This window comes from Lolium perenne, chromosome 7, assembly GCF_019359855.2.
Source record: "Lolium perenne isolate Kyuss_39 chromosome 7, Kyuss_2.0, whole genome shotgun sequence".
Taxonomy (NCBI): domain Eukaryota; kingdom Viridiplantae; phylum Streptophyta; class Magnoliopsida; order Poales; family Poaceae; genus Lolium; species Lolium perenne.
Window position 1 is genome coordinate 7,621,937 of NC_067250.2, and position 142,831 is coordinate 7,764,767.

The 142,831-nt window shown below is 45.5% G+C and overlaps 8 protein-coding genes across 12 annotated transcripts; 5 read left to right on the plus strand and 3 right to left on the minus strand.

The window, feature by feature from the left end:
* Positions 1–16,986: 16,986 nt before the first annotated feature.
* LOC127311553 (structural maintenance of chromosomes protein 3) lies at positions 16,987–29,272 on the plus strand. Of its 2 annotated transcripts, XR_011747996.1 has the most exons (31): positions 16,987–17,110; positions 17,832–17,886; positions 17,981–18,056; positions 18,534–18,572; positions 18,673–18,740; positions 18,822–18,893; positions 19,112–19,191; positions 19,277–19,355; positions 19,426–19,543; positions 19,623–19,798; positions 21,275–21,520; positions 21,596–21,717; positions 21,789–21,933; positions 22,419–22,591; positions 22,679–22,778; positions 24,062–24,198; positions 24,286–24,487; positions 25,134–25,221; positions 25,300–25,449; positions 25,980–26,131; positions 26,269–26,460; positions 26,550–26,733; positions 26,820–26,890; positions 26,974–27,125; positions 27,270–27,438; positions 27,524–27,670; positions 28,026–28,121; positions 28,352–28,526; positions 28,747–28,952; positions 29,048–29,098; positions 29,219–29,272. XR_011747996.1 is itself a non-coding variant. In XM_071823068.1 (30 exons), the coding sequence occupies exons 2-29, from the start codon at positions 17,872–17,874 to the stop codon at positions 28,935–28,937; spliced, it is 3,615 nt and encodes a 1,204-aa protein (XP_071679169.1). In that variant the 5' UTR covers positions 16,987–17,110; positions 17,832–17,871; the 3' UTR covers positions 28,938–28,952; positions 29,048–29,272. The 2 variants fall into 2 exon arrangements, 1 of the variants encoding a protein (XP_071679169.1); XM_071823068.1 differs by having other exon boundaries at positions 29,048–29,272.
* Positions 29,273–46,791: 17,519 nt separating this feature from the next.
* Positions 46,792–50,165, plus strand: LOC127311552 (uncharacterized). Its single transcript, XM_051341990.2, has 4 exons — positions 46,792–46,964; positions 48,208–48,352; positions 48,437–48,763; positions 49,269–50,165. Exons 2-4 carry the CDS (start codon positions 48,209–48,211, stop codon positions 49,911–49,913), a joined length of 1,116 nt encoding a protein of 371 aa, XP_051197950.1. The 5' UTR covers positions 46,792–46,964; position 48,208; the 3' UTR covers positions 49,914–50,165.
* Positions 50,166–51,836: 1,671 nt separating this feature from the next.
* On the plus strand, positions 51,837–52,833 carry LOC127311551 (uncharacterized). The gene is given in 1 exon segment (XM_051341989.2): positions 51,837–52,833. A coding segment is annotated over 1 exon segment (681 nt). The 5' UTR covers positions 51,837–51,981; the 3' UTR covers positions 52,663–52,833.
* A 725-nt stretch (positions 52,834–53,558) lies between these two features.
* LOC127311550 (protein CYCLOPS) lies at positions 53,559–57,480 on the minus strand. 2 transcript variants are annotated; one of them, XM_051341988.1, is made up of 12 exons: positions 57,101–57,480; positions 56,754–56,995; positions 56,460–56,506; positions 56,011–56,148; positions 55,829–55,877; positions 55,687–55,739; positions 54,942–55,585; positions 54,763–54,809; positions 54,632–54,677; positions 54,407–54,455; positions 53,983–54,111; positions 53,559–53,877 (listed from the first exon to the last, which is right to left on the minus strand). In XM_051341988.1, the coding sequence occupies exons 2-12, from the start codon at positions 56,946–56,948 to the stop codon at positions 53,757–53,759; spliced, it is 1,518 nt and encodes a 505-aa protein (XP_051197948.1). In that variant the 5' UTR covers positions 56,949–56,995; positions 57,101–57,480; the 3' UTR covers positions 53,559–53,756. The 2 variants fall into 2 exon arrangements, with proteins under 2 accessions (XP_051197948.1, XP_051197947.1); XM_051341987.1 differs by having other exon boundaries at positions 54,942–55,588.
* A 21,693-nt stretch (positions 57,481–79,173) lies between these two features.
* Positions 79,174–81,669, plus strand: LOC127311549 (superoxide dismutase [Fe] 1, chloroplastic). Of its 3 annotated transcripts, none has more exons than XM_051341986.2 (8): positions 79,174–79,376; positions 79,684–79,899; positions 79,971–80,165; positions 80,247–80,418; positions 80,526–80,644; positions 80,787–80,854; positions 80,944–80,967; positions 81,052–81,669. In XM_051341986.2, the coding sequence occupies exons 1-8, from the start codon at positions 79,221–79,223 to the stop codon at positions 81,083–81,085; spliced, it is 984 nt and encodes a 327-aa protein (XP_051197946.1). In that variant the 5' UTR covers positions 79,174–79,220; the 3' UTR covers positions 81,086–81,669. The 3 variants fall into 3 exon arrangements, with proteins under 3 accessions (XP_051197946.1, XP_051197945.1, XP_051197944.1); XM_051341985.2 differs by having other exon boundaries at positions 79,176–79,376; positions 79,690–79,899; positions 80,828–80,854; XM_051341984.2 differs by having other exon boundaries at positions 79,177–79,376; positions 80,828–80,854.
* A 12,511-nt stretch (positions 81,670–94,180) lies between these two features.
* Positions 94,181–95,903, plus strand: LOC127313828 (methionine gamma-lyase). The gene is made up of 2 exons (XM_051344290.2): positions 94,181–95,008; positions 95,111–95,903. The coding sequence occupies exons 1-2, from the start codon at positions 94,225–94,227 to the stop codon at positions 95,707–95,709; spliced, it is 1,383 nt and encodes a 460-aa protein (XP_051200250.1). The 5' UTR covers positions 94,181–94,224; the 3' UTR covers positions 95,710–95,903.
* Positions 95,904–103,985: 8,082 nt separating this feature from the next.
* On the minus strand, positions 103,986–105,038 carry LOC127316273 (uncharacterized). Its single transcript, XM_051346676.2, has 3 exons — positions 104,783–105,038; positions 104,594–104,714; positions 103,986–104,065 (listed from the first exon to the last, which is right to left on the minus strand). Exons 1-3 carry the CDS (start codon positions 104,954–104,956, stop codon positions 103,986–103,988), a joined length of 375 nt encoding a protein of 124 aa, XP_051202636.2. The 5' UTR covers positions 104,957–105,038.
* Positions 105,039–105,095: 57 nt separating this feature from the next.
* On the minus strand, positions 105,096–107,359 carry LOC127316272 (uncharacterized). The gene is made up of 5 exons (XM_051346675.1): positions 107,226–107,359; positions 106,082–106,289; positions 105,794–105,988; positions 105,540–105,713; positions 105,096–105,446 (listed from the first exon to the last, which is right to left on the minus strand). The coding sequence occupies exons 1-5, from the start codon at positions 107,357–107,359 to the stop codon at positions 105,096–105,098; spliced, it is 1,062 nt and encodes a 353-aa protein (XP_051202635.1).
* Between the last annotated feature and the right edge of the window lie 35,472 nt (positions 107,360–142,831).

The window sequence follows — 142,831 nt, forward strand, 5'->3', positions numbered from 1 at the left end:
AGTTTATTTTATCTTGTGATGAATGTCAAAGGGTTGGTAATATCTCTAGACGCAATGAAATGCCGATGAATTATACTCTTGTTATTGAACCGTTTGATTGTTGGGGATTTGACTTCATGGGACCTTTTCCCTCTTCAGAAGGTAACACTCATATACTTGTTGCTGTTGATTATGTTACTAAATGGGTGGAAGCCATACCTACAAAAAGTGCTGATGGTGAGACCTCTTTAAGAATGCTTTTAGATATTATTTTTCCTAGATTTGGAGTTCCTAGGTATATTATAACTGATGGAGGATCTCATTTTATTCATGGTGGTTTTAGAAAAACTCTTGCTAGATATGGTATTAATCATAGAATTGCTTCCGCTTATCATCCTCAAACTAGTGGGCAAGTGGAATTATCAAATAGAGAGATTAAATCTATCTTGCAAAAGACTGTTAATAAAACTAGAAAGAATTGGGCTAGTAAATTGAAGGATGCACTATGGGCTTATAGAACTGCTTATAAAAATCCCATGGGAATGTCACCTTATAAAATGGTTTATGGGAAAGCTTGTCATTTACCTTTAGAACTAGAGCACAAAGCTTATTGGGCAGTTAGAGAATTAAATAAAGATCCTAAACTTGCCGGTAATAAGAGGTTGTTGCAATTAAGTTCTCTAGATGAATGGAGAAGTGAAGCTTATGAAAATGCTAAACTCTTTAAAGAGAAAGTTAAAAAATGGCATGATAGAAGGATTATCAAAAGAGAATTTAATATTGGAGATAAAGTCCTATTGTATCGGTCTCGTCTCAGATTCTTTGCAGGGAAATTACTCTCGAAATGGGAAGGACCATATGTTGTCGAGGAGGTGTATCGTTCAGGAGCAATCAAAATTAGCTCTCTCCAAGGCAATGCCACGCAAGTGGTGAATGGACAAAGACTCAAGCATTATATCTCAGGTGATTCCTATAATGTTGATGTTGATATTATTCGAGTGGAAACACCGGAGGCTTTCATCAAAGGGCAAATTGACAGTCCGCCAGAACTCGACTTTGAATAGGTAACAGTACTGGTAATGAAAAGTTCGCAATTTCCGAACAATATTTTTGCTGTTTCTGGAAAATATGAAAAATTACGAGATCGAAACGGAGTGGAAAAGACGCACGAGGGCGTGCCACCATAGGCCGGCGCGGCCTAGCCTGGGCCCGCGCCGCCCTATGGTCTGGCCGCCTCGTCGCCCCTTTCTGACTCTAGTTCGATCTGGTACTTTCCTTTTGTCGTGAATTTTTTTGCTATATAATCCCCCGGACCCCTGGAGGTCCGTATATCGTTTTCTCGACGTGTTTTGTTTCGAGCTGTTTCTGCCAGGAATTGTTTCGGATCTAGAGCCATCATGTCTTCGTCGGAAACTCCGAAGGACAGCTCCCGCAAGGATGTTGGCAACTTGTACATGGAGGAGCTGAAGATGCACCCAAAGGAGTTGATGCTCGTCGAGGGAGAACTGCAGATCAAGGATGTTCAGGGTCCTAAAGGAGAAGGAAGCTTGGAAGACAGGATGGAGAAGCTAGAACAAGAGGTCTTCAAATACAAGAAGATGGCTGAGCGTGAGGTGGATATCTTCCACAAGATTGTGTCTGAACTCATTGCTGAACACGAGAAGGAAACTGCAAAGCTTTGGGGCGACATCCTCTCACTTCACGACACCACCAACAAGCTCCAAGCACAACTCTATGACGTTCAGAATCAGAACTGTGAGTATGAAAATAGGTTTAAATACATAAGCCGTGCTGCTAGTTTCAGGATCCCCGAGACCAAGATGTCGTTTCTTGATGGAGAACCTCTTCCTTGGAAGTTTGATGACGGGAGTTCGTCACCACCATCACCGCAAGAGTAATTCATCATCGGTATTGGCATCCCCTTGGTTTGTTCCAAGCTTGGGGGAGTGCCGCGGTATCACATCATCACTACCTTTTACTTTTTACTGTCAAGTGGTGTCATATCATGAGTAGGGAAGTTATCATATAAGATGGGTTGCAGTTTGGAAGTATCTCTCCTTTAGTTGGTTGTCTATGTATCCCTTGGTGTGAGTTATCGTTATGGAATATTAATGAGAAGTCTTATCATTTACATATTGCACATCTTATTTTAGTTTGCAATCTCTATTATATGATTTACCTTGTTGTTAGTATTGGTATCACTTTGGGAGCATTGAATAAATCTATTTGGTTTTGGCAAACTTAGCATGGGTCAATAGCAACAACACTTTGAGGTTTAAGTAGAAAAGAGAAATACATGTAGTTGTTTCATTGTCTTTCTTTCTTGTTAGCTCATAGCTTATTATTCTGAAGTTAAAATTGTTGTGCTTACAAGGAAGATGCATGATTGTTTCTATCACATGCATATTTGTTTGTTTCCCTCGACTCTTATGCTTGCTAATTAACCTTGCTAGCCAAAGACCTGTACTGAGAGGGAATACTTCTCGTACATCCAGACCTTAACCCAAAACTATGCCATTTGTGTCCACCATATCTACCTACTACATGGTATTTTCTGCCATTCCAAGTAAATACTTCGTGTGCTACCTTTAAACAATTCAAAACTTATTATCTCTTATTTGTGTCAATGTTTTATAGCTCATGAGGAAGTATGTGATGTTTTATCTTTCAATCTTGTTGGGCAACTTTCACCAATGGACTAGTGGCTTCATCCGCTTATCCAATAAATTTGCAAAAAAAGAGCTGGCAATGGGATTCCCAGTCCCGAATTAATTAATCTAAATAGACACTCCTCCATGGTATGTGATTGATGGACGGCACCCGAAGGATTCGGTTAGCCATGGCTTGTGTAAGCAAAGGTTGGGGGGAGTGTCATCATAATAAAACTAAAATAAAAAGGCACTCCTTCATGGTATGAGATTGTTGGCAGGCACCCGAGGATTCGGTTAGCCATGGTTTGTGAAAGAAAGGTTGGAAGGAGTGCCACACAAAATAAAAATAAAATGGGAGCCGCTCTTTGAAGGTTGTCTGGCAAGGGGGTTAGAGTACCCGCTACCAGTCGTTGACAACAACAAACACCTCTCAAAATGTTACTTTTATTATCTCTATATGATTTCAAAACTGAAAAAGCTCTAGCACATGATTTAATCACTGCTTCCCTCTGCGAAGGGCCTGTCTTTTACTTTATGTTGAGTCAGTAAACCTATTTCCCTCCATCTCGAGCAAGCATTTGAGTAGTTGTGATCAAACCATTATATTGTGATTTGCTTTATCATGTCTTTTATTCTTCCTTGTTTAGTACAAGTTTTATCTGAATGAATATAGCTTTGCAAGTTATCAATGATCATGAGGAGACCATTATGATTGAGTATGCAAGTTGTGCCATATAAACTTTAACATGAGAGCGCTGCTCAATGAGATAAGTATAATCTGTTAATTGTTCTCTGACCAAGAACGAAGTTTGCCATCACCAACTATGATTTCTTATGCACCTTTATTTGTGATTACTTTATACTTGTTTCAAGTTGAGTTATATGAGGAAGTTGTTTACTAGAATGTCTTGTGTGAATGAATATGATGCTTCTTGTCCGTATTTTATTTATCGACTCTTCACTCCATAAACATGTGGTCCTGTTTACTAAGTTAAGTTTCGCTTGGGGACAAGCGAAGTCTAAGCTTGGGGGGAGTTGATACGTCCAATTTGCATCACTATTTTGTATCATAATTTGCTGTTATTCATTGATATATTTCATATTTGGACGCAATACTTATGTTATTTCATCTATTTTGCATGTTTCATCATTATTGGAGGATCAAGCATCGGAGCCAGGATTCTGCTGGAAAAAGCACCGTCAGAACGCAATATTTCGGAAGATCAACTGTGGAAGGAAATTATACCAAAAATCCTATTTTTCAAGATGACGAAGGAAGCCAGAAGGAGGAGCTGAGAAGGCCCAAGGTGGGGCCGGACCATGCCGGCGCGGCCCATGGCTGGCCGCGCCACCTTGTGGTGTGGGGGCCCCACAGCCCCTTTCGCCTCCTTTTCTTCGCGAAACCCTTCGTCCCGAAGACCTAAGCCACGTAGGGTACCTCACGAAGAGTTACAGCCGCCTCTGCGGGGCGGAGAATACCAGAGAGAAAAGAGCTCTCCGGCGGGCTGAGATCCGCCGGGGAAATTCCCTCCGGGAGGGGGAAATCGACGCCATCGTCACCGTCATCGAGCTGGACATCATCTCCATCACCATCATCATCATCTACACCATCATCACCGCCGTCTCCACCGCTGGACATCATCACCGCCGTAGCAATTTGGGTTTGATCTTGATTGTTTGATAGGGGAAACTCTCCCGGTATCGATCTCTACTTGTTATTGATGCTATTGAGTGAAACCATTGGACCAAGGTTTATGTTCAGATTGTTATTCATCATCATATCACCTCTGATCATGTTCCATATGATGTCTCGTGAGTAGTTCGTTTAGTTCTTGAGGACATGGGTGAAGTCTAAATGTTAGTAGTGAACTATGGTTGAGTAATATTCAATGGTATGATATTTAAGTTGTGGTGTTATTCTTCTAGTGGTGTCATGTGAACGTCGACTACATGACACTTCACCTTTATGGGCCTAGGGGAATGCATCTTGTACTCGTTTGCCAATTGCGGGGTTGCCGGAGTGACAGAAACCTAAACCCCCGTTGGTATATCGATGCAGGAGGGATAGCAGGATCTCATAGTTTAAGGCTGTGGTTAGATTTATTCTTAATTACTTTCTTGTAGTTGCGGATGCTTGCAAGGGGTATAATCACAAGTATGTATTAGTCCTAGGAAGGGCGGTACATTAGCATAGGTTCACCCACACAACACTTATCATAACAATGAAGATTATTTAGCCGTATGTAGCGAAAGCACTAGACTAAAATCCCGTGTGTCCTCGAGAACGCTTGGTCATTATAAGTAAACAAACCGGCTTGTCCTTTGTGCTAAAAAGGATTGGGCCACTCGCTGCAATTGTTACTCTCGCACTTTACTTACTCGTACTTTATTCATCTGTTATATCAAAACCCCCTGAATACTTGTCTGTGAGCATTTACAGTGAATCCTTCATCGAAACTGCTTGTCAACACCTTCTGCTCCTCGTTGGGATCGACATTCTTACTTATCGAAAATACTACGATACACCCCCTATACTTGTGGGTCATCAGTGATCCAGGAAATCATGAGGCATCAGTACTCTCCGTCAGGACCTGCTCTAGGGACTCACCAAGGAGAGATACCACTCCAGTCCCGACCGCCGCTGCCGTTCGCGTTGGCAGCACCAGAAGTGCCGAGCTCACCGGCATTCGTCGTCCGCAAGATCGGTGGTGACCCTAGTGATTACCAGTTCTTGTATGAGGCGCCTAAGGAGATCCCTCACGGGTACACATGCACATACGTGCCAGACTGCAGTAACTGGGCACTCACGAACCAGACTACAACAGCAGGGACTTCTTGAACAGCAGGAGGAGCTTCTGGATCAGATCTTGAGAAGCAGACGTGGCTAGCTAAGTATGCCACTCCGACGAACCTCCAGAGCTCAACTCCTGCAGCTGGCTCAGATCGTGAGAAGCAGACGTGGCTAGCTAAGTATGCCACTCCAACAAACCTCCAAAGCTCAACTCCTGCAGCTAGCTCAGAGCTTGAGAAGCAAGCGTGGCTGGCTAAGTACGCCACTCCAGCGAATCTTCAGAGCTCAACTCCTGCAGCTAGCTCAGAGCTTGAGAAGCAAGCGTGGCTGGCTAAGTACGCCACTCCAGCGAATCTTCAGAGCTCGACTCCTGCAGCCAGCACCGCGGATCAGATCAGTACAATCTTGAGAGACCAGTTCGGCATGGTGCCGAAAAGGAGGGCAATCGGCTATTCCAAGCCGTACCCCAACGAGTACGATTTGATCCCGCTACCACCCAAATATCGGCTCCCTGAATTCTCCAAGTTTAGTGGGTCAGATGGCTCCAGTTCAATCGAGCATGTGAGCCGATATTTGGCGCAGCTGGGCACGATCTCAGCATCAGATGAACTACGTGTGAGGTTCTTCGCGCAGTCCCTCACAGGATCGGCTTTCGGGTGGTACACCTCGCTGCCACCAGATTCAATCCGGACTTGGAAGCAGATGGAAGAGCAGTTCCACATGCAGTATCACTCAGAGGCTTCCGAGGCTGGCATTGCCGATCTAGCACAAGTACGGCAGAAGCGCGGAGAAACAGTGTCAGAATACATCCAGCGCTTCAGGGCCATCATGAACCGATGCTATTCGGCTCGTTTGACTGAAAAAGAAGCAGTCGAGTTGGCGGTGGTGGGTCTCGCATCGCCGATCAAGGACATGGCTTCCCAAGCAGATTACCCTTCACTGGCGCACATGGTTCAGAAACTGTCATTATATGAACAGCGCCACCCAGAGTTGTACCAGGAAAATTCAAGCGTGCGGTAGTCCTGGTTGAGGCAGATGAAGATGAAGGCTCTACGGGAGATCAAGAGGTAGCAGTGGCTGAATGGACTCGGGGGGCAAGCCCCGTGTCCTGCAAGTGGGTTAAGCCACAAGGTCCTCCAAGAGGGTTTGACTTTGACGTGACCAAAGCTGAGCAAATTTTTGACCTCTTACTCAAGGAGAAGCAGCTAAAGTTATCCGAAGGCCTCAAAACCCCCACGGCACAGGAGTTGAACGGAAAGCCATACTGCAAATGGCATAACACGTTCACCCATACCACCAACGACTGCAGGGTGTGGCGTCAGCAGATCCAAATGGTGATAGAACAAGGGCGTCTAATCTTTAGCCAGTACGCCATGAAAGTCGACACGCACCCCTTCCCCGCCGTTAACATGGTGGAGTGCACTTACCCTGGGAGGTGCCAGCCAGGTTTCTCGTTCAGCATTAACATGGTAGGGCCTGGGCACCACTCTGGTGAGGACAGAGACGAGGGCAGCCGCTCTCGTAGCAAGGACAAGGAGGAAGCCATTCCGCGCGATCGGCTCCGACACGATGGCAAGCGCTACATCATAGAGGGAGAAGTGAAGAATATGCGATATCAACGACCTCTCTCTGATCATCTCCTCAACAAATATATGAGTCAGTACGACCAACGCCGACGATACAGCGACAACGACGATAGAGATCGTCTGGCTAGCAGGGATGCCAGGAGACATCGTCGGCATGATCGAGACGAGGAGAGATATGAGCGCCATGCCAAGAACAAGTCAAGAGAGCAAGACGACGTGGACAAGCACTGGGACTGTCCCTTCTTCAAACACTGCTGGGATTCAGGAATGAGCCGATTGCCTACAATCGGCAACTGCCCAGAATGTAGACAGAAAAAGAAGAGCACATGAGACGTGTCAGTGTTCAAACGTCTAGGACCTCTCCCATCTCGGAACAAGCAAGCTGAGTCCTCTCGGGTGGAAGATCTCGAGGAGTTGGAAGACGGCGATGAAGAAGAAGAAGATAAGTACCACCGGCCAAGGTGGTGCCCTGATGGACTTAGCCGTTCCCAAAAACGTAGGGTTCAGCGACTACGTGGCTTGGAGGAAGCCGAAAGGTTGTACCTGCACACGTTAAGGAAGGCGCGGCCCGATCTGGCCGCGAAAATTCAACGAACCCTGGACGAAGAGGGTCGACCACAAAAGATGGAGTGGCGCCCCAAGCAAAGGAGAGCCGATGATGAGACATCGGCTGGTACAAACATGGTGTTCATTCTTCCAGCAGAGTTTTGTGCTCCTGGAATAGACGAAGCACCTGTGGCACAACTTGACTGCGGCCCACGGCCAGTTATCTTCGAGAAGCCACGAGAAAGAAGCTACAGACACCTGAAGGCCCTGTACTTGCGAGGTTATATCAATGGGTAGCCTGTCAACAAGATGCTGGTGGACACCGGAGCGGCAGTCAACATCATGCCAGACTCCATGCTACGTCGGTTGGGACGCTCTAGCTCGGATCTGATCAAGACCAACGTTACACTGAGCGATTTCAACGGCCAAGCATCTGAAGCACAAGGTGTTCTGAACGTGGATCTAACCGTAGGGAGGAAAACCATCCCTACGACATTCTTCATCGTCGATAGGAAGAGCACCTATGCTGTCCTGCAAGGGAGAGATTGGATCCACGCCAACTGTTGCATTCCATCCACGATGCACCAATGTCTAATTCAGTGGGATGGAGATGAAGTAGAGGTCGTTCACGCAGATGACTCAGCCGAGATTTCAACGGCTGGCATGAACGTTTGGGAGACGGCAGGCCAAGAGCCACTCTCGTGCATCGCTTGGACGATCATGAGCGCATCGACGTGACAAAAAACGGGGTGAGGCTGGTCTTATCCACCGGCCTAACCGTGTAACAAGAGCAAAAGCTATGGACGTACGTGGCAAGGCCGATCCTTGTGATCGGCCCCAAAAAATAAAAAGTGATGATCTTGTATCAAGCATGTCACGTAGTTGTGGTAAAGCACGAACGAGATGTAAACCTCTTTTGAGCAGTGCAATCAAAATGGGGGCCGATTCCAAAGAATCGGCCCATATTGTCCTTACCACACGTTTTCCCTGTGTTCTGTGTCGATCTAACAGGTGACGGGAAGCTAGGGTATGGGTTTACATCGGCTGATGAGCTAGAAGAAGTCGACATTGGTCCTGGGGATAAGCCACGACCAACTTTCATCAGCAAAAAGCTAGATCCACATCTCAGGAGCCAGATGATAGCTCTGTTAAAAGAGTACCCAGACTGCTTTGCATGGGATTACACAGAGATGCCTAGGTTAGACAGGAGCATCATTGAGCATCGGCTCCCGCTCAAGAAGGGATTTCGGCCATTCCAACAACGAGCACGCCAGATGAAGGCCGAAATTCTGGAAGAAGTCAAGAAAGAGATCGAGAAAATGTTGGCCGCCGGGTTCATCAGGCCATGCAGGTATCTTTGAATGGATCTCCGATGTCGTACTGTAGAGAAAAAGGACGGCCGATGGCGCGTGGCCATAGATTTCCGAGATCTCAACAGAGCCACTCCTAAGGATGAATATCCAATGCCTGTGGCAGAAACATTGATCAATGCAGCTGCTGGCCACAAGGTGTTAAGCTTCATGGATGGCAATGCTGGCTACAACCAAATCTTCATGGCCCCGGAAGATATACACAAGACCGCATTCAGAGTACCAGGATCAGTGGGCTTGTTTGAATATGTGGTCATGACTTTTGGGCTGAAGAATGCCGGTGCAACGTACCAACGAGCCATGAATTATATTTTTCATGATCTGATCGGCAAGTTGGTGGAAATCTACATCGATGACGTGGTGGTCAAGTCTGTCTCCATGGAGGGACACTTGGATGATCTGCGACGCATCCTAGACCGAACTCGGAAGTTCGGACTGAGAATGAATCCAAAGAAGTGTGCCTTTGGTGTGACGGCCGGTCAGTTCCTAGGTTTTCTGGTTCATGAACGAGGAATTGAGATCGGCCTGAAAAGTCAAGAGGCAGTACGTACCATGCAGCCGCCTACCACGAAGAAGGAGCTCCAACGTCTTATCGGCAAGATCAACTTCGTCCGACGATTCATCTCTAACCTGTCAGGACGAATTGAGCCGTTCATGGCGTTGGTGAAGATTAAATCTGATGACGAGTTTCACTGGGGGCGAAACGGCGCAGCGTTTGATGAGACTAAGCGGTATCCGACAACGCCGCTCGTGCTAGTTCCACCCACAAGACAAAGCCGTTCTATATCTACTTATCGCAGCCGACACGTCCATTGCTTCGGTGGTGGTGCAACTTTACGAGGGTGTTGAAAAGGTCGTATTCTACCTCGGTAGTAGGATGTTGGATGCAGAGACAAGGTATCCTGAGGTCGAGAAGTTATGCCTCTGCCTGTTCTTCACCTGCACCAAGCTTCATCACATCCTTTTGACGGCAGAAATCATCGTCATATGCAAGTCAGACGTTGTCAAGCACATGTTGTCGGCTCCTGTTTTGAAAGGCCGACTTGGTAAGTGGATGTTTGCGTTATCGGAATTCGATCTCCGGTATCAGCCTGCGAAAGCAGTCAAGGGACAAGCGTTGGCCGATCTCATAGCTGAGCGGATTAATACTAATATAGCAGCATTATCTGTACGTGCATGGGCTATGTTCTTCGATGGATCGGCTTGTGACGACGGTTGTGGCATCGGCATTTTTCTCGTGTCGCCTCGGGGGGCAAATTATTCCTTCTCTATCAGGCTATCTACCCCTTGCACTAACAATGTCGCTGAGTATGAGGCGATGCAGGGAATGGAGTTGCTTTTGGAAGCCGGGGCAGAAGCGGTGGAACTTTTTGGAGACTCGAAGTTGGTGATCTCCCAGCTCACGGATGAGTACAAGTGCGAGAGTGAGTCACTCTTCCCATATTGGATGGAATGCCGCGAGCTGATGACCAAATTTCGGTACATCAACTTCAATTGGGTCCCAAGATCTCAAAATACCGAGGCCAATGACCTCGCATAGATGGCGTCAGGTTATAAGGACATAACAGACGGGTCAGAAGTTCAGGTGCAGTTCCTAGAACAGGATGACTGGAGAGCCGATATCTTCAATTACTTGAAGGATTCGGCTCGGGGGCACCTAAACGGATAAGATACAAGGCTATGAAATATGTCCTTATAGGAGATGACATGTTCTACAGGACGTTGGAAGGGTTACTACTCAAATGCCTGGGACCAACTGAGTCTAATCGGCTCTTACATGAGGTGCATGAAGGCGCTGTGGAACTCACCAATCGGCTCATAAGATGAAGTGGCTGATCGAGCGATCGTGGTTTTATTGGCCCACCATGCTTGAGGATTGCTTCAAGTACTACAAGGGATGCCAAGCGTGTCAGATGTTCGGGAAGATTCAGATGGTACCCGCATCAGCAATGCATCCCATCATCAAGCCTTGGCCATTCCGAGGTTGGGGCATGGATATGATCGGCAAAATCCATCCTCGTCGAGCAAAGGCCACGAGTGGATCCCGGCCATTCAGATTACTTCACCAAATGGGTGGAGGCCGTCCCTATGAAGAAGGTAAAATCGAAGATGTTATCAAATTTGTGAAAGAACACGTCATTCATAGGTTCGGGATTCCTCAAACCATCACGACCGATGGAGGTTCGGTCTTCATCTCTAAAGAATTCAGAAAATTCTGTGATGAGATGGGAATTAAGCTGATCCGATCATCTCCATACTATGCTCAAGCCAACGGGCAAGCTGAGGCGTCAAATCAGAGCCTGATCAAGCTGATTAAGAGGAAAATTGACGAGAACCCTAGGGTTTGGCATGAAACATTGTCAGAAGCTTTGTGGGCCTATCGCATGTCATGCCATGGAGCTATAAAAACTTCGCCATACCAGCTCGTCTATGGGCAGGAAGCCGTATTGCCTTGGGAAATTACGGCTGGATCGAGACGTGTCACGTTTCGTAATGACCCGACAAATCGAAGAATATGCAGCTACGATGAGTGATACTATTGAGGATGCAACGGAACTGAGACTTTGGTCGTTGGAGAAGATTAAAGAGAACAAAGCCAGGGTAGCTCGTGCATACAATAAGAAGGTGAGACCAAAGGAGTTTCAAGTTGGTGATCTAGTATGGGAAGCAGTGTTGCCATTAGGAACCAAGGATAAAGCATATGGCAAATGGTCTCCTAATTGGCACGGTCCATACAAAGTCGTCCAGGTTTTGAAGGGTAATGCATACATGCTTTGGAGCAAACTGGACGGCGCTAAGTTCCCAAAGAATTGTCAATGGTCAGCACCTCAAGAAGTATTTCCCAAGCATGTGGGACGATGGGCAGTAAAACATGGGGGCCGATTCATAAAATCGGCCGGTAAATTTTTTTTTTTATATACAAATCACAGCCGATGCGCAGACATCGACTTGAGAAATATGGATACCAGTACAGCCGATGCACGGACATCGACTTTAGAATAATGAGAAAGCCGATGCATAGCCATCGACTCGAGACAAAACAAGCTCAATTGAGCAGGTTAACAGGTCAGTTTCAAGCCAGAATCCATAGCTTTTGAGATGATTTTCCCATTGAATCTGGTGAGGAGTTGAATCTGCGCGTTTGAAATTTGAGAATGGCGTAGACACGGATAAGATCTGTTTGACTGCATGAATAGGCAACCGGTTTGGCCTTAAATCGTGTTTATGATGCAAGCCGATGCCCTGCCATCGGCTCTTTGTGCAGCGACTTCGTTTGACAATCGGCAAAATTGGCAAGAGAGCAAAAATTAATAGGGGAATATTTTCTTCATTAATAAGAGGATTTCTTACAAAGAAAGAGCCGATTGCTCAAGGGAGGAAGAACAAAAGAAAGGTCTATTGACCAATCTGCTACTACTACTAGACCTATACTAGTAGACCCTACTCTACGGGCCGTCGCTGCCCTCGTCGTCGTCGGAGCTCTCGTCGGCGCTGCTGCCGGCGGGCTCCTCGTCACTGCTCCAGCGGCCCCCAGTGGGGGCCTCATCATCTTCATCATCGTCGTCGTCGTCGTCGTCGTCTGACCCGGCGCGGAAACGCTTCGCCGGTGGGTAATCCTCGAGGGAGTCGTCGTCGTCGTCTTCCTCCTCCTCTTCCTCGGAGGAGGTGTAATCGTCCCAGGAGAACGAGTCGTCCTCGTTCTCCGATTCCAGTTCCCCATCGGTGAGGAACTGGAGCTCTTCCTCTCCGCTGGTCAAGGACTTGTCGTCCTCGGACCAGACGGAGGAGGCGTGGTCCTCCTGGTCCCACTCCTCTGGGACGCGCTCGTCGTGCGCCGCCATCTGAGCCGCCATCGGATCCCACTCTGGTGTGGGTTCGCGGGAGGAGGAGGAGGAGGAGGAGAAGGACTGGGAGGAGAGATCCGACGAGGCGGAGGAGGAAGAGGAGGAAGACATTGCTCTAAGATTGGGGTTTCTTGGTGCCGATGGCCAGAACAGAGCAAGGGGATGAAGTGGCGAAATTGTTTGGAGCGGTTAAATAAAAGGGGATATAGTGAAGATTCAATGCCACAGCAGTTTCCGAGGAGGTGGTGCCCAAAGAAATAAAAAAACAACGGTCAAATCACGCGGAGAAGTTGAGAAGGCAAGGCATCATGATGAAGGATACTGCGACGGTTTTGCCCTGCCACGACATGACCCGACGAAGGAAAAGCAGAGTGATTTTGGAATTATCAATTCCAAAACCAGGGGGGCATGTGTTATCACCAGAATTTGACCGGATCAGAGGTGGGCCGTAATTAAGATGGGCTTAAAGAATATACATGGAAGATATACATGAAGCGGCCTTGTACACGAAGTTTGGGCTAATTTGCCCTTGTATCTGTAAGCATAGTAGGATACGTGTCGGTTAGTTAGAGTTTGGCTCGTGCACGGTTGGGATTATTCCCACGTTAGAAAGTATACAGACTATAAATATGTATCTTGGGTTATTGAGAAAAACAACAATCACGTTCATCACAAACCAATCTAGGCGCATCGCCAACCCCTTTGTTTCGAGGGTTTCTTCCGGGTAAGCATCATGCTGCCTAGATCGCATCTTGCGATCTAGGCAGTATATGTTTATTCGTCGTTCATGCGTTGCTCGTGCTGAAGCCTTGTTGATGGCGAGCAACGTAGTTATCGCAGATGTGTTAGGGTTAGCATTGTTTTACCGCGATACATGCTTTTGTCCATGCAACCCTTAGACGTCTAGCCACCCTTACACCTATCTTAGGCGTAGGGGCGGCACCTTGCTTGATCCATGTTTAGTAGATCCGATCTGTTATGATTGCTCCTTGTTCTTCAAGGATTAGTTTAATATCTGCATAGTTAGGCCTTGCAAACGGGTTGAAGGATCCAGTAGCACGTAGGGTATAGTTTGCTAGCCCTAGACAAGACGTTCCGGGGATCAACTTCGTGTTGGTTTTTAGGCCTTGTCTAGGGTTGGTTTATTATCACCGTGCGTGGTCGCTGTGCTCAATCACGCGTAGGACGTTCCGATTATGTGGTGAAAACCCTAAATCGTCGTAGGTCGTTTTAGCTTTATATTGATCAAGCAGGAACACCATGATCGTAGACCTCATACGAACCATGGGTGGATCGGCTCCTTGAGCCGATTCACAGGACAACCTGAGAGCCGATCGAGGCTCGTATTTAATATTTACGTGTATGCCATGCAGAAAACTAAGCGAAGCAAATCCATCACCTTCCTGACCAGGTATAGGTCAGGTGGCACGCCCTTGCACCAGCATCGGGACGTGTGTACCAGGAGCTTTGCGGGCCGTCGCTCGGAGGGACCAGGGCCAGCCGCAGCCCTAGGTTGTTCCCGGCTCTTCGTGTTGCCAGCCGTTGCTCGCCGGTGGGTTTCGGACGCCAACAATGTGATACACTAATGTTTGTTTCAGTGGTACATGTTTTATATATAGATACCTCTATCCTATTCTATCTCTTATATTGCGTAGCTATATCTTGCTTAGTTGATTACCTTGTCATATAGGTAAATTCAATTAGTTGCATATCTAGAGAATTTACCTTTGTGTCAAGCCTAAATTGAAAAAGAACTAAAAATTGGTTAGCACCTATTCACCCCCCCTCTAGGTGCGGCATACGATCCTTTCATCAACAACTGCTACGGTCAGTGGGGAAACTGAACTCGGACCTGGTAGTATTTCTCTAGCGGGTACAAGCGGCCACAAAGAACCAAAGAACAACGATGTAGGGGTTGCCGGGGACGAGGAAGGCGGCGGAGGAGCCGGCATGGGCGGGTCGAGCAGTACGGCGGCGACGATTTGGGCTACCCTTCGATCTGGAACGACGGGCGTCGGGTGGGGAGGAGCTCGGCGGTGGGAGGAGGTGCGGCGGGGAGAAGCTCCGGTGGTGGGGAGAACGTCTGGCATGGAGGACCTCCGGCGGCGTGGAGGAGCTCCGGCGCGACGAGCGAAGCGTGGGTCGTCGCTCGGGCGGGGATACCGTTTCAGTCTCTTTTTTTTGGGTCGAGATGGATATCTGGGAGATATTTTCGGAGGCTTTGGATCCACGGGGAGTGGCAGTTTGCTGGTAATATCTTCAAATGACATGTCCAAACACACAGAGCGTTTCGGTCGCGAGACAAAAGCCGCGGGAAGCACCTCCCCAGATGCTTTTTCTAGTTTGCCTATTCGACTCGGTGGCTTCGGCAAAGCCCAACGCGCAACCACTCCGTTTGGTTCGTTCGGTCGGCTTTTTTCACTGGAAAGCCATAGGAAGCCCAAACAAACACCCCCTAACTGTAGGAACACCTTTGTCGAAACATTGCAGGAAGAAAAACATACTCATCCACCAAATTATGGTGACACACTTTAGAAATGTCTGGTTAAGCGTAAGTATACCGGCACCACACAACAATTGCACCACACAACAATGCTACAATAGCGTTTTTCTCTCTCGATGGTTTCTCTAACCGACGCACAATAATCATTCTGGTGTATACACCATTTCTTTCATTTTCGTAACATCTCGGCTACTAATGCAAAGATAAGAGAGATCGAGGTGTCGTTGTCGACTGATTCACCACATTTGATGTGGCGGCGTCCTATGACCTATCTAGGATGCCGACCGATGAAGGATAACGGGCTTTGTAAGAGGAGGTTTTTCCTGGTTATCTGGTAGAGAAAACCTAGTAGACGATGAGAGCATCTCCAACAGGCGCGCTATATAGGCCGCGCGGCATAAAAACGTCCGATATAGCGCGCGCGGGAGGAAATGCGGCGCTCCAGCAGGCGCGGTAACCGGCGCGGCGCTGTAAAAAATTTAGGGCGCACAGCGTTTTGCACAAAAGGGAGCAGCATATCTGGCGCGTCGGCTACAGCGCGCGGCATCGCTCGTCCAAGCGCGAAAAATCCCCCGCGCTGAAACTTCCTCCTTCCGCGTCGCTACTCCGAGCGCCCAATCCGTGGTCTCCGCGCGCCGCCGGCGATCCCGACGATGGACGACCCCTCCGGCAACCCGCCGACCCCTCCCTACTCTGTCGCACCCTCCGCCGCCGCCACTTCCGCCGCGCCGCCGCCAAACCCTAGCGTCGGTGCCGACGGCGGCAACCCAACGTTTGGAGGAGGCATGTTTGGAGGAGGCATGCCGACGTTTGGAGGAGGCATGGGAGGCATGGCGGGCATGGGAAGCATGCCCATGCCCACCATGGGAGGCATGGCCGACATGGGAAGCATGCCCATGCCCACCATGGAGGCATGGCCGGCATGGGAGGCCTGGCCGGCATGTGAGGCTATGGAGGCATGGCCGGCATGGGAGGACCAAGCTATGGAGGAGTGTTTGGAGGGACCATGGGAGGCTCGGTGAGTGGTGTGTATGGGAGTATGGGAGCACCATCGGGAGGCTTCGTGTCTTCCATGAATGCTACTATTCCTACTTCAACCCAAGATGACGAGGAGGAAGAAGAATGTGTTGACTTGGAAAGTGCGGAAGTGTGATATGCATTTGTGAGATATGCATTATGTGTTCCACTTTGTCCATTTGAACCATATGTGGTGTGTCATTGTTGAACTACGTCATTTTGTTGTGTCGTTGTTGAACTACGTGATGTTGTTGCACTTCGTGTCATTTGTTTCATGATTTATGTGTGTTTATTTGATCTTTGTGAATGCAAAATAGTGTAGAAATCTGTTTTCCGCGCCCGCGCGCGCTGTATTTTACCGCGCCTGTCGGAGCACCATTTTTCCAGCCCGCGCACGCGCTGCATTTTACCGCGCCTGGCGGAGGAAAAATCGGCACCGCGCGCGCTATTGGTTTACAGCGCGCACAATCGGAGATTTAGCGGGCCGCGGTACGCGCCTGTTGGAGATGCGAGGAAGAGACGAGCTGGCCAGCAAAGCTGCCGAACTGTGGAGTCCCGTCCCGTCCATACCATCGTGATGTAGAAACGTGATGGCACTTGCGTGCCGATCTGCTCTGTTTTTTTTTTCCATAGTTGGTCGAACGCGCTACCTACCCAATACGGCCCGGCCCGGCCCGGCCCGAACAAAACCACGCTCTCCACGAAAGACAGACGAAGGCCAACACTCGTGCACAAGCGCGACTCCCCTTGGACTCTCTTCTTCTTCTCCCTCTCGCTCCGCTCCGCTCCAGCGGAAGCTCCGCTCTCGCCATTTCCCGCAAGGTAAATCTCGCCTCCACCTACTCGGCACTACCAGTTGCTTCCACTCCGCCCGTGGCTCGCGCGCGCGCGCGCGCCATGGATGCGTGGCCGGGCTTCACCTCGAGGTCCTAGGTTCTAGGGTTCCCTCTCCCACCTCCCCCAGCTGCGCGCGCGCCTGAGCGGGGCTGGGCTAGGGTTCCCGGTCCCACGGCCACAACCCCCCTCTCCCCGACGGCGACTTGCTGCCGGGTGCGTCGTCAGACTGGGCCGCCACGGCCCTAAACCCTAGCTCACTTCGTCACGAGTTTGTCGTTGAAATTGGCAGCAGGCGGACTCGTGCTTTGCTGCGCTTCTCGGGTTAGGGTTCCTGGACCAACCAAATCGCGCCGGTGCGCACTAGGATGCACAGTAGGATGCGCTCTGCTGCTTCCTCTAACTGTAGGGGTTATTTGCACTAGGGTGGTCGCCGCTCGGTTCGTCAGATTTGAGAGATCCCTTCACATCTGGAAGGAACCGTGCGCTGTGTACATACATACATACCCTGGGATAAACGGTCCGCGCAGCATCGTTCGGCTCAGCGCTTGATTTACGGGGCACCTTGGTCTCGTTCCAAGCCTGCTTGCAAGCTTGAACCGCCGAAGCTCCACCTGGTTCAGCGCGGCGCGTCTGCCGCCGGCGTGCGCGTAGAGTTCTGTTTCGCCCTGCTGATTCACGACCGGCCTACCTTCCTCTGTTTTTGCAGGGTTTGATGGTGGCGTGAACTTCTCCCCGCCGTCGCAACCATGTACATCAAGAAGGTAACCCGTGCTAGCTTTCGGAGTAACATCACCCCTTTCGGTTTTGATTCATGCCACTGCTTCCTCTTGACGACGTGTTCGCTCTCTTTTGCAGGTTGTAATCGAAGGCTTTAAAAGCTACAGGGAGGAGACGTCGACGGAGCCTTTCAGCCCCAAAGTTAACGTAGTTGGTAATCTACTATTCCCCTTGTAATGAAGTACCGAGGTTCTCGATTGCATGGCTAGCTTACGGTGCTGTCAGTTGTCACTGCCAGCCTGTCAATCAACCCCCTGCATCTCTAAGGGGCCTGCACCTGATAATCCTTATGTAGGTGCCTAATCGCTGAGTTGTAGTGATGATGAACACTAGATCCAAGACTCGAGTCATCTGTTCAGTTGTTTACTCTGACTCTTAGCAATGTTCTCTTAAGTTTTCATACCCGTTGCGTACACGTTCGAATATGAAATGTCCGCTTTTGGTTAAATCCTTTTACTCTATTGTGGCTTAATTGTTGGCTTGGATGCTAGTGATTTCCAGTCTTTCCTTATGAAATAGTATTGGTTAAGTACTTAAGTATCAAATTTATTGCCCTATCATAGAAGTCCCACATCGCGTAATTTTGTGCTTGTAATCTACTAACATGGATTTAACTAACTGTTTGTCACAGTTGGCGCAAATGGATCGGGCAAATCAAACTTTTTCCATGGTAATATTACAAAGCATGCGACTCTGCTACTATTCTTTCTGATGCTTACTGACGCTTGTACGCTACTTTCATCCTAATTTGTTCATGCTAAATGCTCCAGCTATACGCTTTGTCCTGAGCGACATGTTTCAAAATCTGCGCAGTGAGGATAGGGGAGCTCTTCTCCATGTATGCCTTATTTTTCTTTTATCAATCTCAGTACTTGATATATCTTACTGGTGTTTGATACTAATTCATGACCATTGCCAGGAAGGTGCTGGACACTCAGTTGTATCTGCTTTTGTTGAGATAGTGTTTGATAATTCAGACAACCGTATTCCAGTAAGTTCTTGTTCAGTGCTAGTTTATTTGATCAAATTTATCTACTTGATTCTCAAGCTGCATATTTCACTGGCAAAAGTATCAATACCTACATAATCCATATGAGTGTGTGCATATCATTGGGAGTACTAACTTGCTCCACTTGTACAGTATGTCCAGAGCAACACATCAACACCTAATTTTGCAGCAAGTCATCTAAAATTTAAATTTTGCTGCAGGTTGATAAAGAAGAGGTACGCTTGCGAAGGACGGTTGCTTCAAAGAAGGATGAATACTACTTGGATGGGAAACATGTCAGGTATGTTGGCTTATGCCCTAAACCAGTAAACTTGTGTTGTATCTTGTTGCTTGCTCAGGTCCACCTTTCATGCTATTATGTTCAGTAAAACTGAAGTCATGAATCTACTGGAGAGTGCTGGTTTCTCTCGCTCTAATCCATACTATGTTGTCCAGCAGGGGAAGGTAATAAATATTCATCTGATTGTTCCCATGATTTATTCAGATATAATATTAACAGTTTTTTCATGTGTAGATTGCATCCCTTACTCTAATGAAAGATTCTGAACGACTGGATCTTCTCAAAGAGATTGGTGGTACACGTGTTTACGAAGATAGACGCCGGGAAAGCTTGAAAATAATGCAAGAAACAGGCAAGTTTGAATTACCGAAATTATATATCTATAATGTTTCTAAGTGTCCTGCTGAGGTGTTCATTAACTTCATTAACAGCCAATAAAAGGAAGCAGATTGATCAAGTTGTCCGCTATCTGGAGGACCGACTGAGAGAACTTGATGAAGAGAAGGAAGAACTCAAGAAGTACCAGCAGCTGGACAAACAAAGAAGATCACTTGAATATACTATATTGGACCATGAACTAAATGATGCTAGAAATGAATTAGCCTCGGTAAGGTCTGCCCTTTTGTTACATATGTTTACTTCGGATATTGGACAACTTCTATTCCGGCTTAATGAGTGAATGCCTTGAGCTGAGTTTTGATGAACAAACCATACATTGCCCACTCAGTTGAACATCTGAGTATCATTTAATTGTCTTCGACTCTGCTGGAAAAGCCTTCCGGTGCTTGTTGCCCCTCATCAAGACTCAAAAAACTGAGTTTAGAAAACTAGAAATGTTTTCTGAAAGCATACTTTCCTGTTCTGCATCTTCCTTTTACGCCACTAAGCACACTATATCTAAAATATTTGTTCCATTATTTGATTGGTGTAAGTAGTTTGGTAAGTTCATTTCTATTTCTTGAGCAACATCTCTGTTTTTATTTGAAGTAGTAAAAATTGTTATTTCATACGCCACACTTTGTCAAACCAAAGTTTGGCAGTTTGGTCCTGCCATACTTTAGAATTGCCACACTTATCATCCATATGACCAACCTGTCATATAGTGAAATCTTTTGCCAATGCCACACTTTTAGCATCCATATGGTCCGCCTGTCATACAGTGAAATCTTTGCCAAGTTTTGCCACACTTTGTGGTTTCCAATTTTCAGCCACACTTTTGTGGCTGCTACACTTGCCCAACTTAGGCTTGGCAAAGTGTGGCTAGGAACCAAACAGGCCCTTCGTGCTACGTAGCCTTGTTAGTAGATTTCCTGTGAGTTGATGCGAATTGGTTTTCCCCTTACCTTTTAGACCGTGCAGTTGAGTGATTTTTATTTGCACTGTTCTATCCTCTATTTCCTTAACATTGCCCGTATTTTCTCCAGTAACATGCCTATAAGACTGTAAGATGCTTCACCATACATACATTCTTGTAAACATTCTATTGTTATGCCATAATATATGCTATATCTCCTTGCATGTCAACTCCTTGGGTTCTAGCAACTGTGCAAGGCATTATTCTCCAAAATTAATATTACTCCCTCCGTTCCTTTCTATAGTGCCTATAAATTTTTGGCATTTGTTTCATAATATAACGCTGTAGCTTGGCTTTTTTCAATTACCCCCTCCACCGGTTAACTCCCACACGACATGCATGAAAGAAAATCCATACAAAACAGGAAACAATTAATTGAGATTCCTAATGCATGGCCCCAAGGATTGCTTAGATTTAGGAAGCAATTTTTTTTTCCTTAATTAAACCTGATTGCACATATATGGAGAGTCAACCAGACAGATTTGTGGGATTTGTTATGATAAGTTAGGAAGTTATTGATTTCCCTAATTTTAGTCTGATCTCAAATCGTTTAGCCACGGGGTCTTGTGCAAAAAATACTCTTGCGCTAATTTCCGTGTCAAAAATCTATAGGCACTATAGAAAGGAACGGAGGGAGTAATATTTTATCATTGATCCTGCTGTATCAGTGTATCCTGTAATGCTTATTCTATTCACTTTATTCACTTTATTTGATTTGTTTCTTGTTAGATGGATGATAATCGAAGAAAAATTTCTGAAAGGATGTCGAATGCTGACAATGAAGTGGTAGATTTACGTGAGAAGGTCAAGAGTTTTGATAAAGAAATAAAAGTCTCTACAAAAGGGATTACTGAAACCAGGTCTGAAAAGGACGATGCAGAGAAGAAGCGTACTGAGGCACTAAAGGTAGTCTCTCAGATTGAACTTGATCTGAGAGATATAAAAGACAGAATTTCGAGTGAAAAACGAGCAAAGGTACCCCATGTTTGAGATTCTCATGATTTTGAGTAATTTTTGTTCGTTCCCGCATTTACAAGATTCTATTGTTAGGATGAAGCCATAAGGGATTTGCATAGCATGAAGAAAGAAAGTGAAAAGTCAAAATCTGAATTGGCTCAAATTAGTAGGGTGCACGCGGCCAAATTGAAAGAAGAGGAAGAGATATCGAAAAGGTAACATATAGTATATGATTTTTTACTTGTCAATAGGTATTTCCGTTGACACATTCATTTTGTGGGTATAGCATAATGGACCGTGAGAAGCGGCTGAGTATATTGTACCAAAAGCAGGGGAGGGCAACTCAATTTAAGAATGAGGCTGCCAGAGATGAGTGGCTTAGGAAAGAAATCCATGATCTTGAGCGTGTACTTTTGTCAAATAGAAAGCAGGTATTAAACCAGTGACCTCTTCTCTACTTCAGATTTCATTCTGGAACTTTGTTTTGATGTGCCACTCTTCTCATTACTTGGCTTTGCTTGAACATGCACTAAACCGTACATTACTTACATGACAGTCTTCAACATGGTACTTTGACCATCTATTTCTGTGGAAATATGTTGCCTTGTATAAAAATAATTATAAATTGTAAAAATACAATTCATGATCAATCTACTAATCTAAATTTGAATTTTGAATGATATTAATCTATAGATGGTCAAATTTAGAAACGTCTTACTGGTGAAATTATAAAATGAGTTACATTTTGGTTTTGAATCGGAGGTAGTAGTTTGATCCAGTTCGTATTATGTTATGTTATGCTATGATGTACACAAGTTTAGTGCCACAAGTCAAGATATGACCATACATTTATATTTTTATTAGTTGTCACAATGCATAGCTGATCTGTGTGCTACATTTTTTTCTTTTATGACAGGAAAGCTTACTTCAAGATGAAATTCAGAAGCTTAAAGATGAAATTAATAACTTGACGAACTACATTGAGTCCCGGAAAAGCGAATCAAGCAAGTTAGAGGCTGCTCTCGCAAACAAGCAAAAGGATCACAATGACTTTATGAAGCAGAAAAATGCACTTCAAGATGAAAGAAAGTATGCACATTTCTTAGCATTCGTAACCTTTTCTTGTGACTTGATCGAAGATGTGTATCTTTAGACTTTATATACTTAATGTCACAGATCATTTTGGAAGGAGGAAAATAGTGTGACAGCTGAAATCAATGGGCTAAAGGGTGATCTTGTCAAGGCACAGAAGAGTTTGGACCATGCAACACCTGGGGTATGAAATTTGTTTCAGTGTCTACATTTTCTTTTGTTAATAGTACTGACTGCTACTGACGTATTACTTTCCAAGAATTTCCATTCCTATTCCTATGTAGATACTTGCACATTGCATCTTAGATATGCACCTGTGAATGATTACTTGACATGATAGTGCATTATATAAAAATGATACTCATTAGTTTGACTCTGCATTTCCTGGTTGTTTTGATGAAATATTTTCTTGATTTTTCCTGCTTGGCCTGATTCTTGGGGACGTGGTATAATGATGTGTTTACTGATTTGCTCTGACGAGCCATTCTTAGTGAAGCTGTTTCATGATATACAAAAAAATATGAACAAAGACCTCCGGTTGTTGAACAGTACTATCTTTTGTGATTTGTAATGACTGTTCACACCTTCTCTGACGTTGATAACATTGAATGTGCACTGATAGTTGTGCATATAACTTGTGCAACAAATCGATACAGGTCATGATGATATCTTGTACCTTGAAATGTTATGCAGTTGTAATGGTTATATTGTCAGGATATCATATATAAAACCTGGGTGAATATTATGTAGAATAACATTAAATATAACCCTCAGTTGTAATTAAAAATATGGATTCTGAGTATGGTTACATATTTTTAGTGTTATACATCAACCTTTTGAAATCATTTGATTGTGAGTCAGAGGTTGTAGTCTGAGTTCTGCAGTTGAGGTTTTTTTTGAAGGCCGGCAGGAGTTGAGGGAACTAGTGAACATACACCTATTTTAAATAGTTTTACTAAAAACCCATTGTCAAAGATCTGTATTGGAAAGTCTAAACTGTGTTGACTTCTAAAATGGCAAGTAAAAGGAGTATATGTAGTATTTCAAGAAGGAACATGCTTGGTTGTGGTAACTGGTAAGGAGCAGAACAATTTGATGAGTTGGAGCCTTGGAGGGAATAGCAACAAGGGTTGTAAATAGAATAGTTGGGGTGTATTTGTCTATACATTTAATAATTTAAAGATAACTTGTTATGGGTTTACTCCAGTCCTGTCCAGCTTTTGATTATTGTCGCAAGTAACACCAGACTTACATGGATTTTGTTGTATATAGTAGCCCAAACCTGATTTTGCAATTGCTAAGCCTTCTCCTTTTAAATATTGATGCGTGTCTCATGCTATAGCATTTCTTTCTCTTTAAGGACTTCTTAAAGGTATCTTTAAATGGTACTAATCCTGTTTCCTTCTAATTTTGTTATCTTCATCAGGTACTAATCCTGTTTCCTTCTAATTTTGTTATCTTCATCAGGATATCAGGAGAGGACTCAATTCTGTTAGCAGAATCATCAGGGACCATAATATTGCAGGCGTTTTTGGTCCAGTGTTAGAACTGGTTGACTGTGAAGAGAAGTTTTTTACGGCTGTGGAGGTCACTGCTGCAAATAGGTCTTAAGCTGTCTTTTTGTCTTGATGCCTTTCCCCTTTATTTCACCTTTGTTGTTGTTGAATAACCCTTTCTCTTCTGATGTGAAGCTTGTTCCATGTGGTGGTTGAAAATGATGATATATCAACAAAGATAATTCAGGTATTGACGCGAGAAAAAGGTGGAAGGGTGACTTTCATACCACTGAATAGAGTGCATGCTCCGAACGTCAATGTTCCACAGAGTTCTGATTTTGTTCCATTGTTAAAGAAGTTGAAGTTTCGTCCTGATCACCGTCGTGCTTTTGAACAGGTGTCATTCAAAGTTTCCTTTAATGTCTACATCTTTTATTGGGATACCATGGCCAATTTAGTTCAGGCTCTGTTCTGATCAATCTTACCCTTCATCTGCATTACCAAATACCAATGTCGCCTTTTTCATTATCATCGCTTCGTACTGTTGCATGTATCCATCTCACCTTTGTTTGCTTGGAGTGTTGACACTCAGAAAAATCACTCCGAGTTACAAATGCCATGACAAATTATGTAATAGTGTATATAAATATCCTTCTCTGATGCTGTATGAGATTATCAGTTCATGTACGTGCAACAGAAGTTCCATTCTTATTTATCTTCAGCTCCCAGTTGGCTGCCATGTTTGAGACTTGTAAAGAAATTACAAAAATAAGGCGTTCAGTTGTGTTAATGAGATATACTGGTCCTCTCTTTCTCATGATCCCATTCATGCATGTTTTACCTTCTAATGCACTTTTATAGAGGGTTCCTGCCATTTTTATGTACTTATTGGGTACCCTTTCTCATCCAGATAAATAGCCTCCCTTCTTGAAGCAACTAAGCTAGTTTTCTTCAATAACTTCTCTTTCACAAGTTATATTTTGTTCTTTCTGCCTTCACACACTTACTTTTTTTTTTGTCTAACTTTGAATTCTTTCTGTTAGGTTTTTGGTAGGACAGTTATATGCCGAGACCTGGAAACTGCGACCAGAGTTGCACGCAGCAATAGTCTAGATTGCATCACACTTGATGGTAGCCCTGAATCCGGCTCTTCTGCTGCCATTATCATTATCATTTTAACATATAAATTGACATTGGGTTTATCCTCAGGTGATCAAGTAGCAAGAAAAGGTGGCATGACAGGAGGTTTCTATGACTCTAGACGCTCAAGACTGAAGTTCGTAAAAATAATCAGGGACAATAAAACAGAAATTGAGAAAAAGACGGCACATTTAGAGAACGTGGGGAAAAAGCTAAAAGATATCCTGCTTTGGTTCATTGATTTTGTTTCCCTTGTATGAGGCTAGTGCATGACCTCATGTTTTGTTCTTTTTCTGCTGACAGTAGCTAAAATACACATGCTAGTGCTTCTTGCCACAGGCCCGGTGGACAGGTGGTTTAGGTTTTACATTCTACACTTAAATTTCAGATTCCTTGCTTTGCATCATAACTCATTGTTGTTACTATCTGCTTAGAAAGAAGTATGCACAAGATGTAGGTTGAATGCTTGCAGAATTATGTGGGAATGATTTGGGATCTATGCCGCAGTATCACACTACTATTGATCGAAGCACACTGATGCATGCTTATTCGCTTACCAGTTGAACGTAGTTATTTTGAATCAAATTTTAACAGTTACTCCTGACATCCAGCTGCTTGTTTGTTTGTCTTCAAGTCCTAAATAATTGAACATGTGATGAAAATATGATAACTTCTCTAGATGTTAAGTGTTATCTGCAAGAGAATAAATTTAGTATTGTACATCCAAGATTTTTCTTAACTTCTCATACATATAGATAAAAAAATCACGGATTTGATTACCAAACATCAGCAAATGGATGCTGAACGTGATCATGCCAAATCGGAGCTGGAACAGTTTAAAGTTGATATTACCAGTGCAATGAAGCAGATGGGAGCACTTGAGAAAGCCCTTGGAAAGAAGGTACTTAGTTCTACCTTTTTTCATTGCTCATGGGGTAGATTCCCCTTGCTGGCATGCTAAGTCTTGCTGCTCATGTAGACATGTACTCAATGCTGTAATTGTGTCTGGAATGTGGTCATATTCTTTCTACCTTGCAGGAAAAATCACTTGACAACATCCGCAATCAAATTGAGCAAATCCAGTCTGGCATCACAATGAAGAATGATGAGATGGGAACTGAACTGATTGACCAGTTAACTTTAGAAGAAAGAGATCTTCTTTCACGATTGAATCCTGAAATCACGGGATTGAAGGAGAAGTTCCTCTCGTGTAAAAACAGTCGCATCGAGGTTGTCAGCAAATCTTGTAACCATGCTTGTCTTTCCCTAGATGCTATTAATAGATCTAACTAAAGTACAAACTATCATCATTTATGTAGATTGAAACAAGAAAGGAAGAACTGGAGACTAATTTATCAACTAATCTTATGAGGCGTCAGAAAGAGCTGGAAGCAATCATTTCATCTGCAGATTCTAAAACCTTGCCTGTTGAAGTCGAGTCAAAAGAGCAAGAATTGAAACAGTCGAAGAGAACTCTTGATGAGGCGACTACAGTACTGAAAGGTATATAAGCATCCGTTAACCTATCTTACTAATTTGTGTTATACTAGATGGAGATGTCCCTTAACTCTTAGATAATCCTCTGGCAGCTAATGTTGATGCTATTAATAACTTCACGAAAAAGATGGAGCAACTGAAACGACAAAGGGATGATCTGAAGGTAACTTATATAGCTATACTGCCTTTCTGGGGTTCAACTTATGGAAGTGCTATTGACTTCTTATGTAACGTGTACATTTATAGGCTCTTGAAGCTAAGTTGGAGCAGACTGTGCAAGATGGGGCGAAGGACTTGGAACAGTTGATGAACAGTAGGACCGTGTATCTAGCCAAACAAGATGAGTGTATGAAGAAAATCCGAGATTTGGGCTCATTGCCTGCTGATGCATTTGAGGCGTATGTTTCCGTATTTCTTAAGCTGCTAAACTGTGTGACTCAGTCGCACAACACCTGTTTGTCTAGGATTCATATGTATTCAGCAGATAAAGAAGGTGGTACTTTGATAATTTGTTAGCTTATTATTTCTGGCCAATAATATAGGTACAAGAGGAAAAACAAGAAGCAGCTACAGAAGCTGCTTTATGACTGCAATGAGCAGTTGAAGCAATTTAGTCATGTCAACCAAAAGGCTCTTGACCAGTATGTGAACTTCACTGAACAACGTGAACAACTACAGAGAAGACGGGCTGAACTTGATGCTGGTGATGAGGTAAGCTTTTCGATCAATACATCTTGTTTCCCTTTTGATTATTCTAAGCCTGAAATATCATCAACTTTACTGATCGGTGCTGCAGAAAATTAGGGAATTGATATCAGTTTTAGACCAGAGGAAGGATGAATCAATTGAACGCACATTTAAAGGAGTTGCAAAGCACTTCCGTGAAGTGTTCGCTGAATTAGTGCAAGGTGGCCACGGGTACCTGGTTATGATGAAGAAAAAGGTTTCTTTTTCCTAGCTTTACCACCGACCTTGGTTCTCTTGCACTTCAAGCCTTATCCACTATTTACACTTGGTTGGGGTACATACAGAATCGTCCTAACACTGACAGTTAATTTATTTCTATCCGTCTCTTTGATTTTCATAAATCCCCATCAAGTATGAGATTATGTTATAAATCTGTACTGTTCTGTAGTTCAACAAATAATCTCGTGCTATCTCAGTTTCAATTGCAAGTGAACACATCATATATTTTTATCTTTTGGTTGTTGCTGGAATTCACCTTTTGTTACCATGCACATGTGTTTGTCTTAAAGGTAAGTTCTCTTCTGACTTGCAAACTCTCTCCATTTCTGTAGGATGGTGATGCTGGCGATGAAGACAATGATGAGGATGGACCTCGTGAACCAGATCCTGAAGGGAGAATAGAGAAGTATATTGGTGTGAAAGTCAAGGCATGTGTTCTTTGCAGAGGTCTTTTATGTATCCATGCATATATGATACTTGTAAATTCATTATTGGAATTCAGATGATGCCCAGATGCTATTTCAAAGTTTTCCTGTCAGAAAAACTTTTCCCATGCTATTAAACTTTTGCTGAATTAGTGTGGTGATCAGTTTGATCTTTCCTCAAAATTTGTTAAAGGCTGTCTGTCTGGAGAATCATGCTCTTAATGATGTTTCAGGTTTCCTTCACTGGCAAGGGAGAAACTCAGTCCATGAAACAACTGTCTGGAGGACAGAAGACAGTGGTGGCATTAACGCTGATTTTCGCCATCCAACGATGTGATCCAGCTCCATTCTACCTGTTTGATGAGATTGACGCTGCTCTGGATCCTCAGTACAGAACGGCTGTTGGAAGTATCCTTTTATATTTCTTTCTCTTGTCAATATGCTTGTTTTTCCAACGAATTAAATCCTCCACGACATCATGTTATACATCCCATGGTCTAGTGTCTGTAGCTGGTGCATGCCCAACGATGCCTGTATTCATCAAGTACTCCGTAGCATATATATAGCTGCTGTTGAGAACATCCATCTGAATCTTGTTGCTGCCTGCTTTCCTTAAGTCCTGTTCTAGGCGTGGTCCGACGTCTGGCTGATTCGGCAGACACCCAGTTCATAGCGACTACATTCAGGCCGGAGATCCTGAAAGTCGCGGACAAGATCTATGGTGTGACACACAAGAACAGAGTGAGCTACATCAATGTGGTGTCCAAGGATCAGGCCATGGACTTCATTGAGCATGACCAGACGCACAATGCCAGCTGAGGCTAGCATTATATGGTATGCTGATCGACTGTTCCTCGCATTTAATCTTGGCAACCTCTCATTGGACCTGTCGTAATATGTGTTGGCTTCTTCTTCTTTGTTTTCTTCAGGAAGACGATGCTAAATGTAGGAAAGTTTCTGTTGATGTATGCCTGGACATGGTGAGGCCATGGTTAAATGTAGCTGTGTATATTTAGTTAAGTTAGCACCTGGATTGGTAACTTGTTCCAAATATGCTTAGGGACAGTGTGTGATGAAAGTTTTTTTATGTTTTTCTTCAGTTTGTATCCTACTGACGGAGTGCTGCTCGGAATGGATGTGTTATACTTTCCTTTGCTGGAACTCGCCAATAACCTGTGTCTACTTGTGTGTAGTTTGGTGCGTGTGTTAATATGTCAATGTAGTTGGATCTGTCAATGGCTGCTTGGAACGTATGCAAAATTAGGGTGGTCACTGGTATTTTAGCTATCCAAGCTGGGAAGATAGGAATGTATGAGCCAAAAAAAAAAGATTGGATTGGAGTATCAGCTCTTGACTCTTGAGAGAAAATGCATATATATTTTGGGCAGAGTACTCTTGACTCTCTTATCAGGTCCATTCGATGATCAATTTTCGGTGGAACTTTTGAACAGTGCCAAGAGTGCATGCCCAGTTATACGTCTTGGGTGGCTCGCTCGAGTGAACCTAACCTGGTCAGTGCTATTGCCAAGAGCCTGTGAATGGCTCAATAAATCTAGACCTACGGACTGCTGTGGCTACGGAAAGCACGCAGGAAGGTAAAAAAAATGTAGTAAGGGTTCACATCGCTCCAAGCGTACCTTCCATGTCTTGGCATTATCAACGTATATGAAGATAAAATCTAAAATCAACAAAAAATGTTCTATGTTTCCATTTTATTTGATTTGTTACTTTTATTGGAGTTCTTTGAATTTGGAGTTCAATAAAATATGCTCAACGTAAGAACCACCGAAGCCCCCAAAGGTCTCCCAAACGCCTTTGGAGGGTTTGGGCAAAAACCCCACCCATCGTTGCCTCCCTAATCGTGCCGGCGCGAATCGAAACTTGAAAAAAGCCCGTCACCCCGTGCTAGCCCCGTGGTTCGAGGGTCGAACGGGGGGCGCCGACAACATGGGGCACACCAAAAAAGCTGCGTAGGGCTCTCGTCTCCCCCATTTCCTTCTCCCACGACATATTGTCTATGCTCAACACACAAAGCCGCCTCTAAAATTGCCTCGCCAAATCACCGCGCCATACCTCGGCGTCTTGTGCTGCATCTCCCATCGAGTCGCTGCCTTTTTGAGCCATTGGCGCGTCCTGCCGCAATAACTTCTCCACCACCGGATCGAAGAGACCACTGCCGATCGAAGGAATGCCGAGATGGAACGATGGCGAGACGTCCAACGACTCTTGGCTCGGTGATGTGAGTTCTCCTTTCTCTCAACCCCTCCCAGAGAGCGGTGATTCAATTAAGCCTACAATTTGGGGTTAGGAATTGTGTTCATAGCTTAATTTTGGCCGGTTCGTATTGCCCTGACATGGACTTTCAGTTGGAGACTATCCGGCATGGACCGGCCATACCGACCCCGAGTGCCCCCCCCCCCCCCCCCACCTTGTGCCTGAGAAGGTCGTTGCTTTCAAAGGGGTGAACATAGCACGCCAATGCCATGTGTGTTCCAAGAAATCAATGAGTAGTTGTGTGCTACATTGATTCGATTTAGTGAAACTAATCACTAGCTTAAATTCGTGTGCAATTCTAAATCGTAGGATGGTGTCAACTGTGGGTTTGCTGGTTGGGTTGATCCACAATGGTCTTTGTCATGCCAACGCATATTGACCTCTCTATGGGGCTTGTATGAGAATTCGATTGAAGAAAATAGCAAGTTGGAAGAAAAAACAATCCTCTTTGTTGAAGATGTAAATCATTATATGGATATTATTATGGAGCGTGCTATGGAGTAAAACTATGCGTAATTGAAGATGTGTGAGGACCGAGGAGTATTCCCAAATTAAGATGCGTAAAATGAAGGAGGAGAGAAATTTGCTGCTAGAGGAGAAGAATATATGGGAGAATGAAAAGGAAAAAACTCAAAGAGGAGAAAGAAGTTGAAATACACCTTATTTGGTCTCTTCAAGAGCTGGGGTTGCAAACAAGGGTAAGTTGAAGAAGATCCGTGAACTTTGTGATGAGCGTGATTTGTGTATTAAGCCAGTGTGGTCAGATTTTTTTAATTAAAATATTTATATTTGATACTATGTGGTATGCAAATTATTCTAGGACAATCGGGGCACTGATATAGTCTTTAGAACATTGCGTTGCTTTAGTAGGGATGATCCATTATTACGTGACAGCTGAAATTGTCACATAATAATGCCTCATCGCATTTTGTTTATCTAATTTGTGCATAATTCGAAAAAAATGCCATGCCAATGCCAATTTATGCTGCATGCAACTTTAAAACGTGATGTCCTCCGGTACCTGTAGGATATTTTTGACATCGCATCTCCTCTCCGTTGTACCGGAGAATATCGCGTTTTGACATCGCATTTTTTTTTAAATTTAGACTTCTCAAATAAATTTGATCGTTGGAGCGTCAAATTAGAGGTCGCTGGTGGTAGGAGAAAGTACCAAACTATGGCAGCTGTGTGATGCTCTAAGAGCAACTCTAGGAGATCCTTAAATGCCGGCCCGTAAAGTCGCGAGTACATGGCACCAAAAACTCAGTTTCGTTTTCGTTGGCGGGGTCGAACCGCAGCGGTGGGGGTGGCCCGATCGAGCTCGAGCCCTCGGAGAAGGGCGGCCGGCCTCGACTGCCGCCGCCTGCCCCCGCGACGGCCGACCTAGATGGAGCGCGCTGCCGCCTCCTTCCTCCACGACGGCCGCATGCCTCCTCGCTCGACGCATCCCCGCCACCAGCTGCAGAACCCGCTACGGCGTGGGCCAGCGCCTTCGCCCTCGGTGCCACCACCTGGACCGGCGCCATCTCCCTCGGCGCCGCCGCCTGCATCCACTACCAGTAAGTTAAACTAGCTTAGTGTCTGCAGTGCAATGGAAATACATTTCTTTGATTCCAAGTTACCATTTACAACAACCAAACGTTGAATAGAGGAATGCTAAACCAACCAGGGCTCAGCCCTCTAAAAAAAAAAAAACCCAGGGCTCTCATTGTTCTCGCCCATTTACTAATGTTCCTGTGTGCTCTCCTTGTCCACGCCCATTTACTAACAACCTCTTTACCGAAACGTTCATGTTATGTAACTGATCTGGCCATGGATCTAGCAAGGAGATTGCTTGCCTCCTAGAGGAGAAGTCTTCGAGGGGCAAAATCCAGAAGGTGAAAGACTACCTTAGGAGCAGAAGCAAGAATTGTGGCGCCACAAGAAAAGAGATCGCAGTTGGTTGAAGGATGATTCTCCTCTCTTGTATGAAAGTTTGTGGTTGTAGGAGTTATTTGTAGGTGTTGCTGCCGTTCGTGGTTGGTGGTGTTGTGGGTGTTGCTAGCATCTGTGGTTCGTGGTGTTGTTTAACGGTTTTTTCGCCCGGTTTCCCGTTAATTAACTGGGCATTCCTCTACTTAATTAATAGATTGGGGCAAAGCTTTTATCCCCCTTTCAAAAACAAAAGTAACTGATCTGGCCAACCAGGGCACCTACATGTGCTGTCAAGTTCCCCTGTTTAATGGTTTTAGTAACATCAAATACCCACCGAGCTATCCGAATGGTTTTTCTTTCGGAGCTGTTTTCTATGGCCATCTCATCTTGTCCAAACGAACAACGATCATGTCTTGTTGTTGACCGTGGCGACATTCTAATCATTTAGTGGGTTGCTCTGGCCGTATTCCTATTTAAGTCATGTAATCATGTTTATTTGGTAATGAGAAGAGAAGTGAAAATGTCGCCACGGTGGTGTCACCAAGGAAGTGTGTATTGGCAAAGCCTTCTGCTTCCTTGGCTAGTCTGGGTGCGTGTGTGTTCTTGTGTTGAGAGAAACAAGAGAGACTAAGAGAGTGTGAGGATTAGTACTATTTGCCACGGTGGTGTCACCAAGGAAGTGTGTCAACAGTTAGGGCTCTTTTGATTTAAAGGATAGGAAAAGTATAGGAATAAGAAAGGTATATGATTGGAATGACATGTCTACTTGAAACAAATATCAATCTCTTGTTTATCCTACTTGGCTTCGCTTACCCCTTCTCTGAATGTTAATATTTGTTTCGACCAACAATGTGTGAGGCCCTTGTCATTCCATTTGCTTTGGTATTTCAGAATACCGATGATTAGAATGTTCGGTCACTTGTACATTCCGGGGTGGCGCCAGTGAGCCTGGTGTGATGGCACAAATATCAATCTCTTGTGCATCCTACCTGGTCTCGCTGACACCATCCCGGAATGTTAATATTTGTTTCGACCAACAAAGTATGAAGCATTCCATTTAGTTCATAGTAGCTACTTGTCTCTTATTTGAGTTGGCACTTCTTAATTGCATTGGCCGATGATTAGAATGTTTGGTCACTTGTACACGCTGGGGTGGGGCCAGTGAACCTGGTGTGATGGCATAAATATCAATCTCTTGTGCATCCTACTTGGCTTCACTGACCCCATCCCTGAATGTTAATATTTGTTTCGACCAACAAAGTATGAGGCATATGCTATCTAGTTGATACTTGGCTCGTATTTGAGTTGGACTTATTCGTTTATTTTGGCATTTCTTCCATTTTTAGTGCCGATGATTAAATTTTGTGGTCACTATACTTGGGGGCGGTGCCAGTGAGCCTAGTGTGATGGCACAAATATCAAACTCTTGTGCATCCTACATGGCCTCGTTGACACCGTCCCTAAATGTTAATATTTGTTTCGACCAACAAAGTATGAGGCATCACCACAAACTATTCGGCGATGATTAAAATGTTTGGTCACTCTTACACTCTGGGGTGGAGCCAGTGAGGCTGGTGTGATGACACAAATATCAATCTCTTGTGCATCCTACCTGGCCTCACTGACTCCATCCCGGAATGTTAATATTTATTTTGACCAACAATGTATGAGGCTCGAGTTGGACTTATTCGTTTATTTTGGTCTTTCTTTAAGATAGCGCCGATGATTAAAATGGTTGGTCACCGTACACTCGGGGGTGGCGTAAGTGAGCCTGGTAAAATAGCACAAATATCAATCTCTTGTGCATCGGACTTGGTCTCACTTACGCCATCCATGAATGTTAATATTTGTTTTGACCAACAATGTACGAAACATTTATTTATTATATGCTCTTTCTTCCATTATAATCAGAGGAGGAACCGGATGAAGATCCCGATGCAAGCGAGCCTGGTGGGGAGAGAGGAGGGAGCAAAGGAAGAACCGGATGAAGACCACTTTGTATCTCGAAATGGTGAAATTTGTATGAATTAAGAGTTGTATGTAAAACATTTGACACTTGCACTATATATGTATCTCGATCGGGCTCTAAGTAATGTGATGATGTTTATATTATATATGTGCAATGTACATGCTATTTATATTATATATGCATATTTCTGTATATAATCTGTATAATATATGTATATTGTTGTATATAACATGTATGTGTGTAGCAGGCAGTACAAAATTGTGTATAATACGAGCAAATTCTGTGGCGCACTGAACACTAATTCTGTGGTGCACCTCTTTCTCTGGCGCACCGAAGTCTGTGGCGCATGGGCTGGTGCGTCACAGAATTCTTATTTTTGTGGCGAAGATTCTGTGGCGCACCATCCATGCGCCACAAAATATGTATTTTGGTGCGCCACTAATGAGACTTTTCCTACTATTGGCCATGCCGCCTATCGCCGGCGCGCGCTGATTTGATGTTGGAGCGGGGTGGATTGCTCGTCGGCGGCAGGCGGAGAGGTGGAGGAGTGGATGGGGTTTGGCCTCCATCCGCCTCGCCGACCGCTATATATGCGGGCGTTTTGGCGATTTGGGTTGCGGCCTGGATCCAATATCCAGGCCAGACCACCAATGCGGGGTCTGATTTGGCCCAAAAAAGCGCCGAAAACCGCATATCGTCCCACTGCCGCGTTTGCAGGCCGATATGCCGTATCTGCTAGAGATGCTCTAACGTTCTTCTTTTATCATCCACCAGCTGCAGCATTCCCTGCGTGTTGACACATTACCATTCAGGATTTGCATGGTGTTTGTACCCTCCTTCTCCTCGCCCACCTTGCTTCTCCGGTTCTCTCTTGAGCTTGAACTATCTTTTTTCCATGTTGGTGCATCACTTCCCATCATACCACCACCATATTCTAGACTTGCTTGCTTCTTTCCGCCGCCGTCACCCCAGAATTTGGTTCTATCAGCAAAGTTTGTTCAACGATGTGGCACCCACTTCAACCACCTCCCATACTGCGGTTCTTCTCACCTATGAAGTTTGAGTGAACACTCCTTATCTCGATGCCCAATAATGCCACAAATGTAGCAGAAGTCTAGGAGATATTTGTATTGAAAAGGGCACCAACGAGGCAACGAACAGAACCCTTGTCATCAACTTCCACCATCGTACCCCTCATGAGTGGCTTTGAGATGCTTATACGTACTTTCACTCTCAAATACTGTCCCATTGCCATACCATTCTCCACGCCATCTACCTCCATGAATTTCCCAATTTGATCTCCAATATCCTTGCTTGTTCTCTTACTCATAATACCTAGTGGGATCTTGTAGATCGTAACCCATATCAGGATCTTATCAAACTCATATTCGTCCAGGGTTTTGGTCTCCACGAACTCTTCCAGAATCAGCAACTCCTTGTCGAAAATCCATCTACAGCCTTCTTCCTCCCCGATGCTTGGTGGAAAGTGATCAGAAACTTGTTTTCTCCCAGATCCTTGCAAGTGATACCTTTCATCGGGCACCAGATAGGTCCCAATTCATTCGTCATCCCTTCAGCAAACGCTGGTTTGTCGGCCAAAAACTTCACAATCGCCTGCACTTCCCCTCCTCCCGACTTACTCCCCACAGACCCGACGACCTGGACCCCCTTCCTCTCCGCCTCCGACAGACAGATGAAGGCCTTTCATCATGGGTGTGCCTATTGATACGTCTCAAACGTATCTATAATTTCTTATGTTCCATGCTAGTTTTATGACAATACTCACATGTTTTATATACACTTTATATCATTTATATGCATTTTCCGGCACTAACCTATTAACAAGATGCCGAAGCGTCAGTTCCTGTTTTTTGCTGTTTTTGGTTTCAGAAATCTTACACAGGAAATATTCTCGGAATTGGACGAAAGAAAAGCCCAGGGTCTTATTTTCCACGGAGCTTTCCAGAAGACCGAAGGAGATACGGAGTGGGGCCATGAGGTGGCCACACCACCTGGCGGCGCGGCCATGCGCCGCCCTAGGGTGTGGGCCCCTCGTGCGCCTCCCGACTCTGCCTCTTCGCCTATTTATTCCCTCCGTCGCGAAAACCCTATTACCGAGAGCCACGATACGAGAAAAGTTCCAGAGATGCCGCCGCCGCCAATCCCATCTCGGGGGATTCAGGAGATCGCCTTCGGCACCCTGCCGGAAAGGGGAATCATCACCCGGAGGACTCTACATCACCATGATCGCCTCCGGACTGGTGTGTGAGTAGTTCATCCTTGGAATATGGGTCCATAGCAGTAGCTAAATGGTTGTCTTCTCCTCTTATGCTATCATGTTTAGATCTTGTGAGCTGCCTATCATGATCAAGATCATCTATTTGTAATGCTACATGTTGTGTTTGTTGGGATCCGATGAATATGGAATACTATGTCAAGTTGATTATTGATCTATCATATATGTGTTGTTTATGATCTTGCATGCTCTCCGTTGCAAGTAGAGGCTCTGGCCAAGTTGATACTTGTAACTCCAAGAGGGAGTATTTATGCTCGATAGTGGATTCATGCCTCCATTGAATCTGGGACAGTGACAGAAAGTTCTAAGGTTATGGATGTGCTGTTGCTACTAGGGATAAAACAATGATGCTTTGTCTAAGGATATTTGTATTGTTTACATTACGCACCGTACTTAATGCAATTATCTGTTGTTTGCAACTTAATACTGGAAGGGGTGCGGATGCTAACCCGAAGGTGGACTTTTTAGGCATAGATGCATGCTGGATAGCGGTCTATGTACTTTGTCGTAATGCCCTAAGTAAATCTCATATTAATCATTGATACGTCCCAAACGTATCTATAATTTCTTATGTTCCATGCTACTTTTATGATGATACTCACATGTTTTATACACACTTTATGTCATATTTATGCATTTTCCGGCACTAACCTATTGACAAGATGCCGAAGAGCCAGTTGCTGTTTTCTGCTGTTTTTGGTTTCAGAAATCCTACAAAGGAAATATTCTCGGAATTGGACGAAATCAACGCCCAGGGTCTTATTTTTCCACGAAGCTTTCAGAAGACCGAAGGAGATACGAAGTGGGGCCACGAAGTGGCGCCACACTAAGGCGGCGCGGCCAAGGAGGGGCCCACGCCACCCTGTTGTGTGGGCCCCTAAACCTACCCTTCCGCCTATAAAAAGTCTTCGTCGCGAATACCCCAGTACCGAGAGCCACGATACGGAAAACCTTCCAGAGACGTCGCCGCCGCCAATCCCATCTCGGGGGATTCAGGAGATCGCCGCCGGCACCCTACCGGAGAGGGGAATCATCTCCCGGAGGACTCTTCATCGCCATGATCGCCTCCGGAGTGATGTGTGAGTAGTTCACCCCTCGACTATGGGTCCATAGCAGTAGCTAGATGGTCGTCTTCTCCTCATTGTGCTATCATTGTTAGATCTTGTGAGCTGCCTATCATGATCAAGATCATCTATTTGTAATGCTACATGTTGCGTTTGTTGAGATCCGATGAATATGGAATACTATGTTATGTTGATTATCAATCTATCATATATGTGTTGTTTAAGATCTTGCATGCTCTCCGTTGCTAGTAGAGGCTCTGGCCAAGTTGATACTTGTAACTCCAAGAGGGAGTATTTATGCTCGATAGTGGGTTCATGCCTCCATTTAATGGGACGGTGTGAGAAAGTTCTAAGGTTGTGGATGTGCTGTTGCCACTAGGGATAAAACATCAATGCTTTGTCTAAGGATATTTGTGTTGATTACATTACGCACCATACTTAATGCAATTGTCTGTTGTTTGCAACTTAATACTGGAAGGGGTGCGGATGATAACCCGAAGGTGGACTTTTTAGGCATAGATGCATGCTGGATAGCGGTCTATGTACTTTGTCGTAATGCCCAACTGAATTTCACACTACTCATCATGATATGTATGTGCATTGTCATGCCATCTTTATTTGTCAATTGCCCAACTATAATTTGTTCACCCAACATGCTATTTCTTATTGGAGAGACACCACTAGTGAACTGTGGACCCCGGTCCATTCTTTACATCGAATACAATCTACTGCAATACTTGTTCTTATTGTTCTTCGCAAACATCATCTTCCACACTATACATTTAATCCTTTGTTACAGCAAGCCGGTGAGATTGACAACCTCACTGTTACGTTGGGGCAAAGTACTTTGATTGTGTTGTGCAGGTTCCACGTTGGCGCCGGAATCCCTGGTGTTGCGCCGCACTACACTCCGCCACCAACAACCTTCACGTGCTTCTTGAATCCTACTGGTTCGATAACCTTGGTTTCTTACTGAGGAAAAACTTGCTGCTGTACGCATCACACCTTCCTCTTGGGGTTCCCAACGGACGTGTGCTTTACGCGTTATCAAGCTCTTTTTCTGGCGCCGTTGCCGGGGAGATCAAGACACGCTGCAAGGGGAGTCTTCCACTTCCAATCTCTTTACTTTGTTTTTGTCTTGCTTTATTTTATTTTATTTACTACTTTGTTAGTTCTTTATATCAAAAATACAAAAAAATTAGTTACTTGCTTTACTTTATTTACTATCTTGTTTGCGTTCTCCGTATTAAAAACACAAAAAAATTAGTTACTTGCATTTATCTTATTTACTTTTTGTTTATTTCATCATGTTTCCTCCTAAGTTCACTCTTAAAGATGTACCGGTAGGACGAGGGTCTATCATTGGAAGAGATAATATAGAACAATTTTTCACCCATGTTAGTATGGATGAAGATTTTAAAGATATACCATTATTAAAAGTTGCTCCTACTTATGAAAGTGCTTCTGCCTGTTTAGTACACATGTTGGAAACTAGATTTGTTAATCTCAATCCCATAATACAATATATGTTTCTTACACTTTCTGATATGGAGATGGGGGAAAAGAGAGATTTTGTTTTAAAAGTCCTTGTTAGAGAATTTGAGGATATAGCTAAAGAAGCTGAAAAAGTTTTTATTAAGCATAAGAGGCTTGGTTTGTTCACTGATTTTAAAAGAACACTTAAAAAGATGGACATGGACATAATAAGGTACACTAATAATGTTAATGATGGTGGGGAGATTAAAGTACCGATAACTAGTAAGCTCCTAGGAATGCATGAAGCTCTAGAAAATAACTATGCTTGGCTTGTTCCTGAAAATTTGTTTGATGAGAATAGTAAGCCTAAAAGCGTACAAAGAGGAGTTACTTACATAGACCAGATACAATGCATTGTTGAGGAAACTCCCAACACCCCTGGTAATGATGTTGATGCTTCATCCCTTGATATTACTTGATTCACACTTTCTGCGCCTAGCTGAAAGGCGTTAAAGAAAAGCGCTTATGGGAGACAACCCATCATTTTACTTCTGCACTTTTATTTTATATTTGAGTCTTGGAAGTTGTTACTACTGTAGCAACCTCTCCTTATCTTTATTTTATTGCATTGTTGTGCCAAGTAAAGTCTTTGATAGTAAGGTTCATACTAGATTTGGATTACTGCGCAGAAACAGATTTCTTGCTATCACGAATTTGAGTAGTATTCTCTGTAAGTAACTCATAAAAATCTGCTAATTTACGTGAGTGATCCTCAGATATGTACGCAACTTTCATTCAATTTGAGCATTTTCATCTGAGCAAGTTTAGTGCCCCAGAAAAATTCGTATTTACGGACTGTTCTGTTTTGACAGATTCTGCATTTTATTTCGCATTGCCTGTTTTGCTATGTTTGATGGATTTCTTTGTTCCATTAACTTTCAGTAGCTTTGTGCAATGTCCAGAAGTGTTAAGAATGATTATGTCACCTCTGAACATGTGAATTTTTAATTATGCACTAACCCTCTAATGAGTTTGTTTTGAGTTTGTTGTGGAGGAAGTTTTCAAGGATCAAGAGAGGAGGATGATACAATAGGATCAAGGAGAGTGAAAGCTCTAAGCTTGGGGATGCCCCCGTGGTTCATCCCTGCATATTTCAAGAAGACTCAAGCATCTAAGCTTGGGGATGCCCAAGGCATCCCCTTCTTCATCGACAAATTATGAGGTCACCTCTAGTGAAACTATATTTTTATTCCGTCACATCTTATGTGCTTTACTTGGAGCGTCTTTATGTTCTTATTTTTGTTTTGTTTGAATAAAATTGGATCCTAGCATTCATTGTGTGGGAGAGAGACACGCTCCGCTGTTGCATATGAACACATATGTTCTTAGCTTTATTCTTAATGTTCATGGCGAAGGTTGAAACTGCTTCGTTAATTGTTATATGGTTGGAAACAGAAAATGCTACATGTGGTAATTGGTATAATGTCTTGAATAATTTGATACTTGGCAATTGTTGTGCTCATACAGATCATGTTTAATCTCTTGCATAATGTACTTTGCATCTATTAATGAAGAAATACTGTAGAGCTTATTGACATTTGGTTTGCATGATTGGTCTCTCTAAAGTCTAGATATTTTCTGGTGAAGGTTTGAACAATAAGGAAGACAGTGTAGAGTCTTATAATGCTTGCAATATGTTCTTATGTAAGTTTTGCTGTACCGGTTCATACTTATGTTTGCTTCAAACAACCTTGTTGCTAGCCTGAGCCTTGTATTGAGAGGGAATACTTCTCGTGCATCCAAATCCATGAGCCAAAAACTATGCCATTTGTGTCCACCATACCTACCTACTACATGGTATTTTCTGCCATTCCAAGTAAATACTTCGTGTGCTACCTTTAAACAATTCAAAAGTTATTACCTCTTATTTGTGTCAATGTTTTATAGCTCATGAGGAAGTATGTGGTGTTTTATCTTTCAATCTTGTGGGGCAACTTTCACCAATGGACTAGTGGCTTCATCCGCTTATCCAATAATTTTGCAAAAAGAGCTGGCAATGGGGTTCCCAACCCCAATTAATTAACTTTCATAATTTTACAAATAGACACTCCTCCATGGTATGTGATTGTTGGAAGGCACCCGAGGATTCAGTTAGCCATGTCTTGAGAAAGCAAAGGTGGGGAGGAGTGTCATCTAAATAAAACTAAAATAAAAACACACTCCTTCATGGTATGAGATTGTTGGAAGGCACCCGAGGATTCGGTTAGCCATGGTTTGTGAAAGCAAAGGTTGGAAGGAGTGTCACCCAAAAATAAAAATTTCATGGGAGCCGATCTTCGAAAGTCTGTCTGGCAAGGGGGTTAGAGTGCCCACTACCATTCGTTGACAACAACAAACACCTCTCAAAACTTTACTTTTATTCTCTCCATTTGATTTCAAAACTTGAAAAGCTCTAGCACATGATTTTATCCCTGCTTCCCTCTGCGAAGGGCCATTCTTTTACTTTTATGTTGAGTCAGTTTACCTACTTCCTTCCATCTTAGAAGCAAACACTTGTGTTAACTGTGCATTGATTCTTACATACTTGCTTATTTGCATTCAGCATATTACTTTGTGTTGACAATTATCCATGAGATAAACTTGTTGAAGTTGAAAGCATCCGCTGAAACTTATATCTTCCTTTGTGTTGCTTCAAAACTTTCTACTAAGAATCTATTGCTTTATAAGTTAACTCTTATGCAAGTCTTATTGATGCTTGTCTTGAAAGTACTATTCATGAAAAGTCTTTGCTATATGATTCAGTTGTTTAATCATTGTCTTTACCATTGCTTCGAATCACTACATTCATTACATATGCTTACAATAGTATTGATCAAGATTATGATAGCATGTCACTTCAGAAATTATCTTTGTTATCGTTTACCTACTCGAGGACGAGTAGGAACTAAGCTTGGGGATGCTTGATACGTCCCAAACGTATCTATAATATCTTATGTTCCATGCTACTTTTATGATGATACTCACATGTTTTATACACACTTTATGTCATATTTATGCATTTTCCGGCACTAACCTATTGACAAGATGCCGAAGAGCCAGTTGTTGTTTTCTGCTGTTTTTGGTTTCAGAAATCCTACAAAGGAAATATTCTCGGAATTGGACGAAATCAACGCCCAGGGTCTTATTTTTCCACGAAGCTTCCAGAAGACCGAAGGAGATACGAAGTGGGGCCACGAGGTGGCGCCACACTAAGGCGGCGCGGCCAAGGAGGGCCCCGCACCGCCCTGTTGTGTGGGCCCCTCGTGACGCCCCTAAACCTACCCTTCCGCCTATAAAAAGTCTTCGTCGCGAATACCCCAGTACCGAGAGCCACGATACGGAAAACCTTCCAGAGACGCCGCCGCCGCCAATCCCATCTCGGGGGATTCAGGAGATCGCCTCCGGCACCCTGCCGGAGAGGGGAATCATCTCCCGGAGGACTCTTCATCGCCATGATCGCCTCCGGAGTGATGTGTGAGTAGTTCTTCCCTGGACTATGGGTCCATAGCAGTAGCTAGATGGTCGTCTTCTCCTCATTGTGCTGTCATTGTTAGATCTTGTGAGCTGCCTATCATGATCAAGATCATCTATTTGTAATGCTACATGTTGCGTTTGTTGGGATCCGATGAATATGGAATACTATGTTATGTTGATTATCAATCTATCATATATGTGTTGTTTAAGATCTTGCATGCTCTCCGTTGCTAGTAGAGGCTCTGGCCAAGTTGATACTTGTAACTCCAAGAGGGAGTATTTATGCTCGATAGTGGGTTCATGCCTCCATTTAATCTGGGACAGTGACAGAAAGTTCTAAGGTTGTGAATGTGTTGTTGCCACTAGGGATAAAACATCAATGCTTTGTCTAAGTATATTTGTGTTGATTACATTACGCACCATACTTAATGCAATTGTCTGTTGTTTGCAACTTAATACTGGAAGTGGTGCGGATGCTAACCCGAAGGTGGACTTTTTAGGCATAGATGCATGCTGGATAGCGGTCTATGTACTTTGTCGTAATGCCCAATTGAATTTCACACTACTCATCATGATATGTATGTGCATTGTCATGCCATCTTTATTTGTCAATTGCCCAACTGTAATTTGTTCACCCAACATGCTATTTCTTATTGGAGAGACACCACTAGTGAACTGTGGACCCCGGTCCATTCTTTACATCGAATACAATCTACTGCAATACTTGTTCTTACTGTTTTTCGCAAACATCATCTTCCACACTATACATTTAATCCTTTGTTACAGCAAGCCGGTGATATTGACAACCTCACTGTTACGTTGGGGCAAAGTACTTTGATTGTGTTGTGCAGGTTCCACGTTGGCGCCGGAATCCCTGGTGTTGCGCCGCACTACACTCCGCCACCAACAACCTTCACGTGATTCTTGACTCCTACTGGTTTGATAACCTTGGTTTCTTACTGAGGGAAAACTTGCTGCTGTACGCATCACACCTTCCTCTTGGGGTTCCCAACGGACGTGTGCTTTACGCGTTATCAGTCATCATGATATGTATGTGCATTGTTATGCCCTCTATATTTGTCAATTACCCAACTGTAATTTGTTCACCCAACATGCTATTTCTTATTGGAGAGACACCACTAGTGAACTGTGGACCCCGGTCCATTCTTTTACATCTAAATACAATCTACTGCAATCATTGTTCTCTACTGTTCTTTGCAAACAAACATCATTCTCCACACCATACGTTTAATCCTTTGTTTATAGCAAGCCAGTGAGATTGACAACTGATACGTCTCCGACGTATCCATAATTTCTGATGTTCCATGCTTGTTTTATGACAATACTTACATGTTTTGCTTGCATTTTATGATGATTTCATGCATTTTCCGGAACTAACCTATTAACAAGATGCCACAGTGCCAGTTCCTGTTTTCTGCTGTTTTTGGTTCCAGAAAGGCTGTTCGGGCAATATTCTCGGAATTGGACGAAATCAACGCCAAACCTCCTATTTTTCCCGGAAGGCTCCAGAACACCGAAGAAGAGTCGGAGAGGGGCCAGAGGGCCACCACACCATAAGGCGGCGCGGCCTGGCCTGGGCCCGCGCCAGCCTATGGTGAGGAGCCCCCAGGCACCCTCCCGCGCCGCCTCTTCGCCTATATAACCCCTTTCGACCTAAAAACGCAGTACCAATTGACGAAACTCCAGAAAGACTCCAGGGGCGCCGCCACCGTCGCGAAACTCCAATTCGGGGGATAGAACTCTCTGTTCCGGCACCCTGACGGGACGGGGAAGTGCCCCCGGAAGCCATCTCCATCAACGCCACCGCCTCCATCATGCTCCGTGAGTAGTTCCCCCATGGACTACGGGTTCTAGCAGTAGCTAGTTGGTACTCTCTATCCCATGTACTTCAATACAATGATCTCATGAGCTGCCTTACATGATTGAGATTCATCTGATGTAATCGGTGTTGTGTTTGTTGGGATCCGATGGATGATACATTATGATTAGTCTATCTATAAAGTTTGTGAAGTTATTGTTGCTGCAATCTTGTTATTCTTGATGCTTGTCACTAGGGCCCGAGTGGCATGATCTTAGATTTAAGCTCTATACTTATTGCTTAGATTGTATCTACAAGTTGTATGCACATGTCACTGTCCGGAACCAAAGGCCCCGAAGTGACAAGAATCGGGACAACCGGAGGGGATGGCGGTGATGTGAGGGACACATGTTTTCACGGAGTGTTAATGCTTTGCTCCGGTGCTCTATTAAAAGGAGTACCTTAATATCCAGTAGTTTCCCTTGAGGCCCGGCTGCCACCGGCTGGTAGGACAAAAGATGTTGTGCAAGTTTCTCATTGCGAGCACGTACGACTATAATTGGAAAACATGCCTACATAATTAATAATCTTGATGTTCTATCTTAATGCTTTGATTCCTATCAATTGCCCAACTGTAATTTGTTCACCCAACACTTGTTACTTGTTATTGGAGAGTTACCACTAGTGTAGATCGCTGGGAACCCCGGTCCATCTCTCATCACCATATACTCGTTCTACATGTCATTGGAAGTAGTATCAACTATTTTCTGGTGCCATTGCTCTCATATTGCTATTACTGCGTTCTGTTACCTCTTTGCTCTCATATTCTTGCTACTTTCACATCACCCCTGTTACTAGTGCTTTTCCAGGTGCAGCTGAATTGACAACTCAGTTGTTAAGGCTTATAAGTATTCTTTACCTCCCCTTGTGTCGAATCAATAAATTGGGTTATACTACCCGCGAAGACTGCCGCGATCCCCTATACTTGTGGGTTATCAACAACCTCACTGTTAAGTTGGGGCAAAGTATTTTGATTGTGTTGTGCAGGTTCCACGTTGGCGCCGAAATCCCTTGTGTTGCGCCGCACTACACTCCTTCACCAACAACCTTCATGTGGCCTTCATCTCCTATTGGTTCGATAACCTTGGTTTCTTACTGAGGAAAACTTACTGCTGTACGCATCACACTTACCACTTGGGGTTCCCAACGAACGTGTGCTTCACGCGTCATCACCTATGTCTCAGTTGACTGAGATTTTCTTAAGTCTCAGTCAACTCAGAAAAATGCAACTACAGTTTAAAGAAAAGTGCAACTCGGTTCAGTTGCACATTTTTGTCAGAAAAAATGCAACTGCACATTTTAAATAGAAAAGTGCAACTCAAAGCCCTCTACTCCCTCCATACTGCCCTTCGGATCCAGATTCCTCCGCCGTCTTGTCGCGTGCCAGCCGCGCGTCCTCTTCCCCATCGCGCTGTGCCGCCCACACGACTCCTCTCTCGCTCCCGGACCGACGGAGCGAGCCAGCCATCCGCCTCGCCTCGCCACCGCCGCGCGGGCACGGGGCCGGCCGCACCTCTCCACGCCGCCACAGGGGCCGCCGCGAGCCACGCCGCCGCAGGCGCTGGCCGCGCGAGCCACGCTGTTGTGGCCGAGCTGTGCTGTGGCCGAGATGTACTGGACATCGTCCCCGCTCGCAGCAAAGCAGCAAGCTCTAGCAGCTAGCAGCCGCGCGCGCAGGCAGTAGCAGCTAGACTTCCACACACGCAGGAATCAGCGCCCAGAAAGCTGCGAGGCCCTCCTCTTCTCAGGCTCGCCGCACTCTGGCTCGCGCCGCAATGTCGGCCGCCCCGCCCTGGAGGTCGCTCGATGGTTCCGTGCCACGCCGCGCGCACGTCCTAGCCGTGCCTTGCGGCGGCCGCATCTCGCGTCGCCACGCAGTGGCCTCGTTCCTGGCCGTGCACGCGCACGCGAGTCACCACCCTCGTCGTCGGCCACCTCCATCTGGCCGCGCGAGGCAACGTCGGCCGCCCTGCGCCTGAGCTGCTCCGGTCGCATGAACGAGCTGATTTGGGTCTTGGCTGCGCGTTGGGGAATAAAAGGGAGCCGGACGTATGTGGGCGTCTGCTTGATATCCGCGTGTCCGCCGGACGACCCAAACAAATAAAATACACCATCCGTTTGGGTCATAGCGCCCTCCTAATTATAGGTGTTTGCTCTGTGTCTTTTTCATAGTTCGTCGAACGCGCTAGCCAATAAGGCCCGGCCCGAACGAAACCACGCTCTCCACGAAAGCCCGGCCCAGATTCCCGACGGGAACAAGAGGCGGAGACCGGCCGGGGGCCCACCCGCACGTCCCGGAAGCCGTCGTCGCCTTGTCGCGTGCCGGCCGCGCTTCCTCTTCCTCTTCCCCACCGTGCTGTGCCGCCCACACGACTCCTCTCCCTCTCTCCCGGACCGACGGAGCCAGCCAGCCAGCCAGCCAAGCGACCGAGCAGCAGCAGCCCTCCGGCGACTCGGCGAGGTAACCACCACTCCGCCCTCCCCCTCCTACCCTCCCGTCGCCGTTCCCCGGACCCGCCCCGGATCGCCGGGACTCACCCCGCGATCTGCGGCGAATTTTTATCATCAGTTCCGGCCGCTCTGGTTCGTCGCCCTCAGCAGCTCCTGCTGCTGTGGGCAGGGGTAGTTCCATCCAAGTCCGCGCGCGATGATTTGGTCGGCGGATCTGGTTTGCGGTTCGTCGGCGATGGCGTATGACGGGCGCCCGCAAGGTGCCGATGCCGCGATCGCGGCTCGACCCCGACCGCCAGGGGCAGTGTGGGGATCCGGATTCGGGCGCTACCGCCCCTCGGATCGAATTCGTGTAGGCGCGTGCGGTCCATGCGGATTCCAGGAATCTGCTTTCCCCTCCCAGTTGGCAGGGGGGCTTTTGGCTGGGTGGGCGTCCCGGAGGCATGTGAGCTATGTCTAATAATCCGGTTGTTGTGCAATCGGTGAGATGCCGCTCGCTCGCTCGCCGGTTGGTTGGTGAGTGCAAGGCTGCGTTATTCCTCGTGTTTGATCTGGTAGTCTAGCCTGATCGGTGCATAACTTGTCGTGGCTTGGTCGATGAGTCCAGCTATGGACATCCAATAATTTCCGTGCTGTAGAAATGCCAGGATCCTTGTTGCTCCTCGATACGAGCAAGTGGGGGATCAGAGAGGGAGGTGAAGTAGAGGGTGTGGGTTGCTGGGTGTAATCAAGGATCGATATGATCTGCGCTAATATATCCAAAGTCGTGCAGGAGTAACTAGTCACTGGAATAGTGAAATGACAAATTCATCGGCAGTATGAAATTGCTAATAAATCAGCTATTACTTTTTGCCACCATTTGTACCTAAATCGCATGCCGATTGCTGGAGTTACGTGGGAATGCCTATTCATTCTGGCCCCGAGCCCCCTGGCTAGCCGAGAATCATGATCACACTGAGTAAAACCTGCGTGAGACACTAATAGCATTTCACCCTTTTCGCATGCATTTGCATGTGAGTTGTATCTGAGGAAGGCCTGACTTTTTAGAGTCACCATGATGATACTATGTGTCCTGATTCTTATAGTTATCTAGTCCAGACACATGTGTTAGTTTTCCTGATCCCCCCTGTCATGCTTCTCTGGAACCACCTTTAGTACATGTATGCATCTATTAGTTTCCTTTACCATGATCCTCGTGTATCAATCACATTTCTGTTCCGTAGCTAATGTTTATTTTGTATGTTGTCTCTCAGGATGGAAATGCTCTTCAGCAGCCTTTTCTGTGATTCCGCATCGTCGGACAACTTCTCTGGTCATCCGGATGTTGAGAGATGCCCATTCCTGAGGAACATCAATGGAGCTACAACCTTTTCATTTTCCTCTGCTTTGCCTGTAGCTGTAAGATCTGATTCTTATAGCATTCTGCAACTACAGTGATCTAGGCAGTGCCTTTTTTCCTTGACAGTCTGTTCTATTCTGCAGGCCCGAGGAGGCAAGGGTCCGATCTTTGAGGATGGTCCAGGCTTTGAATCCGCATTCAAGCTTTTCCATGGACAGGATGGGATAGTTCCCCTCTCAGGAAGATCATATGTGCATGATGAGAACCGCATTGAAACCACCAATGTCAAGCCTGAACCTGCTCTGCCCTTTAATCCATTGGCTGCCAGAGCCGCCACCATAAGTCTATCAGGTTTTGGACCATTCGGTTTTAACTTCTTCAATGGCAAGGGGAAAAAGCAGAACAAGAAGCCCAACAATCTAGACCAGTCACAGAAGAAGCCCAGCAAGCCGGACCAGAATTCGATGAAAGTATGTCCTTATTCCTTGCCATTCTTTATACTCCGTCTGTTCCTAAAAAAGCTTCCCAGCTTTTCCTAGATACGAAGGTATATCGACATGTTTTAGCTATAGATTCATCCGTATCTAGAAAAAGTCGCGAAGCTTTTTTTAGGACCAGAGGGGGTAGTATTTTTCATATGCTGCCATGCTTCTTGCTCTCTGACTATATTGCAAGACTCAACATGCGGTGTTACTTGTTAAGTTTTGCATCTCAACTGTGTGTCCATGCTAACTATGATTGCAGCTTAATATGGCATTATTGCGTTCCAAAGCCCAAGATTGTGTTTTTTTCCTTTTAAGTTACTGCAACTGCGCTTTTTTATTTTTTTGAAGTCTGTAGTGACTGATTCCTTTTTGATGTTCAGCATCTTTCTGTAGTCAACCCCTAGTTTGATCAGAAAGGCAATGGTGCTTAGCAAAGATTTTCTTCTATCCAGTAAGTTTTCTCACGTTCCCGTGTCTGTTCTTTTTTCAGCAGAAAGGAGGCAACCCACCATCACACGAGTCATTGAGCGATGAATGGCTAGAGAATGGGCAGTGCCCACTAGCTCGGTCTTACCGGGCAATGAGTGGTGTTTTGCCCCTTGTCGCCAAGGCTTTACAGCCACCGGCTGGTATGAAGCTGAAGTGCCCGCCTGCTATTGTTGCTGCACGGGCAGCCCTTGCTCGTACGACTCTTGTGAAGTCCCTACGTCCCCAACCCCTTCCTTCAAAGATGGTAGCCATCGCATTGCTCGGGATGGCAGCAAACGTCCCTCTAGGGGTGTGGCGGGAGCACACCAAGAAGTTCTCCCCTCAGTGGTTCGCAGCCGTCCACGCTGCCGTTCCATTCATCGCAATGCTGAGGAAGTCTGTCAACATGCCCAGGACTGCCATGGTATTCACCATAGCAGCCTCCATCCTTGGGCAGACTATCGGGTCAAGGGCCGAGCGCATCCGCCTGAAGACTCTGGCTGCAAAGAGCACCGCCGACTTTGCCACCACAAACGCTGCCATGTATCCAAACAAGAACTGCGGTTGCAGCGACAGTGAGGGCAAGGCCTGGGATCCTCTTGCGCTGAAGATGCCTGGCTCCGTTTCTGGCAGTGCTCCTGCACCATCCCCTAGCCTGTGTTTCTGACTTGGGCGGCGTGGAAGTACAGATCTCTATTTATCGTGTATGTAATTGCCTTCCCTGTCCCTGGAAAGCATAGCTGTTTCAGTGTTTTTTAGGGGGCGACAAGTGGAATAAGGTGCTATAGTACCATTGTTCTCCTGTTTAACTTGTGTTGGTCTGCCAGTTCATGCATCCATGCATCTGTAATCTGATGCTGCTGTATTTCTATCGAAACAATTGTATTGTGGTTGTCCTTTAAAACAATTTGTTATATTATGCCTCAGATGTTGGATGCTAATAATCCCTCTACTGTTATATAACATGTATTTTGATAATGCAAGTTTAAGCTTTCACCGTACCTTCTTCTGTATTTTGTACAAAATAAATTATATGAGAATATGTATGAATCCAATACCAATGGTATCATGCTTGCGTTATGTAATACACGTATGAATTTTTTGAGACAAGGATATCCAAAAGTCCCTTTGGCACATGAGCTCCAGTGATCCCAGTATTTGAAAAACATATTTTTGTAATTCCAAAAAATCTGAAATTAAATGCGTACATATTTATAAACATAAAGTTTCCATCCCTACAAATTTGTTATTTTTCCTCAGCTCAAAATAGAAGGCATTTTCTACCAAAAATTTAGACGAGTACTCAGAACATGTGTATGTATTTGTGGAATAAAATTTATAATTTTTTGAAACACATAGTTTTTTTTAAATATTACAAAAATTAGGAGCACTGGCACCTGGGTGCACCAAATCTGCTCTCGAAGGATATCTGATTTATTTTTTTCGATAAAGGGATATCTGAACTACATGATGCGCTTGCGCGCACGCCATAGCGCGGGCCACGGCCCAGTGTCCCTATCGCCTTCTTCCTCCTACACGCTCTTCTTCACTGATATGGGCACAGAGGCCTACGTGGAGCTCAATTTCAGGACTCCACCAGCCTAGTTATCTTATTTTATGTAATGGTCATATGTGGGTTAATTAGGATTTTTAATAAAATCGAGTTAATATTGGTTTGGGTCTGTCCAAGCCAAGTTAGGGAGGCCCACTAGGGTTTAGGGTAGACAGAATTTTAGATAGAATTTAGGTTAAACCTATTTGCGTGTGTTCACGTGTATCATCCCTCCGGGGGTACGATGCTACCGTTTATCTATTATATCCGCTGCGAAGGTTCTTGTGCTCATCAAGGATTGTCTAGCTCAGGTTTGAGGCATATCGTTCATCGATCCGTTGCTTGCTGGATTCGTTCCCTCTTCTCCAGGCTGCGTTCATCGCGTTGTTGGGAGTATCTACTATCCCGGGTTCTCGCTGTGAACGATCGGGCAACACCCTAGGAGGATCTGCTGGGATCCTCCTTATCATTCACTGCACACACGAACATGGATCCCCTTGCCACCACCCGCCACCGGCACCGCTCACGCGGTGCCTCGTGGCCTTGTCCTCTTCAGCGCAACCCATCGCCGCCCCGACCCCCTCTAAATCCCTCCCATCTCTGGCTGCAGCCGCGTGAGCCGATATCACTTCGTCACCGACGTCCAGCCGCGTCGTGCCCGTCGGTGACGAAGTCCTATCAATCATCGCCATGTCGTCTTCTTCGTCGTTCTTGGTCGGCTGGCCCGTTGCGTCGGAGGGGTACGTGTCACCCCGCTAACCGACGCAAGGGGCGCCAAATAGGATATGCCGATTTCTGCAGTTACCCTCCCATCGGCCCACAGAGAGAAGTGATATCGGCCTGTCTAGTGGGTACCAGACGCAGAGAGAAGTAAGAACCGCCTGCCAAGTGGGCCACACAGAGAAGCCGAGCGCTCCCGCCATTTTCTTTCGCGCGCCGCGACACCTTCCCGCGTTTTTCCCGCACTGTTTTACCGCCATTTTCTTGGCGCCAATCCCCCACCGGCTTTCCCGCCATGGCGCCTCCCTCTCACCTATAAACCTCCCACCACGACTCCCCTCTCTCTCATCCCATCCGCGCCGCCGCAATCCACCTCCACATCTACATCCAGAGCCACCAAGAGATCGCCGGATCCACAGGCCGGTCAACGAAGAAGAGAGGGAGAGTTCGGCCGGATCCCACCATGGTGGTCGCGCTCGGCCCCGGCCGGTTCTACGGCAGCGGCCTCCCTCGTCCACGCATCTTCCCCGGCGACCGCGTCGACCCGCCGGCGCCCGTCACCGACGCGCTCCTCTGCTGGGCGAGGGAGGCGCACTGGTCCATGGGCGGCCTCGGCGCCAAGCGCCTCCGCCTGCAGGGCCGCATCGAGGGCAACCTCGTCAAGCTCCGCCGCACCGCGCGCCGCGACGCCAAGGCCCGCGCCGCCGGGGAGAAGCCCGCCTCCCTCGACGCGCTCGGGTCAGATGATGACGAGGAGTCGGACAGGGAGGAGGTCCAGGCCCAGGAGCGGGCCCTCCGGCGGGAGGTCGTCGACGACGAGGAGGACGACGGCTCCGGCGACTCGGAGGACGAGGAGTTGGTGGCGCTCGTCACCATCGCCGCCGCCGCCAAGAGGAAGCGCGCCAGGAAGCTCTTCGACGAGTTCGACCGCATCGCGCCGCAGAAGAAGAAGCAGAAGGTCGCGGCCGCGACTCCGGCCAAGGCCGTGTAGCCAAAGAAGTCTGCTGCTGCTGCGGCTCCAGCTGCTGCTGCTCCCGTGAAGGCCTCACTGAAGAGGAAGGTGGCTGATGCTAAGACCTCACCGAAGAGGAAGGCCGTGGAGGCGCCGACGGCAAGGAGGACCTCGCCGAGGTCCAAGCACTGACCAACTGGTGCGCGTTCAGATGTGCAATTCCTGGTTCTTGATGTGTCTGATTGATAGCTCGAGCGATTGGGGAGTGGTCTTGGAGATGCAAGTTGCTATATGTTCGTCGAATTGTTGGAGTGAAATGTAATGCCGTGCTTCTATATATCTGAATCAAAATCCTTTTGAATATATCTGATCAATGGTGAAGTTTAACCCTGAAAAATATATTGATCCTGCCCTGGTTTGTGAAATCCAGCGTTTCTTGTTTATAAGTACGTAGTATTATCTAAATTGTTTGAATGAAATTTTATGTGTTGCTTCCGTGGATCAAATCCCTTAGAAGTTTTGTCAACTCTGAAATAGGTAGTTTCTTGCAGCACAACTTTCAAACAACATAATCCTATCCTGGTATCTGAAATCTTCAGTTTGTTGTTGTTTGATTCTTCAAACATTTTCTTTCATCAGTTGAATTGCAAAATAAATTAAGATGAAAGACCCAATCTGTTCCTGTTGGTACTAGTACGTGTATCTTGGAGATGCAAGTTGCTATATGGTCATCGGATTGTTGGAATGAAATGTAATTCTATATCTGAAATCAAATCCTTCAAAAATATCTATGATCAGTGTTCAAGTAATACCCTGAAATAATATAGTTCGTGTGCTGATATCTGAAAATCTACTGTTCCTTGCTAATAACTAAATCGAAATGTTTGAATGAAATGTGATGTCTTCTATGGATAAAATCCCTTAGACATTTCTGATCCAACTCTGGAATAATATTTTCTGGCAGCACTGCTTTCAAACGGTATAATCCTCTCCTTTGTATATCTGAATTCTTCAGTTTCTTGATCTTGTTTGATTCTTCTACGGAGTAACATTTTTCTGTCATCAGTTAAAGGTGCCATGAATTGCAATTGAATTAAGATGCAATTCCCAATCTGTTCTTGTTTGTACTAGTACATGTTAAAGCTTACAATAGGAACATGGAACGAAAAGAATGGTACATTAAGGCCATCAACTACAATTGGGTGTATATCTGTATCTAGGCAGCAGGGACTCTTTCAAAGTGCACTGCCATTTAGTATATGATGAAGTTGCAAGTAATAGGTGATTCATGAGGCGGAATCGGAGGCCAAGCGTTCAATCTCCTCTTGCAGCCGCTCCTTCTCTTCTGCCATGTCTTCGTTTTGCTTCTGAAGGTCCTCGATCTGCTTCGTCTGTTCAGAATCCTTCCTGCAATTACATAGAGAATTGGGGATAACTGCGTATTCTGAAGTAGAAATGAGGCTAGTAAAATCTTGATAAGAGATTAGGATTGTTCTCGGACATTCTACTCACCGATTCATGAATGACAAGTTAAGCTTTAGCGATCTGACTTCCTTCTCTAGATTTTCACATCGCTTAAGTACCGCTTGCATGTCAGATGGTATTACTGGTGTGGAACTTCTTTCCTTCGCTTCTGCCATTCTGAACGATAACAAGTTAATAGCATGATCCAACAAGGCTTCCTCTATGAGAAAGGGAACTCAATTTGCTCGAGAGCATCCTCCAACTTTAATTTTTCTCTAGAGCTGTTCGAAGGTTCTGGAATAGAATGGCTAATCAAGTCTAGAAAACTTCTATTCAGAGGGGTCCTAACTCCTAACAGTATCATTTGGATTGGAGCACATTCCTTAAACTGGTTCTTGCCATTTTGCTTACTAGATAGCACAAAAATACATTACATATAGAAACATATTTCAACCAGATTGCATTGACATACTTGCGTGTGCGCTCAACCCTGCGTTTCTTTGTAGGATCTCCTCTATCAACTGCAGAAGGAAACCATTAGGGCCTTGAGTGATTAATAATTGATTTAGTACCATGTAAGCTGCAGAATATGATCTTTCAATGCTTATGTTTCATCTAATCTAAAGCACATATCTAGTAACTTTGCAGTTATGCTGAAGAATTGGTGCTCAAAAGGGAAGTTGATTGTCGGGTTTACCTGCTTGTTCTGATGAGATGGATCCCATTCTAGTCAGGGTCACTCTCTGTCAATGATCAAAATGAAAAGATTAACATCGTTGGCTACGAGATGGAACTTCAAATTCTCCAGGAAGCTGAATTAGGTATTACCTTTTTATCATCCTTCATATTATCTTGTAGTACCTTCCCTCTGTATTCTGTGTACCGTTGACAAATAAATACAGTGTTATTCACCCTTCATGATGGTATGACATTTTAGTCTAGATATCAGGAAGTGATGTAAGTAGAGATTTGGTGTAGCTTAGGGCTAATTGTGTTGATAGAAGTACCTTTTCCTGTTGATCTACAGTCAGCTGTCCCATTTGCAGCATTTCTTCTAGTGCTCTCGCACGCAGACAGTGCTTGCCCCATGGGGCGTAGTTCATCGCATACCTCAAATCCGGCTGATTGAGCCGTCATAGCTGTAGATGATCCACTCTGTGAAGGCTCTCTAGACGTCGTACTGATCCAAATTTGGTTTGCTGGAGTAACAAAGCTCCCGGCATTTAGTTCTGTGGGTCCCTCAACTTCAGGAAATACCAGGGAGTCCTGAACATGGGAAGTTGCCACCAGTGGGAAGATATCTGTTCCTCCAAAAGTGTTGTGTTGAAACTGCTGATTGTCGTAAAACCCAAACGAATTGCAATGTGGGATGTCCTTGTTGGCATGGCTACCGTGCTTCTTGCGCTCGAGTGTATCCTTGAGCATGCTCACCACTGAGGTAACAGTATCCTGCGGTACCATATGCGGACTATCCAAAGGGGATGTCGATGAACACGAGGGACTTACAAATGTTGAAGTCTGAATGGGAGTGTTGCCCATTGGGGCACCGTTTGTTGCATTTGTGTTTGTAAAATCTAGTCTCAACTGGTTAGCTGCTCTCGTTGTTCCCACGGTTATTGGTGGCACGTTACTTTGCATTGCAGCATACCGCCTTCTGCAAAAGATGGCCATATTTCAGACACAATTGAAAAGAACCACAGAGCTCAGGTAGGAAGGTAATGATGCACATGTCACTGGAAATTCAATTCATACCTTAGTTCTGAAGATCTGCTTCTAGTCATTGGTTGAGTGCAGTGAAACCAGGTCTGTATATGAGCAAATACCAGCAAATACCAATTAGAACTTTATCCATGTAGCTCTAATTATCTAGTAACTGGGTAACGCAATAGCAAACCTTCGCCAAGAGTAGATCACTGGCTTGCATTCCTTTCTCTGCTGCATTCCTGATGTATGATAAACAAACAAGTTGGTATTGCTTTAGATTTTATACATCTCTGACCATAAGATGATGATGACAACGATGGTTCATAAGATGCAATACTTGAGTAACTAAGAAAAGAAAGAAAGGTACAGTACTTGAGCGATTGCTGGTTGTGGTTAATCGAGTATTCAGGATGAACTGCAGAATTCTCAGGAATCAAGTTGTCGCCGAGAAAATTTTGTCGAGCAATCTCATGTTGTTGAGTAGGAAGGGCAGCTGCTTCTGATGACAACCTGTATAGATTAAACACGGTGTCATGTGGCATGTTACAGGGTTCTCATGAGTCATGATTGTCATATTCATAGCACATCAGAAAGTTCAGCATCATTTACATGCTATGTAGAAGAACTATCCTATTCGGAAAGAATTTTTCTAGACATGCCTATTGCAGTAAAACTGTCAACTCTTCTGTCACTTTTGTCAATTTTACATAGTCAAGCTGCTGACACAAGCCATGTGGTTTCACTTTGTGTAACACAGTTTTTATTTGTCAATTCACGTTTACTGATATTATCTTCTGCGCTACACTTCACCAGCATCTTACCTAGATGGTTGTCGAGGCCGATTATTCAGGTGACCAAAGCCTGGAATCTGTGAACGAAAAACAGAATTTTAGGCGATAGATTTCAAGTAAAAGGTCAACCTGAGATAGTAATTAATCAGTCTAACTCCAAAAGATATCCTGGAAAACAATTACTATGTAACACCTGAAACAAGAAGATGACCCAATGAATGGTCTCAGTTTACGTGAAAGAAAATTTCTTCTGAATATTGATGTATTTCACTTTTCATGCACTGAGAGAAAAAAATCGACAGAAAAAACTTTCAGAATGCTTGCCTCTCCATTCATAAGCCAGCTGTTGAACAACTCCTCGCTGTCTTCTCTGAAACTTTGTGACATGTTTCTGAACCCCATCATCTCCATGCTTGGCGGTGCTGCCACTCCAATCGAGTTCTCCATCACTGCCTTCAGAAAGATCTCCTCGCTGGTGTTCCTGAACAGTTCAGACAGACCCCTGCCCTCCATCTCCATGAACCCCTTCTCAACTCACCCTCACCTCTCCTGATGAAACACTTGATCTGATTGATCGAAATAGTTCCGAAAAGATGTCTTTAGTACTACTGCAGCAGTATAGTTTGTATACCATAATGAAACAAATAAGATAATATAAGATAGAATCCCACCTAATACACCCATAAACTAAGAAACGTTACTTGGCAGAAGAAATCAAGCAAAGAAGACATTTGTTCTAATTTAAATATGGCTCTAGCTGGGACTAAACTAACAGATTAAGGTATCTTCCTGCAGTGAGAGGCAAAGATTCCATAGCTCTCATTTTGTCTCATCATTAGCTTTTGAAGAATTTGTCCGCTTTCGTGTCAAAGAGGAGAGGTGCTCTAGAAGGCTTACATCAGACAGGTATGAACAGAAAAAACCTCACGCTACTTGAAATGGATGCCCTTTTCATCATGGTCAGCGAAAATTTCAATACAAAGATCAGACAAATCTTTCACATGTGTTTCTGGGAATATTCTTGCAAAGTGCTACTTTTTCTCCTACCCATGTTTTTCTTTCTTTTATTTAGACAAAGGCACGTAAAATGTTTCTGTGCTTAGTATCATTTAATAGTATCAATCAGTGGATGGCCAGTCCAGGGGGAGGGGGTGACACAACATCAATGATGATTCATGGTAATATAATACAGTACATGGTTTGTAATCAGTGGACGGCCAGTCCAGGAGAGCTCATCACAGGCTTACAAGGCACCACAGTGACAATTCTTGCTCTGAATCATCTTTCATTGACTGGTCAGGTAAAACGACTGTTGCCTTGTTTAATCTTCGACGCGTAGAAACCCTTCTTCTGGAGTGTGGAGTCTGGACATTTCTGCCGCCACCGGCTACGATTCATGGCTCTCCTAACCAAATCACACCCTGATGAGGTCATGTATTCACCATTTTACTGATGATTGGGCAGTTTTCAAATCCGTTGCTTGCAGGGGTATTGACTGGTGCAGAAGGTAGGGTCCAAAGTATGATCACACTGACACCGACCTTATTGTCTCCATTTCCGTTTAGAGTACAGGAGCTCTGACCAGGATCTCTCTCTCTACTCTTGCGTCCGGTCCAGGTACATCCGTCACTGAGAACGGACTCTGATGGCGAGGTTTCATTAGGTGGCATGTCAGCGTCATTGCGATCGATGCCGCGGCGGCCGCGGAAGAGTGTTGTGTCTGCGAAAAGGACCTCACCAATGTTTATTGTAACTGCTGGCCGTCGCTGTGATCGCCGGCGGCCGACCTGCCGGGTGCCGGCGCAAGGACGCGCTTCGCCGCCGACGACCCGGGATGGTTTCTTGTAAAGAAGATTTCCCATGGCTGGCTAGCTAGCTGAAGAAATCTTGTGGGAAAAATTCTCATGGCTGGCTGGCTGGCTGGAAGAAATCTTCTGAGCGGGCGAGGCGATCAGTTTAAAATCAGATCCGGTAAAAGTCTTTAGAGGAGGTCGCGATAGTTTACAGGTTGGAGCCTGCGTTGAGTTTGTGCGTTCATACATATTTCCGTTTTCGGACTGGCAAGACTAGGGTTGAAAATGAAACGGAAACGGACGGAAACATGCTTTATCGTTTTTGTTTCCCTCTATTTTATCGGAATCGAAAATGGAAAACCCCGGAAACGAATATGAAAACGGAAATCATCGGATATGAATACAGAATGGATATGTAGCGGATACGTTACGAAAACGGATATTTGCGACAACACAATGCGTCATAATACCGTCATTTGTAGACCGAAAGACACACATAAATACAAAAATAATAAGACAAGATATATCACTTAATTTCGACAAGCGACAATTCAACATAAAGTAACACACATAGTTTAACGGCTGCATGCACACGTAATTATACAAAGTGATTAGGGTTAGAGTAATTAGTGGACTTGATACGTGGCCAAGCCCAGGTTCATGTGTAAATGTAGGCCTACTAAATGCACGGGCCTCTCTAGGTTATATTTCCGGAAACTTTCCGTATTTTTTTTTCCGGAATTTCCTCTGCCGTTTACCTTTCCGTCGGAAAGGGCTCCCTCGTTTTCTTTTCCGTTTCTGTTTATGATTTTGCCGTTTCCGTTTCTTTTCCTCCAAATGCCGCTTCCTTTTCCGTATTTGGCCCTCCATTTCCTTTTTATTCGGAAACAGAAGGAAAGTTTCCCTTTCATTTTCAACCCTAGGCAAGACGATAAAAGGTTGATTACGCCTTCATCTGGAAATGTTTATTGGGCCCATGTAGAAGTCAAAGTTTTTTTTAGCGTAAGATCCATCTTTATTAAAGTAATAATGTTTATGGGTAAAAAACTGGATCATGAGAAAAACCAAGCCACAAATGACGGCCCGTTTGTAAAGCTACTGAAGATCTAGCAAAATTATGAGCTTCTGTGTTGAAAGATCTTCATTTATGTACCACCCTGAAGTTGTTAAAATGCCGACGCTGCTCTCCAATCTCTTTCAAAAAGAACAACCATTCCTTCCATTCCTTTGCACTACCGCTTCTGGCTGCTTCAATCATCCGATGATGAGGAGAACGGAGAAGGTGGGGAGCTTTCGCCGGCAGCTGAAGACTCCGACAAGTCTTTTGCGTATCTGTGCCGTACTCCGTCCCCGGTGAACGGCATAGACATCGTTGACGACTCCAAGGACGTCGAGCGGCGGACCAACAAGCGGATTGCGAAGCGGAACGCGCAGCGGATGGCAACCAGGGCATCCATGGTGTTTGCTTCGGATATAGGTATGACTTCTTCTTCTCCGGTGTCGTTGGGCACGAGTGTGGCAAAAATCAAGTCTTTGGCAATGCCAGTCATGGAGCCATCTGTTTTCAAAGATGATGATGATGGCGGCTGGACGGTGGTTCGCCGGAGGCATCGGCCGCCGGCGATCCCTGATAATATTCCCGATCCAAAATTTCTGAATATTTCAAACAGCTCAGATAATTCTGATTTGGGCCTGGTTAGGCGGGCCAGCCCAAAAAATAATCCGGTTCGTTGGAACCAGACGGTAGCAAGAAATCGTTGCTCGCAGTGGGCAAGATCGGACAGAGATTTTGTGCCACGACAAGTCAGGGTAGGGGCCTCGATTGCGGGGCACGCCTTCCGAAAGTTGTTAGGGTTTTGCTGGCGCAAAAAAGAGCCTGGAGAGCCGGTGTGGCGGCGGAGCGATTTGCCGTCCGGGATGAACGGTGATGGTGGCCGTGGCGGTTTCAACCCTGGGCGTGGTACCTTCCACGCCGGCCGGGGTGGTTTCCAGGGTCGGGCCGGCTACCAGGGACGCGGATACCAGGGGAGAGGCGGCTTCCAGGGCCGTGGCGGCTTCCAAGGGCGCGGTGGCGCTGCTCCGCGTGGCCGGCAGGGAGCTGGTCGTGGCGGACACCATGCGTATCAAGGTAACTCTGATCAGCCTGGCTTGGGAAGTGGGGCAAATTTTGTGCAAGGAGAAAGCAGTACCATGGGGGGCATGAGCAATGAGAACCAGCGCCAACCTAGGGCTGCTAACTATCAGCGGAACCATGCATTCTCTTCGGGAAGTAATGGTGGGTATGGTGGTCACCAACAGAGATGGCAATCAGATCGGCATTATCAATACCGGCCACGTGAAACTGAATCACGAGCCACTATTGACGCTAATTTGCTTCAACAGACTGTACAGGCAGTCGTTGCTGCGGTCACTGCTGCAACCAAAGTCAGTGAACCAACTCAAGTTGCTCCTTCGACGGCAGCTTTGGCAGGAGGTGCGGAACAGCATGGGATGACATCGGTTGCGACGTCTAATGCAGCTCCACAAGCAACAGTTGAAGTACAAGATATTCAGGGGACAGGGTCCAACGCAAGAGCAGGTGAAGGACAAGGATCTCAGAAGAAGAAGAAGGAGGATAAGTCAGGGTGTTTCCGGTGCAAGCAACCTGGGCATCACATTGACGACTGTCCCACTCCTTTCTGCGATCTATGTGAGTCTGTGCATCATGCTACTAATGCTTGCCATCTACTTCAATCCCCTAAGCCAACAGCAATTCTTCATGGCTATGCAAATGAGGCGCTGATGTTTTTTGAGCTTGCTTGTGGTGCTTTTAAGGCAAAGGTGGAGAACCCAAGATTAGCTAAGATTACTGTTGATGGAGAGGCTATGACTATTCCTGAAATTATTGAACAACTCAAGAAAATTGTGCCTTCTGACAAGTTCAATTGGGAGATTTTTCATCTCAAGGATAATATATATAGGGTCAAATTGCCAAGTAAACAGGAAGTGCAACGCCTCAAAAATCTTGGTACCTATATTTGCAATGATAGGGAATCTATCTTAGTTTTTGACATTTGGTCTTCTTTGGAGGAGCCAATGTATTCTTTGCCTGAAGTTTGGGTTCGAGTAACTGGTTTGCCTAGTGATATTATAACTGATTATTTGTCTTTATGGGGTGTGGGCACTCTTTTTGGCAAGACGCTAGATGTGGACATGGCATATACCAGGAAACATAAGGTGCTTAGAACCAAGATTGGATGTTTGGACCGTAGGCTTATTCCTAAGGACTCGGAGATGTTCATTAGAAGAGGCTTTTTTAAGCTATTTTTTGAAATAGAGGAAGCTAATGAGGATCAGCTGGTTGATATGGTTGAGATTGACAATGGAGGTGATGGAAATGATGATGCTGCTAATGGTGAACATAATAAAGAAGGAGGTAATGAAATGGATATGGATCCAAAAGGACAAGATGACAAGAATGCATCATCTAATGAAGGACAAAATGCTTCTATTAGTGATGGTGTCCAAGGAATGCAATTGGCTCAATATAGTCAGGAGATTAATATTGGGTCAATTAAAATACCCCTTAGTCCTACAGGTGATCTTTTATCTGATCAAAATTTGAGTCCAAATGTGCCTTTTACCAATGTTTTACTTACAGACCATTTTCGGCTAAAAGACAAGTCTTGTGCTGATTCATATGCTGATTCTGTACCAGGTATATCCACTTTGGGATCGCCCAAGATGGCCTCGGGATTGGTGTCGCAGGTTGGCAGTGAGAAGCGGTACAAGCATGCAGGGAGGCAGCAGCTGACCTCTCCCTCGGACGGGGTGCCGTCAGTCCATGGGAAGAGCTTTGGCGAAGGGAGGTCGGCGACGTGCGGTAGCTCTGTGCGCACGGCAGCCAACGTTGGATTGGCTGTGGCAAATGATGTCGTTGTGGATGCTGGTGGAGGTCGCTTGTTGGAGCAGAAAATCCACATGCATGTGTCGGCAAGTGGAGCATCTCCTCTGTCAGCTGCTGCGGAGAACAGAAGGGGCCAGGGATCTTCTACGCCGGGCCGGGGAAATCTGAACGTGCATGCGCGGTCTTGGCCGCAGAAGATCGGACTCGGCAGTGCTCCCAGAGCTGATGATTGGCCAATTGAGGGGCAATCATTGGAGGCACGATTGGATGCTGCCTCCAGATCCTCTGTGCTTAATGCTGCTGTAGCTTCTGGTACGAATCACGTTTCAGCTTATGAAAATTCTTGTTTAAATTCGAAAGTTGATGAAAATTTTTTCTTCATGGCTGGCGGTAATCTTTTTAATACAGGGACTTCTCATATTACAATGGGTGCTTTGGAATTGGCAAAAGAGAATGTGGGCGAGAAGTTTATAGTGCATGGAGGAGATGAGGAACTACATGATAAACAAGAGAGGGTGAGGATTGCCTCGCCCCAAAATGTCAAGGGTAACTCATCTATTTCATCTGAAACTTGTATAGACTCTTCCATGTCTATTAAGCTTATTGATTGTTCTCATGATACTGTGCCAGTTCCTACTGTTGAGCAAGTTATTGCTTTTGGGGGCATTCCTAAGCCCTCAGATGGAGTGAGATCTAGCACCAGACTGGGAAATCAGATAGATGGGGATATGACACAGATAGACAGAGCTATGAAGAGGGCACAGATGCGTGATGATCCATTTTCTTCAGGTAAGCAGTTAATCCCAAAGCTATCCATTGTTGATATTCCAGAGTCTGATTTTATTCATAGAGCGGGGTCTTTAGGTATATCACTGGGGAAAAATGATATGGAGGTGTCAGAATCTATTAGGGGGATTAAGTGTTTAGAGGAGAAACGAATCTTAATTATGTTGCAAAAGAATGTCGATGAGAATATGAATAAGGATGAGGGGCCATCGGCTCTTCTCATGTCTAAAGTATCTACTCTATGTGAGGATTTAGTCGAGGATGAGAGTATTCCACTTGATTTTGATGATCCGGTGGAACTTTTAAAACCGGCTATCAAAGGGAAAAAGACTAGACAAAGGAAAACATATGATACTAATAATATTCGCAAAAGTACTAGGAGAAGGATTAAAAAACAATTCTCATGATGCAGAATCTAAAAGGCATGAATTGGAATCCAGGGGGTTTTGGTGATACTGCAAAGCATTTGTTTGTCAGAGAGGCTATTAGGGAACACAAGCTTGATTTTCTAGCCTTGTTGGAGACTGGGAGATCAAACTTCTCTATACCCTTTCTGAATCAACTTGCGGCAGGATATAACTATTCTTGGTTTTGTTTACCTCCTCATGGTAGGTCTGGAGGTATTCTAGTGGGAATAAATTCAGATACCCTACAAGTGATAAAGGTTACTACTGGGGATTTTTGTGTTAAATTACATATAAAATGCAAAAGAGATGGTTTTGAGTGGATCTTGGTGCCAGTCTATGGGGCTGCTCAGGACTTGCACAAAGGTGAATTTTTAGCAGAATTAGTGCGAACATGTGAGTCTGAAACACTACCTATGTTGGTAGGTGGTGATTTCAATATTATTCGGAAGAGGGAAGAAAAGAACAACAATAATTTTAATGCTAGATGGCCTTTTGTTTTTAATGCAATTATCGAACATTTAAACTTAAGAGAAATTGCTCTCTCAGGGAGACAATATACGTGGGCCAGTCGTCGAGATGAACCTACTTATGAGAAGTTAGATAGAGTTCTAGCTTCAATTGCTTGGGAACAGAAATTTCCTTTAGTAACTGTTCGAGCATTAACAAGGGCGGAGTCTGATCATGCACCGATTCTGATTGACTCAGGGGTCAAAGCTCACCTGGGTAATATCTCAAAATTCTCCTTTGAGTTACATTGGTTGAAACAAGAAGGTTTTTTTGAGATGATACAGAAGGAGTGGAATTCGGTGACATATGGCTTAAATCCTATTGATGTTTGGCTAAACAAACTGAGACATATTAGGAAGTTTCTTAAAGGTTGGGCAAAAAATCAAAGTGGGCAATACAAAAAGGAGAAAGAGAGATTATTAAACATTATTGAGCGTCTTGATATTAAAGCGGAATCTAATCCGTTGAATCCGAATGAAAGAGAAGAACTTAAAAAAGCGAATGAGGGTTTGAGTAAGTTAAGGCGGGAGGAAGAATCTAAGTGGGCTCAACGCGCTAAAGTTAAACATATACAAGAGGGGGGCAACAATACGAGGTATTTCCATTTGATTGCAAATGGTAAACATCGGAAAAAGAAAATTTTTCAGTTAGAACAACAAGAAGGGACCATTGTTGGAGAAGACAACCTTAAGTTATATATAACTGAATTTTATAAAAAATTATTTGGACCACCAGAATCAACCAACATCTCCCTAATTGAAGGTGTGATTCATGATATCCCACAGATTTCAGCGGATGAAAATGATATTTTAACAAATCCTTTTACTGAAGAGGAAGTGTTAGAGGCGATATCGCAGATGGAACATAATAAAGCACCGGGTCCTGATGGTTTTCCGGCGGAGTTCTATCAAAAGTTTTGGGAGGTAATAAAGTTGGATTTAATGGCACTATTTAATGAGTTGAGTATAGGAGAATTGTCTCTTTACAAACTTAACTTTGGGGTCATCACTCTATTACCCAAAAAGGAGGATGCGGTACAGATACAACAGTACAGACCTATCTGCTTACTAAATGTATGTTTCAAGATTTTTACAAAAGTTGGAACAAATAGAATAACGGGGATTGCCCCAAAAGTTATTAAACCAACACAAACGGCGTTTATGCCAGGGAGAAATATCTTAGAAGGAGTTGTTATTCTCCATGAAACAATTCATGAACTTCATACAAAAAAACTAGATGGGGTATTATTTAAGATTGATTTTGAGAAAGCATACGACAAAGTAAAGTGGTCGTTTCTACAACAGACTTTGAGAATGAAAGGTTTTGCTACACAATGGTGTAGCTTAATTCAGAAATTCGTTCAAGGTGGGAGTGTGGGAGTAAAGGTAAATGATGATATTGGTCATTATTTTCAAACAAAAAAAGGTTTGCGGCAAGGGGACCCTTTGTCCCCGATGTTATTCAACATTGTTGTAGATATGCTTGCCATTCTAATTGAACGGGCAAAAAGGGATGGTCAGATTGGAGGGCTCATTCCTCATCTTATTGAGGGGGGTATCTCTATACTACAATATGCCGATGATACAATCCTTTTTTTGGAACATGATCTTCTCAAAGCTGTAAACATGAAGCTAATTTTATGCATATTTGAAGAATTGTCGGGACTCAAAATTAACTTCCACAAAAGTGAACTTTTCTCTTTTGGAAAGGCAAAGGAGGAACAAGACCAATATAAACAGATCTTTGGATGTGATGTTGGATCTCTCCCCTTTAAATATTTAGGTATTCCGATCCATTACAGGAAACTGAAAAATTCCGACTGGTATCCAGTTGAAACGCGGTTTGAAAGCAAACTGGGATGCTGGAGAGGAAAATTGTTATCTTATGGGGATAGATTGGTTCTTATTAATTCAGTTTTAACTAGTTTACCTATGTTTATGTTATCCTTTCTTGAGATACCTGTTGGGGTAAGGAAACGATTGGATTTCTATAGATCTAGGTTTTTCTGGCAATCTGATGAAAATAAGAAAAAATATAGGCTCACAAAATGGAATATTGTTTGTAGGCCTAAAGATCAAGGTGGCTTAGGTATTGAGGTACTTGAACTCAAAAACAAATGCTTACTAAGTAAATGGTTGTTCAAATTGCTTAATGAGGACGGGGTATGGCAGGAATTGTTAACCAATAAATATTTAAAGCATAAGACTTTATCGGCAGTACAACCAAAACCTACAGATTCATCTTTCTGGAAGGGCCTAATGAATGTGAAGGAAGATTTTTTTAATAGAGGATTTTTTAAAATTGGAAATGGTTTGAATACTCGTTTCTGGGAGGATGTTTGGTTAGGGAAAACCCCTCTGGCACATCAATATCCGTCATTATATAATATTGCGCGTCACAAAAATGTAACGGTAGCTCATGTGTTAGCTCAAACCCCACTGAATATTAGTTTCAGACGGGCGTTATTGGGAAACAGATGGACTTCATGGTTGCAGTTATGCCGCAAATTAATGACGGTAAATCTTAATGATGAACAGGATCGTTTTGTTTGGGATTTGACATCTAATGGTAAATTTACGGTTAAATCTATGTATGAAGATCTTATGAGTGATCATACCCCATTTTTGAGAAAATATTTGTGGAGAGTTAAAGTCCCCTTAAAAATACGAATTTTTATGTGGTTCCTTAGTAACAAGGTTTTATTAACTAAAGATAATTTAGCTAAACGGAATTGGAATGGATGTATGAAGTGTGTTTTCTGTGGAGAACAGGAAACTGTTGAACACCTTTTCATTGAGTGTCCATTAGCTAAGCTTCTTTGGCGTACGGTTAATTTCACTTTCAATCTTCCACTTTAACCAATATTACAAATTTGTTTGGAAATTGGTTAAATGGGGTAGATAGACAGTCTAAAGCTTTTATCCGTGTTGGGGTATCTGCTTTATGTTGGTCTATTTGGAGGGTAAGAAATGATCTTATTTTTAATAGAAAACAATCTTTTCACTATTTGCAGGTTATTCATATGATGGATCACTGGGTTCAGCTATGGGCTCTCCTTTCGCCGGAGGGACTACGGGATGCCATGGCTTCTGGATGCACACGGCTCCTGACGGTCGCTCGGGATATCTTGTGCCAGGCTGGCTGGCGGCATACTAGGCGGCTACCATGATGCCCAGTTTTAGGATGTCCTTTTGGTTTCGCTGGTTGATTTTTGTATCGACTGTACGCGATGTTTGAGTTACGACTCATGTAAGACGTTGATACTTGATTATTAATAAAAGGCCGTGTGCATCATCATGATGCAGAAGCCGGGGTTAAACTCCCCATTTCGAAAAAAAAAACCACAGTTGTATCCTCATCGATAAGTGCCCATGTGCTGCTGGCCATATTGCACTCTAAAAGTGAGTGCCTCCAAGAGTCATTAGGGGCATGGCATAGTCCACATAACATGTCATCAGACATGTAACGCTGGTACACTACAACCCGTTGGTAAGGAATGATGCGATAGCTTCCAAAGAAACACTCTAATCTTCGAAGGGACCTTTGTCTTCCACAAAGACGTCCAATGCTTCTAATCATTGCAGCCACTCGAGCTGTCTCTCTTCTAACCATGCCTCCCTTTCATTCTTTGTTTCGGTCAGCATTCGATGTGCAGACTTGACCAAGAAGTTGCCGTGTATCTCAAAATGCCAAGCCCAAAAGTCATCGTGGATAATCTCTACATTCATCAACAAAAAATTGCATTGAGCTGCCGCAAGTTCCATGACCTGGACGACTGATCGATCAGCTGTGAAACCCACACAAGCGACGACTCTTTGATCGCAGTGATTGACCGACGCCGAGTGTCCCATGGCAACCAGTTTTCTTCCCACACCCTTGTGTTCCCCTGTCCCAGTTCACCCGACAAGCCCAAATCGAAGAGCATCCCTTCCTTCACTGATAGCGCGCCAAATATTGGATGGGCGCGAGCCCAGCTCAGCTGACAAAATGTCTTCATTTGGGTAGTAAATTGCTTTCCAAATTCGCCCACTTACGGTATTTGGGTTAGTTAGTAGCTTCCAGGCTTGGCATGCTAAGATTGAAAGCTCCATGTACCTAAAGCCAAGACCTCCATCAAATCTTGGTTTTGTCATTTCAATCCATGAAACCCAATGTGGATTCCGTTTCCCTTGTTTAGAGCCCCACCAAAAACTTCTATATGATCACACAATCATCTCGAAAGTTTAAAGCAGGACATTGAGAAAGTGGGGATGGCTTGGATAACCGATTTAATAAGTACTCCTTTGCCACCGAAGATAAGAATTTCTCCATCCAGCCCATGATATTGTTCCAAATTCTCTCTTAAATATATTTGAAAGCATCATTCACGGATTTCCCCACATCCGTTGGCATTCCCAAATACTTCTCCAACAAAAACTCATTTGTTCCCTCAAGAAGCAACTTGATCTCTTCTCGTATAGGACTAGGACATCCCCTTCCAAAGTGTATGGAAGATTTGCCAACATTTATATGCTGCCCAGACGCCTGACAGTATATTTGTAAAACTTCATTGAGCTCCGCTGCTACACCAGAATTTGCCTTGAAAAAAGCAAGTTGCCGTCTGCAAAAAGTAGATGATTGGCCGGGGATATAGTGGGCGCCACTTGGATGCCCACTAATTTTTTTTGAGATTCCCCTACTCCTTAACAGGTAAGACAAACAAAGTTTCTTGGATGCGGGATTTTAGGGCATCTTCAATGGGCCGACGCATTTCAGACACCCAAAATATCCGCGCACGTCCATTTGCGTCGGCCAGTAGACGCGAAAATGATCATGCGTTCGTTTGCGTCGGGGGTGGCTCCAGCGGCCCGACGCATTTCGGGCGCGGGTCATTTTTTTTCCAGAAATTTTCGAAAACATGTTAAACAATCAAATTGCACGAAATTATAGCCATCATATTGGCTCAAATTGTGGTTTCAAATAAGTTTATCACATTTTGCACATGGTACGGCGCAAAATTTAGACGGAAGGCTCGAAATGAACCCGACTTTGAATTAACGAAGCCATTAACCGGCTAGGAGTTACACCAAGAGTTACAACACACACGCGCCAAGCGTACAACCCAAATCACAACAAAATACAACACAGAAAAGCAAACCGAAGCGCCATTTGATCCATGAAGAGGGAGCCATGTCTTCTGTTGCACCGGAGCGATCGCGACCGTGTCTACTCCAACAAACCTCCACTGCTCCAAGACTGCAACTCAAGGGGGAACTCAACGACGGGCCGGCCACCTAGCAGAGCTTGAGGAACCAAAGGAGGGAGGGTCGTGCGGTGACGCATCCAAGAAGGTGAATGTCGCAAGACTGCGTCATCATCGTCGGTAGAGACAGAGGACCTGCAAAGTTTTCACCCAGACCCGAGAATCACCACCCATGGAGCTCGGGCTAGGTCCAGACCAAACACACAACATCATCCCCTGGTGTTGGGATAGACACACCGGAACAGATTGAGGCGGAGGGACAGAGTCCATCATTTCGAACAGGACGGCCATCATTGGAATGCCTTCAACAAGGGAGCGACACCCGCAGTGACGCCATCACCGGCACAGGCCAGAGCCATGCGCTGCTTTTGCCGAGGTCCAAACCTAGATAGAAATTCCGGACACCGTCGCGAGGACGTAGAGCGAACAATGCGGAGATCACTGTCGCGCCTCCAACCTAAGTCACACTATGAGCTAGCCCCAACTCAACTCATCTGCAGGAAACAGGTGCTGGCTGGCAGAGGTTTCGGTCAGACCCAGATCTAGACGTCCATGATGCTAGATTAGCAGCACCACGATGTCCACCATCCCCAGCGCGCGAGCACACCTACACACACACGACCAAATTGGTCGGAGGGAGAACAGACCGCAGCCGCCGGAGTAGCTGCAGCACTGAGCTACAGACCTCATCCCAGATAGCTAGCAAGGACATCGCCCGCAGGGACGAAGGACTGCCGGAGTTCGCAAAAAAATAGAGCTTCGACAGCCCCAAACGACAAGGGTTAGGTCTAGGCCCGCCTGGCCCAGAACCAGCCCGAGTGCAGCTGGCGAGAGGCAGCGGAGGTGGTGCACCGGGCGCGTAGCCGCGTACCCCTGGCCACCTCAGATCGAGAGGATCTGGCCGGGCCCTGCCAGGCCCAGATCTGGCCCCCAAGCCCAGATCCGCCCAAAATCGCCGCCGGTCAGAGCACCCTGCCGCCGGGCGAGGCCACGACAGCGCCGGCCGTCGCCCTCACGGCACCCAACGGCCAGAGCTGCGCCAGTCCGGAAAGGAGCCGGCGAGCCTCCTCGCGGCCAGGACGGGATCCGCTGATACGTCTCCGACGTATCGATAATTTCTTATGTTCCATGCCATATTATTGATGATATCTATATGTTTTATGCATACTTTATGTCATATTTATGCATTTTCCGGCACTAACCTATTAACAAGATGCCGAAGAGCCAGTTGCTGTTTTCTGCTGTTTTTGGTTTCAGAAATCCTACAAAGGAAATATTCTCGGAATTGGACGAAATCAACGCCCAGGGTCCTATTTTTGCACGAAGCTTCCAGAAGTCCGAAGGAGAGACGAAGTGGGGCCACGAGGTGGCCAGACACTAGGGCGGCGCGGCCTGGGCCTTGGCCGCGCCGGCCTGCTGTGTGGGTCCCCCGTGACGCCCTTTGACCTGCCCTTCCGCCTACTTAAAGCCTCCGTCGCGAAACCCCCGATGCAAGAGCCACGATACGAGAAAACCTTGAGAGACGCCGCCGCCGCCAATCCCATCTCGGGGATTCAGGAGATCGCCTCCGGCACCCTGCCGGAGAGGGGAATCATCTCCCGGAGGACTCTTCACCGCCATGGTCGCCTCCGGAGTGATGAATGAGTAGTTCACCCCTGGACTATGGGTCCATAGCAGTAGCTAGATGGTCGTCTTCTCCTTATGTGCTTCATTGTTGGATCTTGTGAGCTGCCTAACATGATCAAGATCATCTATCTGTAATACTATATGTTGTGTTTGTCGGGATCCGATGGATAGAGAATACTATGTTATGTTGATTATCAATCTATTACCTATGTGTTGTTTATGATCTTGCATGCTCTCCGTTATTAGTAGAGGCTCTGGCCAAGTTTTTGCTCTTAACTCCAAGAGGGAGTATTTATGCTCGATAGTGGGTTCATGCCTCCATTAAATGCAGGACGGTGACGAAAGTTCTAAGGTTGTGGATGTCTTTGTTGCCACTAGGGATAAAACATTGATGCTATGTCAGGGATGTAGTTATTGATTACATTACGCACCATACTTAATGCAATTGTCTGTTGTTTGCAACTTAATACCGGAAGGGGTTCGGATGATAACCCGAAGGTGGACTTTTTAGGCATAGATGCATGTTTGGATAGCGATCTATGTACTTTGTCGTAATGCCCAATTAAATCTCACTATACTTATCATATCATGTATGTGCATTGTCATGCCCTCTCTATTTGTCAATTGCCCGACTGTAATTTGTTCACCCAACATGCTATTTATCTTATGGGAGAGACACCTCTAGTGAACTGTGGACCCCGGTCCATTCTTTTACATTAAATACAATCTACTGCAATACTTGTTCTACTGTTTTCTGCAAACAATCATCATCCACACTATACACCTAATCCTTTGTTACAGCAAGCCGGTGAGATTGACAACCTCACTGTTTCGTTGGGGCAAAGTACTTTGGTTGTGTTGTGCAGGTTCCACGTTGGCGCCGGAATCCCTGGTGTTGCGCCGCACTACATCCCGCCACCATCAACCTTCGACGTGCTTCTTGACTCCTCTTTGGTTCGATAAACCTTGGTTTCTTCGAGGGAAACTTGCTGCTGTACGCATCACACCTTCCACTTGGGGTTCCCAACGAGCGTGTGCTTTACGCGTCATCAAGCTAAATTTCTGGCGCCGTTGCCGGGGAACGAAGAAAAGTTACACCACAAAGATTTCTAACTCCCACGTCAACTACACGCCAGCAAGTAAATTTCTGGCGCCGTTGCCGGGGAGATCAAGACACGCTGCAAGGGGAGTCTCCACAATCCAATCTCTTTACTTTGTTTTTGTCTTGCTTTACTTTATTTACTACTTTGTTTGCTGCATTATATCAAAACACAAAAAAAAATTAGTTGCTAGTTTTACTTTATTTACTGCCTTGTTCTCCATATCAAAAACACAAAAAAATTAGTTACTTGCATTTACTTTATCTAGTTTGCTTTATTTACCACTGCTAAAATGGGTACTCCTGAAAATACTAAGTTATGTGACTTCACAACCACAAATAATAATGATTTCTTATGCACACCTATTGCTCCACCTGCTACTACAGCAGAATTCTTTGAAATTAAACCTGCTTTACTGAATCTTGTTATGAAAGAGCAATTTTATGGTGTTAGTTCTGATGATGCTGCTGCCCATCTTAATAATTTTGTTGAATTATGTGAAATGCAAAAGTATAAGGATGTAGATGGTGATATTATAAAATTGAAATTGTTTCCTTTCTCATTAAGAGGAAGAGCTAAAGATTGGTTGCTATCTCTGCCTAGAAATAGTATTGATTCATGGACTAAATGCAAGGATGCTTTTATTGGTAGATATTATCCCCCTGCTAAAATTATATCTTTGAGGAGTAGCATAATGAATTTTAAACAATTGGATAATGAGCATGTTGCACAAGCTTGGGAAAGAATGAAATCTTTGGTTAAGAATTGCCCAACCTATGGACTGACTACTTGGATGATCATCCAAACCTTTTATGCAGGACTGAACTTTTCTTCGCGGAACCTATTGGATTCAGCTGCTGGAGGTACCTTTATGTCCATCACTCTTGGTGAAGCAACAAAGCTTCTTGATAATATGATGATTAATTACTCTGAATGGCACACGGAAAGAGCTCCACATGGTAAGAAGGTAAATTCTGTCGAAGAAACCTCTTCCTTGAATGATAAGATTGATGCTATCATGTCTATGCTTGTGAATGATAGGACTAATGTTGATCCTAATAATGTTCCGTTAGCTTCATTGGTTGCTCAAGAAGAACATGTTGATGTAAACTTCATTAAAAATAATAATTTCAACAACAATGCTTATCGAAACAATTCTAGTAATAACTATAGGCCATATCCTTATAACGGTTATGGTAATTCTTATGGAAATTCTTACAACAATAATAGGAACACACCCCCTGGACTTGAAGCTATGCTTAAAGAATTTATTAGTACACAAACTGCTTTTAACAAATCTGTTGAGGAAAAGCTCAATAAAATTGATATTCTTGCTTCTAAGGTTGATAGTCTTGCCTCTGATGTTGATCTTTTGAAATTGAAAGTTATGCCTAATAAGGATATTGAAAATAAAATTGTTACTACAGCAAATGCCATCCAAGTTAGAATTAATGAGAATATAAGATTAATGGCTAAATTGCATGCTAGGTGGGAAAGAGAAGAAAATGAAAAACTAGCTAAAGAGAATAATGTAGCTAAAGTTTGGACTATTACCACCACTAGCAATGCTAATGTTCCACATGTTGCTGCACCTCCTACTAATAATGGTGAAAGAATTGGCATTGGCAATGTTTCTACTTCTAATGCAAAGCCTGCAAAACTATGGAAAGCTGCTAAAAGCTATTTGAAACTGCCTGTGATAAAACTGCTGAATTTTTTTCCAACATTGGGGATGATGATCCCATTGCTGTAGATCATAATGGTTTAGACTTTGATGATTGCCACATCTCTGAAGTTATAAAGTTCTTACAAAAGCTTGCTAAAAGTTCCAATGCTAGTGCTATAAATTTGGCCTTTACAAAATATATTACAAATGCTCTCATCAAAGCTAGAGAGGAGAAACTAAAACTCGAAACCTCTATTCCTAGAAAGTTAGAAGATGGTTGGGAGCCCATCATTAAGATGAAGGTCAATGACTTTGATTGTAATGCTTTATGTGATCTTGGTGCAAGTATTTCTGTTATGCCTAAGAAAATTTATGATATGCTTGACTTGCCACCATTGAAAAATTGTTATTTGGATGTTAATCTCACTGATAATGCTAAAAAGAAACCTTTGGGGAGGATTGATAATGTTCGCATTACCGTTAACAATAACCTTGTCCCCGTTGATTTTGTTGTCTTGGATATTGAATTCAATGCATCTTGCCCCATTATATTGGGAAGACCTTTTCTTCGAACTGTTGGAGCTATCATTGATATGAAGGAAGGTAATATTAAATATCAATTTCCTCTCAAGAAAGGTATGGAACACTTCCCTAGAAAGAGAATGAAGTTACCTTTTGATTCTATTATTAGAACAAATTATGATGTCGATGCTTCATCTCTTGATAACACTTGATATACACTTTCTGCGCCTAGCTGAAAGGCGTTAAAGAAAAGCGCTTATGGGAGACAACCCATGTTTTTACTACAGTACCTTTATTTTATATTTGAGTCTTGGAAGTTGTTTACTACTGTAGCAACCTCTCCTTATCTTAGTTTTGTGCATTGTTGTGCCAAGTAAAGTCGTTGATAGTAAGGTTCATACTAGATTTGGATTACTGCGCAGAAACAGATTTCTTTGCTGTCACGAAACTGGGCCTAATTCTCTGTAGGTAACTCAGAAAATTATGCCAATTTACATGAGTGATCCTCAGATATGTACGCAACTTTCATTCAATTTGGGCATTTTCATCTGAGCAAGTCTGGTGCCATTTTAAAATTCATCTTTACGGACTATTCTGTTTTGACAGATTCTGCCTTTTATTTCGCATTGCTTCTTTCGCTGTGTTGGGTGGATTTTTTGTTCCATTACCTTCCAGTAGCTTTGGGCAATGTCCAGAAGTGTTAAGAATGATTGTGTCACCTCTGAACATGTGAATTTTTGATTATGCACTGACCCTCTAATGAGTTTGTTTCGAGTTTGGTGTGGAGGAAGTTTTCAAGGATCAAGAGAGGGAAATGATGCAATATGATCAAGGAGAGTGAAAGCTCTAAGCTTGGGGATGCCCCGGTGGTTCACCCCTGCATATTTTAAGAAGACTCAAGCGTCTAAGCTTGGGGATGCCCAAGGCATCCCCTTCTTCATCGACAACATTATCAGGTTCCTCCCCTGAAACTATATTTTTATTCCATCACATCTTATGTGCTTTGCTTGGAGCGTCGGTTTGTTTTTGTTTTTGTTTTTGTTCGAATAAAATGGATCCTAGCATTCATTGTGTGGGAGAGAGACACGCTCCGCTGTTTCATATGGACAATATGTCCTTAGGCTTTACTCATAGTATTCATGGCGAAGGTTGAATCTTCTTCGTTAAATTGTTATATGGTTGAAATCGGGAAATGCTACATGTAGTAATTCTAAAATGTCTTGAATAATTTGATACTGGGCAATTGTTGTGCTCATGTTTAAGCTCTTGCATCATATACTTTGCACCCATTAATGAAGAAATACATAGAGCTTGCTAAAATTTGGTTTGCATATTTGGTCTCTCTAAAGTCTAGATAATTTCTAGTATTGAGTTTTGAACAACAAGGAAGACGGTGTAGAGTCTTATAATGTTTACAATATGCCTTTTATGTGAGTTTTGCTGCACCGGTTCATCCTTGTGTTTGTTTCGAATAACCTTGCTAGCCTAAACCTTGTATCGAGAGGGAATACTTCTCATGCATCCAAAATCCTTGAGCCAACCACTATGCCATTTGTGTCCACCATACCTACCCACTACATGGTATTTCTCCGCCATTCCAAAGTAAATTGCTTGAGTGCTACCTTTAAATTTCCATCATTCGCCTTTGCAATATATAGCTCATGGGACAAAATAGCCTTAAAAACTATTGTGGTATTGAATATGTACTTATGCACTTTATCTCTTATTAAGTTGCTTATTGTGCGATAACCATGCTCCTGGGAACGCCATCAACTCTTTGTTGAATATCATGTGAGTTGCTATGCATGTTCGTCTTGTCTGAAGTAAGGGCGGTTTTCACAATCAAATGGTTTGAGTATGCATAATGTTAGAGAAGAACATTGGGCCGCTAACTAAAGCCATGAATCATGGTGGAAGTTTCAGTTTGGACATAAAACCTCAATCTCTTATGAGAATATTAACTGTTGAATGCTTAAGCATTAAAAGAGGAGTCCATTATCTGTTGTCTATGTTGTCCCGGTATGGGTGTCTAAGTTGAAGAATGATCAAAAGCGAGAAATCCAATGCGAACTTTCTCCTTAGACCCTTGTACAGGCGGCATAGAGGTACCCCTTTGTGACACTTGGTTGAAACATATGTTATGCAATGATAATCCGTGTTAACCCAAGCTAATTAGGACAAGGTGCGGGCACTACTAGTATACTATGCATGAGGCTTGCAACTTGTAAGATATAATTTACATGATACATATGCTTTATTACTACCGTTGACAAAATTGTTTCATGTTTTCAAAACCAAAGCTCTAGCACAAATATAGCAATCAATGCTTCCCTCTGCGAAGGGCCTTTCTTTTACTTTTATGTTGAGTCAGTTCACCTATTTCTCTCCACCTCAAGAAGCAAACACTTGTGTGAACTGTGCATTGATTCCTACATACTTGCATATTGCACTTGTTATATTACTTTACATTGACACTATCCATGAGATATACATGTTATAAGTTGAAAGCAACCGCTGAAACTTAATCTTCCTTTGTGTTGCTTCAATACCTTTACTTTGATTTATTGCTTTATGAGTTAACTCTTATGCAAGACTTATTGATGCTTGTCTTGAAGTACTATTCATGAAAAGTCTTTGCTTTATGATTCATTTGTTTACTCATGTCATTACCATTGTTTTGATCGCTGCATTCATTACATATGCTTACAATAGTATGATCAAGGTTATGATGGCATGTCACTCCAGAAATTATCTTTGTTATCGTTTACACCTTCGGACGAGCAGGAACTAAACTTGGGGATGCTGATACGTCTCCGACGTATCGATAATTTATTATGTTCCATGCCACATTATTGATGATATCTACATGTTTTATGCATACTTTATGTCATATTTATGCATTTTCCGGCACTAACCTATTAACAAGATGCCGAAGAGTCAGTTGCTGTTTTCTGCTGTTTTTGGTTTCAGAAATCCTACAAAGGAAATATTCTCGGAATTGGACGAAATCAACGCCCAGGGTCCTATTTTTGCACGAAGCTTCCAGAAGTCCGAAGGAGAGACGAAGTGGGGCCACGAGGTGGCCAGACACTAGGGCGGCGCGGCCTGGGCCTTGGCCGCGCCGGCCTGCTGTGTGGGTCCCCCGTGACGCCCTTTGACCTGCCCTTCTGCCTACTTAAAGCCTCCGTCGCGAAACCCCCAGTATCGAGAGCCACGATACGGAAAATCTTACTGAGACGCCGCCGCCGCCAATCCCATCTCGGCGGATTCAGGAGATTGCCTCCGGCACCCTGCCGGAGAGGGGAATCATCTCCTGGAGGACTCTTCACCGCCATGGTCGCCTCCGGAGTGATGAGTGAGTAGTTCACCCCTGGACTATGGGTCCATAGCAGTAGCTAGATGGTCGTCTTCTCCTTATGTGCTTCATTGTTGGATCTTGTGAGCTGCCTAACATGATCAAGATCATCTATCTGTAATAATATATGTTGTGTTTGTCAGGATCCGATGGATAGAGAATACTATGTTATGTTGATTATCAATCTATTACCTATGTGTTGTTTATGATCTTGCATGCTCTCCGTTATTAGTAGAGGCTCTGGCCAAGTTTTTGCTCTTAACTCCAAGAGGGAGTATTTATGCTCGATAGTGGGTTCATGCCTCCATTAAATCTGGGACAGTGACAGAAAGTTCTAAGGTTGTGGATGTGCTGTTGCCACTAGGGATAAAACATTGATGCTATGTCCGAGGATGTAGTTATTGATTACATTACGCACCATACTTAATGCAATTGTCTGTTGTTTGCAACTTAATACTGGAAGGGGTTCGGATGATAACCTGAAGGTGGACTTTTTAGGCATAGATGCATGCTGGATAGCGGTCTATGTACTTTGTCGTAATGCCCAATTAAATCTCACTATACTTATCATATCATGTATGTGCATTGTCATGCCCTCTCTATTTGTCAATTGCCCGACTGTAATTTGTTCACCCAACATGCTATTTATCTTATGGGAGAGACACCTCTAGTGAACTGTGGACCCCGGTCCATTCTTTTACATTAAATACAATCTACTGCAATACTTGTTCTACTGTTTTCTGCAAACAATCATCATCCACACTATACACCTAATCGTTTGTTACAGCAAGCCGGTGAGATTGACAACCTCACTGTTTCGTTGGGGCAAAGTACTTTGGTTGTGTTGTGTAGGTTCCACGTTGGCGCCGGAATCCCTGGTGTTGCGCCGCACTACATCCCGCCGCCATCAGCCTTCGACGTGCTTCTTGACTCCTACTGGTTCGATAAACCTTGGTTTCTTACTGAGGGAAACTTGCTGCTGTACGCATCACACCTTCCACTTGGGGTTCCCAACGAGCGTGTGCTTTACGCGTCATCATCCGCCCCGTCGGGCCTTCCAAACGCGCGGGGAAGGGAGATCCGCCGCCACCAGCACCGCCGGGGCTTTGCCCGGTGGCTCTCGCCGGCGGTGGCAGTCTGGGAAGGAGGAGGGGTCAGGCTGGGTGGGGGAGGAGGAGGCGCCTCAGCCGCCTGACGGGGGGAGGGGGCAACGGGAGCGGGGGCCAGTCTAAAATGGAGTAAAAAAGGGGCACAACATGGCTAGAACAGCAAATCTAGTCTAAAAGGAGGCCATGATGCTTGACAAGGGCGCCGCAGATCAGGCGTCTCGCGTGTGGATTTCAGCGCGCTTCTTCATGAACCAGGTCCTGCTATCGTCGTCCATGTTACTCCTGGTCAATTACTTTACTATAATCTAATTATTAATGAGATGAAGATGAATGGCATGCCGGTTGGAGATGAATTAGCGCAGGTGCAGGGGTCTTATTGATCGGGAATTAATGGCGGCACGTATAACGAAGAGGGCTACGGTTGCTCTTCCACGACGATTCGCGCAACGATCGACGAGGTTGCCTCCGGCGGTTGCCCACCCCGACAGTTATTGTGCTTAATTCGTGCTGGCTCGAGCGAGGATTGCTGCCAGACGGGTCCGTTTACGTCTCCACGGATGGTCCGGATACTATGCGTCGCGCGCTGGGCATTGTTCGGCGGCCGTTGGAGATGCCCTTACTCGATGCCTTGTAGAATAGCTCTCGGCCTACTTAAGTGAGCCCATTATAAGCCCAAAGCTTGCAACTAATTGAGCCCACTACCCAAACCCCGCGTCCACGGCCGCTTATCCGCTTCGTCTCCTTCCCCCAATTCTCAGTCAGCCACCTTCCTCTCCCCCCAAGCTCGCGTCCATGGCGTTCACCACACCGGCGATGGTGGGAGGCGCCGTCCTCTCCCTCGCTCTCTCCGCCTCCTCGACCTCCAGCTCGGCCTCCTTCCTCCCCCTCCGCGCCGGCGGCGACTCCCGACGGCGCCGCTTGGCCATCCCACGGAGGGGAGGCGCCAGGGTAAGCTCTTCACACGTACTGCTCCTTGCCCCCCGACCCCATACTGTTCATGGGGTTCGTGGTTAGATACTGGAGCTACCGCCAAGAGCAGGGGTTCATGGCCTCTTGTTCGGTCATTCTCAACCCTCTGGAGCGAGCAAGTCAGTTGGTTTCATTTCTGGGTTCAGCTAAGATAGACATTTTAGGAAACAGCTCTGTCCGTGTGCAGATTATATTTTACAGTAGTACTTATCGTTTTTAGATTTCGAAAGTCCCCTCCAATTGTCCGACTGACTGACCGACTGACCGTATGTGCACATGTCATTAGGGACAGAGCTGGAGAAGACGGAATCTCCACATATCTCATTGTGCTGGCGAAGCGACCGCAGTGACCGAGGACGGTTCACACAATGCTGTTACCGATGCCGGTGCTGATCAAGCTGATGACACCAATGGTGATTCCACGGATGTGCCTGAGTCCCTGAACCCTGACGACGTTTCTTCGGTTTACTGGATAAAGCAGCAGCCTCTCCCTTATCCTACTGTAAGTACAAAGTACCGATGCGCAAATATTGGTGCAGAGAATGGGGTGACGGACAAGGAGTTGTGATGTAGGATGCTCTGGAGCCATACATAAGCAAGGAGACGGTGGAGCAGCACTGGGGAGTTCACCAGCACAAGCACGTGGAGAGGCTCAATGGCATGATCGGTGGCAGCGAGTGGGAAGGGATGTCGATTGGGCAGATGATGCTCGCCTCGTTCAACGAGGGCAGGGAGCCACCCCAAGCTCCCTTCTTCCATGCTGCACAGGTAGCATTTCATACTATATGGAACCATCTATCCTGGTTTTGTGTACGCTTTACATGCCTAATTCTTGGCCTTGCCTTGTAGATATGGAACCATGATTTCTATTGGCGATCAATGAAACCTGGCGGCGGGGGCAAGCCCCCGGAACGGCTTCTGAAGTTTGTAAACAGAGACTTTGGATCCTATGACGGCATGATCAAACAATTCATGGATGCTGCATTAACTCAGTTCGGTTCTGGATGGGTTTGGCTTTCTTGTAAGTGACCCTAAAACCCTCATTTGTTAGCTTCGTGTACCAGTTTCAAACTTGCTCCGAGGGGCGTGAATGCGATGAACTGAACTCTGCTCTGTAACCTGTTCTAGACAAAGGGAGCAAGTTGCCTCATGTGAATTCAAAAAGCCCAATCCCATCTGACAATTATGGTAGGCTAGTCATCTCAAAGTCTCCAAATGCTATCAATCCTCTTGTATGGGGCCACTCTGTAAGTATTAACCTCCAACTGTTTCCCCCTACATCATGTAGTTTATACCATGTATTTCATTTTGGAAGATTTGTATTGCCTCTTATTTGTTCCTTTGATTTATATAAAACACTTGTCTCCCCATGCATACTGTATTCCACAGCTACCTGACATTCTTATCTGGCTATCTATTCTTCTTGGCAGCCACTCCTTGCTATCGATGTTTGGGAGGTATGTGCACATATTCCATTTTCTAATTTTCTATGCATTTTCCTTGATAAAAGTGAAATTTTCTAACAAATTCTCTGGTTTGGCAACAGCACGCGTACTACCTGGATTATGAGGTTAGATGCCAATGCTGCCCGTGATTGCCATTGCTTATATTTCCACATTCTCCGACTTAGTTTGTTCTGGTTACATGACTGCAGAATCGAAGGGCTGAGTACGTCTCTGCAGTTCTAGAGAAGCTTGTGTCATGGGAAATGGTGGAGTCCAGACTCCGGAAAGCCGTCCTGCGAGCAATAGAAAGAGATGGTCGCACTAGCATGAAACAACGAAGAAAGGAAATCCATGTCGGAGATGCAAGCACCAGCGGTGAGGTGAGAAGGCGACCAAGAAGTCAGGATCAGCAGGTCCCTTCCAGCGTGACAGTGATGCCGGCAGGTGAGGCTGTGCCAAATTGAGCTGCAAGGCTGGCAACTAGTATTTTAGGCAGGCAGGTAGAGCCGCTGATCCCAAATCCTCTAGAACGGTAGTCTCTGAAGAACGTGCGCACTGCACTGCAGCCGGCACTTTGCTTGATGGTGACCGTTGTTGAATTATTTGCACGCGTCATTTTTTGTCAATGTTTATCCCATAGGAGTGTAGCATGTATGAACCAGTTGAGCCTCCAAAGCAATGCTGGATAGGCTAAATTTTTAGTAAGTACCCTCAGGGTTTAACGTCTTGTATTGATGATAGGAGTTAGGACCTTGAGACTCTGGTCTTTGCGGAATTGGTAGAAGAGGAAAAACAATTTCTATCAATCTATGTCGTCTATCTATCTACGAGTTATGTTGTCTTTGGCACTCATGGGCACATGTTATAAGTTACAACTCTGTTGTACTATTTCAATGTTGTCGTTTCTGAGCTGTTATGGGTGATTCCTGAACTATGCTTGTTCAAGTCTACAATGAGGACATTCTACCCCCGAGGAGGGTATCACGAGTACTTCTCTGACGATGAAGATCTCTGATTGACCGGGTGCTCTTCATTCTTCAATGCAGCCGAAAGCAGTATTCATTTGGCCCTGTCAATAGATTTTTGTGCGAAATCTTAAATTAAAGTACATTCTTTTAGTCTAAACCCTATCCTGAATTTAGTGTTTCTTAACAGCACCGCAATTCCTGGTTCGTTCTGTTTTGAGCTTTGCAAAACTGGAGTATTGTTTTGGGGAAAACTATTAGGACTGTTGTTTCTCAGTAGGCTTTCCCCTATAGAAAGAGAGGTATCATGCATGTAGAAATGTGTCACCTTGTGCTGATACCAACATATTAATTGCTAAATTTAGATTTTGAAAATGATTTATCTCAGATTTTCACCATTGCGTTTATCTGAGAAGGAATGCAACGTTTTTTTTTTTTGAGGAGAGAAGGAATGCAACTAGATCACATTGTTATGTTTCAACGGAAAAATTCATCGCACCTGTTGCTTGATTACATTACACAGTGATTGTGAGATTAAGATCAAACAATTACCATGATAAAGTACTCCCATTGTTACACAAAGCTATAGAGTAGGTATTCAAAAGTAGTATAATGCAAATCCTGCAAAGTGGGGAATGAAAAGATGCAACGAACGATCTAGCAATGTTTCTTATGGGCAATATGCAATCATAAGATGAATAACAAAAAAAAGGCAAATATTTCTCCCAAATAAAATAAAGGACAAGTAATGGAGGATTATTTTGTCCCGACCGTGAGGTGATCAACATGATAAAATAGGCGAGGGGTAATAATATATTTTTTATCTTATCCATGGTAGGCATGGGGAAACCGTTAGACGATTAAGAAAAGAAGATAGTTGTAGTGCGGCGACATGCCGCACCCATAGGGCTATCATTAGGCGATCAATAAAGTAATGTAGCAATATTTTTCCGAATAAAAGAGGCATAAAAAACATAGAAGATATTTATCCGAAGTCACCGTAAAAGAAGCCAGCCCGAATATAAGAGGCGACGAAGAATGCAACAATTTTCTATTCAACTCAACCGTTGACATAGGACGACCGACTACACTAAGCGAGGACAATGCGTGGCGGTTAAAAAATGTGACTAACTATAGAGCAATTTTTTTTTTGCAGAGATAGCATATATAAAAGGTAGTAGGATAAATAAAACAGGTGAATGGTGAAGTTTATTTATTTAGTTTTGGAGTTGCTGGAAACAAGATGGTAGTATTTTCTTGGGCTGACGGTGGAAGGAGTAAGTATATTTTCCTGTAAACACCGGGCAAGCGCGACGGTGCGACTGAGTTTTCTCCTGAAGACGAGGTGGCTTGCCACCGGCACTCTTGGCTGAGGTCAGCGGCCACAAATTCTTTGCGACTGTGGGCACGCTCGGCAGCGCCATCGCCGTGTTGTTCGTGTGCATCTGGGAGAGTGCAATAGATTCTTGGCGACCATGTGCGACCACGGTTTTGGTGGAAACGCTGTTGAAGAGCACCGTCGCTCGCTGCGGTGGTCGCCACCAACGAGCCACACTAGTGGCTTATGCGTCGTTTATGTGTCTAATAACGGGCAACACAATCGAGTGTAAGGAACCAAACAACTTGCATCTGCTTCTCTACTCGCGCAAACAGTGGCGATGTAGACTACCAAACGAAATGCAGAATTTGCAAAATTCTCTTTTTTGTCCGGTCTGGCTCAACTCAGCATCGCCCAGTTGGACTTTGAAAAGGATGCATGCTACCAATCCCGCCCTTAACGAACAGAACATGCAGTGCCCTTCAACGCCGAGTAAATTACATAAAACTACCACAATTCTAGCTAGGGTGACAAGTCAGTATCTCTTTTGATAATTTTTACAGAAACCTACCACATCTAAGGCAGACATTTACAAATAGCACTCATTCCAGTTTAATTGCATTTTGACGGCTCTCCTGATCGATGGGGCCTACTTGTCAGGGTTGAGATGGCAAAATAAATACTCCCTCTGTTCCATTCTATAGTGCCTATTGTTTTTTTTGGCACGGAAATTAGCGCAAGAGTATTTTTTACACAAGACCCCTTGATGAACGATTTGAGATCAACGTAAAATTTGGTAAATCCATATCTTTCTTACTTACCATAACAATTTTTGGGAGCTGAACGATTTGGGAGCTGAACGGGGAGGGATAATTGAAAAAAAGCTAAGCTACAACATTATATTCTGAAACAAATGCCGAAAATCTATAGGCACTATATAAAGGAACGGAGGGAGTAGCTCTTATGCTCAGGTGGACATAAGGCCCCACATGTCAAAATATTACGTCATCTCTACTCTTTTTCTTCCTCCTAAAATCTCTCTCCGGCCAGATCTGGACGAGCGTGGTCCGCTTCTTCCCTCCCCACCTGGTCTTCCTCAACCCGCTCGACGTCTTATATGACGCGTTTGTCACCGCACTTTCCCTCTTCCCGCAGCTCGCGGGCTTCCTCTGCGAGGTCGTTCGCGTCATGTTCTCCGGGACCGGCACCGAGACGGCGAGACCACTTTGTGGCGGTGCTTGGGGCTGCATTGGGGAGTTAGGGCCAGAGGAGGCCAGCGTTGCAGAACATTGTGCGGCCCCGTCGAGCACCATGGACAGCGGAGGTGCGCCGCCGCTGAGGACGTGGAGATGCGACGTTCTGCCTCGACCTTGTAGGCACCCTGGTGGGCTCCAGCGGAACGCAGCGGGCTTGCGGGATGCGTTCGCGCCGCCGTCATCGAGCTCTGGCACACCTCCAAGTACGACCCAGAGGTGCGCGTGGCACTGACTCGGAGGGGAGCCATCCGGTGGCGAGGGTGGGTGGTGGCGCTGGTGGCGTTGATGTGACCTAGACCGGGACGGTGGCCTTGATGCTAGCGGGAAGCACACCGGCAGAGGGTGCAAAATGGAGGCGCTCACCTGGAGGAGATGCACATCGGCTTAGCGGAGCGTGCCGATGGTGAGGAATTGGTGGCGGGGGTGGGCCATTCCGGAGAGAGAGAAGAAGAAGAATAAGGGAAAGACGATGTGAGGCTGACAGTTGGGCCCCAGATCCAACTCATTTTCTTTCTCACGTGTACTGCCAACTTAGCACTGACAAATGGGTCTCACTGGTCAGGGCGGTTATCAAAATGTTGTTCGATAAGAATTAGCTTGATTTGTGACGCTCTGCCCGAGAAGTGGTAGATTTCTGCAAAAAAATAGCAAAATAGATATAAAATACGGTAGCTATATGTAATTTAGGCCTAGTTTGGCAACGAAGTTTTTCTAAAACCGAAATATTACAATACTGAAGTTTTTCGGTGAACGGGTGAAGAATAATGTAGTATCTTGATACTGTACTATTTTTTTTTTTTTTGAACATATGTTCAAAAAAAAAAAATACTGTACTATTTTTCAGTTTTCGTCAAAACTGCAAAGGTGTTTGGAAAATATTGTTTGGCGTCCCTTTGACAGATTTTTACGTTGCATTTTAATCTCTTTTGACCGGTAGATGGTTGCATGGTTATTGCAGTTGCTCTCCCCTTGAATGTTTTAGAGCATCTCCACTCGTTTCCCCGACGAGACCCCCGAACGACGTTTTTTTCCATCCGAACAGCGAAATTCGGCCCAGTCGCGCCCCCGGTTCCTCGATTTCGTCCGGATTTGGGCCTAAATTCATCCGGCGAGCCCACGCCATTCCCGGCCCCCGGGGAGCGCTCGGGGACTCCGGACGAAACGAAAACGCGGGAAACGGCGAGGAAACTTTCCGCGCGTCTGGTGGCCCCAACTTGTCGGCGAGAGACACCGATCGTCATCCTCATCGCATCGTCTTCCGCGCGCTGTAAAAGCCTGCCGCCGTTCAGCATTCGCCGGCCGCGTAGCTTCCACGCGGCAAGTTAATGTCGTCGCATCGTCTTCCGCGCACGCATCGTCTTCCACACGGCATTAATCGCCGGCGCCCGCCGCGCCTATATAAGCCGCTCCGCTCGCCGCGACGCCCCTGCTCCACTCTTCCTCCATTCTCCATCCACTCACCCTCCACCTCCACCTCCACCGATGGAGTTCTACGACGACGACGGCGCATCCAACAACGGGTTCCCCCGCCGATCTCTCCACACGTGGGAGGGGCACCTCCTCCACCAGGCGGGGTACCCCTGCCCGCCGGACACGAGGCCCCCCGGCGGCGGGTGGCGGCTAAGCGCTGGTGGCGTGCCAATCCCGCCGCCGCCCCAGGGCCACGCCCTCGACGTCGCCATCGAGGAGGCGCGGATGGCGATGACAGAGGAAGAACGCGCCGACCCGCGCCACCACCCCGAGAACTACACTCGGTGGAATTCGTTCTTTCTCCGGCGGTGGGAGCGCGAACTGGCATCCTACGACGGCCCGCCACCTCCGCCTCCGCGCAACAACGCAGCGGGTCGCCAGCGTTGGTGGAGCGCGCCGAATAGGACGCTCCACAACGTCCTCGAGCACATCGAGGGTGGCAACTCGCCGAGGCTCACGATGCCCCCTCCATCGAGGGCATCGAACAACCGCCAACGGGGAAACAACTGGCAGCCACGGCGTATGGCTGCCAGTTCCTCGTCGTCCGGTTCGGCGGCGAGGTCGATTTCCAGGTCGGCGCCATCCTTGGCGCCGGTGAAAAAGGGGCCGGATTCCCCGCCGAGCCACCGCACGCGTGGCGGCGGCGACATCGTCATCCGCGAGCCGTCGACGGCACAAGGACGACGCCGCCCCAAGCGTGACTACGACACCTCCGGCGAGCGGAAGCGCAAACCGGCGAAGGTGAAGGTGGAGGAGGAAGAAAGCGCCGAGGACGCCGCCATCCTCGAAGCCGTCATCGCGAGGTCCCTCCAGGACCTCATACCCGCCGAGAATGCCATGCCGCTCGACCAGGCCTGCGCCTGGTCGAGGGAGCAGTGGGAGAAGGAGGAAGCGGAGCGGCAGGCGAGGCTCCTCCAGGACGCCGCTCGCTACCGGCGGCCTGCGACTCCTCCATCCGGCGCCGTCGTCCCCGTCGTCGACCTCGAAGCCTCCGACGACGAGCTGTACAAGCCATCGCCGTCCCCGCCTCGCACCAGCGGCCGGTGGGGAGACGCCGGCCAAGGCAGCAGCCAGGCGGCTTCGGCGCCGCCACAGTTCGACGACGACGGCTCCGACGACGATGGCGGCGACTACACGGTGTTCTACCGCCATTTCGGCATGTAGAGGGCCGTGTTTTCATATTTACATTTGTATTCCCCTAGCCGAATTCGAAATATAGTCGAATTCGGTCTCTATGTACGAACTTCGCCCTCTGTCTAAATTTGACCGTTTTATGCCGTAGTTTGTCAAGTTTCCGTTTTTCAAATTTAGATCGCCGTCTTCGCCTGAGATCGCGGCTGGGAAACTACTCCTCCCCACGCCAAATTTACATCCAATCCGGACGTAAATTTCCCCGGATTTCGGCGTGGGGAGGGCAAACGAGTGGAGATGCTCTTAGCTACAACTAATCAACACACATGTACATAGTTCCCTAAAAAAACACACCTGTAAATAGTGCGTTACCTCAAATTCTACAACTACGATTAACCTATCATGGTAACGCCTTTTGTTTCTGAGAGGAATAGCTGCAGCCTTTATTAAACAGAAGACAAGTCCAAATCTGACACATCATTAATACAATTTGGAAAAACGATAGACCAAGTTTTACTGAGCTCTAAGCCGCAACCCTCCTTGGCTCCTTTGTCCTTTCCATGTGCTTTCTTTCCATTTAGAAAAAAACAAGTTCGAGGTGAAGTTTCAAATACTTAAAAAAAACTGTAGTTTTGGGGATACTTCGATTTTCAAAACCACCGTATTGGTTGGAACCACATATCTTGAAGTATTCAATTCTTTTTTTATTTTTGAAAACTGAAGTATTCTTAAAATACTTTTAAAAAACTGAGCTCGCAAACAGAGCCTTAGGGCATCTCCAGCGGCGCGACGCAAACGGACGCTGAGCGACCGTTTGTGTCCACCGTGACCGGAAATGCGTCTGACACCACCTCCAGCGACGCGACACATAGTGTCCGGGCCGTCCGCTGAGACGCAAACCTGGCCCAAATATGCGCCAGGTTTGCGTCTCTGCGGACACTGAGCGGACGCGCAAAGTGTCCGCTCGGTCCTTGCACGGGCCCGCCTGGCAGGGACACAACTGCATCGTCTTCCGCAGCATTACTTGCGAGCGGCGCTGCAGCCTTTGCAGGGCCGCGTTAATGGCGCCTTGGCATCCGCGAGCTTGCGCAGCGAGGCGGCGTTGCAGTGGCAGGCCATTGAAGGCGAGATGGCGTCCGAGCCTCTTAAAGGGACGCTGCCGGCGGCCATTTCCCCGACCAAACCATTGCCACTTCCCACGGTATCCACCCCACCGACGCCATGGGGAAGAAATGCTGGCCGTTCTGCAAGACCAAGAACGACCACGAGTCTAGCGGCTCGCGGTCCGGCAAGAAGGCACGGGTCGGCCGGTACGTCCGCGTCGACTTCGCGCGACATCTATGGGAGGAAAACCGCCGGTACCATGGACGGACGCGAACTTGCCGGGAGGGGGCTGGTACCTCAACTCGAGGCGCGTGCCGGTTCCCCCCGTGCCGCGCGAGGGCCGAGAGCGGCGGGACGAGGTGCGCCGCCACCGAGCGATCTTGCCACCGGATCTACGGGAGGATCCGACGTACGCGCTGAACTCCTACAACTAGATTTCATTCGGGTCGTGGAAGTTCGACGCGCGCCGCCGCGCGGCTACCTCGCCGACGTAGACTACTTCGAGCGCGAGATCGCTGCAGAAGAAGAAGAGAACGACCAGAAGGACGCAGACGAGGACGGCGATGAGGACGAGGACGAGGACGTGACCATGGCACAATACGACCACGATGATGGCGGGCCAGCGTGGGATCCAGAGACCCAGCCGCCGGACATTTCCGAGGAGGAGGCCATTGGCATGGCACTGGCCAACAGCGAGGAGGACGAGCTCAACGAGCTCGCTTTGTGGGACGGGCTCGCAATCCAGCTCTGCGAGTCAGCGCTCGCGCAGGGGAGGCCGGCGACTCCTCCGGCCACGCCGATGTGTTCCAACGACCACGCTCCGCCTGCTGCTCCGGCGTGGGATCCCTGGCCACAGCCTCCTGCGCATGCGGCGGTACCTCCTCCACCGCCGGCGTACAAGCTTCCATGGCTGACGCCGGAGTTGATTGACCTCGTCAGCGACGACGACCAGTAGGCAACACCTACTTTTAGCACGCCTTTCTGGCTTTTTTATGTTTTTTTATTAATGTAAATTATGGCTTCATGAATAAAAAAAAAATTACGCGTCCCGCCGCTGGAGCCACCCCGATGCAAACGGACGCCCAGACGATTTCGACCATTTGGCCCGACGCAAACGGACACGACGCGTCCGTTTGGACGTCCGAAATGCGTCGCGCCGCTGGAGAAGCCCTTACTCTTCAACACCACACAGGGACAGTCAAGCGGAGAAAGATTGGGACCATGCCAACTGTTTTTCTTTTGATGACTTGGTGGCAATCTTTGTAATTTGATAGAAAATAGATATAAATTTAAGTTGGATAAGAAAAACCATAGTGTCCTTATTAGTAGGTATAGATATAAATATAGGTAATACAGAAGATACCTATGGAGTTGTGGTTCTACAATCCCCAGAATCGATAGAATAATTCTCAACCGCATTGTTACAATTAACTAGGACGCACGATTTAATTAATTAGTCGAATACACGCACACACAACACATCGTAGCTCTTTCTCCGTCCATACTTTTTTTTTCCTCTTCAGATCTTTGTACGAGGTTCCACGGATCACCTCTTCAAGGTTTTTTTTTTGGGTGCAACCTCTTCAAGGTTTTGAAGGGCCATACATCTCTTCCAAGTCTCACCTGCCCACCTGGACTCCGCTCATCGTAGATATTTGCTGACGGGATCTTTGCTTATCCTCTTTTGCGATTGTAACTTTGTAACCCTAGGCAAAGGCTTTGCTAAGTATATTTTTGCCATTGCCAAAAAAATTTTGGCGGCAAAGATGAAAAACCCGATAGCAGTGGCAAGGTGATATATCCGTTGAGTTCCCGACCCCTCCGGCGGGCCAGGGATGTGAGCTAAACTTACCTAATGATTTGCTACGAAATCAACTTACGAGTATCGTGGCGATGAGTCTGAAATTAAAGTTACAAAAATTGGAACAACTCCCAGACTTTACAATCGGACTAACACAGATGCGTTCAACCCGTAGAAAAAAAATCGGTATAACATTATTGCTTTTGAAGGCATTTGTTCTCTTTGCGCATATGAGCTACGCGCTCTAGCCCTTTGATACATATATAATAAGTATCAGATATTTAATACAAAGTCTATACTAACTTTATGCTTAATTCTTAATACCTATTATAGATCCAAGGGAGCACTACTACTGTTCACTTCAGAAACTCAATTTAGCTCCCGGGTGCATTTGCTCCCACTAACCAAAAAGAAAATTTCAAATTGTTGAATTTTTTTGACAAAACTTTTACATGTACATCTCCACAATATATATGCGTTCATCAAGTTTCACGAAAAAATGATATTTTTGTGGTCATGTAAAAAGTGAAAAAAAATTCTTGTGAAAAGCTTTATTTTAAGTACTGATTTATTTTTTCACATGTCACACGACAAGTCGATTTTTTTATGAAACAACTTTGTGAGTGTGTATCACGTGAACATATATGTGAGAATTTTTGGACGTTTCAAAATAGAATTTTAGATGCATGTTAAAATAAAGGAACCATATGTTTTCATGTGCCAAAACATCACTTCCTCGGCTAATCAAATTCGCCAAAGTCCGCATTGGCTCCATGCGTGCATGTGAGCTCCAACGGCACTAGTACGGAATAATTCTAATCCCCATTTAGTTAATCTAATTAATTATCCCAAGTCCAAACTCCTTTTTCACGCGATGTGTAGATGGAGGGATATGTATGGGATGAGATACTTTGACTAGGTGGTAGCAGAGGGACTTTCAACACGTGATGATAATTGTGTGGAGTGGTGCAATAGGACATCCATGTGTACTTCGGTCATAATATACTTATATACAGATTACTCCACATGTATATCGATCTCTCGGCTCTGAACAAATCACGAAACCTTTGTTCTAGAAGGAGTTCTTCGAATTTGAGTGTCAAAGTAGATGAATCTTTATAACTATGGTTGTATTGATTTCTTTTTGCGGAATTTATCTAGAGGTACTTAAAAGGCGCTTGGAGTGCAAGACAAGATTTTTTTTTGTTGCGAAACAGGAGTTTTATATTTTTTTTTTCGATAAAGGATGCTTTCATTACTTTTATAAGCAATTACATCCAGCCTCTGCATAACCAGGATGCACACAGCCGTTTATGTTGTCTCAGGTTCGAAAGTGATAAAAACAAAAAACTAGGCGAGATACACATCAAGATGAAACATATAACGCCTAAGAAATAGGTGGGGCATCTATCCGTAGACTATGCTGCCACCCATGTTGGGAAAAAGTATCCCTCGCCGTAGCCTCCAACCGTGTACAGACCTCCGTAAACAGGTCTCGGTTCTCCACTCGCTGGAGAGGTAACCACGAACGGAGAATACCTGTACATCTGTAGATGACCTGCAACAAAGAGCAATTTTTATCATTAAAAATCTTGTCATTTCTACATAGCCAAAGCGCCCGGATAACTGCTAGCGCCCCCACCCTAAGAAGCAACTTAAACCTTGAATCAACCCCATGGAGCCAATTACCAAAAACATTGGCAACACTAGTCGGAGGATACAGGGTAGACGCTACTTGGATGACTGACCATATAGATCTCGCAAATTGGCACTGGAAGAACAAATGCTTGATTGTTTCGTCCTGTTGACAGAAAACACATCGAGTACTTCCATGCCAATTACGCTTAACAAGATTATCTTTGGTGAGGATTACCCCTCGACGAAGATACCATCCAAAAATTTTAATTTTTAATGGTATCTTCATCTTCCAAATCTTTTTATTATTATCAACTGGTAGATCAGAAAGAAGGATCGCGTTGTAGAAAGATTTCACAGAGAAAGCACCGTTGGCATGAAGGTTCCATCTAAATTCGTCCGGTTCGTCCGATAATTGAATATCCCCAAGCCGTTGAATTAAGGTATTCCATGCCGTTATATAGCTTAAACAGAGGATTACAATCCTTGATAAGAATCTGTTCTAAGAAGGGAGGTTTATAATTCACCCAAAGACACCTTCTTCTATCACTACTAGCTCTCTTAGCAGAAGCGTGAGCTGCCTCATTAGCTATATTACGTCTCTTTGTTTAATTTACATGATCCATGATTAGAGATCAGTTGTAAAGCATTAGTAATTTAATAAAGGGTCATACTTATCTATTGATGCATGGTATTTTGACCATTTTTCTTTTTGCATATTTCACAAATGGACATGTTTCAGTTTAGAACTCCTTGTATCCATTAACTACATACTTGATGATTTGTATGTTTTCGGAACTTAAAAATAGGGTAGATAAGAAAGATAAAGCTACAATACGTATTGGTGTTTCAGATCCATATTGGTCCATTTAGACATGCAAAAATAATATTGTTTCTTGACAAGCAAAATGGTACTAATTTTTTGCAGGTTATTCGAGCTGCACATTAAATACAACTATGAGCCTACCTTCTCCCCAAGGATTGGCTGGAGCCTACGGTTAGGTGCAACTGGCTAGGCGTATGATTTCTATTTCAGGCTAGTGGATGTCACCATAATGGTAGACTTCAAAATGGATAGCTTCTATTTGTTTTTGCGCGAAGACAATCAGAAACCAAACCAGTTCTTACAAGAACATCCTTACAAGCAAAAGAAACAAAACACAATTTCTTGAAGATTTCAGCACCATCTTCCTTATGCATCCCTCGATGGCACGTTGTGAGTAAAGCTCTGCTGCCTCTAGGCCTCTAGTGTAGCAAAGCTAGCGTCAGAAAAAGCTTGAAAAGACTCAAGCACTTGTGGAAGCAGCGGTCAGGAAGTCGTCGATGAGACCAGAAGATGCCGACGACCACGATCTCGAAAGATCGCTGTCTCTGAGAAGCTTGTAATGAGAAGGGCCCAACACCGGCCATACAGAGATGGGGGCCTCCAAACTTGTATGTTCCCCGATGAAGCCGTACATGGCGAAGCTTCACCAGGTGGAGGCGGAACTTGAGGACACCAATACGTCGCGACATCATCCCCTCCACCAAACGCCGCCGCCATAGACAGACAATTATAATGCCAAGACTAATGCCAGAAGATTGACTCCAAACTCCATCCCTTCGACGCTCCTCGGAGGAAAAAATATCGATCTTGGGCGGGCTGAAGGACTTTTATTCTCATCGCCACCAATGCCCCTAAACCGGAGACGAAGAACTCGAGGACCCTACGGGGACCGGACATCCAATCCGTGGTTCCCCCACCTTCCCGCCGCTGTGGCGGTAAGGGAGGGCAGGGGAACCGGCGGCGGCAATGCCGACAACCGAGGGTAGGAGTTGATAGTATAAAGATCTCCTCTCGCGAGAGCTAACCCTAGGAAAACGTTTGGTTTGATGCACTATTCTTGTTGCTTTTCATTTTTCACTGGTTGATACATATTCAATCTAGGTGATACATGATTGTAATACTCTTTTTCGAGTACCCGCGGGAGATCTGCGTGTATTATATTAAGCTTGAGAGAAAAGGGTGATGCCCATAGAAGGTAGATCCACCACCTCCATGCAGCCATTAGCGGCGCAGGTTGGAAAGCTCAAATCATCTCTCACTCGTCTACCCCTACTCTCAGTCCAGGACTTCCAAGTGTCGATGATCATGCTCTCCACCACCGGACTCCTTCCCGTCGAAATTAAACCCTAGCACTGCGCTGTAGCCAAAGGCATCTGATGACCAACATGATGCTGGAGTTGGTGTCCTTCCTCCGAGTCGTTGGCAAGGCATCGATCGCGGCTGGCCATCAGACCTCAAGGCCCTGGGTCGGCAACGGCAGGTGGAAGTCCGTGACACCGTCGACAGCAGACCGAACCCGCAGAATGAACTATGAAATGCATGAAATGGTTGTGCGCAGATGTGTCTTTTACTAATAAGGATTTCATGATGAAGTTGTTGAGTGACACACCTTTTTCGTGCAAAATGTTCGATGTTACACTTGTCGTGAATTCTTTTTGACGTTACAATTTACAAAGAACGTACTATGTCGTCGATGCATGCATGTCTACACGCAATCCGCTTTGTAAGAAAGCATCTCCTAACTCGACCCCCCATCCAGGAAAGATCCTTTCCATCGGCTATAAATTGGCACCGTCCCCTGCTAGCTTAACCCACACCGCTCTTTGAATCCAACTCCCTCCGATCTCAGCAACCACCTAGTACATCCCAAATCCCAATGGCTCCTGTTGTCGCCGCCGTGGAGCCTTTCACCCTCCTCAAGTGCCTGATGCCGCAGGACGACGGCTTGGGCGACAACAACGGAAGCGCCGACGTGAAGCCGATAAAGGCGCACCGCCGGGAGTCCGACCCGGCGGCGGCGCTGGCCGCGGCGCGGCACGAGTTCGGCGAGCATGGCGGCGTGAACATGTCCATCGAGGCGTCGATCACGTTCACGGTGATGGAGCCGGACACCATGCGGCGGCTCTTCGCTGGGGAGCTCGGCCCGGAACGCGACGACCTGTACATCTACAGCCGCCACTTCAACCCGACGGTGCTTGCGCTGGGGCGGCAGATAGCGGTGCTGGAGGGCACCGAGGCCGCCTACTGCACGGCCTCCGGCATGTCGGCCATCTCTTCCGTGCTGATGCAGCTGGTGGGCGCCGGCGGGCACGTGGTGGCGTCGCATTGCCTGTACGGCGGCACCCACGCGCTGCTATCCAGCTTTCTGCCGCGCACGTCGGGGGTGAGCACGACTTTCGTCGACACTGACGACGAGGCGGCCGTGCGCGCGGCTGTGCGGCCCGGGGAGACGAAGGTGGTGTACGTGGAGACGATGTCGAACCCGACGCTGGCCGTTGCCGATATCCCGATGCTGGCTCGCGTGGCGCACGAGGCGGGAGCCAAGCTGGTGGTGGACAACACCTTCACTCCCCTCGTCGTCTCGCCCGCGCGGCTCGGCGCCGACGTCGTCGTCCACAGCGTCTCCAAGTTCATCAGCGGCGGCGCCGACATCATTGCCGGTACGGATGACCATCTCCGTCACACGCAAAAAGTGCCATACCCTATTGCATGAAACGGAGAGAAATAAAGTGCACGAGGACTAAAATGTTTTTGGATTCCAGGTGCGATCTGCGGGCCGGCGAGTCTGGTGAATCTGATGATGGACCTGCAGGACGGCGCGCTGATGCTGCTGGGCCCAACGATGAACGCGAAGGTGGCGTCCGAGCTCGCCGGGCGTCTCCCCCACCTGCCGCTGCGGATGCAGGAGCACTCGCGCCGCGCCGGGGAGTTCGCGACCCGGATGCGCCGCCTGGGCCTCCGCGTCACCTACCCTGGCCTCCCCGACCATCCGCACCATGACCGGCTGCGCAGCATGGGCAACCCGGGCTACGGCGCCGGCGGGATGCTGTGCGTGGACATGGGCACCGAAGCGCGCGCCAACCGCCTCATGCACCACCTCCAGAACTCCACCCATTTCGGCCTCATGGCCGTCAGCCTCGGCTACTATGAGACGCTCATGTCCTGCTCCGGGAACAGCACCAGCAGCGAGATCGCGCCCGACGACCGCGCACGCGCCGGCATCTCTCCAGGCCTCATCCGCGTGTCCGTAGGATACAACGGCACCCTCGAGCAGCGCTGGGCGCAGTTCGAGCGAGCCCTCGCGCTCGTGCAGCAGGAGATCCCCGACGCTGCCGCCGGCAAGCCCTGCCAGGCCGTCTGACCGATCGAGGAGACTGTAAGCCGATCGACTGCTAAAAGTTAGCTGACGGCCGAGTAAAGTGAATAAGATCAAGCTCCATCTGGATGTTCTAGGGTTTTTGGTGAAAGCATTCAGGATCAAAGTGTAATTTTCTTTTTAAATGTCGTTCTCTGTGTAATTTTCTTCTGGGCTCTCCCCAGTTGATAAAAAAAGAATCTCATCAGATGGATGCCAACGTGTTAAACCTTCTTGCTTAATAATATACTACCTCTGTTTCAACAAATAAGACGCACACGTATTTCAAGATGAACTTTGATCATAAAAAATAAGCAATAAAATCTTGATTATATTATATGTAATTATTATCGTTGGATTCGTATTGAAAATCATTTTCTAATGTGCTAATTTTGTACAAACAATCTTGATATATTTAAAGTAAATCTTGGTCAAACAAAGACACAAAAAAACGAGAGCCCAGAGGGGACGCAGTGAGACATGCATCTATCTGAATTAGCTGGCCTTATTCCCCACCAATAATTATTTGACAGTCAATTTCATTCCAAATTTCCAACCGGCACGCTTAAAGTCTGGCATAATTATTTTCTGTGCATACAAACACAATAGCATTGCTGTTGCGGATTTTGCCCAGATGTTAGGGTGCCCAGCCCCTATCCCCCTCCGTCCATCGGATCGAAGTGCATCGAAATCAGTGAATTTTTTTTTTTTACGAAAATGACCTTGGGCTTTATCCAATTCCTATCAGAAAGTCCTGCCTGTTTATAGAGTTCTTCACAAAACAAACATATGGTATCGTCGTTCTCATTATGAAGGTCTCTGTATTTTTGTGAAGTTCTTTACAAAATAAATGTGTGGTTTCATTGTTGTCAATGTGAAGTTCTTCACAGATCCAAGCATAAAAAAATACAAAAATCGACAGATCTAGGGAGCTCAGATCTTCAGGGGCCACCGTGGCGGAGCACGAGGCCGACAACAAACTTCAGTGGAACGCATGGACGGCGATCGCCAAGGTCGAGGACGGAGGCCATGGGAGGGAGCGGTCGGCCACCACGCGAGCCGCCACCATATGGGAGGGTGCAGTCGGCAGCCATGGGAGGGTGGGGTCGGCCGCCACGGAAGGGCGCCGCCGCCAGACGGGAGATTCATGGGAGGGCACTGTCGGCATTTACATGGATGAGCATATAAGTACTATCTGAACTAGCTAGTTCAGAACTGAAGTCTGTCTGAACTAGGGAGAGAAGGGAAAGGAAATTTCTCTCGGGGTGTTTAGCGTGAATGCCTCTGATCTTCACAACTCTACATTTGGCCATCCAACCCTTGCAACATACACCACATGGGCATCAATTATTTTTACTATTGCAACATCGTTGCATTACTTCTTGCCGAGGTGGTTGCATTACAACTTGCAATATAAAACAAATAACAACATTTTGAAAGCAAAAGATGCAGCAAAAGGATACTGGTATGCAGCAAATCTACACCAGACGTGGCAAATCCCAACCAGTCGCAGCAAAATCCCCAAGAAAAAATCAAAATACATATGCAACATATGAGAGAACAATATTTGTAGCAGCTAATGAAAATATTTGCAGCACTGAAATAACATTTGTAGCAGAAGTCCAACGCAACATTTCTCTCATATGTTTGCAACAAAACACACATGCATTTGCAGTATGTTGAAATAATATATTTAGCAACATAAAATATCCGCTAAAAACTAACCTTGTGCAAGATCACATAGCTCGCCTCCTGAGCTCGCATGCGATGAATCTTGCTTGACGAAATCCCATTGGCACCGTATTGAGAAACCGATGTCCATCCCCTCACATATGCCATCTTCCCCAAGTTTTGTGGTCTGGAGAACACACACACATCTCCACCTCAAGGTCATCCATGAAAACTATGATGCATGCACGATGGAGAGAGTAGAAAGGGCGATGGATGATGTTCAACAAAGGAGGAACATGGGAGGATGATAGGTGAGGGATGTTGGGCATGTAGTTTGTTCTCGCGACACTGCATGACCTCGCGATGGAGCCGCGTGTGGCATGTTTCTTCTACATTTTTTGTCGGTGGATGGAGACAACGGGAAGAAAACATAGACAAAGAAAGGTGTGGGCCCATGCATGATGACTAGCGACACTCACACGCATTTTCATTTGATTGGCAGGCGAATGGGATCACTTACATATTTCATTATTTTAGTTTTACTAAATTCTACTTCATGACCCATAATTGTGCATTTGCGACACGTATTACCTCATTTAGTGTGAATTCTTCCAAAATACCCCCAATTAGGAATGTTTCAACACGGTTTTAGCCCATATAGTGTTTGGCATGTTAGATCCATGTCGCGTGAAAAATATGTAAAGATCAAGGGCATCAAAAATGATCATGCCCAACTTTCCCTTCTCTATATGTGCCATTGTAATTTTGAGCCTGGATCATTACTTCTCTTCCACTGAAAGGGTATCTGATTCCTGGGCCACATCAAGCAGCGAAATGATGTCCAAAACCATGATGAGATAGATCTTGCCGTTATTAGAGAAGAGACCTTTCTCCATGCCCTAAGCTTATAAGCCCTAGATTTAGATTGTGGTTGAGAATGTGGACTGACTGAGTGTGGGAAGAAGGTTATGTCTAAGCGGATTAACCTCCAAGAATCCAGACATCTTGGTCCAAAAAATTCAAAAGCATAAGGAAGAAGGTTTGTCGTGGACTATTCTAGTTGGTTAAGTGCATTGGGTAGTGATCCAAGAGCGAAAACAAGAGGGAACACAAGGTGTGGTTGAGAAACAAGAAACAACTCTGTCTGCATTGCAGAAAGAGCCTATGGTCCAGCCTGACCAAGGTCGGGTCATTGTAGGAATTTGTGGATTTAATATTTTACATGTTCACTACATTGTTATACTCCTGGAATCAAACCTCAACGCGGAAGTATATTCATTTAAATATCAGGGAAAAATTGATGTGAAAATGTACTTAAGGAAATATACTTAAGGAAGCTGGAACATCTATATTGGAACATAGTGTGTATATGAGGATGCTGAAATGAGCATGCTGAAATTATACTCGAGAACAGTACAGAGTGGAACGTCATGCTGTCTATAGGATTGGCTCTATGGATTGCTAAAGCCTGTAGGGTTGAATTTGAGTTCAAACTCGATGCATGACTCACACATGCGTGTTTGGTACCTAATTGATTAAAAATATTAGGCTCGTTAACTGGATGTTAATGATAGTGATTGGTTAACATGTCACGTGGATTATATATAAAGGTTCCACCCTCTAGGATCAATATGCATTGTGAGTGGCACCACCGGCCTGGCAGAGGAATAGTGGGTAGGTCAAATAGCTCCAACCCTAAATTTCTTATAGTCATCTCTCTCGTTACTCCACAACTTGATTTTCTAAAGCTGGCACATATTCATGGCATGCTTGAATTGTCCCATAAGGCTAAGGTTGAGGATGCCATTATTCTTGTAGGACGCTTGATAAGTTACATTAAAATCTCCAAGAATAAGCCATTTGGAATCATCCCATATAGGCTGCAACAGTTTCTTAGTATAGAAAGTTTTGCTTTGATCCTTACTTACATGGGGCCATGGGGGGGGGGGGGGGGGGGATATGACCCCACCCCACGTGCCAATGGTCAGATGATGCAGGAAGTTGCGGATATGAGAACCCCCAATATATCAATAAAAACCCAATATATCGTACCAATGGGTCATTTATAAATTCATGCTTTATTTCTTCAATGCATGCTAAGTGGCAGGTTGGTTGAGCAAGCGTTGCATGCTCCGTGTATTTTTTATCCTGGCCGTTTAGACCACACACATTCTAGCATATGATGTGGATGAGTATGTCTAACATATGTGCGAATGTTATGTGGCTGAAGGCATAGCATATGCAATCATAGAAGAAGACAGTGAGGTGTTTCCTTTTTCTTAGCCGATGGAAGATCTTGGTTCATAGAGGCATCGATGTCACCGGCAGTGCAGACGAGGTGAGGCTGATAAAAGTTCAAGGTGTGAAAAGCCAAGCCCGAAATAACATAAATTGCACTACTTCTTCGTGAAATGGTGAACCTTCAAAAGGGTAATACACACCCAATTCTCATTGGTGGGGGGCGGGGTTAATTTGCTAAGGTTCATGTTTAAGAAGATTAGAGGTCGGTTTGATAATCATTGGCCTTTCCTATTCAATGCGTTCATTGATACCTTGGATCATAGAGAGGTTTCTATGATTGGAAGAGAATTACTTGGGCAAATAGTCTTCTAGAACCTACATACGAGAAACTAGATAGAATACTCATGGATACAGACTGGGAATCGAAATACCCTATGGTGTCGGTGCAGGCTCTAGAACATATTATAGTTCAATCATACTATGGTCCTGTCTTGCTGACTACTGGATTGCCTAGACCACAGTCTCCTCGTAGGTTCAAATTTGAACATGGATGGTTACAACATGATGGCTTCCACGATAGGGTTAAGGAGATTTAAGAAAGACATGTTGCTGGTTTGAACCCAATACAGAGGTGGAATAATAAAATGTGTGCTTTACGCAAACACCTATATGGTTGGGGTCACCATACAACAGGGTTATCTAAAAAAGAAAAGTTACGAATTTCATTTATTATAGATGACCTCGAGGCTTTGGCAGAAGTTTATCTGCTAATCGCACAAGAACTGAGCGTAAGAGCTAATCAAATGGGGATATTGCAATCCTTTTGCACGACGAGGAACTCAAATGGTATCGACGATCTAAAGCCAATTTATCCTTAAAGGTGATTCGAATACAATGTACTTTCATAGTCTTAATAATGACCGACATAGGAAAACGCATTTTCGTTCGGTAATTCAAGAGGAGGGAACGATTGATGTCCATGAGCATCTAAAGTCGCATCACAAATTATTATAATGATTTATTCGATGATCCCGAGGAAAGCAACTTCTCTTTGGATGAATCTAGATCCGACGATATCCCAAGTGTCCAATGAGTAAAATAGCTTACTTACTGCACCTTACACTAAGAATGAAGTACGGAAGCGATTTTCCAAATGGAGCACAATAAAGCTCCTGGTCTAATGACTTCCCAGCTGAGTTCTATCAGTCTGTTTGGGATGTTATTAAGCCTGAACTACTAGCATTGTTCGGTGACCTCCATACCAGACAACCAGGATTGTTCCGCCTAAATTTTGGTGAGATAATTTTATTTCCTAATATTAATGAAGCATAAAGGATCCAAAAATACCAGCCTATTTGTCCCCTTATTGTTAGTTTTAAATTTTCAGTAAACTTGCTACGATTAGGCTGAACACTATGGTTGGCCATGTGGCTCGACCTTCACAGACTGCTTTTATGCAAGGGTGTACCATCCTTGATGGGGTGGTTTTTATTCATGAAATAGTTCATGAATTGGTTCGAAAAACATGAATGGGATGATTTTAAAGATTGAATTCGAAAAATCCTATAATAAGGTGAAGTGGTATTTCTTCCAGCAGACTCCAGAATGAAAGGTTTTAATGATGAGTGGCACGCTTTAATCCATAGTTTTGTCTCGCGAGAAAGTGTTCCCATTAAAGTCAATGATGAAGTGGGAAAGTACTTTGAGACTAAGAAGGGACTCAGACAGGGTGACTCATTATAGCCAATGCTATTGAACATAGTGGTTGATATGTTAGATGTCATGATTGAATGCGGAAAGTTGGATGGCCAAATTGAAGGTGTCGTTCCTCATCTCATAGATGGTAGATTATCCATTCTTCAATATGCATGCGATACAATTTTTATGGAACATGATTTCGAAAAAGCAAGAAACCTGAAGTTATTTCTTCAGCGTTCGAGCAACTATTAGGTATGAAGATCAATTTCCAGAAGGTGAGTTGTTTTGTTTTGGCGAGGCTAAAGACCAGGTTGCTCTACATGCTGAGTTATTTGGCTGTGGACAAGGTCAGTTTCCTCTTAGGCATTTGGGAATTCCGATTCATTATCGAAGACTATCCAATGCTGAATGAAAAATGGTCGACGAAAGTCTACAAATTAGATTAAATAGTTGGAAAGGCAGATTACTATCCCTGGTTGGAAGATTGGTTCATATCAATTCAGTTCTTAGTAATATGGTATAGTATATGATATCGTCCTTCTAGCTTCCTAGAGGAGTCTTGACACAATTGGATTATTTCCGATCAAGATTCTTCTGGGAAGGGGATAGTGAGAAGCGAAAGTATCGACTGGCTAAATGGTGTCTGCTTTTCCACCCTAAAGATCAAGGTTGACTTGAAATTCAAGACCTTGAGGTAAAAAAATATGGCCCTCTTTGATAAGTGGTTGTTTAAGCTGCATAGTGAGACTGAAATTTGGCAAACTCTCCTACAAAGAAAGTACATTGGTTGTCACAGTTTAGTGGAAACCCGAAGACTTACGTTTCTGGGCAGGTCATATGGCAGCGAAGAATTTCTTCTTCTTCTCATATGGTTCTTTCTCTATTAGGGATGGTTCAGAGATTCGGTTTGGGGAGGATAAATGGATAGGTAATGCCACGCTTCCGACAACAATACCCGGAATTGTACATATAATGCGTTATATAAGTGAGACTCTCGCTATGGTGTTGGAAACTTTTCACCGAATGTGCCATTCAGAAGAAACGTCCGAGACAAGCATCTTGGAATGTCTTGATACATGGTCTAGCTTTAGTGTATCTGACGAGGGATATGATATATTTCGTTGGAACCTGACCAAGAATAGTTTTTTATAGGTATCTTCCATGTACAACACTTTAATCAAACATAATATTCCAGTCGATAATAATTTATAATTTTTGAAGATGAATATACTGCTAAAAACAAAGATATTTGCGTGGTATCTTCATGGTGGGTTGATTATCACCAAATACAACCTTGCAAATCTCAATTTGCAGGGAAGCAAAAAAGTGTCTTTTATCATCATGATGAGACTATAAAACACTTATTATTCTTATCTAAATTTGCTAGATCTATATGGTCAGTCATCCAGATACGTTGAACCTTATCTATTACCTAATAATAAAGAGAGAAGCGTTTCCGTGGTTTAGTCCGTCTAAGTACGTTTTGGTCCATCCTAAAATACGTTTTCGTCCATCCTAATCGATCACTGGGTTTCCTAACAATTTGGGGCGTCCATGAAAAGGTCAGTTCATTGTCCAACACGGAGGTGTGTCCTACTTGGATAGTACTACATGGTACAAAAACCTGATTAGAGACGGTATCAAACATACAAGCAGGTTACGGTTGTCTACAATGATCTTTATAGGCTTATGTGCCCCTGGTTCTCTATATAAACATGTGAGATCGACCATGGCGAGAACTACCCCTGCCTAGCTTGGCCCGATTCGACTGTCCACCGTCACCGCCGGCCGGCCGCCTGTCTGATCGAGGCGCTTCTCCGAGGCTTGCCATGGAAAGCGACAACAAGGAGGGATCAGCGGATGGGAGCTGCGCCGCGCTGTGCGGGGAGTAGGGCCGGCAGGCGCACGGTGTGGAGGTCGGCCAGAGCCGCGGCTCCTCTCGGTCCAAAGCTTGTTGATGTCCACGCACGGCACAGGCCGGCTCACTGGGCGAGGTGAGGAAAATGTTTGATCCGATCCGGCACTACGGGAGAAATGGACATTGCCGTGCGCCCAAATCGCACGGCAAAGGCCGTGCACGGCAAAGTTTGCCCGGCAAAGATCCGGCCGGCAAAGCCGTCTTTGCCGTGCGTCGCGCAAAAATCGCACGGCAAAGCCTTTGCCGAGCGACCTAGCTTTGCCGTGCGCTGCGCAGTCTTTGCCGTGCCGCCTGCTTTGCCGTGTGCCAAAATCCTTTGCCGTGCGTCCCTCTTTGCCGTGCGCTTCCCCTCCAGCACGCACGGCAGAGGAGCCTACAGCAACACCAGGTGGCAGCGCAGTGCACAGCTGGGCAGCCTTTGCCGTGCGCATGTGCACGGCAAAGACAGCCTTTGCCGTGCCGCTTTGTCTTTGCCGTGTGCATGTGCACGGCAAAGGTGCTGAAAATATTTCAGATTTTTGCTGTTTCCATTTAGTCCCTGCACATATAATTCACAAAATAGATATATATTTCCAGATACATATATAGCACAATATATAGACATTTGCACATCATCAACAACAAAGTTCAACCACTAATAGTCCAACAAAGTCCATACATAGAATGTTCCATACAATAGTCCAACAACAAAGTCCAACAACAAATTCATACATAGAATGTTCCAAGTCACACAACAAAGTTCATACAAGCAACATCAACCTTCGCCACTTCCTTGTCCTTCGCCACTTCCTTGTTCTTCTCCACTTCCTTGTCCTTCTCCACCTCCTTGTCCTCCTACAAGTTCATACATGCATAAGTGGCATGGAATGGCTAAACTTAACATGTAAGAACTAGAATTGACATGGAATGATTAAAATTGACATGTAAGAACTAGAATTGACATGGAAGAACTAGAATTGACATGGAATGGCTAAAATTGAACATAATCGCTAGAATTGACATGAAATGGCTAAAATTCAACATAATGGCTAAGAATGACATGGAATGACTAAAGTTGACATGTAAGAACTAGAATTGACATGGAAGAACTAGAATTGACATGGAATGACTAAAATTGACATGTAAGAACTAGAATTGACATGGAAGAACTAGAATTGACATGGAATGGCTAAAATTGAACATAATCGCTAGAATTGACATGAAATGGCTAAAATTCAACATAATGGCTAAGAATGACATGGAATGGCTAAAATTAACATGGAATAGCTAAAATTGAACATAATGGCTAAAATTGACATGGTTGAATGGCTAAAGTTCACAAGTGACATGGTATGGAAGAATTAGAAGTGTAGGAGAACTCACCTAGAAACTGCTGCAGGCTCCGGATGATGCCCGTATTGTTGACGGTCAAGCCAGGTGTCAGCGGGCTCTGACTTGGCGCTTGCTGGAGGAGCGCCATCACAGCCGGATCGGGCGTGGGGATCTGCAATATCCAAAGTTCGGTTAGACAACAAACAAGATTGAGACGGAGATATTAAGTTAACCACTTACAAAATGTGGGAACATAGGAGGACACGACGTGCTAGGACCACTACTCCCCGGTGGGGAAGTCAGCACGGCCTGGTTCATGAACATCTGCTGGAACATCTGCTGCTGTTGTTGCATCTGCTGCAACATGTGCTGCTGCATCTGCATGCTCTCCCTAAGCTGCTGCTGCATCTGCATCTACTGCTCTTGGTTCCTCCGTTCCTTTTCTTCCATCTCCGCCTACGTTGTGTTGCCGCGATGTCAGTAACATTGCAATGGAAAACATGTAACGAAGCGTAGAGGATCGACGAAGAACTTACCCGTAACTTCTCAACAGCTAGGTTCGAAGCCCGTGGGCGGTCTCTACCCGAGGCTGCTCGCTCGTACGCCCACGACGGATATGGCGTAGAGATGGAATGGTCTTTGGGTCGACTAACCCATCAGCAATCCATAGGCGGCCACCCTTCTTGCCTTGTCCCGCAAGCACCGCAACCTCAACGTCAAAGTCTTCGGTGGTTGGGTCGGCGTCTTCGCCGTGCTTGGCCTTGAACTTCGAGCGGTATGCGCCACACTGGGCCTCCGCTAGCCCGTTGACCCACACGGACCCCGTTTCATGATGCGGCTCCCTCCTGGTCTTGGACTTTTGGAAAAGGCCAAATAAGTTTGGTGTCACGCCTGTCTTCACTTCCTGCAAAAGAGTACATGCAAGTAAGTGAAGAGGGACACCCTTGCGGGGCTAACAATAACATGAAACGAAAGAATGAAGAAACCATTTGCTCACCTCTTGCTGCAAGGTAAGGGCCAAGTTCTTGCTGCCCAGGACATGTGATCCACCTCCCATCTCTAAACGCTTCTGCTTGCCCTCCTCGTGCTTCCGGGCGTACTCGGGGGATGTCCACCATATGACCATCGCAAGAAAGCACGCCTTGTCTTCCCCGACGTACTGAGGAGGGTTCTACATACACAAGATAGACCCATTATTAGAACATACACTACATGAAAATGCGGAAATATATAACACATCGATGCTAATACCTGCAGGTACTGCCACGGTGCCATGAGCGTATCCCGACAATCAGCCTTACTCATCCAAACTTTGCGCTCGGCGTGCCAGTCGCGGACGCACTGGACACGTGCCTCGTAGTGCATGCCAGTCACCCTCACCCTGCACAACTCGTGTAAGATAACGTCGCACGCAATTTCCTCGCCCTCAGCCCTCTTGAAGTATTTCTGCAACCATGCACATAGGTAAAACAAGAGGAATTAGAGCAACTATTGGTAGTCAAGAAGTGTTTGAATGCTATGAAGCCAAAAGTCACGTACCCAGAAGTGGCGGACAACCCGCTCTTGCATGTTGGTGCACTTGCCGCTAGGATCTTCCGCGTAGCTGTAGTGCTTCCAAGTCCAAGCCACATCGCGGCCACCACTAGGGAGATTGACAATCCTAGGGAAATGCTTCCTAATTAGGCCTCCAAGGATGTTCGAGTACTCACGTGTCGGCTTCCTCCTCGGGTCACCATACTTGAACATGCTGCACAACGAAATGCCAAAATCAGTATGCATGTGATGAAAATTTGTATAATGATAAAAATTTCAATAATGGAATGCCAAAATCAGCATGTACCTCTTTCCAGAGGGCACGAGAACAACATCGCGGAAGGCCCAAGTTTTTAGCTTGGGGAGTTTCATAATCCCGCGCTTATACGGCTTCTTGTCCCGTGGTTCCAGCCTCTCCTCGGCTGCAACGTACACCTCCTCCGTCGGCGGATACCAAGCTAGGTTTGGGTCTAGCTCCTGCGGCAAACCCCCAGCCCCTCCTCCTCCTCGAGGTCCTCCCCACCATCCTCCACACCGTCCTCCTCGTCCTGCCCACCGTCCTCCTCGTCCTGCCCACCGTGCTCCTCACCGTCCTCCTCGTCCTCCCCACCCCAGTGCTCCTCGTCATCATCCTCGGCTGGGGGAGGACTAGGAGAAGGGGTACGAAGTCGCCGTGGCTGGGCATTCTTCCTCTGTGGTGGAGGGCTAGGAGGAGCGCTAGGAGGACGTGTCTGCGACGAACCACTCGAAAGTCCCACAAGCTCAGCCACGGTCTTGATCTTCTTTTTGAAACCTCCCTTTCTTTTTCTTGGCGGCATGTTTCAATCACCTGTAAACACAATGAAAAGAGTGGTTTATTAGTATGCAATGTAAACAGATGAATATTAGTGAAATCAACAATAATGCAAATATATAAGTAGATGAATATTAGTAGATAGATCATAGTTTATTACAAATAGCACATAGTTCAGTACATAGATCATAGTTTATTACAAATAGCACATAATTCAGTACATAGATCATAGTTTATTACAAATAACACATAGTTCAGTACATAGGATAGCCTCACAATTACAACTACATAGATCAGTAGCCTATGTCGACATCCGTAATCGGACCACATGTTTCATCATCATCAGGCTCAGCGAACCAATAATCATCGATGAAACCTGGAGGTGGTCCATTTGGATCTAGGTCAATGCCTGCTTTGAACGCCTCGAGCAAACTTAGGTCTTCTACGGCACACACATCCTCAGCTTCATATTCTTCATTGTCTTCCTCCATAACCGCATCTTCTTCTTGCTCATCGTCTACGACCATGTTATCAACAACGGCCGACAAGTCGATAGTGAAATGATCGGGGAGCCCTTCTTCTTGATAAAAATCAACAGTCCTTGTTGAGGGGTCTGTGACGGTAATCGTCCTTGTTTGGCGGGGGTGGCCTAATGCGTGAAGGAACCGTCATCACAACATCCCATCCATGTAGACGTTTGGTCGGGTTTCGACACGCGTACGGGAGATAGAATACTTGGAAGGCTTGGGTGGCCAAAATGTACACGTCCTTTCCCTTATAAACAGAGCTTCTTTCAACTTCGACCAATCCAATTTCAGGATCCCGTCTCACGCGACGTGGGTCGAACCAATGGCATTTGAATACGACGGGATTTAGCCCTTTGTCAAACCCGTAATTCAGCTCGTATATACCCTCGACTCTTCCATAGTAATGGAGTCCATCATCACCTTGACATACCACCCCGCTATTTATTGTCTTCTTGTTTGGACGGCTTGTTGTGTATTGATGGGTGCAGGCGATACCCATTCACGTCATAAGAATTGAACGAGTCGACGGAATGGTTGAAGCCCCTAGCAATTTTTCGTAGCAAGGGATTCATGTCTTTGTCAGTTCTTGCCTACAAGATTAGGACGACAAGTTTAGAACAAGAAATGACCGAGAAATGTCGACAGTGTACAAACAAATTTGGATAGGATAGTACCAAACCACAGAACCAGCTACTGAAACCATGACCGCCGCCCTTATCGAAAATATCCTTGGATTCTTCCGAGGTAGGATCCCTGTGGGTATACCTCCAATATTTAGTCGTGAATTGTCTACAACAGTGAACGGAGGAAGAGTTAGCCACGAACATACGATGAATGTTTGCGAATAACTAAATGGTTAGCACTTACTTGATGTACGGCTTCACTTCCACCATGGTGTTCAAGACATATGAGTGGATCAACTCCCGCTCATGTAAATTCGTTGTGTACGGCTTCGAGCCACTTGACTTGCCGCCAAGCCCTATGAAGATGCTAAGCTTGGGTACATCTTCATTGTTGGCGGCATTGTAACGGAGGACCGGGTTGTGCTTTGTGGGAATGTTGGGATCATAGTGCTTAGTGGTGAAGTTTGCCACCTCCACGTTCAGGACTACCTCGGCTATGGATACTTCGATCTTGCATTTATTGCCAGTCATCTGACGAAGCTTTTGTGTTTCTCTCTCGGGACCAAACTGCCAACGGCCCCAATTCGGCCCCCCCTTTAAGCATTCCTTCGCGAGGTGCAGGATCATATGTTGCATCAGATTAAAGAACGCTGGAGGAAAGATCTTCTCTAGATCACAAAGCAACATGGGTGCCTTTTCATCCAGCTTCTCAATCACTTTAGTGTCTAACTCCCTAGCACAAATCTGGCGGAAGAAAAAACTCAACCTCGCTAGCACTCGCCAAGTCTTCTCAGGGACATAGCCTCGAATCATCACCGGCATTATCCGCTCAAGCCACACGTGGTAGTCATGACTCTTCAGTCCTTGTACTCGCAACGTTTCAATGTTCAGACCCCTCATCCAATTGGCTGCGAACCCATCAGGGAAAAACAAGGAGTCCTTCATCCATTGGAAGACCTCCCTTTTTTGGGCCTTTGTGAGGCAGAACGGAGCGTGTGGCTTAGTCCAAGTTTTTTTGGCACCTTGAGGTGGCTTCATGTTCAACTCTGGCCTATCGCACAACTTTTCTTGGTCAATTCGAGCCTTTATGTTATCCTTCGTCTTCTCAGTGTCCACTATGGTGCTCCAAATGGCTTCACTGATATTCTTCTCGGTGTGCATTACATCAATGTTATGCGGGAGCTCCAGAAACTCAAAGTAAGGAAGCTTCCAGAAGCACGGCTTATGGGTCCATTGGTGTGTCTCCCCATATCCAAGAAACCATTCCCATCAGGGTTAGGCTGGAGAGCGTCTAACTCGGCCTTGGTTTCCTGTCCGGTCTTCGGAATTGGCTTCGGTGCATGGACAACATGACCTTTTTTGAAACTCTTTACATCACTCCTGTATTCATGACTCTGCTCAAGGAACTGTCGAGCTTCATCAAAGCAGGAATACTTGCCACCCTTGTTTAGCCAGAAGAAAGTCACGGCTTGCCTGCACTCCGGACAAGGCCACTTCCCATGTGTACACCACCCGCAGAACAAAGCACGTGCTGGCAAGTCATGCAGAGACGTGTGGTACCAGACATACATATCGAAGTGTTCCTTCTTTGCCGCGTCATAAGTTCGGATCCCGCGATCTTCCCAGCCAAGAAGCAAGTCATCAATCAGTGGTTCCAGATACACGTTCATGTTCTTACCCGGGTATTTCGGTCCTGGGATTATCATCGACACAAACATGTACTCTGATCTCGTGCAGACGCCAGGGGGTAGGTTCAGGGGAATAACAAACACTGGCCAACAACTGTATACCGCAGCCGACATACCATATGGATTGAACCCATCGGTTGATATCGCAATTGCTACGCTCCTCGGGTCACCGGCTTTCAGGGGATATTTCTTGACAAAGTTCTTCCATGCAGTACCATCCGACGGATGTATCATCTTGCCAGCATGCAGTCTGATCCCTTCTACAGCCCACCTCATCTGCTGGGCAGTATCCTCGGTCATGAAGAGCCGCTGGATCCTCGGTAGGACTGGAAGATAGCGGAGGATATTCTTGGCAACCGTGGTCTGCCTCTTCTGACCATCACCATTGGTGTCAACCTCAAAGTACCTAGAGCTTTTGCAATGGATGCAATAGTTTGTGTTAGCATGCTCCTCTCTGAATAGCATGCATCCCTTTGGACAAGCGTGTATCTGCTGAGATGACATCTTGAGGTCACTGAGCAATTTTTTCGAATAGTAGAAGTTTTGCGGCAAGAGGTGCCCTTTCGGCAGAATGCTGCCAACGAGGACCAGAAGTTCATCGAACCCATCTCTGCACAGATTCCTGTGGCACTTAAAGGCCAAAAGGCGAGCGATGGCATCTAGTTGGGTAACATCTGTATTTACGTGTAGGGGTTTCTGCGAAGCAAACAAAGCCTCGTAATACTTCTTTGTGTTTTCCTCCGGCTCCTCACTTGTCTCCGCATCCCTAGATGTCTCCGCCTCTACATGAGGGCTTTCAGGCACATTACCATTAGCCAAGTTCTCTAGGCACCTATCAAACCCAGTATCATATTCTCTCGTAGGCTGAATCTGCCGCACCTCCTTCCTAGCACGTTTCTTCGCCTTTTCTCCATGAAAAGTCCAAATCTTGTAGGACGGTTTGAACCCAGACTTGATCAGGTGAAGACTCATAGTTTCCTTGTCCTGTGTTTTTTGGTTGTTGCACTTACTACAAGGGCAAAAAACTGTCCTGGGTCTGCTAGGGATGTCAAACGCCCTGTCCACGAACTGCTTGGTCTTTTCTCCCCATTCCTCACGAAAAGGAAAAGAACTCAAGCGCAAAGCAAGGTCACCTCCTGTCCCAGTATAAAGAAACGTCTGGGTCGGGTTTCTTTCCCCGCCACTGACCTAATCTTTCGACGCCTCTGAATTTGGCGTGTCGCCGCTAGCAGGAGCACCTCGCGGAGCATCGACTTGAACCTGCCCAAGTCTAGCCGTGAGAGTCCCACCCTGCGATGCGTAGTCGGTGAGCTTCTACTGGCGCCGTGCTGGTGCAGCTGGGGCTTGGCGTGGCTGACTTGGGGGACGGTTCTTGGAGGAAGGTGCAGTGTTGAGGGATAGGACAACAGCCGGGCGGAGGAGGGGCGACGGTGAGGAACAGAGCTCGCTCCGAGGCAGACAACATGGAGGCGCTCCATGTCATCGCGCGCCGGAAAGGTCACGGTTTCGTCGGGATAGCAGTGCTGCTGCCGGTGCTTGCCACAAGTCACGGTGTTGCCACGAAATTCGCGAGCGGGATAGTCGCCGACTTCTTCTACGGCCAGGCCGCATCGTCATGCCTCCCCTATAATAGTGCTGCAAGGTGGCCACGGCATTGTGCAAACATGATTAGGCACCCGGGCATGGTGCACTTTGCGAGCAAGGTGGCCACGGCATAGCCGGACGGCTTCATCGATGGAACTCGGGGGATGCCCTTCGCGAGCCGGGGAGGCCGCGGCCTTGCGGGGACACACCAGCAGCACAGTATCCCAAGTCGATGGAATCCTCCGGTTGTTGTGTGCAGCTGACGATGTTGGTTGGCATCCGGAGTGGAGGCATTGAGGGGACGTGAGCGTGGCGACCAACAGCCCACAACCATCACAGATCAACTCCATAATCACAGGAATCCACAGAGCGTGGCCGCCGCATGCATTCATTCGTGCACCAAGCAGGGTAGCAGTGGCCAGCCCGAAGGGGATTAAGTATGCATCCATGACACCGTGGATGGTTTGGTCTGGTCCGCATTGTGGTGGTGCCTCAAGTTGAGTTGCTTCTTACCAAGGACAGGGGCGTGGATCTAGATGCAGCGTCGATGCCCGTCTTTGCTTTTCGTGCATCCCTGGCATCTACAAATCTTCTCGCCTGCTCGTTTCTTGGGCTGCTAGACTGCTCGCTTGCTGTATGTTGAAATGCCCCAGCGGTGCAGGCTGTTTGGCATGTGCACATCTTGGAGAGGGTTGATACTATGCACCTGGTTTGTTTAAGATGCTGGATACCAAGATGTGGTACATCAGCTCCAAGATGTTTGCGACTCGATTTGTTGTGCTATTCCTGCCGATGCATCCGGTTTGGTACAGATGCTGATACTAGGATCTCCAACTGTGGGTATGTGTATTATTCCCTTGAGATCGTTCAATCAAGTCGCTATACTATTTCTTTCATTGGAAAAAGATACAGAAGTGTAAGCTGAAGTCAAAGCAAAGAAAAAAGAGCAGGAAAAATGCTCCCTGTTTTTTTTAGCATATCAACCGGATACACTTCAGTAAGCACAAAATGTGTTTTGCTTACAACACGTATGAATTGCCAAGTATTAGGACCCCCTTGATTCTCAAGATTAAAAATTTCCAGCAATGCACGGGACAAGTGGTATATTTATCTTGGATTAATATCACATCAAGCTAATGTACAAGCTTAGAGGAGATGATTTCATAGATATTCGGCCAAATTACAAGAGATGTTGGAGATGGATAGAAGGTTCCGCCCTCAGCATCGGATGCGCCGGCCAATTCGAACTGGGCATGGTTGCCCTTAATCACGCGAGTACTAGGGCAACTGATGATGCAGAGATGGCCGTTTACTGCAGCCTCGTGTGCTAGGTTCAGCAATGGGGATTGGGCATACAAGAGGGTAAAGAGAATGGGCACCTTTGCTCCATTAAGCTGGACGTCCATGCCCGCGTTGCTTGATTCGCGACTGCTAAACTGGTTGGTGCTCATACGACGGATTAGATACAGCCAGCAAGGTGTAGCGTCTATCTCTCAGTTCTTTCCTATGTCTCGTTAGTTGTTTTATTTACAGTTCAATGTATTGAAGCTATGAAATTCTATGTACCGAAGCGATGAAGTTATCTGAGAGTAAGTTATGTTTTACTTGCAATTTAATGTCTGTTAGTTGTTTTTTCAAGATATTGAATTGCTTATGGACTTTTTATTATTGCCACTACATAGATGTGTTTTTGCTTTGGAAATTACATGATCAAGAGGCATTAATTTAAAGTCGTCCAAATGACATAAAATTTCACTGATGGTGAGATATTGTACATTTGTCAATATAGAATTTCTCTGATTTTTAGTAGTGAAGTTTTTCACGGTCTAAAAATATTCTGTAAAAATTAACCCGTCGCAACGCAAAGGGCAAATTTCCTAGTATCCACAAAGTAATGTTGCGAACATATTCGGAAACTAGCTGAATGATGTCGATACTATGTTTAAACTACTTGCTACCGTGGGAGCGATTGTCGTTAATTGGTTGTTGTGGCTATGTAGAAATGACAAGGTTTTTAATAATAAAGCTTCTTCTCTTATGCATGTCAGATACCGTTGCATAACTACACTTCGTTTATGGCCTCCTCTACAACGAGTGGAGCATCGCGACCTCTCTATATAGGTGTGATACGTCTCCAACGTATCGATAATTTCTTATGTTCCATGCTACTTTATTGATGATACCTACATGTTTTATACATACTTTATGTCATATTTATGCATTTTCCGGCACTAACCTATTAACAAGATGCCGAAGAGCCAGTTGTTGTTTTCTGCTGTTTTTGGTTTCAGAAATCCTAGTAAGGAAATATTCTCGGAATTGGACGAAATCAACGCCCAGGATCTTATTTTTCCACGAAGCTTCCAGAACACCGGGGGAGATACGAAGTGGGGCGACGAGGCGGCGACACGCCAGGGCGGCGCGGCCCAAGCCCTGGCCGCGCCGGCCTGTTGTGTGGGCCCCTCGCGTCACCCCTAAACCTACCTCTTCGCCTATAAGAAGCTTTCGTCGGTAATAGTTCCAGTACCGAGAGCCACGATACAGAAAACCTTCCAGAGACGCCGCCGCCGCCAATCCCATCTCGGGGGATTCAGGAGATCGCCTCCGGCACCCTGCCGGAGAGGGGAATCATCTCCCGGAGGACTCTACACCACCATGGTCGCCTCCGGAGTGATGTGTGAGTAGTTCACCCCTGGACTATGGATCTATAGCAGTAACTAGATGGTTGTCTTCTCCTAATTGTGCTATCATTGTTGGATCTTGTGAGCTGCCTAACATGATCAAGATCATCTATCTGTAATAATATATGTTGCGTTTGTTGGGATCCGATGAATAGTGAATGCTATGTTATGTTGATTATCAATCTATCATCTATGTGTTGTTTATGATCTTGCATGCTCTCCGTTGCTAGTAGAGGCTCTGGCCAAGTTTTTGCTTGTAACTCCAAGAGGGAGTATTTATGCTCGATAGTGGGTTCATGCCTCCATTAAATGCAGGACGATGTGAGAAAGTTCTAAGGTTGTGGATGTGCTGTTGCCACTAGGGATAAAACATCAATGCTATGTCTAAGGATATATTTATTGATTATATTACGCACCATACTTAATGCAATTGTCTGTTGTTTGCAACTTAATACTGGAGGGGGTCGGATGATAACCTGAAGGTGGACTTTTTAGGCATAGATGCATGCTGGATAGCGGTCTATGTACTTTGTCGTAAGGCGAGTGCTTCCATAGACCCCCAACGTCGAACGAGTATGTTGAGCGGAACACAAGGACGACCCAGATTACTCCGCGGCGAGGGGCAGGATCGTCTTTTCAACTTCGATTCGGGTATAGAAATGCCCGCTCCAAAACCCGCAGGACCCGTTAGCCCGAGGAGGTACGCGTATCACCGCGAGAATACATACACGCCCGTACACCTCTTCCGCGTACACGCCCGTACCCCTTCCGCGTACACGCCCCTTCCGCGTACACGCCCGTCAATGCCCACGGGTCCACACACGGGTCCACGCACACGCGCACAGTCCAAAAGAGTCCACTACTTTATCCCCAGTCGGCCGCATCCCCTCCCCACCATCCCCATTTCCGGCAAAAAGCAGAGGAGAGAAAACCCTAACCCTAGTTCTTCGGCGAACGAAGCCTCTCTCCCTACACTCCCATTTCTTCGGCGAAGCACAGATCCGGCAATGGACATGAACCTAGCCGCGGCTGCTGCTGGTTTGGAGGGCGGAGAGGGAGCGGCTGCGGGGGCGGCCGCGGGAGAGGTTGCGGGAGCGGTTGCGGGAGCGGGAGCTGCTGGTGCTGATCTGGGCGGCGGCGCTGGTGCGGTGGCGGACGGCGGCGCGGGAGCTGCTGGTGCTGATCTGGGCGGCGGCGCAGATGCGGTGGCTGCTGCTGCTCGCGCCGCTGCCGAGAGGAGGCGGCGTACAAGGAAATCGACGCCTTGTACGAGGCCAGCCAAGACGTCCAGCCCTGCGAGGTAAAGCTATGTCTCCCTCTCAGATCTGGTAACCCCTGCAAAGTAGATGTTGTAGATGCGCGTGGATGCTATGTCGATCTGGTAACCGCAGCTATGTCCTCGAGTACATCGAGCCCTGCGAGGTAGATCTACTCCCTCCGTCCAGAAATAAGTGGATGCGCGTGGTTTTGTAGAGACATAGGAACTTGATCTTGACATGTTCACACCTGGATATTTCAGGCTCTGTGTGTCATCATCTAGCATTTTATTTCTTTGGTGGTAGCCATTTACATTATTTGAAAAAGTAGGACTTACAAAATCATCTTGTATGTTTCTGAATCCTTTGTCCAATGGACTGGAAAACTTCTCTCCAGATTTACCATTTATCTGGGGACTTGCCTCGTGATCCTATGGGTACATTTATTTGGTTCAGATGATGGACTAGCAGCAACAAACATTGGCGAGTTAATATTACTAGTTGAATGCCCGTTGTGATCTTGTATCCAAAGCAACAAGCATTCATTTTTCTTGCACTTCTTCTACCATTGTGATCTTGTATCCAAAGCAATAAACTTTGTATTAAAATCATTACTGTGTACCACTATAACAAGACGATATCATTCAAACTATTGTGGATTCAGCTAAATTATTCTCAAACAACAAATAAGATACAACTACTAAATAAGTCACTTGCCTAATATAAATGAAAATTGCAGTCATACTAAGTTGGTTTGGAGCTTCTTCATATAGAAATGAGCCTATTTGCCGTTGGGGATTGAAATGGGTCAAGAGCTGAAGGTTTGCTGTTTACCATGATTTTAGACGCAAGAATGTATGATAAACGACTTGAGAACCACTTTTTAATACATACCTCTCATTTGAATTTTTAAACAAGAAAAACATAGTTAACAGAGTGTTGAACCGTGTAGAAAAGCAATATAAGGTACTTGTAGTTTTCCACATGATATAATCCACCAATTGATCATGATTCATGTCCTTTTATGGAACTTAAGTAGCTATGAGGCTTGTTACATGTCAAGGACCTGGTATGTCCTCGATGTCAGATGGAAAACTCATCATTTACATCCTGATGTATGTATCAAACAAACCAGAAATAATATTTATTATATCAGCTACTGCTTTATGTCTGCCGCTTGCATAAGAACATAAAGTCCTAAGGAAATTCAAACTTATGCTCAAATTATAAACAGAACAGAAAAATAGTAATTGGACTTCCACTAAGAAAAATAAAAGATATGTTCAAATGAAAGCTACTGCTTTCTTCATGAAAAAAGTACTATAGGAAACAAAATCAGCAACATATGTGACAAGGTAACCAAAAATGGATTGCCTTTTGACAACCTGCAAACCTAGAAATTTTAGGTGGTTGAAGAATGCCTACCTACAGTTGATTTGTTTTTGGATGTCGTAGAAACTCTTAGTAAGCTATTATTTTTGAAATTATTCATGCTTAGTAGTGACTCTTCAGGTTTGCCGAATGTGTGGAAAGTCCTTTCTTGGCGGTATGTAAAGCTTGTACCAAGATAGAAAGCATAAATACATTATCTTTAACAGTTTGTAAATCGTGTATCCAAACTCCCATGGTTAAAGTTTGCTCTCTATGTTCCTCAGGTATGAATTGTAAGAATTACTCATTAAATTTAGCAGTTAATATTAAGAAGATATGAACTTTGTGAATACCATACCATGTTCTGCATCCTTTAGCCGCTTCCTCACATGTGCCCCTTTATTTGCAGTACAACACAGATGACGACGTCGACGAGGACAACTTTGAGTCCTACGTGCAGAGGCAGGTCAAGGGATTCGAGTCTCGGATTCTGAAGACAGTGCGTAGGGGAAGGCATGCTTGCCCCTTCTGTCCCTACAAGGTGAAGGACGGCGCGCTGGCTTCCCTTGAGATGCATGCTATGGACACTCGCAATAGCGCCCGCGAGTGGCAGGGCAAGGCTGACCACGAGGCACTTGCAAGGTTTCTGCTGGGTCCTCGCCTTCCCCGTTCCGGCAGGATCCTCAAGAGGCGTCGCAACATCTGAACCTACCATGCATGCCTCAGCCCGATGCTCGCCGCCGTATATATGTTATGTCCTTGGAGCTTATTTCTGTCTGGTTGTAATGGATAACTAAGAACTTTTAGGTTTAATGTGTGTACGTAGAACCTTAAGTTCTACTTATGGAATTTCTTAGTACTAAGAACTTATATCTCCAGTGTTATACATGAATGCCTGCTTGTTTAGATAAATGCTAGTTATGACTGTTATGCATGAATGCCTGCTTGTTTAGATAAATGCTAGTTATGACAGTTATGCATGAATGCCTTGTTTAGATAAATGCTAGTTATAACTTTTAAGCATGAATGTCTTGTTTAGATAAATGCTAGTTATAACTGTTACTCTTTTATCTAGATAAATGCTAGTTATAACTGTTATGCATGAATGCCTTGTTTGTTATTCTCATGCATAGATTGTTTTTCACATAGACTGCTCAGTCTCCGTAGCCAAACTTGTTCGATCCCTCGATAATAAAGTCATTGCCACGTAGAGATGTTATCTAAAATCAACAAGTTTGATTACCATAGAAGGTACAGGTAAGAAAGGAGTAAAAAATAGTCACATATGAGTTTGAGGTAAAAAATAGTCACATATTTGTGTACTTGTGATTATTTCGACGTTGACTAAATATACCATGCACCATTCCGTGTTAAGTCTCCTAGGTTTCTCACATGAAATAACCATGCACTCAGTTGGACTCACCCTGGCAACCCCATCCACATCCACATCCACATCTATCCACTTGATTTGGCATCGAAGGTTTCGTGTGAACACACGAAACCTTAAAAATACTTTTTTTGGTATTTTCATTTCAATTTCCACAAACTAATACATAATTGGGACATGGTTTTCCACAAACTAATACATATTTTGAACCATGGTGGACACAAATATAAAATTTTGCAAAAAAACTAAACCTAACTAGACCGTGCATCCAAGGTTTCCTGTGTTCACTGCTAACAATCCCCGATCACCCAAACTGGAAAATCCAGCGGGAGGATGAGGCGAACACCCAGAAACTTCCGTGCACGTATTCGCTGCGAAGAAACAACACTCTTCATCAGTCGTCCTCCTCGTCGGTGCTGTCGCCGTGGTTGTCGTGGTTGTCCCGGCGGTAGCGCGTCTCGTCGAAAACCTTGACGCTCAAGTCCCTGTCGCCATAGTAGGTGAACAGGAGGATGAAGCCGGCTTCGAGTCTGTGGTGGCGCGCGAACTTCTCCCAGCCGATGTGGAGGTACATCTTGCCGCGCCCGTCGTATTTCACGTCGACGATCCACCGGTAGAAGCCGGACGAAGCCTCCCGCAGATGCAGCGTGCCCGGTCGATCGTCGCCGGCGACATAGACGGCGAAGGGGTCAGGAAGTCTCTGGATGCCGCGTGGGTCGCCCTTGAGTACGAGGACGAACTCGAACAGCACGGGCCCCTCCACGTCCATCTCCGGCGATGAAGCCGACGGTGTGGCAGGCGACGGCGAGCGTGCAGCTCTGCCGCGGCCACGGCCACGACCACGTCGGCCTCCGCCTCTCCCAGCCATGGCGTCAACTCTTGTTGAGACGGTGGCGGCAAGGGTTGGGGAGAGAGCCTCTAGGGTTTGTGTGTGAAAGGGACGATGAGAGACGGCCCTTTTTATAGTCCTTAGGGAGGCGATGGAGCGGTGGGTAGGGAACACTCATGGCCCATCCAGCTGGGTTCTCTAGTTTCTTCTGTCTTTTTTTCCAATTCAAATTTAACTGAAATTTAGTAGTTTATTTTTACAGAAATTCAAAAAATGAAAAAACCTTCACAGTTCGTCTTAGAATGGATACGAGAGTGTGTGCAAAAATTTCTGGAGCGTTTCTCGAAGGTCGAAAAATCCACATTCTTAGAAATGGAACCGTTTGGGTTACATCAAACCACTTTTTCTAAGCTAGTCGATTTTTCGACCTTTGAAAAAAAATCCAGTTTTTTTTACCCAACATGTCACACGTTTTTGTGAACATAATCCGTTGGTTAAAACTTTTTTTTGAATTTTTTGAATTTAACCAGATGTGGTGCTGATTTATTCAAATCAAAACTAAAAAACTTTTCAGTTAGGCCGTCAGACATGTAACGCGGTTTGAACTAAGCCCATTAACGTGGAGCATGGACGCGGGGAAGGAATACTCATGGCCCATCCAGCAGGGTTCTCTAGTTTTCTTCTATTTTTTTCCCAACTCGAATTTAACTGAAATTTAATAGTTTATTTTCAAAGAAATTCAAAAAATGAAAAAAACTTAACACTTCGTCTTAGGATGGATATCAGAGTGTGTGCAAAAATTACTGGAGTGTTTCTCGAAGGTCGAAAAATCCACAGTTTTAGAAACGGAAACGTTTGGGTTACATCAAACCACTTTTTCTAAGCTAGTCGATTTTTCGACCTTTGAAAAAAAATCCAGTTTTTTTTACCTAATATGTCACACGTTTTTGTGAACATAATCCGTTGGTTAAATTTTTTTTTGAATTTTTTGAATTTAACCACATATGGTGCTGATTTATTCAAATCAAAACTAAAAAACTTTTCAGTTAGGCCGTCAGACATGTAACGCGGTTTGAACTAAGCCCATTAACGTGGAGCATGGACGCGGGGAAGGTATACTCATGGCCCATCTAGCAGGGTTCTCTAGTTTTCTTCTGTTTTTTTCCCAACTCGAATTTAACTGAAATTTAATAGTTTATTTTCACAGAAATTCAAAAAATGAAAAAAACTTAACAATTCGTCTTAGGATGGATATCAGAGTGTGTGCAAAAATTTCTGGAGCGTTTCTCGAAGGTCGAAAAATCCACATTTTTAGAAACGGAACCGTTTGGGTTACATCAAACCAGTTTTTCTAAGCTAGTCGATTTTTCGACCTTCCAAAAAAAATCCAGTTTTTTTTACCCAATATGTCACACGTTTTTGTGAACATAATCCGTTGGTTAAAACTTTTTTGAATTTTTTGAATTTAACCGGATGTGCTGCAGATTTAAAGAAAAAATAAAAAACTAGGCTGTCAGACATGTAACGGGCCAATGCACGCGGGGAGGGAACTCATGGGCCATGGCTTTATCTGTCAACTTTTTTTCGCCTGAATTTAACAGAAATTTATAGGTTTACTATCACAAAAATTAAAATAAATAAAAAACTTCACAAATTTTGGAAACCAATAACTTTTACCTAATTTTTTTCTCTTTTTCATTTAAACACAGATACGAACATTACACAAACCATTACATAGTTTAAAACAAGATTAGAACATTGAAAAATGAGGAAACCTAACTAGTGTCGTCCTCGGGTGTTTCCTGTGTTCGCTGCCAAGAAAGAACACTCCCGGGCACCCATCGAAACGTACACTAGTGGTTCTATTGGCCGGTGGCCATTTTCGCTGCAAAGAAAGAACACTCGAAAATATCTAACTGTCGGTGCTCGAGCTTGACTCGCTGATGTGGTATTATCTCCGGCAGGATGTGCCGTCGAACACTTTGACGACCATGTCGCCATCCCCATCGTAGCAGAAGATAAGCTGGCAGCCGGGTTCGAGATCGAGGTAGCGGGCGAACTTGTCCCACCCGGTGTGTAGGTACATCTTGCCCTGGCCGTCGAACAATACCTCGACACGCCATCGACGAAAGTTGCAGCTCGCCTCCCGTAGCTGCAACTCTGCCGGCTCGACGCCATCGACGAACTCGGCGAACTTGTCCGGAAGCCGCTTGATGCCGAGAGGGTCCTGGTCGATGCTTAGGATGAATTCGAAGCACGTCGCCTCCTCCGAAGACAATGACGGCGCTGGCGACGACGAGCGGCTGGGTGATGCTGCTCCAGCACGGCGACCGCGCCCTCGGCCTCGACGGCCTCGACCGCCTCGCCGCCCACCAAAACCAGCCATGGATTCCTTCGCGGGCTTGTGGGTGGGCTGCGCTACGGTGCAGGTTGTGCGGCGGCTAGGGTTTGTGCGGGAGTAGATGAGGCAGCCGAACGAGCGCCGCTATATAATGCCCCAGGCAACCGTGGTCGGCGGCGGCCGCTGTGCACGCGTGGCGTCGCCAATAAATTCATTGGCAGAGGTGGGCGGCGGCTGATGGGCACGCGTGGCATCGCCAATAACTTCATTGGCAGAGGTGGGCGGCGGCCGCTCGGGAGCCGAGGAATGGCCATTCTCACGTGGCGGTCAAAGCGACTCCGGGCGGGCCCTACAATACCTAGCTCTACGCCGTTGGATGGAGGCCTTTTATAGGAAAACACTCGTGCACGGCTGCGATCTGCTGAGCGACGGCGATCCGCGAGAGGCTCACTCCGCAGTATGATTAGTCTAGGGAGGAGACGTGGTTTGGACCGTTGCACGGTTTTGTCCGTCGCAGACTTCGCCATGCATGCGCCGCACCAACTCGAGCGCTCAGCGAGGCAGACGATGATTCAGAGCCATTTATGGTCGCCGATTCAGAGCAATAAAGGAAGACTGAATCAGGCGCACCGCATTGACACGGATACACACACGCACGAGGTTTCATTGTAATTGATCGATTTGGCGCCCTATTTATACCCCCTCTTTCCCTCTCCACTCGGCGCGACACACAATCCATATATTCTCCACTTGAAGCTAATCCCCACCCAAGACCTTGCAACGCACCGGTAGGATGCAGTTCAACGCACCGGTCTTCCGTCGGCCTCCTACCGTGCCCGAGCGACTGGTGAAACTGCACGATATGAGAGTTAGTGACATATTCATCTTCGCTTTTGGTCGAAGCGTCGTCGATGGTGAATTCAAGATGGTAGTAGATAGGCTCTAAAATATGAACACTTAGTTCATACTCCAAATATTTTGTTATGTTTTTCAAGAACCATTGTGTCATCGATTTTTTATCTTCAACTTATTTTCTGTTCATGGACTTCCGTGTGTGTTGCTCCATCGTGAGTCCGTAAAGTGTTTTCGTAAGTAAAACATCCGTATGTATAGCATTTACTGACCGTCCATTGGGGCAACTGACGACCGAATTTGCTGCACGGTAGCCTAGGCGACGCATTTACCGTGGCGCCTGCGCGTGGATAACCAGTGGCTCTTGCGCGTGGTTTACCGGTGGCGTCCCAACTAGATATGTCGCTTCACAACCGGCGAGCCATTAAACAGGAGGGGAACTGATTCGGTGGCATCATAATAGCGAACACGCGTGGCCTCCCAGTCAACAGGTCGTCAACAGCGAACACGCGTACAAGGCCGCAGCACCACTCACTCGGTTCACCGACAGTCCATTTTATCCCATCCAGTGGAGCACATCAGGCCATCCCGCACCAAACCCTAGCTAGCCCATAACCTAAACCCGCCGCCGTCGAGCAGCCGTAGCAAGCGATGGGCCTCAACGACCACGAAGCCGGAGGGAGCAGCGCCCGCGGAGCTAAAATCTGCCGTGCGGCCCCTCGTCCTCAGAGCCTCAACCCCGACGAAGCGACGATCTTGGCCGAGGCGCGGCTGCTCGTTCCGCCGTACTGGCACCTGCCAGCTGGTTGGAGGGTGAGCGCCGCCGGGTACGCCATCCCGCCGGTCCCTGAAAAAGACGAAGATCTGCGCGGCTACATCCGCCGCCGTCGAGCTGCCCTCACGCCGTGGGATCGGGCGAACCCAGACTGGGGGGAGGACAGCGCCTTGTGGAGGCCCCGGTTCGAGATGGAGCGCCTCGACGAGCTAGCCAACCAGTACGGTATGTACGCCGGCGGGAGGTACAATCAAATAGGGCGGCAGTCCTTCTGGGCCGGCAAGGACGTGGACACCGTGCTCGCGGCGCACGGCTATGTCCCTCTTCCTCGCGGCGCGCCACGCCGCCTACCACCACCGTACGGCGAACCACGGGCACCTCCAGCTCTTCCACCGCGCCGGCACGAAGGGATCGTCCTTCCACCTCCAGCGACAAGCGAGCCGCGGGACCAAATTCCGATTCGCGGCCCTGCACCTCATCTGCGCGTTCCCAAGCCGGAGCCGCAACCGGATCCGGAGCCCGAGCCGCAGCCGAGGTGGACTGCGTATCTCAATTACCAGTCGGAGATTCGGGCTCCCGACGACCCCGCCGACACACCGGGCTTCACCCAGGCGCTCCAGCAGTCCAAGGCCGAACAGGAGTTCGACAAATGGTGGTCGCCGGAGATTCGTGCTCCCGACGACCCCGCCGACACAACGGGCCTCACCCAGGCGCTCCAGCAGTCCAAGGCCGAAGTGGAGGACGACAAATGGTGGTCCTCCGACGACGATGAGGACGTGATATTGGGAGATGTGGAACTGAGTTACCAGGCCCAGATGCGGGCTCATGATGACCCAGCCGATACACCGGGGCTCGCCAAGGCGCTCCAGGAGTCCAAGGTCGAAGAAGAGGGCGGAAAATGGTGGTCCTCCGACGAAGAGGATTAGCCGGGTGGCATGTCTTGGAGGGACAAGCAAGATGTAGAGGCCGCCGATTTAGTGTTTTTTTCTTCCCTTTGCTGTTCAATCTTGTGTAAGAAACTTAGAAGGAATGAAAATCCTCTGTCGGCCCTATGTTTAATGCCAGGTGTCTTAACTTTCTTGCATTTTCTAGTTTATTAGTTCAAAAGACGTAGCTTGGTTAAGATCTAGGGTAAAAAATGAGTAAAAAATATTCACATATTGGTAGACTTGTGAACCCAAAACAAATAGTCTGTAAAAAATAGACCTCTTATTTTTGTTCAAAATGAAATATGCCCTATATATTGTTGACTAAAGGTGCATTGGTTTCACAAAGTCTCGTAGGGTTCTGACATGAAATAACCGTGTAGTCAGTTGGAATTAGTCACATGTTGGGCCTTTTGTTTCTATTGTGCCCGGTTTTTGTTGGCCCATTTTTATAGCCCGAGGCTTTTGTGCGGAGATTGTATGCGGTTATTGTTGAAGCGGGGACACCGAGCGGCGAGGAGCGACGGCGACAGCGACGGCGACGGCGAGAGCGAGAGCGGAGCGCTTCTTCTTTTGGTCGTAGCCCAGGTGGTAATTTGCTGAGCCCCTGAACTACATCCTGCACTCCCCCCTCCACGACTTGCTGCCGCGCGCCCACGATGTAGGGTAGCTATCTATTAGGGTTAGTACCCAGAAATCTAGGACGTCAGCAGGAGTTTGTAGTTCATTGTGAACATTGATTTAATTCTTTGGATTTCTGTTATTGGAATGTTTCGAATGTGTTTGATATGTTATATTATTTTTGTCAGAGATGGATGAAGAAGCAGGATGTCTTATTTGTGGCCAGCCTGACACTAACTGCTTCCGGTCCAAGCGTCGTGCATTTTCATTTGATGTAGCGATGGTGCATTTGTTTGAAGAACTAATTGTATGTATGTTTTGCATAGTACAAGCTAGATATACATTATTTCCCCGCCGTGTTCAATTCTTTTCTAAATAAATTGTTTTTTGTGTTCAATTCTTCAGGCCGTGCCTTGCCATGCTAGGGAGATGCTACATAGTTTAGTAGATACGTGGGTTGTTGCTGAATGCAATCATGGTTACATTTATCATTTCCATGTGGAGAAGACTGAAGCAAGAACTTATCTTTGTGGACCATTCTGGAGTTCTTTTGTAGACTCTTATGTTATGGATGAAAATGACATTGTGGAGTTCACATATGATGAAACTACTTCCAAGTTTGAAGTTGTTGTATTCAATGCTGACCGTGACGAAAAACCATGGGTTCAGTTACCAGGCATGTTTCTTTGTTTCTAATTATTATTGTGATATTGTTTTCACATATTTCTCATTGTTCATTCTGTTTTATTTTTTTGTTTGTTCAGATTGTTGGGAGGTTTTGGAGTGCTGCAGAGTTACTTTTGAGAAAACCATTTTCTCAAATTTGCTAGACATTAACTCCGCAGAGATGAATGCAGTTACTTGGGCTATATTCAAAGAGCTAAATAAAGTGGAGGAAAACGAATTCCTCGATTTCTTTGAAGTACCTCAGTTCTTTGTGACGAGGTTGAATGAATCTTCTCTTACTCGTTTGGTTAGTAACTTTTTCACTTGTTTTTAAGTTTCATTCATAACATACAAACAGTGTTAACGTTTTCTTTGTTTATATTTTACTTTTTTGTAGCTCATTCCATTTGATGTTGCACGTGGATACTATAGGCCGAGAGAAGGTGCTGCTATTTTTTATAGCAGATCTATTAATGGACAAATGGTTGGGGCTTATACAATCTACAAGGGGCAGCATATTGAGTTTGTAGATGGATGGAATGCGTTCTGTGTAGCAGCTCATCTTGTGATAGGTTCATTAGTATGTCTGAAGATTGAGTTCAGGGATTTGTGCATCAGGCTTGAGATTGAAGATATCACATTATAAGATATGCATATGGATGAATCCTCATAGAATGAAAGGAGAAATTGTAATTCATCTTTGTATTCGGGTTGTACTATTTTTATTTCAGCAAAAACTTTCGTGCGTTTTGTAGTAAAAACTAATTTTTGTAATTCAGACTATTTTTAGTGTCACACGTTTTTTAGGACATAATATGTTGGTTAATTCTGTTTCATCCCTACATGCACATGTTATTCTTATATATTCGTTTAACATTCCGGACAGGTAATAATAGGCCGGTTTGTACTAAGCCCATTAACGTGGAGCATGGACGCGGGGAAGGAATACTCATGGCCCATCCAGCAGGGTTCTCTAGTTTTCTTGTGTTTTTTTTCAACTCGAATTTAACTGAAATTTAATAGTTTATTTTCACATAAATTCAAAAAATGAAAAAACCTTCACACTTCGTCTTAGAATGGATACGAGAGTGTGCAAAAATTTCTGGAGCATTTCTCGAAGGTCGAAAAATCCACATTCTTAGAAACGGAACCGTTTGGGTTACATCAAACCACTTTTTGTAAGCTAGTCGATTTTTCGACCTTCGAAAAAAATTCCAGTTTTTTACCCAATATGTCACACGTTTTTGTGAACATAATCCGTTGGTTAAAACTTTTTTTGAATTTTTTGAATTTAACCAGGTTTGCTGCAGATTTATTGAAATCAAAACTAAAAAACTTATCTGTTAGGCCGAAAGACATGTAACGCGGTTTGTACTAAGCCCATTAACGTGGAGCATGGACGTGGGAAGGAATACTCATGGCCCATCCAGCGGGGTTCTCTAGTTTTCTTGTTTTTTCAACTCGAATTTAACTGAAATTTAATAGTTTATTTTCACGGAAATTCAAAAACTGAAAAAACCTTCACACTTAGATCCTAGAATGGATACGAGTGTGTGCAAAAATTTATGGAGCGTTTCTCGAAGGTCGAAAAATCGACATTCTTAGAAACGGAACCGTTTGGGTTACATCAAACCACTTTTTCTAAGATAGTCGATTTTTCGACCTTGAAAAAAAATCCAGTTTTTTACCCAATATGTCACACGTTTTTGTGAACATAATCCGTTGGTTAAAACTTTTTTGAATTTTTTGAATTTAACCGGATGTGCTGCAGATTTATTGAAATCAAAACTAAAAAACTTATCAGCTAGGCCGAAAGACATGTAACGCGGTTTCTACTAAGCCCATTAACGTGGAGCATGGACGCGGGGAAGGAACACTCATGGCCCATCCATCAGGGTTCTCTAGTTTTCTTTTGTTTTTTTTTCAACTCGAATTTAACTGAAATTTAATTGTTTATTTTCACAGAAATTCAAAAATTGAAAAAACCTTCACACTTCGTATTAGAATGGATACGAGAGTGTGTGCAAAAATTCTGGAGCGTTTCTCGAAGGTCGAAAAATCCACATTCTTAGAAACGGAATCGTTTGGGTTACATCAAACCACTTTTTCTAAGCTAGTCGATTTTTCGACCTTCGAAAAAAAAATCCAGTTTTTTTACCCAATATGTCACACGTTTTTGTGAACATAATCCGTTGGTTAAAACTTTTTGAATTTTTCGAATTTTCGAATTTTCCGAATTTGGCCGTCGGACATGTAACGGGCCAATGTGGGCCGCCAGAGACCTCTAGCGCATGTTCGTCTCCCGCCCCTATATCCGCCCAATACTTGTGGCAGTTCCACCGTTCTGTCCCAACCCCGGCCGTTCGTCTACCGCATCCCGGTGCTCCCTTCCTCCCACGCTGTCCATGGCATCTGCCTCTTCCTCCGTCGTGGCCGGAGGCAGAAGTCCACGACGGAGAAGTACCGCATCCTTGCGCACGGGAGTACATATATCGACGTCGTCTACACCAATGAGGCGGCGACTGTTGATAGAATTCTTCGTATGTACGAGGGTTGGCTCGACGAGGACGAGGACAGGTTCAAGTTCATTGGTCTGGATCTCGAGTATGACTCTAGCGGACACAAGTTGGCGGTAATGCAAATCGCCATGAGGGAGCACGTTCTTGTATTCCACTACATTAGGTACAAGGATCATTGAAATTTATGTCCCTACATTGAATTTAAAGCGTCCCTACATTTTCATTACAGTACTTGTTGAATTTATTTGTGCTGCTCTTGACAAAGGTGCAAGGATCATTGTCCGCGCCTCGACTTTTCTCAAGGACAAGCAATACACTTTTACAAGTGTTGATAAAAGAAATGACACAAAAGTTCTTCGTGCGGCCGGTCTTCTGTTCCGGAAGAGAGACACATCGACATCCAGGACATTTTCAAGATTAATGGTCAACCGCAGGCTGGAATGGCTGATCTTGCAGCAAAGCTCATTGATCCCAAGTTTGCCAACATGAAGAAGGACTTCAAGTACAACCGGCTTCGGAAGGAAGGGCATGGTTTCTAGGAATGCAAGCCACTGTCCTGGATGAACCTCGAGTACGCAGCTATTGACGGCTATCTCAGTTATGAGATATACAACAAGATCTACATGGTGAACGAGGGACAAGCTCACCTCCAGAGATCAGACCACATCTGCCCCAGATGCAAAAATCAGGATGAATCTTCATCAATGAACAAGCGTCAGAAGCAAGCACGAGAGTGATAAGACTCAAGGGGCAAGTACTAGTGTGTTTGTGCGATGCAGTAATTATATTTACGATGTGTCCAAGACATAGTTGTGCTCTATGTTATTTGTGAACAAATTCTCCATATTGTTTTGTAAGTATCATACGGTGATACGTGCGATGCTGTAATGGTATTCGCAATGTGTGCAAGACATAAGCTGTGCTCTCTGTCATTCGTGAACAAAATTGTCCTAGTTGTGTTGCAAGTATCAAAATTCGACCTTTGACAATCTGACCAATGTTTGTACAACAAATAATACACAAGTGCAACAATGTGAATCGATCAAGTAGTGTTGTTCATACTTCCGATGGTCCCTCGTATCTGCATTGCATGAAATAACACACAAGTCAGTGGCACATAAAATAGTAGAAGATTAGTGCAAGCTATTTAAGAGTAGGGCTGAATCAGATACTCACTCCTTATGTAGCCTGCACTTCATCTTGTTGTTTACATTATGACCTGGTTGATTGCAAGCGATGCACAACCTCTCCTTCTTCCGCTCGTCGTGTGATATCCTGCCATGTTTTGATGTCTGTTGATTCGTATCCTTGTCCTTATAGTACTTCTTGTTTTGTTTAGGTGCTCCTTTGGTCTCGGCTTTATCGGGATCACCCACTGCGGTGCATCTCCTCTGTTTTGTGCGTCCTCATGGTAAGCCGTTGAGCAGCTGATACTGGTCACCTTTTCTCCTGTGTATTATGCCTTTCATACATTTCATAAGCTCATTTGTAAGATTCTGGGTCATGCAATGCTGCATCAAAAGCTTCTGCTCCAATTTGGGTAAGCTCGCTATGCTTTCTCCGCTCAGCTACCCCTTCCCATCCCCATCCGTACAAATCACTCTCGCGTCTCGAGGGCAAACCATACCTTGCATCCTTCGAGAACCTTCGGAGAACACAACAGTTCGGAATTTTAGAGCACCCCACAAAATGCAAAACAAACAAGATGTGCTTGCAAGGTAGCCCTTTCCGATACATCCTTCGGCAGCTGCACGTTATTGTTTCCTCTTTGCTTTCAGGTCTGTACTCCACTGAAAACAAATACTTACGGTTATTCATCCATGACACAACGAAGGTTGTTAACCCACCAGCACATCCAAGTTGATCTACAATCTCTAGGCCCCCAATCTTTTTCAGCTCCCCTTGAACGAGGTAGAAGTTTGTAGCAGTGAATTTACGGGCAGCAGACATCTCTATATCCTTGTACAGTAATCGCAACCGGTGCGCTCGAGAGTCTATGGTGTCTGGCGGGCCTCTTCCTCCCGGACACGGCTACTGTTATTCTCGTAGTGCACAACCATATCCACCATTGTCAGTCCAAAGTCAAGGTGGGTGTGTAGGGTGGAGTTCAAACTCTCGCTCCTCTGGTTGCTTTTCATTCCGAGGAAATATCCATTCGCTAGATACGCGGCTGACCACAACTTCTTCCTCCTATACATCCTCTTCATCCATTCTTTGGTTAATTCCGTCTGGTGCTTCTCGACGAATGCCCTCCATCTCTCCTCGAATACTTGTTCTGAAGTGGTGTAGTACAGCAGCGACCGGAATTCATTGTGAGCCAGGGAGTCAATGCGCTTCTTCATGTTCTTCTCAATATGCCACGTACAAACACGGTACCACACGCCTGGAAAGACTTTACCAACAGCGGCGATCATTGCAGCATCCCCATCAGTGATGATCCCTTTAGGCTTCTGCTGATACATGGCTTTCAGGAATGTTTCTAACAACCACTTGTATGTTACTTCCTTTTCGTCCGAGACAATGGCGCATGCAAAAACAGTAGTCTGGCGGTGATTGTTTATTCCCACAAAAGGTATGAACGGCATAGCATACCGATTTGTTTTGTACGTGCTGTCAAACACCAGCACGTCACCGAAGTCGGCATAGTCCTGCCGAGACTGAGAATCACACCAGAACAGGTGTAACAATTGTCCACCTTTACCAAGCTTGTAATCAAAAAAGAATTCAGGATCATCTCACTTCCTCTTCTCCATAATGCCAATGGTTGTGTTGGCGTCACCCTTTGCAAGCATCTTCCTCTTTTCACGGCAAGACATGTTGTAAAGATCCTTTCTTACAAATCCTACCATGCTGTATTTTCCATTGTCACTGATAAATGTCCTCATAATGTTGAATAATCTCATCCCAGCAGCTCCCAGTGACATGATCCTAGATTTCTGATGAGCCTTGATCTTTCTATGAGACCTCATAAAAGCGATTTGATCAGCTGTAGCAGGCTTATGGTTGTGATTGTCGTCAAATCTCAGAACAGTCCAAACACCCTTTTTCCTGTTATACGACACACTGAAACGGGCACCACAGTTGCAGCGAGACTCAGGATGGTGCCTATACGTTCGGTTTTCCATTTCTAAGTACTTGCTTTCACGTTGCCCAGCCCTGGAGCAAAGAAACCGCCTATACCGAATGGTGGGTGTCCCTAATTCATCAAGGCGTTCCTTTTTCTTCTCGCGTCGAATGCTAAAACCATGTTCTTTGGCATACTTGTTGTAGAAATAATAGGCAGCCTCTTCGGAAACAAAGATCATGGCCCTTACAGCCTCATACTTTCGCTGTCTGCTCATTTCAGCATCAATATCATATGGATCCTTATTATCTTCCTGGTTAGTATGGTCCAACTGGGAACTTCCTGTCACCTAAACAAATATGACAAACATGGCGTTATTGTTACAGACACTTTGATTTGTTCTATTATGCATTGCAATGCATCAAAATAAAATCTTACTTCGCTTTTGCATTCAGATTTTGACAATTGTGAAACCCCCCTTCTAATGATTTTATTTGCTCAGGAATATCCTCTTCATAAGCAAAGTCTTCCAAATCAGAATCCCCATAGTAGGTAAGCTCACTGTTTCTGATTACAACAACCTGCGCAATTTGTTGGAAAATAGCAAATTACATGTATATTCATCTTCACCTGGAAGAAGGCAAGTAAGATAAAAGAAAACATACATCACTCGTATTTTCAGAAGTGGGTTCATCATCTGTCTCTCTTATGCTGTCTTCATCATCGATGTCCATCTACAAAATTTGCAACAAGGAGGCAAAATTCAAGGACAAAATATTCCCATGCACACTGTACTGATAAAATATGAAAATGTGAGTGACTCACATTATCGGACTCAGAATCTGAGGATCACCAAAAATGCTATCATCATCATCAGACGAAGGTATTTCATATTCATCTTCGAAGATGAAATATCAAAAGCATCCCATGTAGAGTCATCAACATCTGTAGTTGCTTTCTCATTGCCAATCCCAGAAGCCATAGAGCCGTCCATCTGTCCAAATAAAACCAACATCACTGACCTAATCAACATAAAAACTCGGCTTAGAATTCATTGTGAAATGCTTATTAACAAAAAATATACGAAAAATTGGTAAAATTTTGAACAACAAATCAAACCCTAAGCACAAATGCGACAATACATCCTATAAAGTATACATGGAATAAGAATAGAATAACAGTGTGGCACGGGGGGCTAACCTCTTCTGTTCGTCGGTGGCAATCTGGGCAGCCACGGGAAGTTGGGCTCGGCGGTGCTCTGCCTTGCAATGGAACGACCTATATGTCGATCGTGGGGAGGCGGAGGGTGGATGACTCAGACGTTCGCCGCCGTATTATCGTGCGCACCGCGGTGACGGCCAACCGATCCACCGGATGCGGGAAGGATAGGAGATCGCCGAGGTAACCAGCCAGACCTGCTACGATTCACCGGGGTACGTGCAAATGGCGGTGGTGAGGGATCGACCGGCTACAACAAGACGGAGGGATCAAAACCCTAGGTATGAATGGCGGCCGTGGGAGGGGAGGGGTGGAGTTGGGCCAAGGTTGGACGCCGGATCCTTGCCGCGATCGGCGGACAAGCAGTATTCACCGGAGAAGATCTAGATCGGAGATCGCCAGGCTGGCGGCTGCGACGAGCTGATCAAGGTACGTGAGAATGGAAAGTGACAACCGACGACGATCACCAAGCAGTATCCATCGGACGTATACACCGACACGTACATACACCGAAATGTACATACACTGTATACCCTTTCAACGAGTACAAGGGTACACCGTATACCCTTTCAACGGGTACACGTGTACAATCGATATGGATCTTCGGAGGCTAACCTAGCCCGACCCGTTAGCGCCGGCGGAAGGAGCACGTGCATAATGGTACGTTTATGCAATTGTTGGTTTGGGGGTCTATGGAAGCAGTCGCCTTGTCGTAATGCCCAATTAAATCTCACAATACTCATCATAACATGTATGTGCATGGTCATGCCCTCTCTATTTGTCAATTGCCCAACTGTAATTTGTTCACCCAACATGCTTATTCTTATGGGAGAGATACCTCTAGTGAACTGTGGACCCCGGTCCATTCTTTTACATCGAATACAATCTACTGCAATACTCGTTCTACTGTTCTCTGCAAACATCATCATCCACACTATACATCTAATCCTTTGTTACAGCAAGCCGGTGAGATTGACAACCACACTGTTACGTTGGGACAAAGTACTTTGGTTGTGTTGTGCAGGTTCCACGTTGGCGCCGGAATCCCTGGTGTTGCGCCGCACTACACTCCGCCGCCATCAACCTTCAACGTGCTTCTTGGCTCCTACTGGTTCGATAAACCTTGGTTTCTTACTGAGGGAAAACTTGCCGCTGTACGCATCACACCTTCCTCTTGGGGTTCCCAACGGGCACGTCGACTGCGTGCTAGCATCAAGGTGTCTACACGATTGGAAGATACCGTGAGGGAATTGTTTTCCCAACATGGGTAGCAGCGTGATATACGGATAGGCTCCTTTCTCCTTAGGCGGGTTTTAGTTCCTTTTGTATTAATTTTGTCGAAAACAACTGTCGTTGCCTATTCGACGGTACTCCAGAGGAGGGATCCTCATGGAGGGGAGAAGAAGTAGGGGCTATAGGGCGGAGAGTCCTCGGGATGGTGATACGCGATTTACCCAGCTTCGGAACACCTGCTCGAAGACAGAGCCTACTGTTGCTTGTCTGGAATTATCTGGGCGCTTTCGCGTTATTACAATGAGTTGTGATTGTGCCTCTAGGGCTCTCGGGATCCGGCTTATAAAGGCGCACGGATCTAGGGTTTACATGGAGAGTCCTAGCCAGATTACAGGTTGCCTAACTACGGTACAATATCTTGCCCTGCACGTCAAGGATCCGCCTTCCATCTACGTCGTACTGGATCCGGGTTCCTCATGGGCCTCCACGGATCCGGCCTCCTCCGAAGGTCGGTTAGGATCCGGCTTCCCGATCCTGGGCTGGACTTCATCCTCCATGATCAACAGCAACTAGGCCGCCCGATGGGCCACATGCCACATCACCGTCTGTGGGCCACCCGGGCTTGCCGGATCTAGGCACTGTCGATGGTATACCCATGAAGTATACCCACAACAGTAGCCCCCAGAGTTCTCCGAGATTCACCTCTTGTTTCTGCCTTGCTAAAGCTTCACGGCTTCCAACATTCTTGGCAGCACGGGGAAACTTGAAGAACTCCAACTTCATATCATTTTCTTTCCCAACTTTTAGTCGGAAAATACCTTTATCCCGCGGGACTTCATCCATCGATAGTATCGTTACAACACATCTCCGGGTTACTCCCCTGCTCGGACAAGAGTTTACAGCTTTTCAAACTGCTACCCGGAACCTCAAAGTTCAAACGGTTCCGCCAATCTTGGCGCCATTTTCGGGCGATTTGAGCGGTAACTTATCCTTAGCCATTTTCACCGCTTAGGGTTTTTGACACGTGTCGATCATCCAACGGCGCGACGCTTGCGTTCCGACCACAGGATGCGGAGCACGAATCTCCTTCCCTCGGCCTATAAATATCCGTTGTTCACCCCTAATCACCCCATTCGCCCCCCCTTTTCACCTCTCGCACATCGCCGCCTTCGAGCTCATCCTCCGCCGCACCGGAGTTCACCGGAGCCGATTCGCCGCCGTGAGATGTTCTTTGTGTTCTTAAGTTCAGCGAGCCGCCGCAGCAAATCCTCACCGCCGGCAACTCCGACCACCGCGGAATCCATTCCAGTAAGCCCTCAGAGCTTTGCCTTCTCGCCGTAGTTGGTAGGGATGAATAGGGTATCAACGCTGGATCCGGCTAAGTTTAGCTATCTTCGCATTCTCTTTTCAGATGTCTTCTTCAACTCCGCCTCCCTCCTCCGAGCCGATCATGGTGATGCCTATCTCTTCCGCCCCTCCCCCTTTCATCCCAGTTCAGCTGGAGCCCTCAAAGGATTCCGACAAAAACATCGAGGGGACATCTGCCAACTCGGAAGAAACCGCGGGGGCAGAACAGATGGAGAAGGCGGAGGAGGTAGCCGCTAAAAAATCCAAGGCTCGCGCGCGGGACATCGAAGCCAAGGGAAAATGGTGTCCCTGCACCACCACAGAAACCGAGCTCCGCAACCTCGAGGCGGAAGGTTTTTTGAAGCCCGGGTCCTGGCGGACACTTCCGGGTTCATTGACTCCAGCTCCCGAAGCCGGAGAAATGGTGGTGACCAAGGCGCTCGTCGAGCGTGGCTTCTCCTTTCCGCCTAGCAATTTCTTCTCTGAAATTCTAAAGGCGTATGGGCTGCAGCCACACAACATCTCGCCGAACAGCATACTGGCCATCAGCAACCATGTGACGCTGTGCGAAGGCCACCTCCGGGTAACCCCAGAACTTTCCCTCTTTCAATACTTCTTCTCCGTCAAGAAGGAGAAGATTCCTCGAACTTCCGAGCTGGCCACCTGCGGGACAATCACGTTCAAGCTCCGCCCCGGCCGCGTCTATCCTCCCACCGACCGCCACGAATCCGCGCGATACTGGTCCGGAGGCTTCTTCTATCTGAAGGACGTTTCCGACCCAGCGAGCGCGAGGGTGTTGCCAGCCTTCAAAAATGGCCCCGCCAGCGAGACTCCGGCCTAGACGCAATGCCTGCATCTTTCCGAGTCACCTCAATTGACTCATGCAGTTAGGCGGATCTGCAAGCTGACGGAGGACGGCTTGTCAGGGAAGGACCTTACAATGTCCTAGTTTACAAAGCGGATCCAGCCCCTTCAGCATCGGGACCGCTTGATGTTTCAGTACACGGGGCGCGATGATCTTATGCGTGCCTCGAAGGACAACCTTTCCTCCGATGCCATCGACAAACGGATCCGACTCCTGATCAAGATTCCGCGTGATCTTCGGATTCACGTGTGCAACAAGGACATCCATGTCAACGGCTCTGGGATCGCGGTAAGTTTCTTGTTCCAACGCCAACTCCTTTGCCATTCTCTGCAAAATTTATCTAAGTGTTTGCACGCTCAGCTGGAGGAGTGATACGTCTCAAACGTATCTATAATTTCTTATGTTCCATGCTAGTTTTATGAAAATACTCACATGTTTTATATACACTTTATATCATTTTGATGCATTTTCCGGCAATAACCTATTAACAAGATGCCGAAGCGCCAGTTCCTATTTTCTGCTGTTTTTGGTTTCAGAAATCCTACACAGGAAATATTCTCGGAATTGGACGAAACAAAAGCCCACGGTCTTATTTTCCACGGAGCCTTCCAGAAGTCCGAAGAGGAGATGAAAAGGGGCGACGAGGCGGCCACACCCTAGGGGGGTACGGCCCCACCCCTGGCCGCGCCGCCTTATGGGGTGGGCCCCTCGAGCGTCCCCCGACTCTGCCCCTTCGCCTATATAATATATTCGTCGCGAAAACCCTAGTACGGAGAGCCACGATACGAGAAAACATACTGAGACGCCGCCGCCGTCAATCCCATCTCGGGGGATTCTGAAGATCGCCTCCGACACCCTGCCGGAGAGGGGAATCATCACCGGAGGGCTCTACATCACCATGCCCGCCTCCGGACTGATGCGTGAGTAGTTCATCCTTGGACTATGGGTCCATAGCAGTAGCTAGATGGTTGCCTTCTCCTCTTGTGCTATCATGTTTAGATCTTGTGTGCTGCTTATCATGATCAAGATCATCTATTTGTAATGCTACATGTTGTGTTTGTTGGGATCCGATGAATATGGAATACTATGTCTAGTTGATTATTGATCAAACATATATGTGTTGTTTATGCTCTTGCATGCTCTCCGTTGCTAGTAGAGGCTCTGGCCAAGTTGATACTTGTAACTCCAAGAGGGAGTATTTATGCTCGATAGTGGTTTCATGCCTCCATTGAATCTGGGACAGTGGCAGAAAGTTCTAAGGTTATGGATGTGCTGTTGCCACTAGGGATAAAACATCAATGCTTTGTCTAAGGATATTTGTATTGTTTACATTCGCACAGTACTTAATGCAATTGTCTGTTGTTTGCAACTTAATACTGGAAGGGGTGCGGATGCTAACCCGAAGGTGGAATTTTTAGGCATAGATGCATGCTGGATAGCGGTCTATGTTCTTTGTCGTAATGGCCTAAATAAATCTCATATTAGTCATCATGATATGTATGTGCATTGCTATGCCCTCTCTATTTGTCAATTGCCCAACTGTAATTTGTTCACCCAACATGCTATTTATCTTATTGGAGAGACACCACTAGTGAACTGTGGACCCCGGTCCATTCTTTTACATCTGAAATATGATCTACTGCATTCATTGTTCTCTGTTGTTCTTTGCAAGCAAACATCATTCTCCACACCATACGTTTAATCCTTTGTTTACAGCAAGCCGGTGAGATTGACAACCTCACTGTTAAGTTGGGGCAAAGTATCTTGATTGTGTTGTGCAGGTTCCACGTTGGCGCCGGAATCCCTGGTGTTCCGCCGCACTACACTCCTTCGCCAACAACCTTCACGTGGCCTTCATCTCCTACTGGTTCGATAAACCTTGGTTTCTTACTGAGGGAAAACTTGCTGCTGTACGCATCACACCTTCCTCTTGGGGTTCCCAACGGACGTGTGCTTTATCGTCAGAAGGAGCTACCTTCTGGCACCGTCGCAAGCCAACTCCCACACCAGCAGCTACTTTTCTGGCGCTGTTGCCGGGGAGATCAAGACACGCTGCAAGGGGAGTCTCTCACATCCAATCTCTTTACTTTGTTTATTGTCTTGCTTTACTTTATTTTATTTTCTTTTTTGTTTGCTTTCTTTATATCAAAAACACACAAAAAAAATTAGTTACTTGCATTTACTTTATTTACCTTTTGTTTATTTCATCATGCTTCCCCCTAAGTTCACTTTGAAAGATATATCAGTAGGGTGTGGGTCTATCATTGGAAGAGATAATATAGAAGAATTTTTCACTCATGTTAGTACAGTTAAAGATTTTCAAGATAGATACTTGGTAGAACTTGCTCCTACTTATGAAATTGCTACTGCCTCTTTAGTGCACATGTTGGAAGCTAGATTTGTTAATCTTAATCCTATAATGCAACATATGTTTCTTACACTCTGTGATATGGAAGAAGGAGAAAAGAAAGATTTTGTTTTAGAAACCCTTCTTAAATTTTTTGGTGATGTAGCTAGAGAAGCTAGGAAAGTCTTTATTCAACATAAGATGCTTGGCTTTTATACCAATTTTGCAAATACCCTTGAAAAGATGGAAAAAGATAGACTAAAGTACACTAATAAAGTCAATTGTGAGGGGGAGACTAAAGTACCAATACCTTATAAGCTCATAGGAATGCATGAGTCACTAGAAAAGAATTTTGATTGGATTGTTCCTGAAAATTTATTTGAGGAGGATAGTAAGCCTAAAAGTAATGAAAGAGGAGCCTCTGAAACTTACATAGATAAGTGATGACCCACAAGTATAGGGGGTGTATCGTAGTATTTTCGATAAATAAGAGTGTCGAACCCAACGAGGAGCAGAAGGTGTTGACAAGCAGTTTCGATGAAGGATTCACTGTAAATGCTCACAGACAAGTATTCAGGGGGTTTTGATATAGCAGATGAATAAAGTACGAGTAAGTAAAATGCGAGAGAAATAATTGCAGCGAGTGGCCCAATACTTTTTAGCACAAAGTACAAGCCGGTTTGTTTACTTATAATGACCAAACGTTCTTGAGGACACACGGGAATTGAGTCTAGTGCTTTCGCTTCATATAGCTGATTAATCTTCATTGTTTTAATAAGTGTTGTGTGGGTGAACCTATGCTAATGCACCGCCCTTCCTAGGACTAATACATACATGTGATTATACCCCTTGCAAGCATCTGCAACTACAAGAAAGTAATTAAGATAAATCTAACCACAGCCTTAAACTCTGAGATCCTGCTATCCCTCCTGCATCGATATACCAAGGGGGTTTAGGTTTCTGTCACTCCGGCAACCCCGCAATTGGCAAACGAATACAAGATGTATTCCCCTAGGCCCTTAAAGGTGAAGTATCATGTAGTCGACGTTCACATGACACCACTAGAAGAATAACACCACAACTTAAATATCATAACATTGAATATTACTCAACCATAATTCACTACTAACATTTAGACTTCACCCATGTCCTCAAGAACTAAACGAACTACTCACGAGACATCATATGGAACATGATCAGAGGTGATATGATGATGAATAACAATCTGAACATAAACCTTGGTTCAATGGTTTCACTCAATAGCATCAATAGCAAGTAGAAATCAATACCGGGAGAGTTTCCCCTATCAAACAATCAAGATCCAACCCTAATTGTTACGGCGGTGACGATGTGCAGCGGTGGAGATGGCAGTGATGATGATGGAGATGATGGTGATGATGATGGAGATGATGTCTAGCTCGATGACGATGACGATGGCGTCGATTTCCCCCTCCGGGAGGGAATTTCCCCGGCAGAATTCAGCCTGCCGGAGAGCTCTTTTCTCTCTGGTGTTTTCCGCCCCGCAGAGGCGGCTGTGACTCTTCGCGACTATCCCCCGGAGCTTAGGTTTTCGGGACGAAGAAGTACGTGAGGGAGAGGAGGCCAGAGGGGGCTGTGGGCCCCCTCCCCACATGGCGGCGCGGCCAGGCCTGGGCCCGCGCCGGCCTATGGGGGGGCCATGGCGGCCCTCCTCGGCTCCTCCTTTTGGCTATCTTTGTCTTCTGGAAAAATAGGATTTTCAGTATAATTTTCGTCAATTGTTGATCTTCCAAAATATTGCATTCTGACGGCGCTTTTTCCAGCAGAATCCTGAATCCGGTGCGCGATTCTCCAACAATCATGAAACATGCAAAATAGATGAAATAACATAAGTATCACCTCTAAATATGAAATATATCAATGAATAACAGTAAATTATGATATAAAATAGTGATGCAAAATGGACGTATCAACTCCCCCCCAAGCTTAGACTTCGCTTGTCCCCAAGCGAAACTGAACTCAGTAAACAGGACCACATGTTTATGGAGTGAAGAGTCGATAAACCAAATACGGACAAGAAGCATCATATTAATTCACACAAGACATTCTAGTGAACAACTTCCTCATATAATTCAACTTGAAACAAGTAGAAGGTAATCACAAATAAAGGTGCATAAGAAATCATAATTGGTGATGGCAAACTTCGTTATTGGTCAGAGAACAGTTAACAGATTATGTATCTATCGAGCAGCGCTCTTATTTTAAAGCTTATATGGCACAACTTGCATACTCAATCATAATAATCTCCTCATAATCATTGATAACTTTCAAAGCTATATTCATTCAGATAAAACTTGTACTAAACAAGGAAGAGTAAAAGGCATGATGAAGTGGATCACAATATAAATGATTTGATCACAACAACTCAAATGCTTGCGTAAGATGGAGGCAAATAGGTTTACTGACTCAACATAAAGTAAAAAACAGGCCCTTCACAGAGGGAAGCAGGGATTAAATCATGTGCTAGAGCTTTTTCAGTTTTGAAATCATATAAAGAGAATAAAAGTAAAATTTTGAGTGGTGTTTGTTGTTGTCAACGAATGGTACTGGGTACTCTAACCCCCTTGCCAGACAAACTCTGGAAGAGCGGCTCCCATAAAAATTTATTTTTAGTTGACACTCCTTCCAACCTTTGCTTTCACAAACCATGGCTAACCGAATCCTCGGGTGCCTTCCAATCATTCTCATACCATGAAGGAGTGTCTTTTTATTTTAGTTTTATTTAGATGACACTCCTCCCCACCTTTGCTTTCTCAAGCCGTGGCTAGCCGAATCCTCGGGTGCCTTCCAACAATCACATACCATGGAGGAGTGTCTATTTGTAAAATTATGAAGGTTAATTAATTGGGGCTGGGAACCCCATTGCCAGCTCTTTTTGCAAAATTGTTGGATAAGTGGATGAAGCCACTAGTCCATTGGTGAAAGTTGCCCAACAAGATTGAAAGATAAAACACCACATACTTCCTCATGAGCTATAAAACATTGACTCAAATATGGGATGATAAATTTTTGAATTGTTTAAAGGTAGCACACGAAGTATTTACTTGGAATGGCAGGAAATACCATGTAGTAGGTAGTTATGGTGGACACTGATGGCGTAGGTTTGGGTTAAATTTTGGATGCACGAGAAGCATTCCCTCTCAGTACAGGGTTTTGGCTAGCAAGGTTGATTAGCAAGCATAGGAGTCGAGGGAAACAAACAAATATACATGTGATAGAAACAATCATGCATCTTCCTTGTAAGCACAAACAATTTTAACTTTAGAATAATAAGCTAAGAGCTAATCAAGAAAGAAAGACAATGAAACAACTACATGTATTTCTCTTTTCTACTTAAACCTCAAAGTGTTGTTGCTATTGACCAATGCTAAGTTTGCCAAAAGCAAATAGATTTATTTAATGCTCCCAAAGTGATACCAATACTAATAACAAGATCAATCATATAATAGAGATTGCAAACTAAAATAAGATGTGCAATATGTAAATGATAAGACTTCTCATTAATATTCCATAACGATAACTCACACCAAGAGATACATAGACAACCAACTAAAGAGAGATACTTCCACACTGCAACCCATCTTATATGATAACTTCCCTACTCATGATATGACACTACTTGATAGTAAAAAGTAAAAGATAGTGATGATGTGATACCGCGGCACTCCCCCAAGCTTGGAACAAACCAAGGGGATGCCAATACCGATGATGAATTACTCCTTCGGCGGTGGTGGTGATGAATTCTTGATAAGCTTCTCAACAAGCTCCTGAAGCTCATCAATCTTGTACGTGAGGTTGCGGATCATCTCCGAATTGTGCTCGACGTGGTTAAGAAGTATGTCCGACGGCGAGTCCCAACTCTTGGAGTTATTTCCCCACTCTTCAGCTTCAGGCTTCATCCTTCCTGCAGTGTTAGAACGATCTATATCCCAATTGCTAGGCAATACTGCCTTGGGAGTCCTTTCAATTTGACTATTGTAAATTAGATTGCGGAAGGGGTTGTAGGTGCCTAGAGGAGGTGTCTTTGGAGCTAAGTAGTGATGTGGAACCTTTCCTACGGTGCGAATTCTTGCGCTCTTCTTTGCACTAAAAGGGTTCTCCACCACCTCGATGCTTGCGATGGTAGCACGCGGGTATGCACGCGAGTCTTCCTCCACTTCTTCTTCATCTTCTTCCTTGACACTCTCGTCCACCTCTTTCCACTCGGGATCTTGAATATCTTCATCCGAAAGCCCCTTGCCCTTGTTGTTGGAGACCATGGTGCTTCTAGATCAAAGACAGATCCTAGCAGAAAACAGCTCGAAACAAAACACGTCGAGAAAACGATATACAGACCTCCAGGGGTCCGGGGGATTATATAGCAGGAATTTTTACGACATAAGGAAAGTACCAGGTCGAACCAGAGTCGGAGAGGAGCAACGAGGGACTCTCCTCATAGGGCGGCGCGGCCAGGCTGGGGCCCGCGCCGGCCTATGAGGGCACGCCCTCGTGCGTCTCCTCCACTCCGTTTCGATCTCGTAATTTTTCATATTTTCCAAAAACAGCAAAAACATTGTTCGGAAAGTAAAACGCGAACTTTTTATTACTAGTACTGTTACCTATTCGAAGTCGAACTCTACCGGACTGTCAATTTGGCCTTTGATGAAAGCTTCCGGAGTCACCACTCGAATAACATCAACATCTTCATTATAAGAATCTCCAGAGATATAATGCTTGAGTCTTTGTCCATTCACCACTTGTGTGGCATCGCCTTGGAGTGAACTAATTTTAATTGCCCCTGAACGATACACCTCCACAATGACATATGGTTCTTCCCATTTCGAGAGTAATTTCCCTGCAAAGAATCTGAGACGAGACCGATACAATAGGACTTTATCCCCAAAATTAAATTCTCTTTTGATAATTCTTCTATCATGCCATTTCTTAACTTTCTCTTTAAAGAGTTTAGCATTTTCATAAGCTTCACTTCTCCATTCATCTAGAGAACTCAATTGTAGCAATCTCTTCTTACCGGCAAGTTTAGGATCTTTATTTAGTTCTCTTACAGCCCAATAAGCTTTGTGCTCTAGTTCTAAAGGTAAATGACAAGCTTTCCCATAAACCATTTTATAAGGTGACATACCCATGGGATTTTTATAAGCAGTTCTATAAGCCCATAGTGCTTCCTTCAATTTACTAGCCCAATTCTTTCTAGATTTATTAAC

Excerpts from the sequence above, each read along its gene's own strand:
- LOC127311553 (XM_071823068.1), top strand. Across the intron at positions 26,891-26,973 it reads GACAAAGGGATGATCTGAAG|GCTCTTGAAGCTAAGTTGGA; the intron begins GTAACTTATATA and ends GTACATTTATAG. Across the intron at positions 28,122-28,351 it reads ATATTGGTGTGAAAGTCAAG|GTTTCCTTCACTGGCAAGGG; the intron begins GCATGTGTTCTT and ends ATGATGTTTCAG.
- LOC127311552 (XM_051341990.2), top strand. The coding sequence starts at position 48,209 with ATGGAAATGCTCTTCAGCAGCCTTTTCTGTGATTCCGCATCGTCGGAC. Across the intron at positions 48,353-48,436 it reads CCTCTGCTTTGCCTGTAGCT|GCCCGAGGAGGCAAGGGTCC; the intron begins GTAAGATCTGAT and ends TCTATTCTGCAG. Across the intron at positions 48,764-49,268 it reads CGGACCAGAATTCGATGAAA|CAGAAAGGAGGCAACCCACC; the intron begins GTATGTCCTTAT and ends TTCTTTTTTCAG.
- LOC127311550 (XM_051341987.1), bottom strand. The coding sequence starts at position 56,948 with ATGGAGATGGAGGGCAGGGGTCTGTCTGAACTGTTCAGGAACACCAGC. Across the intron at positions 55,740-55,828 it reads GTGATCTACTCTTGGCGAAG|ACCTGGTTTCACTGCACTCA; the intron begins GTTTGCTATTGC and ends GCTCATATACAG. Across the intron at positions 53,878-53,982 it reads AACTTGTCATTCATGAATCG|GAAGGATTCTGAACAGACGA; the intron begins GTGAGTAGAATG and ends ATGTAATTGCAG.
- LOC127311549 (XM_051341984.2), top strand. The coding sequence starts at position 79,221 with ATGGCGTTCACCACACCGGCGATGGTGGGAGGCGCCGTCCTCTCCCTC. Across the intron at positions 80,166-80,246 it reads CCTTCTTCCATGCTGCACAG|ATATGGAACCATGATTTCTA; the intron begins GTAGCATTTCAT and ends CTTGCCTTGTAG. Across the intron at positions 80,419-80,525 it reads TGGATGGGTTTGGCTTTCTT|ACAAAGGGAGCAAGTTGCCT; the intron begins GTAAGTGACCCT and ends AACCTGTTCTAG.
- LOC127313828 (XM_051344290.2), top strand. The coding sequence starts at position 94,225 with ATGGCTCCTGTTGTCGCCGCCGTGGAGCCTTTCACCCTCCTCAAGTGC. Across the intron at positions 95,009-95,110 it reads CGGCGCCGACATCATTGCCG|GTGCGATCTGCGGGCCGGCG; the intron begins GTACGGATGACC and ends TTTGGATTCCAG.
- LOC127316273 (XM_051346676.2), bottom strand. The coding sequence starts at position 104,956 with ATGCAGATGCAGCAGCAGCTTAGGGAGAGCATGCAGATGCAGCAGCAC. Across the intron at positions 104,715-104,782 it reads CTCCTATGTTCCCACATTTT|ATCCCCACGCCCGATCCGGC; the intron begins GTAAGTGGTTAA and ends TGGATATTGCAG. Across the intron at positions 104,066-104,593 it reads GAGCCTGCAGCAGTTTCTAG|GAGGACAAGGAGGTGGAGAA; the intron begins GTGAGTTCTCCT and ends ATGAACTTGTAG.
- LOC127316272 (XM_051346675.1), bottom strand. The coding sequence starts at position 107,359 with ATGGAGGAAGACAATGAAGAATATGAAGCTGAGGATGTGTGTGCCGTA. Across the intron at positions 105,989-106,081 it reads GGGTTGTCCGCCACTTCTGG|AAATACTTCAAGAGGGCTGA; the intron begins GTACGTGACTTT and ends GCATGGTTGCAG. Across the intron at positions 105,714-105,793 it reads CACCGTGGCAGTACCTGCAG|AACCCTCCTCAGTACGTCGG; the intron begins GTATTAGCATCG and ends TTGTGTATGTAG.